Raw genomic sequence first — 133,991 nt, 5'->3', positions numbered from 1 at the left:
TGGAAAATGACTTCAAGATCTTACATTGCTTGACTTCAGTGGGTGCGGGGGAAAAAGCCCTCCCTGACATTCTCTCGCTCAATTGCTGTTCCAGAGACATCCCGAAGGCACTCTGTCAGTCCCCAAGCTGAGCAGTAGAGGAGATACCGGGCATCTGCCTTTGTCTGGGCAGGACATGACTGTGCTAAGAGGGCTTAAGTCTCTTATCTGGGCTCTGCTTTCCCCATTTGGTTACCTTGGCAGGCTTCGTGGACTTAGCCTCTTCAAGCATCAGTTTTCTCAACTGTGTTATGGGGACAATAACACAGCATGTACTTCCTAAGATTGTTGTGAGGATTAAACGAAATTTTGTATTTGAAGTGTTTGGCACTGTGCCTAGCAGGTATGTGGTAGGCAGAACTCATGGTTATCATGAAGTGCATTAGTTAGAGTAGAAGTCTGGGGTGACTGGGGAGTGCATACTGTAGGAGTGGTGATGTTATGTGTGTTAGTCGCTCAGTCGTGTCCAACTCTTTGTGACCCCATGGATTGGGGCCCATCAGGTTCCTCTGTCCATGGAGTTTTCCAGGTAAGAATACTGGAGTGGGTTGCCATTCCCTTCTCCAGGGGATCTTCCCAACCCGGGGATCGAACCCAGGTCTCCCATATTGCAGGCAGACTCTTTGCTTCTAGGGAAGGTCACACTAGGTGGTGTTCTGAGGGGTTTCCTAATGACTGCTGTCCTTACTGGATGATGTTGTTGGGATGTCTTTTAACCCGTATGTTCTCCTTGGATATGGCCTGTGGAAAATCCCATGGCTAAGAGAGTCTGGAAGTCTACTTCTAAGCCAGGCTTGTACAATATCCAGTCTCTACCCAACTTCAAGGTCTCATTCTGCTCTCATATAATTTTTGAGCAAATGAAAACAATTACAGTTCTGACATCCTTTCCCCTTCAACCTGACTCAAGAGTAAAGAATTCATCTAGTTATAGACTCCATGGGTCTCTAAGCTTCTGAAAATAAGGGTCATGTCTTCTGTCTCCTGGAACTTTGAACATAGTAGTCAATAATATATATCGAATTCATTAAAATAACACGTAATGATCCCTCTCTTTTCCAGAATCTTACCATTTGACCAGCTTCTAGAGCAGATGACATGCCTGATTACATTTTCTGCCTGCCATAACTAAACTTTGGTCTGGTTGCCTGGTCATGCTCTAGGGAGAGTCTCTTGATACCCCTATGGAGTAGGTTATGGTTTTCAGTTTACAACAGGGAAAATGGAAATTCAAAAGAAACTGTAGAGGCTCTCTCAGCACAGGATCTGGCATGAAATCATAGCAGTGTGTCATTTCTTTAAAACTGCTCTTTGAATCCTCTATTAGAATTGTTTTAAAAATAAAATTGAGGTTCTGCCATCGATGAATTTAAATTGTAAGCTTATTAACTGCCAAATCATACACTAAATGTATGTAATTTGAATTTAGAAGATAATGCATAATTCAAATTCTATGCTAGACAATGGATGATATAAGTTCAGTTCAGTTCAGTTCAGTTGCTCAGTCGTGTCCAACTCTTTGTGACCCCATGAATCACAGCACGCCAGGCCTCCCTGTCCATCACCAACTCCCGGAGTTTACTCAAACTCATGTCCATAGAGTCGGTGATGCCATCCAGCCATCTCATCCTCTGTCATCCCCTTATCCTCCTGCCCCCAACCCCTCCCAGCATCAGGATCTTTTCCAATGAGTCAACTCTTCCCATGAGGTGAAAAAGTATTGGAGTTTCAGCTTCAACATCAGTCCTTCCAATGAACACCCAGGACTGATCTCCTTTAGGATGGACTGGTTGGATCTCCTTGCAGTCCAAGGGACTCTCAACAGTCTTCTTCAACACCATAGTTCAAAACCATCAACTTTTCAGTGCTCAGCTCTCTTCACAGTCCAACTCTCACATCCATATATGACCACTGGAAAAACCATAGCCTTGACTAGACGGACCTTTGTTGGCAAAGTAATGTCTCTGCTTTTTAATATGCTATCTAGGTTGGTCATAATTTTCCTTCCAAGGAGTAAGCATCTTTCAATTTCATGGCTGCAGTCACCATCTGCACTGATTTTGGAGCCCAAAAAATAAAGTCTGACACTGCTTCCACTGTCTCCCCATCTATTTCCCATGAAGTGATGGGACCAGGTGCCATGATCTTAGTCTTCTGAATGTGAGCTTTAAGCCAACTTTTTCGCTCTCCTCTTCCACTTTCATCAAGAGGCTTTTTAGTTCCTCTTCACTTTCTGCCATAAGGGAGGTGTCATCTGCATATCTGAGGCTATTGATATTTCTCCCAGCAATCTAGATTCCAGCTTGTGCTTCCTCCAGCCCAGCGTTTCTCATGATGTACTCTGCATAGAAGCTAAATAAGCAGGGTGACAATATACAGCCTTGATGTACTCCTTTTCCTATTTAGAACCAGTCTGTTGTTCCATGTCCAGTTCTAACTGTTGCTTCCTGACCTGCATACAGGTTTCTCAAGAGGCAGGTCAGGTGGTCTGGTATGTCCATCTCTTTCAGAATTTTCCACAGTTTATTGTCATCCACACAATCAAAGGCTTTGGCGTAGTCAATAAAGCAGAAATAGATGTTTTTCTGGAACTCTCTGGCTTTTTCGATGATGTTGGCAATTTGATCTCTGGTTCCTCTGCCTTTTCTAAAAGCAGCTTGAACATCTGGTAGTTCACAGTTCACGTATTGCTGAAGCCTGGCTTGGAGAATTTTGAGCATTACCTTACTAGCGTGTGAGATGAGTGCAATTGTGTGGTAGTTTGAGCATTCTTTGGGATTGCCTTTCTTAGGGACTGGAATGAAAACTGACCTTTTCCAGTCCTGTGGCCACTGCTGAGTTTTCCAAATTTGCTGGCATATTGAGTGCAGCACTTTCACAGCATCATCTTTCAGGATATGAAATAGCTCAACTGGAATTCCATCACCTCCACTAGCTTTGTTCCCAGTGATGCTTTCTAAGGCCCACTTGACTTCACATTCCAGGATGTCTGGCTCTAGGTGAGTGATCACACCATCGTGATTATCTGGGTCATGAAGATCTTTTTTGTACAGTTCTTCTGTGTATTGTTGCCACCTCTTCTTAATATCTTCTGCTTCTGTTAGGTCCATACCATTTCTGTCCTTTATTGAGCCCAACTTTGCATGAAATGTTCCCTTGGTATCTCTAATTTTCTTGAAGAGATCTCTAGTCTTTCCCATTCTGTTGTTTTCCTCTATTTCTTTGCATTGATAGCTGAGGAAGGCTTTCTTATCTCTCCTTGCTATTCTTGGGAACTCTCCATTCAAATGGGAATATCTTTCCTTTTCTCCTTTGCTTTTTGCTTCTCTTCTTTTCACAGCTGTTTGCAAGGCCTCCTCAGACAGCCATTTTGCCTTTTTGCATTTCTTTTCCATGGGGATGGTCTTGATCCCTGTCTCCTGTACAATGTCATGAACCTCCATCCATAGCTCATCAGGCACTCTGTCTATCAGATCTAGTCCCTTAAATCTATTTCTCACTTCCACTGTATAGTCATAAGGGATTTGATTTAGGTCACACCTGAATGGTCTAGTGGTTTTCTTCACTTTCTTCAATTTAAGTCTGAATTTGGCAATAAGGAGTTCATGATCTGAGCCACAGTCAGCTCCAGGTCTTGTTTTTGCTGACTGTATAGAGCTTCTCCATCTTTGGCTGCAAGAAATATAATCAGTCTGATTTTGTTGTCAACCATCTGGTGATGTCCATGTGTAGAGTCTTCTCTTGTGTTGTTGGAAGAGGGTGTTTGCTATGAGCAGTGCGTTCTCTTGGCAAAACTCTAGTTCTAAAAGGTCTTGTAGGTCTTCATAGAACCGTTCAACTTCAGCTTCTTCAGCATTACTGGTTGGGGCGTAGGCTTGGATTACCATGATATTGAATGTTTGCCTTGGAAATGAACAGAGATCATTCTGTCATTTTTGAGATTGCATCCAAGTACTGCATTTCAGACTCTCTTGTTGACCATGATGACTACTCCATTTCTTCTAAGGGATTCCTGCCCACAGTAGTAAGTATAATGGTCATCTGAGTTAAATTTACCCATTCCAGTCCATTTTAGTTCACTGATTCCTAGAATGTCGATGTTCACCCTTGTCATCTCCTGTTTGACCACCTCCAATTTGCCTTGATTCATGGACCTAACATTCCAGGCTCCCACGCAATATTGCTCTTGACAGCATTGGACCTTGCTCTTATCACCAGTCACATCCACAATTGGGTATTGTTTTTCTTTGGTGCCATCCCTTCATTCTTTCTGGAGTTATTTCTCCACTGATCTCCTGTAGCATATTGGGCACCTACCAACCTGTGGAGTTCCTCTTTTGGTATCCTATCATTTTTCCTTTTCATACTGTTCATGGGGTTCTCAAGGCAAGAATACTGAAGTGTTTTGCCATTCCCTTCTCCAGTGGACCACAGAATGTGGTCCAATGGGTGATATGGTGGGGCTTATAAAATAAGAAGTTACCTTGGGAAAAATACTAAAGCACAAGTGTGGTATGATTAGTATCAGAAGAATGTAGTTTAAAGAACCCTAAAATCTCCCACCAATCTCTAATTTGAGGATTTTATTTTAAACCATGAAGCTTTCCTTAGCCTGCTTCTGCATGTGTGTGTGTGTGCTCAGTCGTGTCCAACTCTGCGATTCCATGGACTATAGCCTGCCAGTTCCTCTATAACCATGGGATTATCTCAGCAAGAAAACCAGAGTAGGTTGCTGTTTTCTCCTCCAAGGGATCTTCCTGATCCCGGGGTCGAACCCGAATCTCCAGCAATGGCAGGTGGATTCTTTACTACTGAGCCATCTGGGAAACTCAGCCTGCCTTCGAGTCTCTGCCAAAAGTAAGTGATGGGTCTGACCCCCTTTCTATGGCAAACTCTGAATAAATAGCCTTTGCCCGTTTCATTGGGGCAATCTTCATTTGTATCATTTTCCTGGTGGCTCCACCAAGATATGGTCTGCATCATAGTCTGCTTGTTGCCTCAGACTGCAGCCTTCAAGCAGATGTTGTACCTGTGGCTTCCTTGTACCCTGCAGTTCTTCATTTGGGATCTTATCTCTGCTCTCTTATGTTAGATTCCTGGGCTATTTAGTCGCAGTTTGGTACTCAGGTTTTGTTGTTGATTCCCATTTGACTGGTAGCTTTGATAGAATCAGGTCATTCTTTTGCATCCTGTTTGCTGTCTTTTGTGTTTCTATTTTGTGTTGTACTGTCTAAAAGTGTTGTTTGTCAGAAGAAGGAGAGTTATGGTGTAGAACACAGGCAGAGCCTCCTCGACCTGTGAGTCTAGGGTTCATCCACTAGGACAAACTTTATTGCAGTTGCCAGTAAAACTGAATGAGGTTCTTCCATCTCAATTATGTGTCCTGAGAGACATGAGGCGTACAGCATGATATTCCTACCTGATGTTGCCAGTTCTCATAGTGTTCCCTAAGTCTAATTCCTCTCCTCCTCTAGGAAACCTCCTGCTTCTTATATTGTTTCTTTGCAACACCAGTCAACTCTTGGGTCTATCTCTCTAAATGGCATAACTTCACCAAGGATGCTCTGGGCCTTCAGCGACCACTCTGAGGAACACTGAACAAGTTTGTTCATTTGAGAAATGCATTTGAAATTATGCACCAAAAAATAACGGGGAACAGAATCAACCTGCTTATGAGTAGAGGAGTCCTCTGGAATCTCACAAATAGTTCCCAGTACTCTGGTGTATATTTGATATTGCATTATTTTTGGTGCATTCCCCAGATAAATACTGAAACTGAACCTGACACTCTATGGGGTCACAGTTCCACTGTTATGGGAAAATAATCAGTAGAGAACCTATTAAAGTTCATATGCTGCTGCTGCTGCTAAGTTGCTTCAGTCATGTTTGACTCTGTGTGACCCATAGACAGTAGCCCACTAGGCTCCGCCATACCTGGGATTCTCCAGGCAAGAACACTGGAGTGGGTTGCCATTGCCTTCTCTGAAAGTTTATGCAGATCCTGCCAAACCATTGCTTAAACTTCCCCAATAATCCTTGAAACTGTAAGGGATAGTAAGGGATCCAACTGATAGTTGAAAGTCTTAGATCCAAAGGCCTGCTCATACCCTGCCATTGTAATATGCCCACATTAAGAGGACAGGTTTAAGACCGCAGGACCATCAATAAAATTATTACTTCTCACTTCTTAACTCAAATACCATCCTGTTACTCCTCACTTAACTCAAATACCATACTTTCTGTAGTGAATCTTTGCTTAGCTTTTTCAGTGTGCTTCTAGATCAAGACAATCAATTGCTTTCTTTGTGTGTGCATGGTAAAATATACATAACATAAAATTCACAATTTTATCCATTTTAGAGTGCACAGTTCAGTGGCATTAAGTACATTCACATCCTGATGCAACCATCACCACCATCTCTAGAACTTTTTCATCACCCCAAAACTGAAACTCTACCAATTAAACACTAACTTGCCACTTTCCCTCCCCCCGCCACTGGCAACCACCACTTGACTTTCTGTATCTAAGAATTTGACTGCTGTAAGTACTGCATGTAAGTGGAATAATCTAGTGTTTGTCTCTGTGATCTGTTTTATTTCACTTAGCATAACTTTTTCAGGCTTCATCCATGTTGCAGCACATGTCAGAATTTCATGCTCTTTAAGGCTGAATAATAACAGTCAATATCTTTTCTGCCTTCATCTGGGAGGGAATATGTTATAGCAGCGAAACTTTAGGGCATCAATCCTTGGGTTCATGTTTCACAATTAAGAAGTAATCTGGAATTCCACATAATTGGAAGGCTACTCCAATAGAGGACCTCAAACTGAGGATTCAGAGACCTCCAAAAGTGGCTGATCTTCAGAAGCAGGGAGCTGACTCAAGACCTTTAGAACAAGCAGACGACCTAGGATAATGCACAAGATATAGGATAGTTCTCCCCAAGATATTAGATCAAAACCCTGTCTAATTCTTGTGTTTGTTTTATTGGCTTTTAAATTCTTATTCTCATTTTCTGTAGATCGCTGGTTGTCATATACCAGTAATGACCCTTTTCCTCTCCTGTCTTTTCTCTATTATTCAATGGTTATGTCAGAACATACTCATTCTAATGCCATTGATAGATTATCCCAAGAAGTAGCCACTGCCCTAGATCTTAAACTGACTGCTGAATCTACTCTCCATCTTGAGACCCCCGTGATGAAAATCACAAGGAAGCTATCATCTCATCAAAGGAGACAATAAGAATTACAGTTGATGGCAGCTCCATTTGCAGCAACATGGAAAACAACCTTAAACAAGTTCACCTGTGACTTTCCTTGTGTCCTGTTTTATCAGGGGGAAAAAAAAAAAACAACAGTTATTACAATTTAGGTAATTGCCAGACCTTAGGTAATTCTAAATTTGAATTCAATGACTTTCAGAGGGTGATAAGTCAAATATCTGCCACCTGTAAAAGACCAATAGCGATCCAAACATGTAGTGCAACTCATGTAAGCCCTGGTTCCAGCCTTCTGTTGTGACTTCTTTCCTAGATCTCCATTGTCCTTACCAGATGTTACATCTTTTGTAATCAGGATGCCTGGTTCTGTTTGCTTTGGGCTTCCTTGGTGGCTCAGCAGTAAAGAATCCACCTGCAATGCAGGAGACACCAGAGACCCCTGGATCAGGAAGATCCCTTGGAGGAGAGTATGGCAACCCACTCCAGTTTTCTTGCCTGGAGAATCCCACAGACAGGGCAGCCTGGTAGGCTACAGTCCATAGAGTTGCAGAGTCAGACACGACTGAAGTGACATAGCATGCATGCACGCAACATCTCATGCAAGTTAGGAATAATATTCCAAGACTTGTCTGTACAAAGTCTCTAAATGAACAAGGCTGAAAATTCTGAGTTCCAAAACAAAGCCAGCCTTGATTATGCAGCACTCAACCTGGGGGAATTTCTGTCTCATTGTTTATATGATCAATTATAGCAGTGTTCCATCAGTAGAAATCATGAATGTAGGTTTGTAAGAAACTTATCACTAACTCTGGCAAAAGACATTAGCAGTACCGCCTCTTCCCCAGATGGAACACAGATCAGTCCCAAATGACAAAATTACAGTATTAGGAATGGCACAGATCATGACTAACCAACAAGAAATCTAAAGCAATTATTGCCTAATAATTGGCCTATGGCCCCAAGCTCAGGGATAACTGCCCCTCAGAAAGGAACTCCAAGAAGCGCTTTTCCAGAAGGCTGGGACAGGGAGTTCGCAGGATGTGGGGAAAGCAAGCCTCCTTTGGGGAAGAAGAGGCAGCCACCCGGCGTGTGTTTGCAAGCCTCTATTTGGAAGGAACAGGTTTGCTTATGCAACAGGAGACCTCCAGATCTGCTCAGAGGACAAAAGTTCCAGAGGCAGAGCCGTTTATCTCCCCTTCCCTTTGAGATCTTTGCAAAGACATTCCAAGCTGATAGCGGTAACTCTCATGAAGAAGCAAGCAGTGGGAGTTTTGACATGACTGGGTGCCTTCCTGGGCTCAGCTCCTCAAGGGGCCTTTCCTCTCGAAGTAGGCCCCATGTACCCTTGGGAAGGGGGTTGGGTCCTCTTCTCTCCACACTGCCAAAGGGTGGAGCAAACCTAGCTCTGTCAGAGGTAAGAAAAGAGCAATTGGATGGATTTTCAAGCTCTTGCTAGGCTGCACCACTTCAGGGCCCACTCGAGCGAAAGAGGTGCCCTGTGGCCCCTAGGTGGGGAATGCAGGTTCACACACAGGGTGTGTTCCCATCAAAGCCAAGAATTTTCCTGACAGACCTAGGCTCACTAGAGCTCTCCTACAGAGCAAAGGGGACGGAAGAGATGTGTGGAGGTGGCTCTGCCTTACCTTGTGAGTGTGGGGCTACTCCCTATGGCCCTAAGCTCAGGGATAACTGCCCCTCAGAAAGGAACTCCAAGAAGCACTTTTCCAGGAGGCTGGGACAGGGTGTTCGCAGGATGTGGGGAAAGCAAGCCTCCTTCGGGGAAGAAGAGGCAGCCACCCGGCGTGTGTTTGCAAGCCTCTATTTGGAAGGAACAGGTTTGCTTATACAACAGGAGACCTCCAGATCTGCTCAGAGAAGTTTCAGAGGCAGGGCTGTGTACCTCCCCTTCCCTTTGCGATCCTTGCAAAGACATTCCTAGCTGATGGCGGTAACTCCCATGAAGAAGCAAGCAGTGGGAGTGTGTTTGACATGACGGGGTATCTTCCTGGGCTCAGCTCCTCAAGGGGCCTTTCCTCTCGAAGTAGGCCCCGTGTCCCCTTGGGGAGGGGGTTGGGCTTTCTTGCCTCCATACTACCAAAGGGGGGAGCAAAGCTAGCTCTGTAGGAGGTAAGTAAAGTGCAATTTAATGGATTTTCAAGCTGTTGCTAGGCAGCACCGCATCAGGGCCCCCCCAGAGAGAACAGGCGCCCTGTGGCCCCTAGGTCGGGTATGCAGATTCACACACAGGGTGTGTCCCCACAGGAGCCAAGAGTTTTCCTGACAGGCCTAGGCTCACTAGAGCTCTACAACAGAGCAAAGGGGTGGAACAGACGTGTGCATGTGGCTCTGCCTTTCCCCTTGAGTGTGGGGCCCATCCATAAGGCCCCAGGCTCCAGGGGAAATTGACCTCGCCCTCGCCTTAACCCTAGCCCTACACCCTAACCCTAACCTGACACCTTCACCCTTCAGCCCTCACCCTCACCCACACCCCTAACTTCTAACCCCTAAGCCACAATGTAACCCACACCCTAAACCACACCCTTAACCTAACCCACATCCTCCCCCACACCCTGCTCACACCCTCAACCCTAGACTTACCTTTCAAAGTACCACCTGTATCATCTTCAATTTCGGCACTTCTCATGCATCACAAAAGACAAGGGAGTCATATTTCAAATGTGGATCCAAGACCCATTAACCGCATAACAGGAATATAAACACTGAACACATCATTTAAATCACTCCACCATCAAATACCTCTCTACCACATATCCTATCAATAACAGTGGAACACATGTATGTCATACATGTTGTAACATAGAAATCTAATACCCAACAGTAATCTGGGTAATTATATACATAAGATATATTTAAACCATAAATGTCTAAACAAATTCCAGTTTTTATGATGGTTTCAATCCTCACAAAAGTAGGATTAACAGCACTTTTTTCCACTAGGATCCAAAGCACTGTGCAGAATGACAGTACAAATGTCATGCTCATTATTGACAATGAAAATCTTAATTATGACCATCAGAAAAAAGGTCAGCATGGTTGCTCTAACAGATTTTTCAGTGTTCTAATACAAGTTCTACCCAAATCCATAAAGAAAGACATACACATAGGAAACTACAAATTGAAAGCAAGTCTATTCAGATAAATGTTGGACATCATCTGTATTAATGTTTAAGGCATAAACAACTTCAGACATTCTTCAAATTCACAGAACGACAATAAGAAAGTATGGCGACACACAATCCATTCAGTTTTATAAACTATCAATGAATAACCTCACAAGGAATTTAAAAACAGATGACATTTCAAATGTCATTTTCAATATTTAATAGCTTTGATCTATGAACAAGACTGTAAGACAGAAAATTAAACAAGTATGACCGAAATAAATGAAGTAAGTCCTCAATAGATATGAAAACATCCCATAGTAGTGAAATGAATTAACATAGTTATTAGGACTTCAATGCAAAGACACACCTCCAGATTTGATGTGATCAGAATTAATATTTGGCAAAAAATACAAAAGCTGATTTTAACAGTCATATTATTTTTCTTTGTACCCCTAAAAAGAAAAACAAACTTGAAAAACAAAATCGAACTTGGAGACTCCCATTTCCCAATGTCGTATGTCCGTATACAAAGCAACAGCATGTAAAACTTTGTAATACTACCATTAACATATGCATTTAAATGAAATTGGATGAAATACCCTCAAATAAACACATACTTCTAGACTCAATGTTTCACAAGGCAGATAACATTCAACTAATGAAACTGAGATGGTAACAGGCAGGAAGGCCAGGTGTCTCCAAAGGGAGGAAATAGGTTGCAAGTGTCAGACGTCTATTTTTTCTCTCTCTCTTAAGAGGCAGCAGGAAATAAGCTAGTGTTATCTTTTTTCCCCTTCTCTATACAAATTTAAAAAGACGTTTTCTCTTAAAATTCTGTGTTGCCATAATGACACCTGGTTCCACCTGAACTTAACTTTTCCCAAACCTTGAGCTAACCAAGGCATTTTTCTTATGGAAATGTTTGCCTTAAGCTATGTTAATGTACTATGTATTTACCCTAGACTATCTTCAAATCGGTTCTGCCTAAAGCCTCAGAACTGACTTGACAAACCAGTATGTTTTACTCATACTTTGTTCTCCTAATCTATGTTAATGAAGCTATATATTTGCTTGGAAATCTGCCTTTCTCCAAGATTCATGTCAATCGTTTTATGGCCCAGGATGACTCACCTGGTGCCACTGGTATCTCCATGTATCTTGTGGATGAGGGGCCTGCTGCCATTCTCTGAGTTTTGAGACATTTCCTTTCTCTAATTAGTAGACTGCTAGTAGCTATATAACATCTGGTTAAAGACTAGCAGGGGGGCACTCTTTCTGTCCCCTTCTGATGTCTATGTCAGAAGCTCTTTCATACTTTAATAAAACTTTGTGACACAAAAGCTCTGAGTGATCAAGCCTCGTCACTGGCCCTGGATTGAATTCTTCTTTTAAGGAGGTCAAGAATCCCAGCATCTTTCGTGGTTCAGCAACAACCTTTCAAAACAATGGTCTTTTCAAAAAATGATGATAGGTGATGAGTATACACATGCATACGAATGAAATGGGACCCATATCTCAAACCACATAAAAATAAATCTTCCCTCAACATAAATATAACACAATCAGCCCTTCATATGCATAGATTCTCCAATTATGAAGTCATACAAACATGGATGTAAAATATCACAATAAATACCAAAGTTTAAACTTTTAAAAGGGTGAATATTGACTTTCACCTGCTGGCACTTCTTTACATGTCATCTCCATTATATCAGCTGTTACAATGAATCATGTGCTGTGCTAAGTCACTTACATTGTGTCCAGCTTTTTGGGATCGTATGGACTAGGGCCCACCAGGCTCCTCCGTCCATGGGATTCTCCAGGCAAGGATGCTGGAGTGGGTTGCCATGCTCTCCCCTTCAGGAGATCTTTCTGCCCCAGGGATCGAACCCATATCTCTTACGTCTCTTGCATTGGCAGATGGGTTCTTTACCATTAGCACCACCTGGGAAGCCCCAAGACACATGAACATCAGCGGATTTGGGGATCCATGGGGCATATACAGAACCGTTCCTCAAAGAAAACTGAAGAATGACTTTAAAATCTCAAACAAAACATGAGTATACGTGCTCACAACCTTGATGCAGCAAGGGTTTCCTCGATCTGACAAGTGCCATGGACCGATGAAGGACTGTGTGAATAATACTTCAAAGTCGATTTGGCCAACACAGCCTAAGTTGGCTATATTTAGTCCTCAAATGAATAAGAATGTCATTAGTAGTGGTGGTTTCAAATAAGTAGCATGTGAAGCTGTTTACACTTATTGTGATTCATGGTATACCACATCCACAAATTTCAGTAGCATTTGTGCAAAAACCATACATTTCTCTGTGGAAGCTTCCACATGGACTGTTGGGATCAGAGTTCTAACTCATACAGGCATACTTAAGTTTAGGTGGAGCCAGGAGTCGTCATGGCAACATAGAATTTTAAGAGAAACTTCCTTTTAAATTTGTATCCAGAAGGGGAAAAAATGTAACACTAGTTTGTTTCCTCCCGCTGCTTAAGAGAGAGATAAAAAAATGTTTGACACTTGCAGCCTATTCCCTCTGTGGGAGACCCCTGGCCTTCCTGCCTGTTACCCTCTTGGGGCTTTAGGAAGCAATACCCAAGCTGACCCTAACACACACGTGGAATGACAACGGACTCCAAAGAGCCAAAACAGTCAGCTGAGTCTGCAGCTCAAAGGTCCTCTGGTATGCCGTGCTAAGTCGCTTCAGTTACGTCTGACTGTCAGAGCCCGCCAGGCTCCTCTGTCCATGGGAATTTTCCAGGCAAGAATACTGGAGTGGGTTGCCGTGCCCTCTGCCAGGGGATCTTCCCAACCCAGGGATAGGATTCCTGCATTGGCAGGTAGGTTCTTTACCACTAGCATCACCTGGGGGCAAAAGTGCCTAAATGGAGATCAGGGAAACCCAGTAAGGAGAAGGGACTCAGAGGAAAGGAAGTGAGGGAAGGAGACTCTTGGTCACACTCAGAGAAGCCCAGCAGGTCGTTCTGCAGGTTGTAAGAGGAGGAGGAAGCAGGCTGGAGCTGTGTAGAAGATGAAAGAGGGAACTAAAGCAGGGGCCCCCCAGCTCTATGATCTAATGCCTGATGATCTGAGGTGGAGATGGTGAAATAATAGAAATAAGTGTTCTGTCACTCAGCTGTGTCCAACCCTTTGTAGTCCACCAGGCTCCTCAGTCCATTGAATTCTTCAGGCAAGAATACTGGAGTGGGCTGTCATTTCCTTCTCCAGAAGATCTTCCCGACCCAGGGATTGAACCCTGGTCTCCTGCATTGCAGGCAGACTCTTTACCAACTGAGCCACCAGGGAACAGAAAGAGAAATAGAGTGCACAATAAATGGACTGCACTTAAAACATCCCAAAACCTTCCCCCACCCCTGTCTGTCAAAAATTGTCTTCCAAAAAAACTCCCGAGGTCAAGGAAGGAACTTCAAGTGTACTCAGCTGTCCTAGGTTGCTGGCTTAGGGAGATGCTGAAGCAGGGGTGTCCCAAGAGGTAGAACCAGCCTTGCGTGGGGTCCTCAACAGACCTCTGATAGCCTTGGTGATGATAGAGATTTGTTTCATTTTTTAAAAATACCCTTGTGGGATAAACTTAAAACCTAGCAATTCTCTTACAGTCTTCCTAATAACAAGTTTTTCTTCTTTACTGATCTGTGAAGTACCAACTGTTCTAATCACTGTTCTAATACACCTCATAGTGTTGCTGACACTACAGATATAATTATGTGAAATTGACATAAATTCAATAAAAATGATGAATCATCTGCCCTGTGCCCAGCACTTTCCAAGGGTTGGGGAGTACAATGAAAATACTCCGTAAGATGCACAGCTGGTAGGCACATTCTTTCAAAAAGCCTTTTACATTTCCACCAATAGTTTATTATCAATGTCAACACTTGCCACTTAATGACCATGCTGGGTAGGAAGCTCATTAAAAACCCAGGAGCCAGGGTTCCTGGAAGGATATCCCATTCTCCCTTGGACAGTCCTTCACCCTCTCTGGCTCTCAGTTTCCTCATCTGCAAAATCATGGACAACTGACGATAATTCATCCCTGGAACCCAAGCCTACTGAGGGGGAGGGGAAATATTACTCCAAGGCCTGGATGATACACCAGATTGAAAGAAAAATATGTGATTGCTGGTTTTCAGTCAAACAGACAAATACAATGAAGGAAGGAGCCCTTGGCCCTGCGGGATTTTCATAGGGGTCTAGTCTGGGAAATTCTTACACATCAGGAGATGGCTCCGAGCTGGATTTCCACAAAAAGAACATCCATGCAAAGGACAAGTCTGCGGAGCTCTGTGCCCATCAGCCACAGGAAGAGACTGCCTCCCGACAGCCAGCAGCATTTACAAGTGACCTCCTAAGGCCTTCGCCAAACTATAGGGGCACCTCTGGGTTTTCTGTTTCCCTCACTTTTCTGACCCTTTTCTTAAAAAAAATGCACAGTTCTTCATAGACTGCCACAGTGGAAGGAAAATAGGCCTTCAATTTTTAGACCTCAATTTGCAAAAAACTTGGAGCTTTTTTTTTTTTTAATTAAAGCACCACATAATTTAAAATTTTTACACGTTCTAATTATTCAGTTCCAAAACACCAAACTTGCTGCACAGGGTCCCCATGGAAAGGCCCCCTCTCAGCAGGACAGCCACAGATTCCCCCATGAAAGGGCAGCAAGGTGCCCTCCTCCCTTCTCTTCTGCCTGGGTGGCCACCACGTTTTTAAATCCATGCACCCTACTAAGTTTCTAGGGTACAATTCGTGGACCCTTCCCTTTCCCATCCCAGCAGGTGGTCAAGGGCCCGCTGGCCTGCAAAGTGCTGGAAGCAGGGCTGGGCTAGCCGGCCAGAGTAAGGGTTGTGGAGTCCCAGCAGGTGAAATCACCAGGCAGGATAAATCCCTTGGACTTCCAGCAGGCACTAGGCTGCTTGGGAAAACCGTGCAGGTCTGAGTTTTATCCGAAGGGGTAAAGCCGTAAAGGCCTTGACCCCAAAAGCGAGGGTTTTCTGAGACCACCAGGTTAGGGGACTCAGACTGTACCAACAGAAAGGGTGGAATACGTGGTTCCCTGCTCCACCCTCCGCCACCGAGCCCCAGTTCCCTTACATGTGGTCCGCACCCCTCTGCTCCGCTCACTGGATGCTGATTGATGGGGACCCAGGAACCCACGAAATGGGCGTTCCCAGTCGCAATGGCGACCCCTGAGAGCACAACTGCGACCCCCGCCCAGGAGAGCTCACGGTGCGCCCCGCCCCCACACCCAATTCCGGGAGAGGCCCGCTGGCCTCGCTACTGCCACCAGGTGAAACACAATGAGGAGCAAATTAACCCCACAGAGACAATCCAAGCTTTTTATCAGCTGATCTGTCTATAATTTAGGGATAAAACTATGACTACAGAAAGGAAAGATGACCTGACCTCGGACGGCCATGATATTATATACAAACCAGAGAAAACTGGTTACAATGAACCTTTTCTTTTCTTGGAAAAGGTAAAGCTGGTTCTTTTGCATATGCAATTAAAAACAATTACCTTGTTACAAAGGCCTGCCTAGGGCAAAGCTTGAAGTTAAGCCTTTCTATGGGTTTGAAAGACTTCCCTTGTGGCTCAGATGGCAAAGTGTCTACCTACAATGCTGGAGACCTGGGTTCAATCCCTGGTTTGGGAAGATCTCCTGGAGTAAAGGCAACCCACTCCAATAATCTTGCCCTCCCCCAGCAAAAAAAGGGGGTTTTAAAAGAAACATTTTAAATCTCAGGCGGAAAACTAGATCTCTGTCTGTCTGTCTGGATTTATGTATGTCTTAGTGTGAGTCTTCTGTTTTTTTGATAATATTGCTGAAGTTATGAGTTCTTATTTAAATGGTCTAAAGAAAAGGAAGCCCTTACAAATCAAACAGTTGTAAATACAAGAAAAAATTGACCTAAATGAATGCCAGATTCACGTGAACTAGGAAATAGTCAATATTAAATATCTAGTATTTTTTTTTCACTACTCTACTATAGACATGTCTAAGAGTCGTTAACGTTAAGCACAAAATTTTCATAGTGCCTAGGTTTATTATAAGTTAAAAATTGTTATATCTGTCATAAGATAGTCCACAAAGAAAGTACCTCTAAAAACAACAACAAAAAAACTCCTAAAAATGTAAATGTGATATGAGCCTTTAGATAAACTATTAACAATACTTATACTCTAAAATATCTGTCTATAATAGTCTTGATTGAAGGCAGAGGAGAAGGGGATGACAGAGGACAAGATGGTTGGATGTCATCACTGACTCGATGGACATGAGTTTGAGCCAGCTCTAAGAGTTGGTGATGGACAGAGAGGGCTGGTGTGCTGCAGTCCACAAAGAATTGGACATGACTGAGTGACTGAACTGAACTGAACTGATAGATGATATACAATATTATGTAAGTTACAGGTATACAGTATAATGATTCACAATTTTTAAAGGCTATATTCCATTTATAGTTATTATAAAATATTGGCTATATTTCCTGTATTGTACAATACATCCTTGTAATTTATTTTATATATAATAGTTTGTTCCTCTTAATCTTCTACCCCTATATTGCCCCTCCCCCTTTCCTTCACGTTTCTAGTAACCACTAGTTTGTTTTCAGTATCTGAGTCTGTTTCTTTTTTGTTATATTCACAATCCTGTTGTATTGTTTAGATTCTATATAAATGATATCATACAGTATTTGTCTTGCCCTGACTTATTTCACTTGGTATAATACCCTCTTTTTATGGCATAGTAATATTCCATTATGTGTGTGTGTATACACAGACACACACACATCTTCATCCATTCATCTGTTGATAGACACTTAGTCTGTTTCCTTATCTTGGCAATTGTAAATAATGTTGCTATGAACATTGGGGTGCACGTCTCTTTGAATGAGTGTTTTGGCTGGAAGCTTTTAAATATACAGATCTCAAAGGCACAGAGCATGAGGCAGAGATCTGAATTTTAAATTCCCTACATGGTTTATGGATTAGTATGTGTGAACTGCCCATTTAAAGGCTTTTCTTGCCTTCTAAATTAATTACCACAAAACAACACAATATAAAACACTTTACCCACTAACAAAAATTTTATGTAGAGAAGTTAAGGTTAACACAAAGCCATAAAAAAGAATTAAGGTCTTACCCTTGAGGCTCTTGGACAGTCTTGTTCTCTAGTTTTTGTTCACATTCTTTTATCATGGAAGTTAAAATAACCTGACTTAAAAATTGACTTTAGTGAAATATAGGTAGCACAGTAAAATTAAAGCTTTTAATTCAGTATTTAATATTGTCATAAGCTAATGTGTTAATTAAAAGAGGAAACTTTCGGCAGTTACTTTGTTAAAGGCTTGCCTCTTGTTTGTTCTATTCTACAGATAGCTTTCATCTTCAATGCAAAAGTCCTGAACAAAATACTAGCAAGTTGAATCTACCTTCATATATTAATAAAAGGAATTATGCATCATAACTAAGTGGGATTTTTTACAGGAGTTCAAAGGTTGTTTTAGCATATAAAAACCCACTGATATCAAATATTGTGAGAGAATAAAAAACCATAACTATGTAATCATATCAACTGACTCAGAAAAATATATTTAACAATATCCAACCACCCCTCATGATAAAAATACTCAACCAACCAGCAGTAAAAACAAATTCCCTCCGGTTGGTAAAGGGCAACTATAAAATGTATAAAGCACACTATGGAAAAAGCTAAAAAGAGGGAAAAAAAGCAATTCCCAATCATAATTTTAACATGTCTTTCATAGCTGATAGAACAAGTAGATCACAAAAAGTTAATACAAACATAAGAGAAACGTTTCATAGCTGATAGAACAAGTAGATCACAAAAAGTTAATACAAATATGAGAACCGTCTCATAAAATTAACTCTCTTTACCTCATGAAGCAAAAATCCATGGATCAATAAAGAAATAATGGAAATGAGAATCTAATTTGAACTAAATGATAACAAAGCTACAATGGAGCAAAAGGGATGTGGCTAAAGGAACACTGAGAGCCTTAAATTTATGTATCAGAAAAGAAGAAAAGTTAACGAGTGAAAAAATCCAAGCTTCCTCCATAAGGAGTTAGAAAAACAGGAAAAAAAAAAAAAATCAAACCTAAACAAAGCAGAAGGAAAGAAAGATGAAAATGGTAGTCAAACTAAAAAACAGAGAAAAATCAACAGTCAAAAGTTCAATATTTGAAAAGGTTAATAAAATTCATAACCCCTAACAGAACGATTTTAAAAAGAAAGCAAAAAACAAATTAATATCAGAAGTAAAAGATATAGCAATATAGAGCCTACAATAAGGAAAAGGGAAAAAATACAGTAAAAGTATTAGAAAATAATTATTTATTATAATAATGGTGACTTTCTTGCATTTGAAACTTATTTTAAAAAATCCAGAGACATTTTATTAGTAGAATTAATAATAAAGTTTCTCAGGTTAGCCAGACATAAGTTCAACATATAAGTTATATACATTTCTATACACCAATAACAAAGGGTTAAAAAACATATAATCCTAAAAAAAGTTAGCATTATAATATTATAAATATAAGGTGACAGTTTTTTTCAAACGAAATTATAAAACTTTATTGAAAGACATTCAGTTCAGTTCAGTTCAGTCAGTCGCTCAGTTGTGTCCGACTCTTTGCAACCCCATGAATTGCAGCACACCAGGCCTCCCTGTCCATCACCAACTCCCGGAGTTTACTCAAACCCATGTCCATCGAGTCAGTGATGCCATCCAGCCATCTCATCATCACCAACTCCCGGAGTTTACTCAAACCCATGTCCATCGAGTCAGTGATGCCATCCAGCCATCTCATCCTCTGTCGTCCCCTTCTTCTCCCACCCCCAATCCCTCCCAGCATCAGGGTCATTTCCAATGAGTCAACTCTTTGCATCAGGTGGCCAAAGTATTGGAGTTTCAGCTTCAGCATCAGTCCTTCCAATGAACACCCAGGACTGATCTCCTTTAGGATGGACTGGCTGGATCTCCTTGCAGTCCAAGGGACGCTCAAGAGTCTTCTCCAACACCACAGTTCAAAAGCATCAATTCTTCGGCGCTCAGATTTCTTCACAGTCCAACTCTTACATCCATACATGACCACTGGAAAAACCATAGCCTTGACCAGACGGACCTTTGTTGGCAAAGTAATGTCTCTGCTTTTTAATATGCTATCTAGTGGTTATAACTTTCCTTCCAAGGAGTGTCTTTTAATTTCATGGCTGCAATCACCATCTGCAGTGATTTCGGAGCCCCCCAAAAATAAAGTCTGACACTGTTTCCACTGTTTCCCCATCTATGTCCCATGAAGTGATGGGATCAGATGCCATGATCTTAGTTTTCTGAATGTTGAGCTTTAAGCCAACTTTTTCACTCTCCTCTTCCACTTTCATCAAGAGGCTTTTTAGTTCCTCTTCACTTTCTGCCATAAGGGTGGTGTCATCTGCATATCTGAGGTGATTGATATTTCTCGCAGCAATCTTGATTCCAGCTTGTGCTTCTTCCAGCCCAGTGTTTCTCATGATGTGCTCTGCACAGAAGTTAAATAAGCAGGGTGACAATATACAGCCTTGATGTACTCCTTTTCCTATTTGGAACCAGTCTGTTGTTCCATGTCCAGTTCTAACTGTTGCTTCCTGACCTGCATACAGGTTTGACATTAAAGGAGATCTAAATAAATGTAAGATACAGTATGTTCTGGATGCATGTGTGCATGCTCAGTTGCTAAGTTGTGTCTGACTGGTTTTGACCCCATGGACTGTCCATGGGATTTTCTCGATAATACTAGAGCGGGTTTCTATTTCCTTCTCCAGGGTATCTTCCTGACCCAGGGACGGAACCTGTGTCTCTTGCACCTTCTGCATTGGCAGGTGGATTTTTTTTTTTTTTTTACCACTGAGTCTTCTGGGAAGCCCCATGTTCTAGATAGAAGACTCAAAATTATGAAGTTGATGTCTCTTCCAATTAATTTATAGAATCAATTAAACTTCATCAGAATCTGAACAAGATCATTCTTGGAACTTTGTTTAATGCTAAAATTTACATAAAAATGATAAGGGTTATGAAGAGTTCTAAAAAAAGGACAGGATGCTGAACCTGCCCTGTTAGATTTCAGAACTTTTTAACAAGCAACTGGAATAAAGATAGTTCGCTACAATGATACAGTTCATATCAATGTTATAATAAACAAGGAGATCAGCAGAAAAGAATGCTCTCTAGTAGCAGACACAGGCATACAAGGAAACATCAGATATGATCAAAGTGGCACTGCCAATCACTATAGACATAATGAACTGTTCCATAAACAATAATGGGACAGTCGGTCATCTGTATAGAAAAAAACATAATTTACACACTACCTCACATCATACATAAAAACTAATTTTAGATGGATTATGAATTTAATTGTAAAAATACAATTTTAAACATTTTAAGAAGAAAGTATAGGAGATCATGTCTTAGAAAGATTTAATCAATCTATTAAAACTAAAAATCAGTGTTCAAATAGGCCAAAAATATTTTTAAAAAATTGGGAAAAGATATTCATAAAATACAAAATGAACAGAATACTGGTATTCCAATTATATAACAAACATCAAAGAAATAATAGGAAAAAATATAATCCAAAGTGAGAAAAAGGGGCAAAATACCTAAAAAGGCTTTGATGTTAGTAAGCACATAAAGAATTCCAAATTTGAAAACAATCAAGGAAATGCAATGAAAACCATCATGAGATACCACTTTATATCTACCGAGTTTAAAGAAGTCCAAAAACACTGAGCACTGACAAAGATACGGAGGAAAAGGTTACATACTCCGGTGTGTCTGTTCAGTACAGCGCTTTGATCACCAGTGAGCTCAGAGACAGAAGCTTTGCTGGCCGAGTGTGACGGCGGATACGCTGTACACTGTGTGAGAGCTGAGTGAACATGGACTACTGGGAAGAAAAAGAGGTGTGGTGAAGGGATAACGGGAAGACTTTGGTTTTGTTTTGTCTCGTTTAGGATGGGAGAGTCAAACATGGTAATAGGCTAAAGAAAAGCTGATAGACAGACAGACTGATGACACAGAATACGAAATAAATGATAAAACAGGGACGGAACCAGTGTCTTCCATCCTGAGGACACAGGAAGATAAACAGAATGAGAAGCGTTATGAGGAAATGGAGACAGAAAATAGAAATTTTGCTTTTAAGAAAGCTGATGGTCTAAGATAATACTAAGATGTACAGTATTTTACAGATAAAAAGCATTTCACATACATTTCTTGCTAAATTCTAGACAGTATGTTATGCCTACTTTAGAGAACTGAGCAGAGAGATGCAAAAGGAGCTGCTTAAGATCTCATCACTAGTTAATAAATCCATAAAATGACACTGAACTAGATTTGAAAAAATTAAGCACAGCATATCATAATCAGGCCTCACACTAAGAGGAATGAAAGTCTGTATAGGAGATAATGAACTTCCCAGGTGGTGCTAGTGGTAAAGAAACCGCCTGCCAATTCAGGAGACATGGAGACACGGTTGGATCCCGGGGTTGGGAAGATCCCCTGGAGGTGGGCACGGCAACCCCCTCCAGTGTTCTTGCCTGGAGAATCCCATGGACAGGGGAGCCTGGAGGGCTACAGTCCATGGGGTTGCAAAGAGTCGGACACGACTGAAGCAACTTACCACGCAGGCATGCACGCATAGGAGATATTAAAACACGTGAACACGGCACTGATAAACACAATGGCTTAGTCATGACAGTAGCTTACTTCGTGCTCTGGAGAAAGATGTTCCATGTTGATTCGTAAACATCTGAGACCAGGTAAAAAGTGATTCACCATTAAATCCTCTGGAATGACTGGAGAGAAGGTAGTTAAGGACAGTTACAAAAACCAAACTGGTATGTCCAACAGAACAACAGAAGCAGATTTCTTAAATGATGACTATGGTATACTGATCACTTAGAGCCAACAGGCTTCCCTCAAGCACCATCCTTATCTGTTGAGTTAGTTACTTGTCAAGAGTCAGCTGTGTTTATTGTCACAAATTGCTTCATGTCAGAAGCATTCATTATTGTAACAGCACATAGTTTAATAATATGGTATATAGACATATGAAATAACAAGGGTGAAAATGAAATAATGAAATTTAATTGGATGTTTAAATGAGGATAAAAAGAAAATTAATATTTCCATGATAACTAAGTTGAAAGTCCAGTTGCTTAAAACATTGCTGTTTAAAATATTATGCATACTAAAAGAAAAATACAAAAATCTAGAAAAATTCAGTATTCATTATCAGAAATGTTTCTGGATTCTCTTTAAACAAACTTAAGCTGAAATTCATAGACAACTGTATTACAAATGTGATTATTCTAAGAAGGCTGATGTTTAAAACTCTAATCAACAGATTCACAAAAGAAATGCCTTAACTCTGTATCAAAAGATTGGTAAAGTAAGTTACATTTATGTGTTTTAAGTTAAAAGAAGTTACCTTAGGTACATATCATTTTCTTGATTTCTTCTGGTCCTGACTGAATTGTGCGAGAGAGGTTTTGCTGTAATAAGTTTAGTACTACCTATATTTCTTAGTCATATGAGTTTTAGTTGATCATATGACATTGAAAGGAGTCAGGAAAGCAGATGCATTTCTCAAGAAAACAATTCACCCTGTTCATTCACATTACTTAAAGACACTTTCTCACCTATCATAGTTATGAGCCATTTAAAAATAGTTCTTATTTAATATTATACCATATTAATATTAAAGTGAGAAGTGCCAGTAAATGACTTCCCCTATTAAAGATGAGGTGATTTTTCTGAACTAAATTATAATAAACTTTATTAAGTAAAAAAATCCATATAACTACTGCCTTGAAAATACAGTTATTTTCAAGAGAGAGAGGAATAAAGCCTCCTTTCTATCTACTCACTGTTTGGTCCTCTTCCCCATGAAATCCCACAGTCTTTCTTAGGAGTTGGAAACTTATAGATCATTTAGTCCTATCTGATGTTAGAAACCACCTCTACCTCATCCATGAATGATGGTCATAAGGCCTCTGACTGCTAACAGTGACAGGATGTTCAGTTTCATAGAAGAGGTCATTGTACTTTTAGTTAATTCAGAGAGATCTTCTCAGACCACAGGCCTCTCTGCTTGTCAGCGTTTGCTCTGCACCTTAGTTGCACAAATGGGCCTAAGTTTTTTTCTACATAACAACCTTTAAAATAATTTTTGAATTATCTTTTCATCCCTAAACCATTTCTTTTCTAAGTCAAATATTTCTAGACTCCTTCAAACTTTATATTAAACATCATTTCTTGACGTAACACCTTGCCAAACCTATTAAAATATGATGTTGTGTTCTATCAGCTCAGAATGCAATGGAACAGCAGGACATAGACAATGTGATTTTCTTAGTGGCCATAACCACCCTATTGACACAAGTACAAGTTCTGACTCATGTAGAACTACTTGTACAGGATCTGTTGTTAAGATGAGTCTTCCCCTTACTGTGCAGGTATAAAGACTTTTCACTGTATTTTCTCTTAGTAGTATTCTGCACATAACTAAATATACAGTAACACTCCTTCTATACAGACGCATGTGCTTTTCAGAAAGCACTGCTGTGTCCACCTGGAAAACTAGGTTTACAGAGCTAAAATTTTTGATCTTTCTTTTTTTGACTTTCTCATTTTCTCTGAGGCATATTCCTTTTGAAACTATAAGAAAATATAAGATTACACGTAACTTTTCACTGCAGTTCGTAAACATTTACTTTCGCAAAGTTTAGGGAAAAGGTATAAACATGTCCACGTTTTCTTTCTTTGATATGCCACACTCTGACATGCATTATTGCTTTCTCATAAGGGTCCTGTCACTTCTCCATTACTAAACAGTCCTTCCTTGCAAATTCACAATCATCACTTCCTCTTTTTGCTTCCTCTATCTTCTCTAAGTTGAAAATGCCAACAAGATAAAATAGGAATGATAGTAAGTTCTGCTTTTAGTGGAATTAAACTTACAGAAAATATATGGTTAGTTGAGGCAAAATTATCAAAATATGGTAGCTCTGCCTATTTTATAATCTATATTATAAAAAAGTAGCTTATATCAGCCACGTGACTAGGCAATTTGCAGCAGAGTCCCAAAATGAAATGCCCTCAACCATGCATCGAGCTTCAAGTGTTAACATTTTGAAAAGGACAAGCAGTTCCTTAACACATGGTTCTACATTTCTACTTTCCCTACCATCATTTTTTCTGTCCCAGCTATAATTCTCTAATTATGCTGTGTGGCACATACTTTCACAGTTCTATTCAAGTGTTTAGTGTTCACACCTTTTTCAACCTCTTATTTCCCCTTTCCAGGGCTATTCCGCTTTTAATGGGAAAGCCTGAAAGCTGGAGTTTGTTCTGCCCATCATTATCTTTACTTCCTTCTTAGTTTTATTTCATTTTTATTTCTTAGCTTTATTTTACTAGGTCTAGGATAGTAAAGAGAACATTTAACAGGATAGCTAAAGTTCATTGTTGTAGTCACAATTTTGCTTTTAACTATTAAAAAACAGAAGTCACTAATGTCTTCAAGTTTTAGTTTAATCATTTATAGAAAGTAGTGAGTGACATGGGTTAGATGATCTCTGAGCTTTCCTCCAGTTCTGCTATCAATGCAAATGATTAACCTGGGTGGCCCTGTATTTTTTTTCAATGAGTGATATGTCTCCAAGAGATATTCATAGGATCATAAAGGTGGTTAAACATTCATTAAAAGTGAATGCCAGGACATAGACAAGGCTTCCTTTTGATTAACAGAGAAGCCTCAGCTGTAGCTCATTTGTGGCTTAAGTCATACAGCTGATAACACAGATAAAATTTTAGTCAGTGTTTTCAAAATTATAGAACATATAAAAATAGTTATCAAGTTATCTTTTAAAATTAAGGGATGACTAGAATGAAGACTGGGGCAAGTCAAATCAAATTTTTAAACTTCTACTCTACTTCTTAGTTAACTGAAGAAAAAATTATACTTTTCAATCTTTAACAACTGAGGTTCACTGCAAAACTGATCCTTAAATATAGATACACATAATAAAGCAAGGATACAACAACAGGCAGTGCACTGTAGGCTTCATAGAGATGGGTAGCAATATCCAGTCTTTTAGAATCCACAATTTGTAAGTTGTTCACCAAGGCTAACTTATGTAGATGTGGTATAACAACTGAAAAGAGAAAAAGAAATTATTAATTTTAACCTAAAATGTGCTTTATCCATTTAAAAAAATAATATTTTACTTTATAAAATTTTATTTTAATTTTGGATGATTTCAAAAGATCACCCACATCCTATACTTGCTTTTTCTTACTAGGGACGAAAGCATGTTTTTTCAGAATAAAGAATGATCTAGAATTTGGGAGAAATAGATTACAGCATGCTATTATAACCTAATTGTGAGGATGTACACAGGTCCTTTGGCTTCATTGCAATTCAGTTTCCTAATCTGAAAAATGAAAACCAAATAAATAAATGTAAACATCCTACCTCTTGTGTTATTATTATAAAGTTTATATTAATCAGGTATTACTGTTGCTATTAAAAGATAAATACAGAATACTTATTCTCTTTCAATATCAAATTATTTCACTACTTCATGAAAATATTACTGGCTTTAGTTTCTCAAGTTCATAGCAAAGACCAATGTCAAATAGTCCAGATGGCTGAGTTTTCAAGTCACTCAATGGGCTCAGAATCTGATATGTCAGTGAACAGCATAAAATTTCAAAAATACAGACAACACACTATTAAAATAAAAGCGATGGCCCAAGAAACAATAACCACTTAAGTAACGTTGAGCACCCCTACTGCCTAAGATCATATCTCTAAATACCATTTCCCACTAAAACCAGGGTTCCTTGGAGAAATGGCTCCAGGGTAAATGATTATCAAGTTGTTGATCACAGGGTCCCTTTCTCATCCCTGCTTGACTGGGGGACTCAAAACATGGTTCATAAGCACATATTCTGACCAACTGCAGTGACTTCTTTCACATTTACATTGAATTTGCATATGTTAAAGCCACAATCTCCTTATCAAAAAACCTTCTTTCTCAATAGATCAGAACTATAATTATAATCTTTAGGCTTACCTTAGTAAATGTAAAAAAAAAAAAAAAACCCACAAAAACTTCAGACAACAATGGCCATTTTTAGGGGACTTTTTGACTTGTCAAAATTGGTAACAACATACTGAAGAGCTGTTCTAAAAACATAAGTATAAGACAAAAACTTCAAATATTCATTGAATTCCTAATGAATTCACTGAAACTTTGATTCATTAACTGGCATGCTGAGGCCTCAACAAAATGGTGGCTCTGAGACAGTCTCTCAAAGATTCTTTATTTCATTTCTGCCCAAACTTACCTTCCTTGCACTTGTTTATCTGTAAAAGCGTGGCCTCTCTATTCATTCTGCTCATTCTCTGTTATTTCTTATTCAAGCAATCCTTTCCTCAACGTTTTTCTCAGAAACTCAACAACCACACTACACAATATCCCCTTAAAACTGCTCAACTAGAAAACAAACCTAAACAAGTTTCTTTATAGTCTACTGACAGTTAAAGGCAATCATTTAGGATCTTCCTAAATCTCAGAAAATAGACATTTATTACAGAATTCAACATTTCATTATGTAAGTATTGTCCTGGGTTACCACATCTGTACCAATTAATTCACTCGACTGTTAACCCCTCAGATGGAGATAAATGGTTAAAAGATTTAATAACCCAAATGTGAGTATTTCTACAAATGAACTTCAGTGGGCAAGGAAAATAGGAAACACACAACATAAGGCCACTTCTGGAGCCTTTCACTTAAAGATTCAAAACTGCAAACAAAGTAAAGATAAATCAATAGGAAAGTTTTTAAAAACAGATTTTAGTAAAGTTCCAAAATATATTCTGGGGTAGATCCACAGCAAAAATGAAGGCAATCATGTCTTCTCTTTTTATAAAACGGCTGAGATCTAAAATAAGGAACTTAAAAAACAAAAAACAGAACTGATTTGAAATGTAAGACTGCTATGTTAGAAAATCTCTGAAGTATGACTGAACATTTTCAGAGAGCCTTATAAAGTTAAAAAAGTGTAAAACAAACAAAATTGTATCATAGTCTGAAAAATATTCCCTAGTGGCTCAGATAGTAAAGAGTCTGCCCGCAATGTGGGACACCTGAGTTCAATCCCTGGGTCTGGAAGATCCTCTGGAGAAGGAAATGGCAACCCATTCCAGTATTCTTGCCTGGAAAATCCCATGGACTGAGGAGCTGGCAGGCTACAACCCATAGGGTTGCAAAGAGTTGGACACGACTGAGAGACTTCACTCACTCACTGAAAAAACCAAATGGCCCCTGAGATAAAAATCAAAACCTAAAGGTCCTGTGACAACCAAGAGTTGGGAAAGAAAAAGGGCCACTGGATGAACTGATGTCTTCTATTCTCTAAGAAATAGAGGGGGGAAAGTTCAAAAATATCACTCCAAGAAACAGCAGTTACTGTCCTGCAATTCTCTGATCTTTCTCTAATTCCTAACAGTAATTCTCTATAAATACAGATAGCTAACAATATAGCATCCTTGTCAATATGGGTTCTACTTTGTCTACCATTCATCTTATTAATATAGGACATTAAGTTCCTTGGGGTAAAGTTTTAAAGCAAAAGAGAAGCCAACTGACTGAGTAGTAAATACAGAAGAAAAAAAACTTTTTTTGTCTTTAAAAAAAAAAAAGGTCTAGTGCCAGAATGTGAAGGAAGACTGTATAAAACACACTTGTCAATCAATATACAGTTAACCTGTAGAAGGCTTCAGGGATAATGGTTTACTACACCTATTCAAGCATTGGAAACTTCTATTATCAATCCTTTCTCTAGCCAAACCTGTTATTTTGGGATCATTTGTGAAAAGAAAGTTTCTTTTTCTATGTAATGTGTTAGTCTTTCTCTTGAATGTACATAAAAAGGTTCGATTGTGTTCTCAACAATGTGGCACCCACCAAAGGTCCACTGACTATTTAGCCTATTCCTTGATTCAATAGCTAAGACCTGCTTCAGGGCAATTACACCCTCAATAAAGTCAGGCAAAGCTCCTGCAAAGGGTCATCTGTATATCTGATGTTACTACGATGAGGAACTAACCTTCAGTTCAGTTCAGTCCAGTCGCTCAGTTGTGTCCGATGCTTTGCAATCCCATGATTCGCAGCATGCCAGGCCTCCCTGTCCATCACAAACTCCCAGAGTTTACTCAAATTCATGTCCATCGAGTCGGTGATGCCACCCAGCCATCTCATCCTCTTTCGTCCCCTTCTCCTCCCGCCCCCAATCCCTCCCAGCATCAGGGTCTTTTCCAATGAGTCAGCTCTTCGCATAAGGTGGCCAAAGTATTGGAGTTTCAGCCTCAGCATCAGTCCTTCCAATGAACACCCAGGACTCATCTCCTTTAGGATGGACTGGTTGGCTCTCCTCGCAGTCCAAGGGACTCTCAACAGTCTTCTCCAACACCACAGCTCAAAAGCATCAATTCTTCGGCACTCAGCTTTCTTCACAGTCCAACTCTCACATCTATACATGACCACTGGAAAAACCATAGCCTTGACTAGACGGACCTTTGTTGACAAAGTAATGTCTCTGCTTTTTAATATGCTATCTAGGTTGGTCATAACTTTCCTTCCAAGGAGTAAGTGTCTTTTAATGTTATGGCTGCAATCACCATCTGCAGTGATTTTGGAGTCCCCAGAAATAAAGTCTGATGCTCTTTCCAATGTTTCCCCATCTGTTTCTCATGAGGTGATGGGGCCAGATGCCATGATCTTAGTTTTCTGAATGTTGAGCTTTAAGCCAACTTTTTCACTCTCCTCTTCCACTTTCATCAAGAGGCTTTTTAGTTCCTCTTCACTTTCTGCCATAAGGGTGGTGTCATCTCCATATCTGAGGTGATTGATATTTCTCCTGGCAATCTTGATTCCAGCTTGTGCTTCTTCCAGCCCAGCGTTTCTCATGATGTACTCTGCACAGAAGTTAAATAAGCAGGGTGACAATATACAGCCTTGATGTACTCCTTTTCCTATTTGGAACCAGTCTGTTGTTCCATGTCCAGTTCTAACTGTTGCTTCCTGACCTGCATACAGGTTTCTCAAGAGGCAGGTCAGGTGGTCTGGTATGCCCATCTCTTTCAGAATTTTCCACAGTTTATTGTGATCCACGCAGTTGAAGGCTTTGGCATAGTCAATAAAGCAGAAATAGATGTTTTTCTGGAACTCTCTTGCTTTTTCGATGATCCAGCGGATATTGGCAACTTGATCTCTGGTTCCTCTGCCTTTTCTAAAAGCAGCTTGAACATCTGGAAGTTCACAGTTCACGTATTGCTGAAGCCTGGCTTGGAGAATTAACCCTACTGCTAACTAAATTACTAAACTTTTTCTGTTAACTAATTGTGAAATATGCGAAATATTATGATTTCCTCCTCATGTTACCAACACTATTTCCCATTGAGAAACAATCTTGTGATTGTGTTTTTGTAGTTCCATAAGTGTTCATGCCCTTTTGGACACTGCAGTCCAAATCCTGACAATATTTTTGGTGATAATTCTTATAAACTGACTTAGGAAACCAAGCCTGTTATCCTTTCAAGAGCATGTCAAATGGCTAAAAATAAAAGGACTAAGATGTAGCAGTGATAACTGTCATGCTTTTGGTGTAATAATTACTGGATGCTTTGATACCACTCAGAAATTGCTATCATAAAGGTTGAGGCTCACTATAGAAGTGAAACTATAGAAACTGGAGAAAATGCTTTAGCAGATCATTATGCAGATTATTTAGCAGATTGACAAGCTGTGACTTAAAATTGTTGAATGGCATGCTAAGTAGAAGAAATGTACCTCTTTCATAACATGTCTAGAAACACATATAAATTTCCTTAGAAATAAGAATTAAATAATAATCTCTACATATAAGGGGCACAGTTATTTTGAAATTAAGTTATTAAGAACTGTTTTAAAAATAACTTGAAATTATTTATGAGTTTTTTCATATGTCTACAGGATATAGTATAAGAAACCACTGAGTAATAGCAATAGTGATCAATCCTCAATAAGAAACTTGTTTCACTTTTAGCTTTCAAAGTATGAAAGACAAAGTGCAGAAGAGGCTTTAACACATGACATATCTACAGAGAAACTTATGGTTTTGCTTTTACATATCAATTTAGGAAAAAGAGTTAAAAAATGCAACTTACACTCATCTCGGAACCTTGGTTCTGCATTAGGCCCAATTCTACCAAATGTTTTTATGATCTCTTTATTCAGAGAATATTTGTCTTGATATTGAGGGTCTTCCAGGAAAGAAGCCAACTGCATTTTCACTCTTTCCAGCAACTTAAAATTGAATATTAAACAGTCAAATTGAGAGAAAGATACACACTAAACATGGTTTGCATCACTGGATTCAAATGACTTATATCAACATGAGTTGAAGTTTGAAATTAAATAAGTACTTCTTTAATCTTTCAGCTCAGAAAAGATCCTACATTTTTATGTTTACCAACTCTTTTTTTTTTTTAACAGAAATATTCCCTGACAAACTGTAGAAAAGATCCCACAGTATTTAGGGGAAAAGATAAATGTATGATGATTTTGTGTCTAAGTTAGAATTCTTCAAACAGATCACAGTGTAAGTTACCCACTTATTCACCTTCTGAAAGCAATGAGTCATTAGTGACTTATATATTACTCATATTTCCCTAAAAGAAGTTTTTATTTTGGGATTAAGAACATGTTGAAATTCTGCCAAGACTGCAAGCTTTGCAGAATGATGTATTTTTTTATTTTGCTTCACCAGTGAAATATACATATATATGTAAGTGAAAAAACAGAAAACACTTTTTCCCACAGCTAACATAAGTTTAGTTTTTTGTTATAAAAAAATCTCTATGACAAAAATTTTACAAAACAGTCTATATATATATATATTTTTTTTATTAAATGTCTATGAGATGGAAAATCTTGTTTTCCATTTAAGTGGCTAATATGTCCACAAATAATTGATTTTCTAATGTATAGCATTTGTCATTGTGCAAGGACATGTCCAATCTAATAATAGAGAATAACATTCTGATACTAATTTTGATAAGTGTCTAATAGTTAATGGTGCAGACAGAACCGAACAACTTTAGATCACACAAGTTTCTGAATCAAAATATACTTTGAGGGAGGAAGACTTTGGTAATCTCCTGAAGCAGGCATGAGAGAAGGTTGTCCCAGTGAAGTGGACTGCAAAAAGATGACACCAGTCTATGACATGACTTGCAGTTTGATATGAATGATAGTTACAAGAACATAGGTACCTCTAGCCTCCATTCCTGAAACTGAGGAAACCTGTTCCCTTCAAATCTGCACGTACTGACAACTGGGAATTTATGCAGACTATCCAGAAGTCTACTGAATAAGAGAAGTCTGTGAAACTAGATCTGCTGTGAAGGACTATTCAGTACTGCAATATCCAGACCAGCTCAGAATAGAACATCTGAGACCTGGCTTATACTAATTGAGAGATTGCCTTAGCATGTGAAAAGATACTTTTGGTAGGCTATCATATTTTCAAACACTGAGATCCTCTCTGGCCCATAATTAACTAAGAAACAAAATGAATGTATATCCTCCCTGCCCCCAACCACAGGGTACGTGTATGGTCAGGTGCTTTCATCACCTCAGCAGTACATACAGATTAAATAAATTCCACTCATTTCCTACCTCTCTTTGGATAACTGTCTTCATAATCGTGCCAAAGGCTGGAATTGTAGCAATCCTGACAGAGCTGTTAGAATTAAAGAAGAAAAACACTTTACATTTTCTTTGAGACGAAAAACTCGTTATTATTAAAGTATATATCAACGTAAGTACAAGGTAAATATAGTGTATTAGTCACTAGCAATGACAAATTAAATAAAAAAAAAAGCAGAGCAAGAAGAATGCTCAAAAAGACAGACAGGATAACTTAAGGTTGTAGTCTGTGGAACTCACAATTCAGGATCATTGGACAAGGTAACAAGGGCCGGAGCAACCCGCTTATCAACTAATGCTTCACTCATGCCTCGAAGAGTCAGCTGTAAACCAGTCAACATGCAACAAAAAATGGTTTGGTAAACTGGAATGAGAACTGGGTTAGCTGTGACCGAGGATGGGCAGGCAGACTCACTGGCCTTTCTTGGTTTAGTCACCCACACGAGACATTAAAACATTAAGCCTCTGGTTCATGACACTATACTTACTGGTAACAACATGTTAGTGAGATTAGCAGAGCATCCCTTCTTGGCTTGGAAGAAATAGTCCATCAGCATGTTTTAAGTTTTGCAGATGTTTGTTGAGGACCAATACTACTAATAACTCTTTCAATATATGGGCCTTGTCATTAGGTTTACTGTGAAGGTTGACTTAAAAAAAAACAAAAACCCATACACGAATAGTAGTATGATAGTTTAAAATCAAGTAAGCATAATCCCATATTATTATTTTAAAGAGTTAAACCACTCTTCAGTGAATTTAAAAGCTGATGGTTCTTTCTTTATATATATATATATACATATATATATAAATTTTTATTTTTTTTTTCATTTATTTTTATTAGTTGGAGGCTAATTACTTTACAATATTGTAGTGGTTTTTGCCATACATTGACATGAATCAGCTATGGATTTACATGTGTTCCCCATCCTGAGCCCCTCTCCCACCTCCCTCCCCATCCCATCCCTCTGGGTCATCCTAGTGTACCAGCCCTGAGCACTTACCTCATGCATCCAACCTGGATTGGCGATCTATTTCACACTTGATAATATATATGTTTCAATGCTATTCTCTCAGATCATCCCACCCTCGCCTTCTCCCATAGAGTCCAAAAGTCTGTTCTATACATCTGTGTCTCTTTTTCTGTCTTGCATATAGGGTTATTGTTACCATCTTTCTAAATTCCATGATGGTTATTTCGTAACAGGCACGTTTTGAAAGTGATGCCGAAGGTAAAAGGCAAGGACAACACTTACACTTCAGGGTCACTGGAGAGAGTTATGAGAGCAGGAACAACCCTCTGAGCTACCAGAGTTTCATTCACCCCCTTCACCAACAGCTGACTGGTCAGCACAGGGGGTAATCACAGGTGATGCATGGAAAGAACAAACAACAATGCCACGGGAAGAAGAAAGGAACAACCAAGAGAAAGAGAAAATACAAAAGCAAAACCAAAATTAGAAGCTAAGCCAATACTACTACTGCAGTGCTTAAAAAAGACAAAGAATGCTTAGGAGGAACATAAAGCTTCCACAGCCTAGCAGTCCCTGAAAACAGCTTGTCACCAACTCAATGGCAATTTGTACTACCAGTCACATAGTCTACACAATTTCCATATTCAATTAAAAGGCAATTTAAAATAAAGCTTTATTTTTTATTATTATTATATTTTTAAAGAAGCCAAAAAGATGACATACTGGCTTCTACGGTTAAATTTTTTAAATAAATCTGGTATAATTTTGTTTTGACCAACAAGGTACAAACTGGAATGTCTTTAAATCAAACTCAAATGGCTAGCAGCCACCACTAAATTGCTTTTGACTGTTCTAAAGCATGTAAATTTAAAAATCACATACAAAAATTCCCAGTCTTTCACATCACAGAGCTTTCTTTCTTGAGGTACAGAGACCTAAGACAGCCTAGTGCAAAGGAGTTATTTCATGTGGGCATCAGACCTGGGTTCAGACTCTAGCTCTCCACTCGCTAGGCATGTGCCCTCACATATATTACACCATCCCTTGAAACTCAGTTTTCTCATCTGAAAATGGTGACTGTCATCTACCTTCAAGGATCGCTTCGCTACTAACTGCACATAATACACTTAAACACTGTGTCTGACAAAGGCTAGGCATTCTAGAAATGCAAGCAGAATTATTATGATGACTCAAAAAAGAAATTATTAATTAAAAAATGTTTCTGGTTGGTCCAAGGAGTTAATGCTTACAAAGAGATCATTTCTCTAAAAGCTCAAATTAAAAAAAAAATTTATAACCACAATTAGACCTATTTCTATAATCTAATCATAAAACAATTTTTTTAGCAGCCAACCATAAATCGCAGAACAAGAGGACAATATTAAGCTATATGCATTTTGTTTTTATAGAAATGACAGCATTTTATGAGCTTCAACAGAGAAGGGTAACACCCTAATCCTATAATCTCAATTTCAGAATGTAAATACAAATTATTAATCTTCAGTTCAGTTCAGTCACTCAGTCGTGTCTGACTCTTTGCAACCCCACGAATCGCAGCATGCCAGGCCTCCTTGTCCATCACCAACTCCCGGAGTTTACTCAAACCCATGTCCATCAAGTCGGTGATGCCATCCAGCCATCTCATCCTCTGTTGTCCCCTTCTCCTCCTGCCCCCAATCCCTCCCAGCAACACGGTCTTTTCCAATGAGTCAGCTCTTTGCATCAGGTGGCCAAAGTATTGGAGTTTCAGCTTCAGCATCAGTCCTTCCAATGAACACCCAGGACTGATCTCACCCAGGACTGATCTCCTGTAGGATGGACTGGTTGGATCTCCTTGCAGTCCAAGGGACTCTCAACAGTTTTCTCCAACACCACAGATCAAAAGCATCAATTCTTCGGCACTCAGCTTTCTTCACAGTCCAACTCTCACATCCATACATGATCACTGGAAAAACCATAGTCTTGACAAGATGGACCTTTGTTGGCAAAGTCTCTGCTTTTTAATATGCTATCTAGGTTGGTCATAACTTTCTTTCCAAGGAGTGTCTTTTAATTTCATGGCTGCAGTCACCATCTGCAGTGATTTTGGAGCCCCAAAAAATAAAGTCTGACACTGTTTCCACTGTCTCCCCATCTATTTCCCATGAGGTGATGGGACCAGATGCCATGATCTTAGTTTTCTGAATGTTGAGCTTTAAGCCAACTTTTTCACTCTCCTCTTCCACTTTCATCAAGAGGCTTTTTAGTTCCTCTTCACTTTCTGCCATAAGGGTGGTGTCATCTCCATATCCGAGGTTATTGATATTTCTCCCGGCAATCTTGATTCCAGCTTGTGCTTCTTCCAGCCCAGCGTTTCTCATGATGTACTCTGCATGGAAGTTAAATAAGCAGGGTGACAATATACAGCCTTGATGTACTCCTTTTCCTATTTGGAACCAGTCTGTTGTTCCATGTCCAGTTCTAACTGTTGCTTCCTGACCTGCATACAGGTTTCTCAAGAGGCAGGTCAGGTGGTCTGGTATGTCCATGTCTTTCAGAATTTTCCACAGTTTATTGTGATCCACAGAGTTGAAGGCTTTGGCATAGTCAATAAAGCAGAAATAGATGTTTTTCTGGAGCTCTCTTGCTTTTTCGATGATCCAGCGGATATTGGCAATTTGATCTCTGGTTCCTCTGACTTTTCTAAAAGCAGCTTGAACATCTGGTAGTTCACAGTTCACGTATTGCTGAAGCCTGGCTTCAAGAATTTTGAGCAAGTAAAGAATTATTTTACTTGCGTGTGAAATGAGTGCAATTGTGGTTTGAGCATTCTATGGCATTGCCTTTCTTTGGGATTGGAATGAAAACTTTTGCTGCACTCAGTATGCCAGCAAATTTAGAAAACTCAGCAGTGGCCACAGGACTGGAAACATATAAGTGTTAAAATTATAAAAAAATAAAGGAATAAAATTTACTACTTATGAGAAGAAACATTTGTAACCTTAGTGAGTCTTAATTTCTGGCATCTATAAACACTGGGGAAACAATACTGTCCTACATATGCCATACGGTTGGTACAGGATCAGTTAGGATAACCCAAATCAAGGATAACTCAAACCACCATATGGAAGGGTTAAGTTGGGTATGAAGCTTATCCAAATATGGGATAGTGTCATTAATAAATACATAAACCTGTTTTTAGTAAAGAATGAGAAGAAACTACTTAAGTAGCTAGATGACGTGATTATGATTTTGGTCACTCAGTCGTGTCTGATTCTTTGTGACCCCATGGACTGCAGCATGCCAGGCCCCCTGTTCATCACAAACTCCCAGAACTTACTCAAATTCATGTCCATTAAGTCGGTGATGCCATCCAACCATCTTATCCTCTGTCATGCCCTTCTCCTCTTGCCTTAAATCTTTCCCAGCATCAGGGTCTCTTCAAATGAGCCAGTTCTTCACATCAGGTGGGCAAAGTATTAGAGTTTCAGCTTCAGAATCAGTCCTTCTAATGAATATTCAGGACTGATTTTCTTTAGGATGAACTGGTTTGATCTCCTTGCTATCCAAGGGACTCTCAAGAGTCTTCTCCAACACCACAGTTTAAAAGCATCAATTCTTCGGCATTCAGCTTTCTTTATGGTCCAACTCACATCCGTACATGACTACTGGAGAAACCATAGCTTTGACTAGATGGACCTTTGTTGGCAAAGTAATATGGCAACATACTATTGCTTTTTAATATGCTGTCTAGGTTGGTTGAACTTTTCTTCCAAGGTGCAAGTGTCTTTTAATTTCATGGCTGCAGTCACCATCTGCAGTGATTTTGGAGCCCCCCAATATAGTTTGTCACTGTTTCCTCATCTGTTTCCCATGAAGTGATGGGACCAGATGCCATGATCATAGTTTTCTGAACGTTGAGTTTTAAGCCAACTTTTTCACTCTCCTCTTTTACTTTCATCAAGAGGCTCTTTAGTTCTTTGCTTTCTGCCATAAGGGTGGTGTCATCTGCATATCTGAGGTGATTGATATTTCTCCTGGCAATCTTGATTCCAGCTTGTGCTTCATCCAGCCCAGCGTTTCTCATGATGTACTCTGCATGGAAGTTAAATAAGCAGGGTGACAATATACAGCCTTGATGTACTCCTTTCCCGCTTTGGAACCAATCTGTTGTTCCATGTCCAGTTCTAACTGTTGCTTCTTGACCTGCATACAGATATCTCAGGAGGCAGGTCAGGTGGTCTGGTATTCCCATCTCTTGAAGAATTTTCCACAGATTGTTGTGATCCACACAGTCAAAGGCTTTGGCATAGTCAATAAAGCAGAAGTAGATATTTTTCTGGAATTTTCTTGCTTTTTCGATGATCCAGTGGATGCTGGCAATTTGATCTCTGGTTCCTCTGCCTTTTCTAAATCCAGCTTGAACATCTGGAAGTTCATGGTTCACGTACTGTTGACGCCTGGCTTGGAGAATTTTGAGCATTACTTTGCTAGTGAGATGAGTGCTGCTGTGCAGTAAACCAGGCAAATCAACTGGAATAGAAAAGGGAGCCCAGTGATCTGGCTTTCACTGGGACTCCTTTTCCAGTCTGGGGCCACTGAATTTTCTTCGAATTTGTACTTGATTTTATGCCTCCAGCTGTTTCAAAGAAGACATATCTCTATCTTTTACCTCATTCTTTTTTACAATGTATTGATTACAAAATACTAAAATATACAAAAAAAAAACAAAGAACAAAAAAATCTTAAGTAAAACGTCAAGAAGTTTGGTGTGTATACTAATCTTTATTTAGACTAAAAATATGTAGTCTATAAAACCAGTTTTAAAACTTTCAATAGCTTTTAAAAACTATAAGCTATTATTTTTACCCCAGTTGCACAAAAGAAGCTTTCAGGCTATCAAGAGGAGCATTAGATAATGAAAGCAAGGTCATTTCATCTTCTAAGAATCCAATCAACAGCTTTTGGTCTTCTTCCTATGGAGGAAAAAGACTGATGATGAATTTCCAAGCAATCAAGTAGAACTTAAAAACCATCATTTCGTATGTACAATTAGAAAAATTTATCAAATAAGGGGAATATATCCTAATTTGGAAGCATTTTAATTAAAGATATTTATTAGGCATATCTATGATCACAATGGTATGAGGACAAACACTATTCTTTTTTTTTATGTTTTATTTTTTTATTTTTTCCATTTATTTTTACTAGTTGGAGGCTAATTACTTTACAATATTATAGTGGTTTTTGTCATACATTGACATGAATCAGCCATGGATTTACATGTATTCCCCATCCCGATCCCCCCTCCCACCTCCCTCTCCACCCAATCCCTCTGGGTCTTCCCAGTGCACCAGGCCCGAGCACTCGTCTCATGTATCCAGCCTGGGCTGGTGATCTGTTTCACCCTAGGTAATATATATGTTCGAATATATATATATATATATATGCTGTTCTCTCGAAACATCCCACCCTCACCTTCTCCCACAGAGTCCAAAAGTCTGTTCTGTACATCTGTGTCTCTTTTTCTGTTTTGCGTATAGGGTTATTGTTGCCATCCTTCTAAATTCCATATATATGCATTAGTATACTGCATTGGTCTTTATCTTTCTGGCTTACTTCACTCTGTATAATGGGCTCCAGTTTCATCCATCAAATGAACTCTTTTTAATGGCTGAGTAATATTCCATGGTGTATATGTACCACAGCTTCCTTATCTATTCGTCTGCTGATGGCATCTAGGTTGCTTCCATGTCCTGGCTATTATAAACAGTGCTGTGATGAACATTGGGGTGCACGTGTCTCTTTCAGATCTGGTTTCCTCAGTGTGTATGCCCAGAAGTGGGATTGCTGGGTCATATGGCAGTTCTATTTCCAGTTTTTTAAGAAATCTCCACACTGTTCTCCATAGTGGCTGTACTAGTTTGCATTCCCACCAACAGTGTAAGAGGGTTCCCTTTTCTCCACACCCTCTCCAGCATTTATTGCTTGTAGACTTTTGGATAGCAGCCATCCTGACTGGCATGTAATGGTATCTCATTGTGGTTTTGATTTGCATTTCTCTGATAATGAGTGATGTTGAGCATCTTTTCATGTGACAAACACTATTCTTATTCATAGATTTTGACCTGAGCTGTCAAATATGGTAGTCACTCACCACATGTGGTAACTTACACTCAAACTAAAGAGAAGTAAAATCAAAGATTCAGTTCCTAAGCTGCACTAATTACAATTCAAGCTGTTTAACATCCATGTATGGTCACCTCACTGGACAACTCAGATACAGATTACTTGCATCACTGCAGAAAGTTTGATGAGATAGTTCTGGTTTAAAACACAAAACGGTATATATTTTTTTAATTAAAATTCATTTTAGCAGTTTTACTTCTCATTAATTTTGGCTCTAAATACTTAAATATAAGTCACTAAAACAGTTATCCTCCTAAGAGTAGAAATTGATATCTGAGTAATTATCAGTGGTGAGAAGTTGCACAATTGCTGAAATACAGACCATTGTGTCCTAAAAAAAAATAGTCACACCTTTGATTAAAAAATTACCTTTATTTTTAAGCTTTCTTTGACAAACCATTATTTTAATAATCAGAAAATATTTCTTTCTTTTTTTACACAGCACACTATTAAGAAATTTGTTAGAAAAAGCAAGTCTGCTCAATATTAAAGTTTAAAAAGATAACTGTACATTAAATTAGCCAGAATCTGTAAGGGAAAGAATCTGACATTCTATCATGGAATAAATATATAATAAATTAGAGTCAAATATTTTGTCTTTAGGGCTATATTATGTCAACAGTAAATGGCTTCTATATATATCAGTATCAACGCTTCCTGGTGGCTTGGTGGTAAAGAATCCACCTGCCAATCAATGCAGGAGACGCAGGTTTGATCCCTGGGTCAGGAAGACCCCTCGAGAAGGAAACAGCAACCCACTCCAGTATTCTTGCCTGAAATATCTCATGGACAGAGGAGCCTGGCAGGCTATAGTCCATGGGGTCACAAAGAGTTGGACATGACTAAGTGACTAAAAAGGCACATACATCACTAGATCCATGAGGAAGACTGGATTACCATCTAACTTTTCCTACATGGTAGGTTAATTTAGAGTGAGGCAGAAATAAAGGACTGTCAAAAGTAATGTTCAGCATGAATAAAGGATGGACACAGCAGTTTTGTAATATGCTGGTTTGCTTAGTGAAGAACGGAAACACTGACAAGCCACCATCAGAGCTACAGTGGAACAGAAACCTCACTCATTTTTAGTTGCTTACTGTATCAGAGGATCCATAAAATTTGGAAAATAAACTGTAAATCTGAAAAAAACTTAACTGTGAAGCAACAGCTATAAAATATACTGCTAAATGAACATGAACTCTTTGATTTGAAAATTTACTACAACACAATTTCTCAACTTTGAAATTTCAAAACAAGTAATACTGCTTACGTACTTGATTCAAAATAGGCTTTGTTTATCAAAGCAACAAGGACAGTTAATTTACCTTAATGGAAAATTTTGTTTAGTAAGAAAAACACTGGTGTGTGCTTCCTTAGGCACTGGCAATCTATGATAGCCACTCAGTTCTCATTTTGTAAATAGTAGCAAAGCTCTTATCTCTTTAGATATTTGGATTTCACACAGTTACTCAAAAAATACGTCTATATTGATTTATTCAATAAATCTATTCTGAGGGACTGCTATGAGACAAACCTTGTATCTCATACTTTATCAAGCCTTAAAATATGTATTTCATATTTATTATGCCTTAAAATACTGTTTATGGTCAAAATCAACATACTTAGCATACTTACTGCCCAAGCTTAAAAATGAGAGAGGAAAATACTGACATCACCTTTGTTATCCTGCTGGAAGAGCTTCCAAAATTAAAGAGGAAAACGGTATTTGTGCTGTTGTGCCTGGTAATGTGCTAGGACTTAATCTCCACAAATTTAAGGACAACAATGGATGCAATCTGTTAAGGTTACATGACTTAAAATATTCTAAACACAGAGATCCTGTGTGTATCTGTATTATGAGGTAGTCTGAGAAACTAGGGTAGAAAAGTTAAAAGAATACTGTACTACTTTAACTGAGTTGGAGCTTCTACTACAAGATATCTTATGATATTGTAGAACTACAGTTTAATATTATAAGAAGATTCAAATCTGATTTGGAAGAAGAGTGCAATAAATATGAACGGCTATACTTTGAATTCAAAAGGCAAAAAAAAGTTAGGATTAGTATGGAAAATTAGGGGAAAAAAGATCTTCCTCTTTGATTTTCCCATTCTAATCCTTTTTAAAACTTAATTTGGATTTATTTTATTGTTTTCCTATGATTACATTCAGATTAATTGGGGGGAGTGGTCAGAAATACTACATAGGAATTACTGTGTCATAATTTCTAAAATGCGTTATCTTGAGTCCATATTTTCAACTCACAGGTGGGACTGCCTCACACTTAAAAATGACTGATATGCCTTAATACACAACGTGTTAATTTAAAGCAATGCTAAGTAGAGTGAGGTGGTCTGCTATACTGGTGACCACCAATGAACCACCTCCTGGGTCAAGCTCTCAATCAGTTTCCTCTTTTTTCAATCGGGGTTGGACCTGTGACTTGCTTTAACCAACAGAATACAGTAGTAGTGATGTGCTAACTCCAAAGCCCAAGCTGTAGCCTAGCAAATTCTGTTTCTTGCAATTTTGGGAGCCCTAAGCTAGCACAGAATGAGCCTGGCTCTGCCACTCCACAGGACGTGCGGACAGAGAGAGGCCCTAAGACCGTGGGGACTGAAGCCCAGCCACCCTTCCAGGAGCCCCACCAACCAACCAGGTGAACACAGCCACACAGCAAGAACAGTGGAAGAGACACCCAGCTGAGCACAGACCATGAGCAATAAAAGAGTTATAACAATCCTTCATGTTTCGGGATTACAAAATACTTCGCTAAAAATGATGAAACAGTATGTTACAGCATTTTGCAGTTTGCTTTAGCTAACACATGTGCTTTGTTTATTAATGAAAAAATTATCATGAAACACAAAGAAATTGCTACATAAGTACAACCCAACACTTTTAAACAAAATATCAAGAAGCACACAATCTCTAATTTTATTTGTTTAACAGAGACTCAAGAGACTATTATTAAAATATGCTTTCTACTATAAACTATTTATTGAATAAGAAGAATAAATAAATTTGCTTCTCATTTATGGGTATTATTTTCACTTATAAACACATTAAAAGATATAACATTAGCTATCTTTCTAAATAGAAAGTGCTTTTACATTTTCCAACCAAAGAATTTTTCCCTTACCTGAATATAACACGTAAGGACTCCTGTTGCATAAACGGGGACAGTAGCTTTTGTGAGGACCCCATTTCCTGCTGAGGAATCTAAAAATCACAAAAATAATTTAAAATATCTGAGTATGCTTTAAATGTAAAGCAAAAAGTCATAGTACAAATTATATTTTAAATTACAATTGGTTACAAGGCTTACAAATAAATGTTATCATTACTTTAAAAATACTTTGATCAAAACATATATATCCACTGGTGGTTGTGAAAATGCAACTTAATACTTTTCAGAGCCATTAGCATACACAATTTTGATAGATGGGAAAAACTTTAATGACCAAAATGCGATGCTATACTGTTATTTGCATAGTCATAAATCAGAGCTCTCTTTAACACTTTCCCAACTGGCCATATAAGCATGTTGTATGAATTTTCAGGCTTTTAATTTGCAGTATTCAGTAAAACATCAAGGTACTCAGCTGAAAGGAGACACCTAGATATATATTTAACCTGCTTCTAGACATCGAGACACTACCTAGTTTCTACTATTAGCCTAGTTCCAGAGCTCTTCCTGTATCCTGTACGGGGGTTTTTTAGAAGCCAGACAGAAGCCTGACTATTTTCATGGAGTAGGGAGGTTAAATACAGCTTGGGGAAAGGGGAAAGCATCCAACCACAGCTGAGTGTCCTGTGACAACTTTAAGACATCAGATTTTCCTATGCAGCATGTGTAGATGATTTTTTAAAAACAGGTCCAGAGATGATATGGCAGTTGCTATTTATAGCACCAACAGCTCTCACTTACTGATGTTAGGCATTATTTGAAGCACTTTACATTTGCTTTTATGTACTCAAACTTTTAAAAATTACTTTTTTCTATTCTTATATGGTTTTAAATTCTTTTCAGAAAGTAGTACATACAGAATTCAGGTAAAAACATGTATTTAACTATCTTGAAAGTATTTTCACCAAAAAAGAATCTATTTTCATATCAATTAGTATTTGAGGTATTTTTATTCTCTTGGCAAGAGTAATTTTACCTTTTGGGGACTACTGATGTTGGCTGAGTGTGACTATGGTAGCTGAGAGGTAAATCTGAGGCTACGAACATAAGCTTAAGTTGAATTCATACATATAGACTGAATATAATCACCTCATAACTAATAATTCTGAAAGCTATCATCATCAGAATGTATAATTAACTAAACAGATAATACCAATTTTTAATTCCAAGTAATCAAACCATTAGAAAGCTATATAACATAAACTTTAGGAAGCATTTGTAAAAAAAAAACCCAAACAACTCACTGACATTTTCAAACTTAAAAGGAATCATTTATTCACTCTCTAATTACCTCTGAGGATAGACAAAAATGGAGTTTTCCAGATGACTCAAATCAAATCACTAAGGTAAGACTGAGATAAGAATTACCTATATATCCAAAACAGCCAAGTTAAAATACAAATCACGGGGACTATACATTTTTGTCCTTAATATTTTTCACAATTCATTCCTAGAAATTAGAAAAATACACAGGGACCTAAGATCCACACATAAAGGAGTTCTTGGTGCTATAACCAGACTTCTTAAGACAGTAATTGAAAACTATGAACAGAGGGGCTGGAGCTGTCCATTAAAGCCTGTAGTTTCTTAAAAATCACATGTTTCATTAAAAAAATATATGTATATCTTATATTCTATTCAGTTATACTTGTTTTAATTTTTAAAAGTTCTAAGTAACTAATTATGAATTATATGCTCTGTATTTTTTCCTTTTTAGTATTTCAATTGCACCACTTCAAACCTCCAAGGGTACAAGTAAGTACACAGTCTGAGAAGGTCAGGCTTAGGTCAATTTGATTACAGTGAAGGTAGATATTTACAATAAAACTGACGGAGATTAATCTTATTACTACTCCATGGAAAGGATATTAGATGTAGCAGTGCTGTAAACCCAAGAACTCCATAGTATAAATTTTCCTTTTCAACTGTACTTGTTAGTTTATTTATACAATTTGCTTATAATGAATAAAGTATTGTTCTGAAGTAAAGAGACTTAATTGTTTGTAGAAATTATAATGCACAAACTTACCAATATTTTCTTCAGACAGCCTTAAAATCTCCTGGAACGGAGGTTTTACCTAAGCAACCCGAAGAAAAGATCCAGAACGTCTCAGGTTCAACAGACCAATCAATGGTTAAATATAATGTTTCCTACCATTGCTACTACTACTTATTTTTAAAGATTTAAGTAGTCAAAAACACAACAGTTCTTAAAAGCCATAGGAAAAAAAGAAGTGTCAAGTTTCTGAAAACAACGTCTTATTAGAGATAAAATATTTAAAAAATCAATTTAGGTCAGCAAGTTTTCTGAAGGAACTTTAGATTCCTTCACTAAATTAAAATAATTTCCAAGGTGACTTTAAGTGTTTGAAATTACTACCTCCCAAAACCGAACCTGATGACAGAAAGGATACTTAGGCAGATAGTATATGATTAAAACTGTTGAAAGAAAATGTTCTGTATAAAAGGAATGAAAATGAAATTCCATTCATTTAGGATATTCAGTAAGTAAGATACTCATTATGTTATATCCATTGGCTTAGTCTTTAACTTTTTTAAAATTTGATTTTAAACAAGAAAGACAGAATTTAACATTAAAGTTTTAAGTTAGAGGAAATGCTTGTTTCAAGTTTTATTATTTAACATCACAGATTTCAGGCCTCTGAAGTCAGCCACTTAAGTGTTAAAGTGAATTCCTAATTGCTTTTGTAGGAAAAAGTAAAATAAATAACAGTTACTTCTTCCGGAGATGTCAAACAGGTTTTGCCAATAGTGATTCCCAGTAAAATCCAACTATACTTAATAATTAGATGTTAATGAATGATTTGGTTTCTCCTACAGTAACATTAAGCTCTGATTTTTGCCCTCCTATCAATAGGTCTGGCATATTAATCTGCAAATTCCATTTAAACTGAGATGTAGACCACTGTGAAAAGATTAACTTACAGCATTAGATGTACAGGATTAAATTTCATTTCACACATGATAAGATTAAGCACAGCTACATTAAATGATTTACTCAAGGATACACAGAGTCACAACCCATTTTCTGAATTTTGTCAGTCCACTATACCAAACTGTTATGCTCTAAGTGTTTAAAAAACTACAGGCTTAGTAGAGAGGTGCCACAAAATTTTTACCTTTTAAATGTCTTAACATACAGCAACTACATCTTTGTAAGGTTTTGTTAACGCTCTAAAGAACTGGCTCAACAATCTGTTATGAAGACAAATGGATTAACAGGATTAAAGAAGAAATTAGGACCTAAGAACTTTCCAATTTTAATATTTAAACAACAAAATAACCTGGTTAGGCAAATGTAACAGTGATTGAAATATACAGCATTTATCTCAAGTGTCCATTCTATTCCAAGAGCTCCTATCTTGTAGCAAGTATTCTACACAAGCTGCTTTGTTTCTATAATCACCTGAATGAAAGTGAAAGTCGCTCAGTTGTGTCTGACTCTTTGCGACCCCATAGACTATACAGTCCATGGCATTCTCCAGTGGTAGCCTTTCCCTTCTCCAGGGGATCTTCCCAATCCAGGAATCGAACCCAGATCTGCTGCACTGCAGGTGGATTCTCTACCAGCTGAGCCACAAGGGAAGTCCAAGAATACTGGAGCCTATCCCTTCTCCAGCAGAACTTCCCGACCTAGGAATCGAACTGAGGTCTCCTGCATTGCAGGTGGATTCTTTACCAACTGAGCTATCAGGGAAGCCCACAATCACCTGAAGTTCTGACCAAAGCATGTAGAGGAAATGGTGGCTTCCTCAATCTGTGGTAGATTCAGTACAAGAATCACATTCAAAGAATTGGAGTGGAGTCCCCTAGCTGATACTTTCTCTGCTGGAAAGCTCTGAGACATCCACAGTGAGCAGACCTTATATTTAAATGTGGATATAGACTAAATTTTGACTAAATCATTTTCTGAAAATCAATAAAGAATATTACAGACCAGAATTTTCTTTTATTATCATAGTTTTCTAAGATATTAAAAGATAATTAGAATAAAGGAAGGGCTCCTGCTTTTACTTACTCTGCCATAGCATTAATTAACACATTACATTTTTATATGTCTTGCATATAAGAAAATATGAAATACAAGTTTTTACCTTAGTGTTTGTAAAAATTTTGCCAAATGTCCGGCAAAGGTGCCAGAAAAATCTGGAGAATTCATGGACACAGGCAGTTGAAGTAACATTAATTTTTCCAACTATTTCTATAAGCTGTGGTAACCTGAATAAGAAAGAAAGGAAAATCGGCAGGGGATACAAATAAATTACTGTTTCCTTGCCAATTTTGGAAACAATCCAAATCTAACAATCTCTTCTGCTTTTCACAGCCAGTAAAATTAGAATGCAAAGGAGTTGTTTGGGATCCTTTGAAAATTCTTAACTTTATATTCTGTAAACTTCTTAAATTTTAACAGATTGTCATGAAATATATGGAATCTTAATGGCAGAGTTCTAGGTGTGGTGTTAATAAGACTAAGTCAATGGAGGTGATACTTCATACAAAAGCTTGGCTAACATGCCACCATATATTTTAGCCTCAAAAATGAGAAGTCTGGATGTAGTTTACAATCCACCACCACTTTTAGATAATAAGGGAACAGACAGGTCTTTCTGCAGTAATACAGACGTACCGTTTTCACAGATAAGCAACTACATGTCTACAGGTATAAATCTTCTCTCCTGAAGACAGTTACCACAGATGACGCCAAGTTATGTTTTGTTCTTTTTAAAAAAATATTTTGCTATATTTTGTCCCTCAGTTCCTGGGCTTCCCTGGTGGCTCAGAGGATAAAGCGTCTGCTTCCAATGCGGGAGACCCGGGTTTGATCCCTGGGTTGGGAAGATCCCCTGGAGAAGGAAAGGGCAACCCACTCCAGTACTCTTGCCTGGAGAATCCCATGGACAGAGGAGCCTGGCTGGCTACAGTCCACAGGGTGGCAAAGAGTCGGACACGACTGAGCGACTTCACTTTCTTTCTTTCTTTCCCTGGCTAAATATCATGAGCTATCTTCCATTCAAGTAGCTGAGATGTACCAAATGAACATGGAGGTGGTAACTTACAGCTGACTGACAACCCATGGTAACCTCTCCCAGCCGGCTGTACCCTCGTGTTCCAGCTGGTGGTCATAAGGCTGTAGTAGCAGTGCCAGTTGTCACGACTCCAATAATAGTAGACACATCCTGAAGAGGTGACAGGCCGAGGGAACCCAGTCACTATGAAATAAGAGAAGCAAAACAAATCATGTAGAAAATGGCAGTTTGGAAAGTTAACTATCTTATCAAAAGAAAAGCAAGGTTCTGCCTCCTAATATCTACTTAGCATATTATAGACTTCAAATATAAAACTAAAATACATTAAATCACTTTTAGAAAAAAATGAAATGTAGTTGATCCCTGCACAATCAGGGGTTAAACTGTCTAACTTACAGTCAGACCTTTCAACCAACCATGGACCAGGCAGTACTACAACATTAACTACAGAAAACTATCCATATATAAGTGGATGTGTACACCTCAAACTCCTGTAATGTTTAAGGGTTGACTGTAAATTTCTCTTGCATGTGAACAAATTTAACAAATCTCAAAAATTAAGATTTTATGAGACTAAATATCTAGTAAACGAACACTGAAATGAAAGAGTTTGCCAGTAAAAAGCAAAACTTTATTTATTTTAATTTAAAATTTGCTCCAAAATAAGATCTCAGTTAAAATATGGATTTGAATTTGGTTTTAAAAAAAAAGATAGTTTTAAATCCACCAGACTGCTTATGTCAATAAATAATAACTACAATAAGATATTTCCTTCATGGAGTAAGAAACTAATAGGTTGACAGCACGGAAAAATTGTTTAATACCAGAGAATAACCTAAAATACACTAAAGCTTAGCTGAACAGGATTCTTAAGTATTTAATCTCCAATATTAAATGCTTTATTTAGAAATTTTCCCATAATTTGATAAACATTAAGTTAATATAAAGTGTTAAAAGCAGTGACCAGTAAGATAAAACTATATGTAATGATAATTTAAAAATTATTATAAATATTATAACCAGGGTCTCAAATACAAACTTTAAAAATTTTGGGGGAAAACTGAAAAAATGACTTAAAAAATTGTGTAAATAAATAATGAATATACATTAGTATATTTTCAAATTTGAACATATCAATAAAATTTATGATCCTACAGATCACAATTAGATCCCAGGTCTCAGCTGGCTCTTAAGTGAAGAACGCTACCAACAGCTCCTTAACTGTTGAAGAGAAATTCCTAGTGGCCCAACAGCTCCTGCATAGAGATTAACACCCTAAAAAGACACAATGAAGGATGCAGCATTTTCTCAAAGCATATGAATGGCTTAATGATAATTATTAAACTTAAGAAAATATGAAATAACTTTTAAAATGCTGAAAGACAAAATTAAGATAGTATTATCTTCCTATGCTTCCTAAGGTATTTAACAATATCTTAAGTACAGATAAAGGTTGTCCCTTGTTAGTTAAAGTCTCTACTTGCTATCATAATACACAAACAAATAAATGAACTTAGGTAAAATGGTACCCCATACTCTCTGAGATTTCTGCCTGAATCATCATTATCTCAACCTAGGAATCAAACAGATTTGGACACTGAGGGATAGCTGTACCTCATATTTCTATATCATGTTGAAGCACATCTGATCATTTCAAATAGGATTACATCATATTGGTCACAATCTGTGATACTACGATGGAATGCATATTATTCCTTCAGAAATATGACAAATTACTGAAAAGCAGTGGAAGAGTTAAGAGTAAAATAGATAGTGTTAAGATTTATTATAGGAAAAGTGAGGCCCAAAGATTTAAAGCGAGGTCCAACAGAAGCAAAACAAGAAATAAGCAATTACTTGGATAACTGAGGGGTTCCCTGGGGGCTCAGATGGTAAAGAATCCGCCTGCAATGTAGGAGACTGGAGTTTGATTCCTGGGTTGAGAAGATTCCCTGGAGAAGGGAATGGCTACGCACTCCAGTATTCTTGCCTGAAGAATTCCATGGACAGAGGAATCTGGCGGGCTACAGTCCATGGGGTCGGAAAGAATCAGATATGACTGAGCAACTAATACACCATGGATAACTCAGTTGTAAAAGATAGGTAGTCGGAATGATAAGTTTGAGGTTTAGGAACCTCAAAGTATTATTCTATTTAAAAGGATTTTTAAAAATTTAAGCATCTAACTTGTCAACGTACAGAAAAGTCCTCAGAATGCCATTTCAGTAGACTGGCAAAAAGCTAGCATTTCATTGTCTAAAAATTACCAAAATAATCCAAATCCAGCAAAATAACAGCTACTATGATTCTTTAATGTATTTCCTTCCCACCAAAATATCAGCTCTATGATGGCAGAGATTTTTTTCTGTTTTCTTCGTGAGTGCATCTGAAGTGTTCAAAATAGTACCTTGCATAAATATTAGTTAGTGTTGTGGAATTTTCATTATTTAAGAGAAAAACAAATCTTCACTTGTAATAAATTATATCCGAAATTATATAGATGTGCATATAGACAGACATATAGACACAGCTATATAGACAGACCCTAAACACAGATATAATATTTCCTCATTTATAGCAAATGTATTATAACCTACATGTGAGTATAACAACATTAACATTTACAGCTACTATTAATAGTCAGAAGGTCAAATTAAGTCAGTGGGAACTTAAGATTATTTTTGACATGATAAAGACATAATCACAGGAAACGTCACATAAACATCTGTTCAGAATGGTAAAGTAGTTTTGAAAAATTTCTGTCTAATCTCTAGCATGTGCTTGGCCATAAGTGACACTGAAGAATTATTTGCTAAGTGAATGAATGATAGCGAATGCTATTGGGTGAACTATGTCTCCCTTAAAAATTTGTATGTTGAAATCCTAATGCCTAAGACCTCAGAATATGATCTTATTTGGAGATAGTACTGTGGCAGGTATAATTAGATGATATGAAGTCACACTGGAACAGCGTGGACTTTCAATGTAATATAACTGATCTCATAACAAGGGGAAGTTTGGGCACAGAGACACGCACGCGCTCACACACACACACAGAACGGAATGTGAAGATGAAGGCAGAGATTGAGGGGATGCATTTACAAGCCAGAGTACTAGAGATCGCCAGCAAGGCACAGGAAGTTAGGGGACAGGCAGGAAAGAGCCTTCCCCTCACAGTCTTCAGTTCAGTTCAGTTCAGTGGCTCAGTCGTGTCCGACTCTTTGCGACCCCAGGAATCGCAGCACACCAGGCCTCCCTGTCCATCACAAACTCCCGGAGTTTACTCAAACTCATGCCCATCGAGTTGGTGATGCCATCCAGCCATCTCATCCTCTGTCGTCCCCTTCTTCTCCTGCCCCCAATCCCTCCCAGCATCAGGGTCTTTTCCAATGAGTCAACTCTTCACATGAGGTGGCCGAAGTATTGGAGTTTCATCTTTAGCATCAGTCTTTCCAATGAACACCCAGGACTGAGCTCCTTTAGGATGGACTGGGTGGATCTCCTTGCAGTCCAAGGGACTCTCAAGAGTCTTCTCCAACACCACAGTTCAAAAGCATCAATTTTTCAGTGCTCAGCTCTCTTCCCAGTCCAACTCTCACATCCATACATGACCACTGGAAAAACCATAGCCTTGACCAGACGGACCTTTGTTGGCAAAGTAATGCCTCTGCTTTTTAATATACTGTCTAGGTTGGTCATAACTTTCCTTCCAAGGAGTAAGCATCTTTTAATGTTATGGCTGCAGTCACCATCTGCAGTGCTTTTGGAGCCCAAAAAAATAAAGTCTGACACTGTTTCCACTGTTTCCCCGTCTATTTCCCATGAAGTGATGGGACCAGATGCCATGATCTTAGTTTTCTGAATGTTGAGCTTTAAGCCAACTTTTTCACTCTCCTCTTTCACTTTATATTTACATATATAATATATCTGATTACTGATGATGCAAATTTATAAAAACTCATGCAGTACAATCAGTTTTAGTGGTAGAGTTTTTTATGATTAAAAAAGGGAAAATAAAAGTTAAAAAAAAGCTTAAACTGCATCTCATAGCAATTAGGTTTCTATGCTATTTTAAAGATTATCTTAAGGAAACATAGTAAAAGGGATGCAAACATTAATGCATTGCACAGATTATGTTACAAGCTGAAAAAGGAAAAAGAAGCTCAAACACCATTCTGCCAGGCAGAACTGCAAAACAATCTGAAATTGGACACTGATCCTTCAAGACATAGAAAATTTTCATACTTCTTAATATCTCACAACTATTCTTAAATGTTAGGTAAAATAAAACCGTAAGTAAGAAAACAGTCATGTTTACCATTTTTAAATTAAAAATACCTATAGGTATAAAAATTATTAAAGCTCTACATATACGTTTTCTTGAGGATCAGTACAAATTTCTTGTGCTAAACAGATAATTAAGGATAAGCTCTTATATGGGTTTTGCCAATGCATTGTGTACCTATCATACTGTAGGTCCTGTGAATTATGATTTAAACCAGTGGTAAAGATTAAGAGGTTAACAAAAGAAAACTTGTAGGACACGTTTGATAATATTTTTAACCTATTTAAAAAATTTGTGAATTGCAAATTGATTTCATAAATTGAATAATTCAAATAAATAAACTTGTTTGCAAATAAATCACTCACTATTTAAATGAGATAACAGATAATTTTTCCTTAATCTTTTAATGGTGAAATATAACTCTAAAGAATACTTTCTATAGTATTTATGGCTTATAACAGATGCTACTGGGGGCCGCTTTGTGGTGTATACTAAGCAACCTCTGTTATGTAACCTTAGATATTACCCCTTTTCTTCATAGATTAAGCACATAAAGTACAACTCATAGTTACTTCTCTGGGTCTCACCTCTCTCTTGGCCAACAGCACGTTAGGGACGATGTGCGGCAGGCAGCACCCCAGCATTAGCATGATGTTCGTCCCACTGTCTGAAGGCCAAGACACCTGGAAGAACACAGGATTAATCAAAGATGACACTGGAGGACTCCTGTGCATGATGGGACTTCAAGGCTATGATTTGGACCCTGTCACTTCTGTTTCTGATTTTGGAGTTAGCGTGCCAAAGCTGAAGCCTGTTTGCTCATTACGTCCCCCCTCCATTCTTTGAGCGGAGGGAGCTACAACACATCTAACTGCCCAAGCCATAAAGTCTTTATCCTTCTCTTAGTTTTAACTTCCTAATCCAATCAATTTTTACCTTCTAACTATCTTATAAATCTATCTATGTCTTCCAATACAGGAAATTCCCCCATTTCTTTCCTGGACTCTTCCAAAAGATATCCCATGAGTCTCCATTCTTGCTACCTTCTAATTACCACTACTCTAGAGGACTCTTTCTAAAACTTCAGTTCAGTTCAGTTCAGTTCAGTCACTCAGTTGTGTCCAACTCTTTGCGACCCCATGGATTGTGGCACAACATGGCTCCCTGTCCATCACCAACTCCCGGAGTGTACTCAAACTCATGTCCATTGAATCAGTAATGCCATCCAATCATCATGTCTTCCCCTTCTCCTCCCGCCTTCAATCTTTCCCAGCATCAGGGTCTTCTCCAATGAGTCAGTTTTCACATCAGGTGGCCAAAGTATTAGAGTTTCAGCTTCAATATCAGTCCTTCCAATGAACACTCAGGACTGTTCGGATCTCCTTGCAGTCCAAGGGACTCTCAAGAGTCTTCTCCAACACCACAGATCAAAAGCATCAATTCCTCGGCACTCAGCTTTCTTTATAGTCTAACTCTTACATCCATACATGACTACTGGAAAACCATAGCCTTGACTAGATGGACCTTTGTTAGCACAGTAATGTCTCTGCTTTTTAATATGCTGTCTAGGTTGGTCATAACTTTCCTTCCAAGGAGTAAGTGTCTTCTAATTTCATGGCAGCAATCACCATCTACAGTGATTTTGGAGCCCCAAAAATAAAGTTTGCCACTGATACCACTGTTTCCCCATCTATTTGCCATGAAGTGATGGGACCGGATACCATGATCTTAGTTTTCTGAATGTTGAGCTTTAAGCCAAATTTTCCCTCTCCTCTTCCACTTTCATCAAGAGGCCCTTTAGTTCTTCTTCACTTTCTGCCATAAGGGTGGTGTCATCTGCATATCTGAGGTTATCAATATTTCTCCCGGCAATCTCGATTCCAGCTTGTGCTTCATCCAGCCCAGTGTTTCTCATGATGTACTCTGCATAGAAGTTAAATAAGCAGGGTGACAATATACAGCCTTGATGTACTCCTTTTCCTATTTGGAACCAGTCTGTTGTTCCCTGTCCAGTTCTAACTGTTGTTTTCTGACCTGCATACAGGTTTCTCAAGACGCAGGTCAGGTGGTTTGGTATGCCCATGTCTTTCAGAATTTTCCACAGTTTATTGTGATCCACAGAGTCGAAGGCTTCGGCATAGTCAATAAAGCAGAAATAGATGTTTTTCCAGAACTCTCTTGCATTTTCCTTGATCCAACGGATGTTGGCAATTTGATCTCTGGTTCCTCCGCCTTTTCTAAAAGCAGCTTGAACATCTGGAAGTTTACGGTTCATGTATTATTGAAGCCTGACTTGGAGAATTTTGAGCATTACTTTGCTAGCGTGTGAGATGAGTGCAATTGTGCAGTAGTTTGAGCATTCTTTGGCATTGCCTTTCTTTGGGATTGGAATGAAAACTGACCTTTTCCAGTCCTGTGGCCACTGCTGAGTTTTCCAAATTTGCTGGCATATTGAGTGCAGCACTTTCACAGCATCATCTTTCAGGATTTGAAATAGCTCAGCTGGAATTCCATCACCTCCACTAGCTTTGTTCATAGTGATGCTTCCTAAGGCCCACTTGACTTCACATTCCAGGGTGTCTGGCTATAGGTGAGTGATCACACCATCGTGATTATCTGGGTGGGGAAGATGTTTTTTGTACATCTTCTGTGTATATTTGCCACCTCTTCTTAATATCTTCTGCTTCTGTTAGGTCCATACCATTTCTGTCCTTTATTGTGACCATCTTTGCATGGTATCTCTGCTTTTCTTGAAGAGATCTCTAGTCTTTCCCATTCTATTGTTTTCTGCTATTTCTTTGCAGTGATCACTGAGGAAGGCTTTCTTAACTCTCTTTGCTATTCTTTGGAACTCTGCATTCAAATGGGTATATCTTTCCTTTTCTCCTTTGCCTTTCACATCTCTTCTTTCATAGCTGTTTGTAAAGCTTCCTCAGATAACCATTTTGGCTTTTTGCATAATCTTTTCTTGGAGATGATCTTGCTCCCTGTCTCCTGTACAATGTCACGAACCTCCGTCCATAGTTCATCAGGTACTCTGTCTATCAGATCTAGTCCCTTAAATCTATTTGTCACTTCCACAATCCCTTCCACAATTGTAAGGGCTTTGATTTAGGTCATACCCAAATGGTCTAGTGGTTTTCCTTACTTTCTTTTAAAACTTAGATACAAAAAAAAAAAAAAACTTAGATACCAAGTCTCTAAAATGAGTTAACACAGCTTGTATAACTTAGTCTCAGCTCAATTCTCCAACTTCCCCTCCTGTTGTCTTCTCATTTGCATGCTTTGCTTCAATCCTCATAAATCCTTCTTAGCTCCCCAAGTTCAGTGTTCTTCCTGCTCCTGTTAGTCCCTCTTAGGGGGAAAACTTCCTCTTATCTCTTTGCCTGGTTCACTGCTACTTACACATCAGGTACAAAGTTAGAAAATACTTCTTCCCTGAAAGCTTTCCTACTCTGATGACTAGGTTAGGTACACTGATTGTGTGTTCCCCAAGCAAGCTGAACTTCTCTTATATTATTACCTTTTACAATATTATAATTGCCTGACAGTCTCTCTTATACTGTAAAGTTTGTAACCGAAGTGTAACATGTTTGGTTACCGTTACTATACTCTTCATTTGGGCTTCTCTAGTGGCTTCATTTGGGCTTCCCTAGTGGCTCAGATGGTAAAGAATCTGCCTGCAATGCAGGAGACCCGGCTTAGATCCCTGGGTTGGGAAGATCCCCCGAAGAAGGGAATGACTATCCACTTCCGTATTCTTGCCTGGAGAATTCCATGAACCTCGAGAAGATTGGCAGGCTATAGTGCATGGGGTCCCAAAGAGTCAGACATGACTGAGCAACTAACACTTTCACTCTTCTTTTAAACTTTATATTCTTCATTAACATTGCCCAACATACAGTTAAGAGCTAAAAAAGTTAGTTGGATAAATTTAACAATCATCTTTCTCCTGAGAGTGGCTTTGGACTATAAAGGAGATATATGGAACTACTAAACATTAAGAACTACTACAAATGCCACTGCATTATTCTTATGACTATATCTTAACCATATTAGATTAAATGCACTTTGAGGACTGGGCCATGTCTATTTCAATCACACACAACCACACACAAAGTTGTGGCATATGAATAAAAAAATTTTCTTTGGAAAAAAAAAAATCAAATACTTCTCACTAATAATGAGTACCTTTAAGTCTAAAACAAATTAGTCCTGCTTTCCTATTACATCCCAACACTTGCTCTAATACTCCTCCATTTAACAGGAGGAGGAAGTATGACTGGCTCAGAATGCATCACAAGGTATGTGTGAGGATTAACTAAGCTAGCATATGTAAAGCATTTAGAACTGTGCCTGACATATAAAAAGAACTCAATAAATATTCCTCTCTTAGAGAATATTCTTTTTTCACATTATAATGTAAATACTTTTTTGTCTCCTCTACTAGGAAACATAATCATGATGGGCAAGGGACCCTGCTTTAGTCATCTAAATTCAATCATTGCTATTCAATAAAAATTGAATGAATTAAGATAATATTCATGACACAACATTACTAATGGAGGCAGACATAGGAAAAAGGACTAAGATCAAGAACTAATCGCCTTTTTAGTAAAGGTAACTATTTAATATCAAAGCTTTCTACTGAATCTGATAATGACTGTAGAACACAGAAAAGATAAAAAACACTGGGTAAAATACAGCACACAGAGCATACATTTATGGGTTTCAGTACTTAGCTAAAATAGGACCTGGTTCATTTATGGTCTATTCCTCTTTAACACAATTTAAGTTAGTAATTACTTGTGATTTTTTTTGCAATGATGTGGACTCTGCTATGTGTTAAGTTCATGTCAGACACATAAAAATTCATGCATCTGATCTGCAAAATAAGAACTGAAACTCTTCTAGTTTGACAATGTACTAAATAGCTGAAAGATGCATTTCAAAACACAGAACACATACTAACCTATTGGGTTTATCAAAATGGACTCTGTTTTTACTTGATGGAGAAGAAGATGGTATTCCTTCTCTTTCTCTCCTGAGGAAAGAATGTGGAAAATTCTCTTTAGGAACAGTGGAATCAACTTCATCTGATTTTGAAAGATGGACATCCTTGTTTTCTCCCTTGTCGAAACTATTTATAACTGATTTCTTTCCACTGTCTTCAGAGTCTTTGTGGGGAGACTGATCCAAACAAGGCTGAACAGAGTCACAAACTACAGGGCTGGCAAAGTGTTCATTTTTGAGGAAGTCCATTTCACTGTAAAAGAAAGAGAAATTATTAGTGAAGAATTGTATTTTTTAAGACTTTGGCAATAGCATAAACCTCATACTGGGTTTAATGCTTTAAAAGTATAACATGTTAATAGAAAGTGGTTTGGCAACTAATTAATCTTTTCTGTACCATATATATTGATGCTTCATATAGAAATGTAGCCACAAACTCTTACAAAACATAAAAATGGTTTTATAAACTATGCTTTGGATTATCACTGAGCCTTCTTCGTGTGTGAAATGTGGAAAATTCCATCTAACCCACATCACGAGTATAAGAATTAAATGAAATACATGAATGGAAAATATGTATAACACTAGCATGTATTACTACTGATACAACCTGAAGAAAGTAAAAAATATCTTACTCCTTGGTTCTAAGACATATATGATTTTCTGATTATTACAGTGATTAACAACTTTTGGGGGGAAAAGAACACATTAAGTATATAAGCAATTATAAGATTTTTTTCCCCCAGAAGTATTAGGATATGAAAAATTATAGCTTTCCACTGAAATATTATCTTATATGTTTATATAATCTGTCAATTTCTTTAATAATTTTAAGAGGTTTTATAGAAATGATGATTAAGTACTAACCTTTCAAGTCTTCTGATTTGTTCCATCAAAGACCATTTCTCACTATTGAATAAACGAATTTTATCTTCTAATTTCTGCACTAGCAAGGAGTTCTAAAATCAAAATGGGAGAAAAACAGAAACTCAAGATCTCATAGTCTGCTTTGACATGGCTTAAACACTTTTTGTGGACTAGATTATTAATACCTCTCACCTCTACAGTCTGCGGAGTTTCAAGGGTTGAAGGAAGGCTGCCTAAAACTGGTGTCAGAGCCTCTAATTCGTCTTCTTCTATACCGCTGGCCACTTCCACAAGGTCTTTCCAGTTACTTGATGATTTCCAAAATCTCGGTAGGGCTGTAGTAAGTCTGGAGGTCTTGGAATGTTTAATCCTACATCATCCCATAATTCAAAATCTTAAAAGATAAAAAAAATCCATGTGGCAGTTTTATTCTTGCATTTTTGAGATGTATCTTTTCCTTATTGCTAGTATCTTGAAAATTCAACATAATTGTGTGATAATGTCAAAGTGTATGTGCCCGGTGAATAAATATCCTGGGAGTCAGGAAGTGTCTAGGATTAGACTGTGAGATGCACCCCCACCTCATACTTGGAAAATAAGGGAAACAGGGTCCTCAGTGGAGAGACAAGTTTTCTTTACAGCAAAAAGGATATTCTGGACTTCCCTAGTGGCACAGTGGATGAGAGCCTGCCTGCCAATGCAAAGGACCTGGGTTTCGTCCCTGGTCCAGGAAGGTTCCACCTGTCTTGGAACTACTGAGTGCAAGCTCTAGAACTTGGAGGGCTGCAACGACTGAGCCTGCAACCTGCGACTACTGAGACTCATGCACCTAGAGCCTGTGCTCTGCAACAAGAGAAACCAAGGAATGAGAAGCCCATGTACCCCAAAGTGAAGAGTAACCCCAGCTCGTCACAACTAGAGAAAGCCCGCGTGCAGCAACAAAGACCCATCACAACCAAAGAATTAAAAAATAATAAATTTCTAAAATTAGAAAAAGAAAAGGATATTCAGAGAGAAGTTGAAAATGAAGAATGTTTATTTACAATAAGAAAATTTCACATAGCACCACAGAAAGGAAAGACAGGAAGTAAAGGAAAGAATGGGCAATAGGGAACCAAAAAACAATAAGACAAGGATTATATGCAGATAAAAATATAAGAAAACTATCAATAAGTGTGTAATGAGTGTCACTATTCATGCAGATACAGAGATGAACAAGAGATTCGTTTAGCCTCAAGAAGATTATAGGCTAGTCAAGGGAGATAAGAGATAATCTTAGGTAACAATAGAGCCATGAAGATAAAATCAGGCCACTAATTATAAATGATCAAAAAACAAAATCAGGTAAAAAGTCTTACATTTTAGGCAGAGGCTAAACATGAAAGGAGTGAGGGCTCTAGGATAGAACTGCTTTAAGGTCAGTCGAAATTACCATTAAACATCATTTAATGGTTAAAGAATAAGTAATGATGAGCACTTGCACTGCCCTTTATAAAATAATTTTATTGGGGTATATAATTAATAAATAACAAACCACATAATTTAAATCCGACTCTTTGTGACCCCATGGACTGTAGTCTACCAGGCTCCTCTGTCCATGGGATTCTCCAGGCAAGAACACTGGAGTGGGTTGCCATTTCCTTCTCCAGGGGACCTTCCCGACCCAGGGATTGAACCTGTGTCTCCCACCATGTAGGCAGACGCTTTTACCGTCTGAGCCACCAGGGAAGTCTTAAATTCACAAGCTAATTTAAAATGTACAATCTGTGAAGTTTTGACATCTGAGTACACACCCGAAGAGATCAGTGCAATCAAGAAGATGAACTTGGTGGCTTCCCTCGTGGCTCGGTAGTCAAGAATCTGCCTACCAATGCAGGAGACACAGGTTTGATCCCTGATCTGAGAAGATCCCACATGTCCTGGAGCAACTAAGCCTGTGTGCCACAGCTACTGAGCCTGTTTGATCTACGGCCTGGGAGTTGCAACTATTGAGCCCATGTTCTGCAACTACTGAAGCCCACATCCCTAGAGTCCGTGTTTTGCAACTAGAGTGGCCCCTGCTTGCTGCAACTAGCGAAAAGCCAGTACAGCAATGAAGACCCAGCACAGCCAAAAATAAACAAATAAAGCAGAGGGGGAAAAAAAAGATTAAACACTAAAGCTATGAGAAAAAAAAAAGATGAATTGTTCACTCCCCAAAGTTTTACTGGTTGCTTGTAATACTTCCCCTTTTTTCCTCATAGATGCCCTGTATCTAGGCAAATACTGTTCTGTTTTCTGTCACTGTTACAAGTTTACATTTCTTAGAATTTTATATAAGTGAAAGCATACAGCAAGTACTCTATTTGCCTGGTTTCTTTCATCCAGATTATTGATTTTCAGACTAATCTATGTTGTTGTATCTGTCAGAGTTTCATTATTTTTTATTGCTGAGTTAGCATTTCACTGTAACAATACATCAAAATTTTTTATTCAACTGCCTGCTTTTGGATACTTGGGTTGTCTCCCTAATGTCGGCTATTATAAATAAAGTTGGTGTGAACACTGTGTAGAGTCTTGGTATGAACATCTCCCTTCACTTCTCTTGGACTGTAATATCTACGAATGGAATGATCAAGTCATATAGGTGGTGAAGGTTTTACTTTTTTTTAAATTGACTGCCAAAAAATGTTCCAAAGTGACTGCACCATTTTGGACTCCCAAGAGCAATGATGATATTTCTACTTACTCCACATCTTTGCCAAGACTTGGTACAGTCTCGGTTAAACCTTCTAGTAAGTGTGCTATGGTATTTCATTGTGACTTAATTTTTATCTACCTAATGACTAAAGATGTAGAATATCTTTTTTCATGCGCTTATTTGATATCCATATATGTTCTTTGTTGAAACATCTGTATAAATTTTTTGTCCATTTTTTAAAAAATTGGGTCTTTTTAAAAAAATTATTCACTTTAGAGAGTTCTTTAAATATTCTGGATAGAAACTCTTTATCAGATATGTTACTTGAAATATTTTATCTAATCTATGGCTCATCTTTTCATTTGTTTAGAGTTGCTTTCAAAGAGTAGAAGTTATTGACTTTGATGAGAACAAATATTTGATGAAGAATACCATACTTTTGGTGTCATATATGAGAAATCTTGGCCTACCTTCCAGGGTTGCAATGAATTTTTCCATGTTTTCTTCTAGGAGCCTTATGGCTTTAGAATTTACATTTAAATCCATGATCCATTTGAATTACTTTTTGTATATGGTGTGAGGTATGCTTCGAAGTTCATTTTTGGAGGTATACAGATATCAAAATGTTACAGTACCAATTGTAAAAAAGACTATACTTTCTGAATGGAATTTACTTTGTGCTTTGTTAGACATCAAAAGATCATCTATGTGTAAGTTAATCTCTTGACTCTCCACTAAGTTCCAGTGACCTGTCTACGTTTATGTCAATAAGATACTGCCTGAACTATAATATCTTAAAGTCAGCTAGTTGAAGTCCCCTAATTTTGTACTTCTTTATTAAAGTTGTTTTGGCTATACTATGTTATTTCCATTCCCATAGAAATTTTAGAATAAGCCAACCTCTACAAAAAAAGCTAGCGAGATTCTGATTAGGATTGTGTTAAAAGTACAAATCAATTTTACAAAAATTGACACTTTTTGACAACACTGAATCTTATCTATTAGCACAATATATCTCTTCTTTATGTCTTCTTTATTTTCTTTCCGCATGTATAATAGTTTTCAGTGTATAATCCTTCATCATACTTATCCCTAAGTATTTTTTTTGGATACTTTTGTACATGGTATCTTTAAAAGTTGAATGTCTATTTGTTGCTAGCATACATAAATACAATTCATTTGTTTACTGATCTTGTATCCTACAACTTGTCTATCATCACTTATTATAGTGTCTTTTTTAATGCAGTCCATAGGATTTTCTATATATATAATCATGTTACCAATGAAAGTTTTCTTTCTTCTTTTCCAAAATATATGCCTTTTATTTCTTTTTCTTGCCTTGTACTGGCTAGATTTCTCAGTATGATGTTCAACAGAAGTAGTGAGAGCAGATATTTCTGTTTATTCCTTATCTTTCATCATTAAGTATGATGTTAGTGACAGTTTTTCTGTAAATGTCTTTTATGAATTTGAGGAAATTCCTCACAATTCCTAATTTCTTTAAAGCTTTCAGGGGAAAGATACGTTTGATTGTGTCAAATGTTTTCTCTTGAGTTGATCATATGATTTCTTTTTTTCTTAAAATGGTGAATTACAATGATTGATTTTTGGACTAATCAATCTTATGTTCCTCCGATAAACCATTTGGTCATTGTGTATTAGCATTTTTACACATTGTTGGATTTGATATAGTAAAATGTTATACAGATTTTCTACATCCATGCTCATGAGGAAAATGAGTCTGTAAATTTCTTTGTTAGCCAGGTCTGTATCTGGTTTTGACATCAGAATTATGCTGGTCTCATAGAATGAGTTTTGAACAATTCCCTTCTCTGCAATTTCTAGAAGAGTTTGTGGAGAAGTGGTATTACTTCTTCCTTAAATATCTGGTAGGTATCTACAGTGATATAACCTTGTTCATTTACTTTACTTCTTCCTTAAAAGTCTAGTAGATATCTACAGTGATACAACTTTGCTCATTCCAGATTCTGATAATTTGCTTCTTGTCTCTTTTTCTTAATAAGTCAGGCTAGAGGTTTACCAATTTCATTAACCTCAAATACCCAGTGTTTTGTTGTTATTAATTTTTCTCTGTTGCCTGTATCACTGATACATTCTCATTTTTAATATTGCCTTCCTTTCAATTTCTTTGGACTTCGGTTAGTTTTCTTTTTCTAGTTTCTTAAAATAGAAACCAATCTTCATCAATCTGAAATCTTCTCTCTTTTCTATTTCAGTATTTTGGTGTTACGGAATTTTACTATATGTATAACTTTAAAAAAACTAAAGAAGCTAGGTAAAAGAGGAAACAAGTACATTCTAAATTAGAAAGGAAACAAATTATTGTTAAAAAAAAAAAAGGAAACTGTACCTGATCATCATTTTCATCTGAAAAAGTTATTGATGTCAGCTTGTAGTTATTCTTCAACAAAAATTCACTGACTAAGAAGTTTAGAGCTCTCTTTTCGAGTGGTCTGACTGGCTCCTAGAGACGGATAAAAGACGGACACAGCACTGTGAGTCTTCCTCTTTCAATATGTGTGCTACCATTTCACACGGAAGATACTTCTAGATCTGTCAGTAACCCACCTGAATTTCAGGACTTGATTTGTAATTTTTTCATTCCTGTAAAGGAACTCCATGTTCTGGTGGAAGAAATACAAATAATATTTTACTCTTTTACGTTTGAAAATATCTCAGCTACTTCTACATTGTCAAAGTAGAAAAAGTCTCAAAAATGTTGTATGTACACCACCTGCAGCCTTTGTCAGGTTGGCTCGGAGGGCCTGAATGGTCTCCTTGGCTTTCCGTAGTTCAAACTCCAGGACTGGACAGGGATTTGGAATAAACACACACAGGCATCCAACCAAGAAAAGGGAAACAAAAATAAAAAATAAAAAGCAAGGATGGGTATAAAAAAAATTACAATTTGTATTGAAAACAGAAAGCATGCAATCTTTAAGAAAGTTGTGAATGCATGGAGCAGAGTTGATTTGCAAGCAAACTGGTGAATGTTTTCCATAGTTGTAGAATACAGGGGACTACTGATCAAATGTTCTAGCTGTCTGACAAGGAATAGCTCTATTTAAAAATAAAATCTATGGCATATTCTCATTTAGGCAAATAAAAACCTTAGGTGTTGTGCTTCACTCAGTCTAGGTAAGAAATGTAATGGAATGTTTCCAGGTGACATAATTTTAGGGGAAAAGACAAAACTTAGATGCAGTCCTAGCAAATACAGTTAAAGAAAAACTTAGGATTAAAAACAAAGTACTTATCTAGAATAATGTTATAAATCAACATACAGAAACAGTGAATATATTCATTAAGATGTTGAAGAAGTATGTTTTAAGTATCTTACAAATGTGGGATGTCTATCAATTTTTCTACAAACTGTATGTCTTCTATAAACAAGCACAGATATGTTAAACACATATCTAAAAAAAGTTCCAAGGGATTTATTTTAGGTTTCATTTAAAGCCAAAGAATAGACATATGTTTGTTTTTTAAGTTACAATTAAAATCATTCTAAAGCAAATGATTGTGTACAATTCTAAGAGTGTAGTTATCTAAGGATACTGAATAAAATTAGGTAGAATTTCAAAGTTTCTGACAACCCTTCAAATAGATCTCTGTTCACAGTAAGAGGTACTAATGAAACTGAAAGATTTCTCCTTTTACTGAAGAGTCTAATACAATAAACATGAATACTGAGGAAACATTTTAATGAGCTTTTTGAAATGTTTCATCATGAGCAAGATTTAACTATGTCTTTACTGGGAATTTTCTTTAAAATATATAAATACTGCTATGAAGAAAAAAGTATTAGGGGGAAACAGTCATTTCTGTGAAGTAAAAGCTCTGAGAAAATTAAGTGATCTTTGTCACAACTGAATATTAAAAATATTATTATTTAAATAGTTCTGCATAAAGATGAGTACATTTAAAACTTTAGAGATGCAACTTTTTCCTGATTGACTAATAAACAGAAAAAAGAAGATGGCAAATGAAATGCTATCAGAGACAACAAAGCTATAAAAATATATGGAAAAAATAGAATTCACTCAGTTTGCACATTTTCATTAAAAACTGAAGATGTAACTGAATCACATCTAGTACAGAAGGCCAATTATTTTGATGCACAGAATTTCACTGCAGCAACACGGAAGCACAGCTAAAAATCAGATGACGTGTATAAGACTATTTCTTTTTTTGGTCGTCAGCAATGCTGATCTGCAAACATTTCTGTGCAACAAAGTAGAAACATTTTCCCTAAAAATTATACTTCTGGAAACTCTTAAGAGTTTGTATTTAAAGTCAGACTGCACAGATTCGACATGTAAGGTAAGTACAGAATAGATTTATTTTTCTTCTATTTCAAAACTCTAGGTTTTGATTTAAAAGCACTTCACTATACCATAAGCAAAGTAAGTATACATATCACACTTTCAGTATCACTTACAATTTACTAAGACATATTACAGAACAATTGCAGATCAGAAATGCCCTGCACCAAAATGATAGAATATGGAAAAAAAAAAAAAAAGGTTAAAACACAAACTGTGGGGGAAGATTAAAAAAAACCAATTCAATTGGTGAAAGTTTAGGTGACCAAGAGCAAAACAATGAATGATCAAGGCACAGAAAGCCAGAAAAACCCATGTCAGACGGCAAGAATTTATATTTTTATGCACATCTACACATACATTGCCAAATGTCATTAAAAGTTACCACTGCTTTTAAAGCTAGTGCTTATCAAAATGAATTCACTCTGCTGCATGTATCTTAATATATAATACAGACTTTAAAAGACAAAGGCATATCTTTGAAGCTACAGCACATCTCTATAAAGGCACAGTATGATCAAATAATTGCAGTTATGTGAAAAAGTTTTACATGAAAGGTCTGAACAGATATATTTACACACATATGAATTTGTCACTTCTTTATTAAAAGATATTGGATTAAAACTCAAAACTTATTACTTTGTAAAGTGATACATTATACCAAGCAACCTCCAAGTAGTTTTCAAATGTTATAATTCTTCATAAGAATGTTTGAAGTGAATGCTTTTAAAAAACACTGTAGGAACCAGCTACCAGCCTGCTCACTCCACTACCCCAACCCTCTACTAGCCCAACACTGTTGAATGCAATTTTAGTGGAACTAAAGTAATAACTGCAAAGATATAGGTATATTGTAATACTGCATATTATAATCTTACCAAAAAATTAATGACTAAGTCAGTATCAGCCATTATAGATTAGCTGAAACAGTTATTTCTCAATCAAGGTTGGATAATACTGGTATTATATCAGGGGTACTTGAGTGCTTAGTTAAACATCAGGCACTCATGACTTGGGATATATGCAAGTGTGTATCACTACTATCTTAAAATATTTTTTAGTCCTAGTTCTTTTAGCACAAAACTCAAAATAATGGTGCTCTATAAACATATATTCACTTAGAGATCTTTTCCTCATTTAAAGAATATCTGCACAGACTCAAAAAAATAACCAGATTTTTAAATTTAGGAAAATGATGATGAAAATCATCACATACATATATATATATCACACACATATATATAAAAAAATTATATATATATATATATATAAACACACACATACACACACACATATATATATGTCAGATAAACAGTTTACTAATGGTTGGAGCAGAACCTACATTTGCATCATGGGGCAATGGACTCAAAACCTGTGTTATCTATAAACTCCTTCTGCCCAAGACTGGTACAGGAATATCAAACAGAGATTTTTGTTCTTTCTCAGTAAAGTTTACACGTGATCCAATGACAGATGACACGATAATTATCTCTTCTCAATTACTGGTCTTTCAATTAGCTTCTAAGTTACCACCAATGGTTAGTAAAGAGATTTACTTTGGAAAGTAAATCTCTTTGGAAATAAGAATTGTGATTAATTTAAATTTTCAGCCACATATCACACACGTGGTTCAACAACAGGCTATGGTACAAGAGCCCTAAGAGTCTAAAGGCTATTATCTTGTAATAACATGTATTTTCTTCCTTTTCCCAGTGAAGATGAAAGACTGCATCCATTCATTCATTTATACTGAAGTACCACTGACTCATAAAATTGTGTTAGTTTCAGGTGTCATCCCACTCTTTTGTAGCCTATATTTCATTATAGGTTATTACAAGATATTAGATATAAACTTTTGCTATGAAGTAAACCCATGTTTAGTAGTAACCTGTCCCATCCTCCCCTCTCTCTCCGCTTTGGGTAACCACAAGTTTGTTTCCTATGTCTGTAAGTCTATTTCTGTTTTATATATGTTTTCACTGGTATTATTTTTAGATTCCACATATAAGTGATATCACATAGTATTTGTCTTTCTCAAGACCACATGTATTTATATATTAGCATTATATAGTAAGCAAAAATTACTTTATTTCCCCAAACTTAGAGAAAGAGTATAATCTTTAGATTAAAAATATAAGGTCAAAACTAATCACCAGTCCAGGTTCGATGCAGATACAAGGTGCCCGGGGCTGGTATTTACATTACTGTATTTACATCCCACTGGGATGACCCAGAGGGATGGGATGGGGAGGGGAGTGAGAGGGGGGTTCAGGATGGGGAACACATGTACACTCGTGGTGAATTCATGTCAATGTATGGCAAAACCAATACAATATTGTAAAGTAATTAGCCTCCAATTAAAATAAATAAATTTATATTGTTAAAAAAAAGGAAAACCAAAAACCTACCAACTATTTAAAATTTTCACTCTTAGTTATGTTTGGTTATAGCATTTTGCTTAGTTATAACATCTTGCTTTTACATCCATGTTTCCCCTAATTAAAAATACTAACATACCTAATAACAAGAATGATGATGAACCTCTTAAATTTGACTTTAGGTTTTCAAATAAAAATTAGAGGAATGAAAATGATTACGTGGTCTATTTCTGGGTTGAAGTTATTTTCAAATACATAACCACTTGAACAATAATACAATATACAAAACTAAATATATTTGGTTAGTTTCAAATAAACTAAAATACCATGTATTTAACACTTAATAAATAACATAAAATATATAATATCTAACATTTACTATATAATTAAATATAACATAATGCCACTTAACAAATGATATAATTAGGAGGATGAGTCCTAAAATTATTGAAATAATTCCCACTTGATTTGCTAATTTTCAGACATCACTGATGTGATTTGCTCTTTTGACACAGCTGTCAGTTAACAATGTTCACGACTAAACCATGACTATGGAGGAGGCAGCTGCACTGAAGTCTTCCAATGACTTCCCCCTTCAGCTGATTCTGCTGCTGTTCTCACGGCTCACTCCTCTCTGAGCCTCTGCTAAACTAAAAACGATTACATTATTTTTCCCCCTAAATCATGTAATACTGTTTGAGGTTTTTAAACATTCAATAGCTCTTTTCTCAAGCAATAAATGAAAAGCACAAATTGGAATGTCATTTTACTTAGGTCAAACTTAATCCTTCACCCTAAGAGGTGGCATATGGTACGATCAGCCGTGGGCTCTGTTGCTAGGCTATTCTACACTTGAGTCTTAGCCCTGCCACTTAAGTCTTAAGACTCTCTGAGTGCCTCAGTTTCTTGGGGAGTGGAAGATGAGGATAATTCTATAACTTAATGAGTTAACATACAATTACAAAGTGTTCAGGAAGGAGCGAGTGTTATATAAAAATTAGCGCTCAATAGCACTCATCTTTATTAATGATGACTATGACAGGCAAATATATGGTAGGTTTTAACAACCTTGTTCCAGTAAAGGGAAAAAAAAAAATTCAACAGGGTTGATGAAGAGAGGAAGCCACAGTGTGGATGTTCCCTGACCCCACAGGGCCCTCACAGGCTCCACCTGTCCCATATGGCATCTTTCCTACGCCAGGTGTGCCCCCCATTCCAGTGGGTTAAAGTACGTAGCCGAGGGTGGCTTCCCATCTGTCTCAGAGTCAACATCCTGTGAAAACTACAGTTCCTATGAAGACGTTCAGGAACGACTTCAACAACTGACAGCCACAGCCTGAAGCACCAGAAAGGCACCAGTCACTGGACGTCTGAGGAGCCAGGGCTTCCACACTGGTAAGTTCAGGGTCGACCCCCAGAAGAATCAGCTGGCCTCATCTGATGTGGGCAGAATACAGAGGGTACAAATTGGTCTTCTGAAGTCCCTACAGATCCTATGGTGATGCCAAAAAGGCAAAATTGGTGGGAGGGTGGAGAGGGAAGGAGACTGGAATGAGGAACCAAGCAACTAAAAAGGATGCTGGTCTTCTTTTTGGAATGGGCAAAGTCCAGGAAGCCCTGAGTGGACCGAGCATTAACAACCTCTATTTTCAGGATCACAGGAAAGTCAAATGAAGTTTCTAGAGGGATGCAGTGGCGGCCAGGGAGAATCCAAGGAATGAAGACAAAGTTTTGATCACCAATCAGCATGGAAGTATTTAAACCAATTTTTAACCATCAGCAGAGTTGCATAGGTATATACCACATAAATATTACTTAGCCCTGGTCCGGGGGATAAAAGGAATGAGGAAAGCAAGGTCCAGATAACTTTGCACTAAACCATGGCTGACTTACGCCTGCTTTACACCAGTTTTATAATTATATGGCTATAAACTGTTAACTGTAAGCAGAACTCAGTAGTTGTAGGTACACATAATCAAAAACTCAGAGCGTCACCGGGAAGAGCAGCTGGGTGTTGCTGAACATTCAGGAATGCTCCCTGAAGCCAATAAATTAGTAATATAACTTTGTATGATAACTGTCTAATTCTATTCACATACTGAACTGTAGAAGGAAGAGAATTTTTCAAGTCATTTCATTATTTCTGGAATGTCAAAAACATCCAAATCTGTCCTGAGAATCTTACCTGCCACTCTCTCATCTGTTTCCCTGTTACCATCATCTGAATATCTTGCAAAGTCTAAAGAATCAAGGGTACTGATGCTCCTGGCTCAATCTGTAATAAATCAAAAACAGGGGAAAAAAAAAAAAAGATTAAACAGCTTTTTATTTAACTGCCAAAATAAGGGACTGGAAATCAATTACCTATGATTTTTTTTTCCAGTTAATAAACTATGATTCTAAGGTATAGGAATTCTATTAAAACTATAAGGTAAAAATACTCATACTAATTAAACTACTTTGAAGTAACTTGAGTTTCCCTGCTGAGATCTCTAACTCCTGAACAAGACACACACAGAGTATAATGCAACCAGCCTAGCTAAGGACAACAGAACTGCAAACAATTTGGATTTTATTCGAAGTCCATTGGAAAAACAACAGAAACACATGCATTTTTAGAAACTGGCTGCTGTAAGGAAAGTGGTTTGCAGAGAGACCAGCTCAGAAGCTATTATGTAAATCAACTATACTCCATTAAAAAATAAAAATTAAAAAGAGAGGCTATCAGAGTCATGTAAGGGCTTCCCAGGTGGCATTAGTGGTAAAAAAACAAAACCAAAACCAAAAAACAAACCTGACTGCCAATGCAAGAGACATTAAGAGACTTGGGTTTGATCCCTGCGTCAGGAATATCCCCTGAGAAGGGCATGGCAACCCACTCCAGTATTCTTGCCTGGAGAATCCCATGGACAGAGGAACCTGTGGGCTACAGTCCATAGGGTCGCAAAGAGTTGGACACAACTGAACTGACTTAGCACAGCACACAGCACAGAGGCGTGTAGGTGAGAGATGATCAGATCTGGCCTAGAATAGAGGTACTAGAAATGTGAGAATTGCTCTGATTTGGGTTATTTTTTGGTGTAAAACTAACATGTCCTGGTAGTGAAATGAATGTGGGTTTAAGTAAAAGAGAGAAAACAAGGTGATTCCTGAAGACTCCATTTACTGAATTTGTAATATGAGATGCAAAAGATGAAGGCAGGGGCTTTAGGAGGTCTGTGTTTTAAGCGCATGGGGGTGGTATGGAGTGTTCTTAGCTTTAGGCAGATTTTTAAGTGTCTCTAAACAGAAAAACAAACTGTAAAAATTCTCACTTGAAGGAAGAAATCAAAGCTGACACTTATTAAGGGCGATGTATCAGATGCTAATGCAAAGAAGGGACAATAGGTCAACTCTTTATTAAAGCATGCTACTTACAGAGTACTTACTGTTTATATATTGCTCTAAGGAATAGATTATCTGTTTAGAAAGTACTATCTGGGCAAATAAATGCAGATTACAGAAATATAGATTTGAAATCCACATATGGCTCCCCCACCTCCTTTTAAAACAATTAGTATATGCCAATAATTGAAATGGTTGACTTTTCAAATAGAGTTATGCTATTATCAATGTACCTCTTATGTTTAAATTCCTATTAAGGTGAACTAAGTGAAATTCTATACATAGTACTCTTCTGAGAACACAGTGTTTGTATTCAGAGAAGCATTTAATTTCTCTGCACTTCAATTATATCTGATAAATAACAACTTACTATTAACTTATGATGTAAGATAGTATAAACAAATAACAGGAAATCAAGTACACCGTTCATTAGGGCGTAATTGATTTAAGCATAAACCAAGAAATATCAAATAACAATATTTACTATAGAAATCTCAAAAGTTCATATTAAAATGGGTTGAAATTAGGAATATTACTCAGCAATAAAAAAAACTACTGATATACGCCACATGACAGAATTTCAACACTTTATGATGAATGAAAGAATCTTTATACAGAATACACACTGTGTAATTTCATTTACATGAAGTTTTAGAATAGACAGTAGTAATTTATGGTAGAAAAAAATCATAGTGGTTCTTGGAGTCGGGGGTTGAAAGGAGTGGGGGCTGACTGACTGGGGAGAGGTATGAGGGAGCTTTCTGGGGTGACACTGACTGACAGGAGACTGGGTCATCACAAGTGTGTTCATTTGTTAAAATTCATCAAGTAGGACACTTGAGACGTATATTTCACTGTCTTTAAATTTGCCTCAAAAGAAAAAAAGGTGAATTCTAAACATTGAGCCCAAGTCAGTGATATGCATGCTGAAATATTTAGAGGGAAGTATACCGGTATTGAAAAGCTTCTCTGGTAGCTCAGTTGGTAAAGAATCTGCCTGTAGTGCAGGAAACCTGGGTTCGATCCCTAGGTTGGGAAGATCCACTGAAGAAGGAAATGGCAATCCACTCCAGTATTCTTGCCTGGAGAATCCTATGGATAGAGGAGCCTGGCAGGTGACAGCCCATGTGGTTGTGAGAGCTGGATACGACCCAGCAACTAAGGGCTTCCCAGGTGGCGCTAGTGGTAAAAAACCTGCCTACCAATGCAGGAGAGATAAGAGATGCAGGTTCGAATCCTAGGTCAGGAATATCCCCTGGAGGAGGAGATGGCAACCCACTCCAAGTATTCTTGCCTGGAGCATCCCACGGACAGAGGAGCCTGACCCTACTACAGCCCATAGGGTCACACAGAGTCAGACACGACTGAAGTGACTTAGCACAAACAAACAGCAACTAAACCACCACCAACACCCATATCTGCAACTTAATTTGAAATGCACAAAAAAATAAGATGAACTTTCAGATGGGCAGAGGATCAGAGAGTTGGATAAATCGGAGATAAGGCAATCACAGTAAAAATTTAATCACATAATCAAGGTGGTAGATATCAGCTATAAAGATTCTTTCCCACCTTTCTTAAGTTTTGAAATTTTCAAAAAAAATGTTGGAAAACAACCTGGATGTACAAAGAGGAGCAAAGAAAAAAACATATTTAAGTTAAATCCAGGATCCACTGACTCCTAGAATTTAATAACTGAAGTTGTAATACTGGGAAATAGCTATGATTTCTTATTGTCTTACATGACAAAATAAATAATTTTGCTTTACTTCTACTGTTTGAAATGGAACCAAAGTTAGACAACGTGTCACAGAAATAAATTTCAAAATATAACGGATAAACTTCTTAAGGCTTTTTACTTATACATCTTTTAAACAGGTAAAAATACAAAATGCCTGACTGGAATAGACCACTGACCTATGAATACATCTGCCTGGTAAATAACTAATATATATTATAAAATGGTGTTCTCAGATCACTATCTGTATGCCACCTAAAATTTCCTGTTTTTTTTAAAATATGACTTTTCTCCAATGATTTGTACCTTACTGCAAATAAGAGCTCTTTCCTCCAATTATATAAATACACATACTATAAATAATGACAAAAATAGAGGTACATGAAAAAGTAGAAGATCATTCCAATCTTACTAAGATTGGAAACATGATCAGAGATTATTAATCCCCCACCCCCAGAATTTCTAGATATTCTTTTCTGAACTCTTTTCCCCATGTGTAAGTACATATATACATTTCTGCAAAAACAGAATGGATACTTGCATCTTTGTAATGTGCTTTTTAAAAATGAAGATCATGTAGTGAGATTTTGCCATATTGATAGGGCGATGGATACATATTGCTTAGACTGCTTTCTAAATTAAGTAAGCACAGCAATCTGAGTTCCATCCACAGTATACAATAGCGGTTGTCAATGCTTGGTATTATTATTTTTAATCTCACCAATTTAACATATACTATAAAATTGTCTTATTTAATAATGCATCTCTTTGATTCCTGGTGAACTTGAACATTCTTTTAAAGATGTAATGGCCATCTACCTTTTTTGGGTGTATGTGTGCAAATTTTCTATTCATTTTTCTTTGACCACGTAACTAACATCCAGATTTTCCTGGTGAGTTATTTTGCCATTACTGACGTAATCAGAAACTCCTCTTGAGTCCCTCTGCTCACACTCACAAGCATGTTTTAGCTCCTCACTAGCTAGTCTCATGTCTCCAACCTGTGTATTAAAACATGTACACCCAGTAGGATAAATATTTATCAACCAATATTCTGGCGGTGGTGTAGCAGACCTCACTGTTTATTCCTGAGTTTCATGAATAGTGAAGTATGATGCTGGTTGTTGATTTCAGATATATATTTTTTTCTACATGTTAAGTATCTAATGTTAGTTTTCTAAGTATTACTTTCTCTTTCTGGTATTTTCAATCAGACATACAGGCCTACTAAGTAAGAGGCTATGTGATCATCATACATTATTCCTCCATTATACTATTTCTCCAGAAGTTTGTAATAGGAAAGAGTCTTTGGGGAAAGCAAAGGCAGCTTAATTTCTGTCTTGGTATTATCATAACCATTGAAAAATGTATCCTAACTGCCGGGAGCCATTATGGGATGTCCTGCCCGTGACGAGGTCATGAAGAAAATACCGCGCAGGCAAGGCCATCTGGGACCCCATCCATGACGAGGTCACGAGGAAAAAACCTGACAGGCAAGGCCGTCTAGGATAAGGGACCCTCCAGGTTGGCCTCGGCCTCTACCCCACCCTGTATCCTCCCCGCTTTTTCTGCTGTTGTTCTTGTTTGCCCTGCTGCGGATTCTTGTGTTACCTGCCGAGAGCTCTCCTGCTCCTGTTTCACTGAATGAGGACCAACTTAAAACCCTAGTTAATAAATCTCCTGGACGCTGCTACCCTATGAAGGGGCCAGGGATGAAGGAAATGCTTCAATTCAAACCCTTTTGCTGGCATTCTGGCTTGTTTGATAAATGTGTGCTCCCATTGCAAAAAATGCTCATGATTGTTCTAAACATCCTAAGCACAGTATGCTAACAAAAGACACCATTAAGCATAGGTCTCTCCGCAGGGTGAGAAAAGCTCCACAAATAAAATAGCCACAAATGTGCCTAATAAAAAACACTTTAGATAGAGATTAGCTGGTGACTTCTTGCAGGTAATTAACTTTTAGACTAAGAGCCTGTTTTGTGCCATATCTGCTGTTTTTGCAATCCTTTGCATTTCTGTTCTGTAAAAATGTAATCCTATCTAGTTCCCATGGAGATGACACCTAATAGAAAGAAAATAGATTAACCAAAAAAAAAGAGAGGGTCGGCTACTGAAGTTGCTTCAAGTTATACCAGGTGCAAGCCATAAATTGTCAACAGGCCTGAAAGCCAAAAGATATTATACATAGAGATTAACCATAAAAACGGCCCTAATAGGCACAGAGCCCTTTGGGGGGTGAGGAAGCCCTATTAGAGAATACAAAAAATATTGTTTTAAAAGTGGTTATTAGATCAACATTTGATTGATGTTAATGTGCTGAGGTTGTGCAGTGGAAACTATTGTTAATATAGTTGGAGATCTAGAAAAATAAGAGTTTAGCCCTAGTGTAAAAACAATAAGATAATTGTTAATTTTAACCAGGAGTGCTAAACAGGGGCTCCCTCACCAGAGCCGCAGAGTCTTTGTGTGCTAAACTTTTTAGATAAATTTAGCTGAGAACTTCTGCAAAAAGACTGACTTTATGTTAACAGGATTGTATTTCTATTATGTTGCAACCTGCTGTAACATGAGACTTCCACTTTTATGTTTTCTGCTAAGCTCAAGGCCAGAACATAATGTACAAAAAATCTATGGGAAAAGATTCTCATAAACAAAAATATACAGAGAACACCTGGTTTCGTGAAGAACAAGCTGATGTAATGTTAAACTAAGTCTGTATGCTTATCTGCCCCTTAGAAATGTACCAACTTAGGGTATAAAGGCGATGGTGAAAAATAAAGCAACTGCCAGACTCTGCCGCATATCTGGCTCATCCTGGTCTGGTCTCTCTCTCTCTCTCTCTCTCTCTCTCTCTCATTCGCCGACACCGTTCACCCTGAGGGTTCCCCTGGATCCTGCTGGGGCTGGACCCCGCACCTGACTTTTTTTTTTTTTTAGTTCTGAGTCAACAATTTTATATTCTCCAAGGAAAAAAAGCTTTAGTATCTTTTAAACTATAATAACAATAATGTCATAAAAGTAAAACCAATTTCCCGAGGTATTAAAATATATGCCATGTCAGAAAATAATTATTTATGGAAGAAAGTAATTTCAGCTTTGATGGAGCTAACCTATAACAGTCTGTATATAAAATATACTTTGAAATTTAAATCTAATAGGTAAGATTTTTCAGTGTTTCCAGTAGTCATGTATGGATGTGAGAGTAGGACTATAAGAAAGCTGACCACTGAAGAATTGATGCTTTTGAACTGTGGTGTTGGAGAAGACCCCTGAGAGTCCCTTGGACTGCAAGGAGATCCAACCAGTCCATCCTAAAGGAGATCAGTCCTGACTATTCATTGGAAGGACTGATGCTAAAGCTGAAGCTCCTATACTTTGGCCACCTGATGCGAAGAACTGACTCACTGGAAAAGCCCCTGATGCTGGGAAAGATTGAAGGCGGGAGGAGAAGCGGACAACGGGGCATGAGATGGTTGGATGGCATCAGCGACTTGATGGACATGAGTTTGAGCAAGCTCCAGGAGTTGGTGATGGACAGGGAAGCCTGGCGTGCTGCAATCCATGGGGTTGCAAAGAGTTGGACATGACTGAGTGACTGAACTGAACTGAGGTAAGATTATAGCTTCTAGATAAATAAGCTTCTTTGGATTCAGCCAGAATTCTTTTCCAGGGCAAGCACATACCTTTCCAAATACTCTGATATAATAGAGCAAGAGTTTGGAAAAACTAGCCTCTTTTCTTAAAAAAGAAGCTATTACCACTTTCTAATATAAAGTATACCACAAAGCATTTCTTCAAATTCCAAGATGGTGTAACTTTTCAGTAATTCACTTTGTAACTCAGAAACTGAATGATCAGGGACTTTTGTCATAGCTGGCAAACCAGTAAAACCTGTATGTAAGTTTTAGTAGGCCTGAAAACTAAAATCATTAGACACAGTGTAACTTTAAGGCATGCAGACTGATTTCATAAATTACTGTAGAGAGTATTCTTATTTATATACATTAAATCTTTTAGTACGGATGACAGAATGTGCTTTTACAATAGCTAAAAAAATTAGTTTCAGACTCTTGAAAAGCTATCTTTTATAGAAATTACATATCAATAGCATTGTAAAAGAAAAATGTATCAGAAAAATTGATCAGCTCCCGACTGGTAAACAGCATTGGTTAATTCAGTGAACATTCAATGAACAACTACTGTGTACCAGGTTAATAACAGGAAAATACAATAAAGAATTAAAGAATAATTTTTAAAGGCTATAGGTATAACTGATTCTGAAGAATAGACTTAAAATTTCTGAATACTTCTCTCTATACTGTTTAAATTTTTTTACAATTAATGCTTTTTGTAATATGGGCATTTTATAATTAAAAAGTCATTAAAGTACCCAATTACAATTAATGGATTTGAAGAAAAATAATGTCAAGCAGTTATCTTTAAATTTCAATTTGCTTAGTAAAGATAATTTACTCAACTGCACCTGTGTCATGGGTTAGGGTTAAAGCAAAGAAAGAAGTATATAGTTTATAAATTCAGTAAATAGATAACAAATTTACCTTAAAAATAATTATATCTAAATTTGAGGTCATGCATAAACATTTTAGTATATTATCCACTTAAATTAAAAAATGGATCTTAGAAACTTGTCAATGGCAAAATTCACATTTAGATTTCCTGATCTTCAGTTCTTCTCTAACATGGGGACTCATTTCACTGACCCCTATATTCAAAATATTTGAAGTTAGAGGGAATCTTAGAGACAGCTCAACACCTCATCTTGACTAATAAGAAAACAGAGCTGTGTATTCATTCAGTGCATATTTACTAATCCATGGTGTGGAGGAAAAAGGTAAAAATTCAGTAAGACTTGGCTCTAGCCTTAAGTAAGCTTACAAACCACTGGAATTTAGTCATGTACACAGATAATGATACAATTAGACTATGTTAAAGGTTAAGCAAATTAACCTTTGTGAGAAGCTCGCGGTATAATTGAAGTCTCCCAGTTTCTAGTTCACTGTCTTTTCTGTCACAAGATTCCACTGAATTAAACATCAAATTAAAAGACTTACACTTTGGAACAGGCGAACACTGAAACTTTACTGACAAATTATTCACTAAAGTTAAAATTTCTATAAAGCTGGATGACTTGACCATATAAACAGTTTGTCAGGTAAAGAGGGGGGTTATTATTAACAGCATTACCTATTATTATATTTAACACTTTCTGACCACTTATTCTGTGCCAGATATTTTTCACAGATAAATAGAAGCTGTTACCTCATGTATTTTACAGTAAAGGATAAAGAGACTATCCCAGACTCTCGCAACTGGGAAGGAGCAGAGTAGAAATATGAACTCAAGCCCTCGGATGCCAAAGCCTGAGCTCTAAACCATTAGTTTCCTTGAGCAACGTGTAAAAGCATGCAGGTTCAGATCTCCTAGATCTGAACTAAGCTAAGTTGGGCTTGATACCGTGAATGACCTCAGGAAGGTCAACCTGGACTCAACTTTCCTCAGGCTACAGAGGGAAAAGCTAATTTCACAAGGAATATTCCAAACTTACATATTTAAAGGATCCCAATACCTAAAGATCATCTCTTTAACATACCATCAACATTTATTCAAAGGCTTTTTTGTCAGGCACAATATTAGGCACTGGTGACAAAAAGATAAATAAAATATGGTCTCTTTTTCTATATCCATGCTAAATACATATTTATGAACTGCCTACTTTAGGCACTTGTGCCAGGTGTGAAAGAAGACAAAGATATATGAGACAGGAACCCTAACAAACACCTTTAAAAAAGTCTAGTCAGCAAAAAAAAAAAAAAAAAAGTCTAGTCAGCTAAAACATCAACATACAAAAATAAAAGCAACACTATCACAGTCACAAGTTTCATATAATTAATTTCCATAAGAGAGAGACAAAAAAACAACAACAAAAAACCACAAGTTCAGAGGATTTAGAGACTACTTTGAGGAAGGAACATAAACTGGACCTTCCCTTAAAGATAAACAGATTCTGGAAAGAAGAAAAGAATGATGGAGGAAAAGAATATGAAGAGAAGGAAAAATAATATGGACAAGAGCACTGAGACAAGAATATATAAAACAAGTTCAAGAAACACTAAGGAAACAATGTGAGTACAAGAAAGGTCTGTATATGACAATGTGGATGGAAAACACAGGAAGAAACAAAATTATAGGGAAAACTTTATGACGCATATTTATAATAAAATATTTCAGTCATTTTTATCATCTACTGTGCAAACATGGGAAAAATTAAATTCCTAAACAGATTTGTAAATTTTTTCTGCAATATATAATTCTGCTAATAAAAAAAAATAAAAAAAAGAGTTCAAAAAAATTGTCTTGGATGAGAGTGATTTTAAACGGTGTTAGCTAGAGTGACATGACCAAACTGCTTTTAAAATCAATTAAGGAGGGAGGAACCGATTAAAGGCACAGGAACCAGTGATAAGGCTAAAACTGAGGGTCCAGATGTGAGCTGAAGGCCTGAACTAAGGCGGCACACAAGCACAGAGCGGATGGACGGTCAGAAAGAACACAGAAAATAGGATGAGCAATATTAGCCACCTAGTCAGGATCGGCTGGTTTCAAAAACAAATGAACATAATTTCTGACTGCTGAGGAAATCTGGAAGGTTACACTCATGATGGCAACCACGGTCCCCTCCTAGAGGCTTAGTCATCTTCCATGACTAGACCAGAAACTGAGATGTAACCATGCAGCAAAGCTTCGGGATTGAAAAAAAGGAGGACATGCTAATCCAACCTTAGTGGATTTCTGTAGCTGAATTTCATTCAGCAGATTATTCTCCTTTGTCTTGGTGTGGTGCTACAGTTTATCATTTTATTTGTTAAATGATCAATATTATTCTACCCGACCTGCCCTCTGCATTAAAATGACTGGCTACTCTGAGTCAATAAGATATACTCTGAATGGGTCACTAAGATACTTTGCCTGATCACATACTAAAATGATTCGAGAACATTTGCTTAACTGTGCTTTAAAATTGACAAAACAGTAGTTGTGGTGCAATGGAAAGAATGAAAACTTGGAAGCTGATGATCTGGTTTGGAATCCCAGTCTTGTCACTTAAGAACTTAAGACATGATACGTAGTAATATACAAAAGGGCATACAAATAAAAGGTAAGCCCATCTTCAACCAGCCATCACCCTATGGGTCACCAATCATTGCTTAGACTCTTCTGTACGTATCCCTTTAGAAATACGCAAGGCATAAACGAGTTTCTCCCTTTTTGTATGTCAGTGGAAACAATTCACAAATATTGCCTGCATCCTAACTTGTTCAATTTATATCTTATATCATTCCACTTCAGCACATGTAGATCATTCTGTTTTAATTAACCAATCCCCCACTGTTGGACATTCAGGTTGTTTACAATCTTTGATACCTTTACTTGAATGTAGAAGATACGAAAAAAGTCTAGGTTCAATAATTTGGATGCAAACGAGCTGGTCTATAATAAAATATGGAATGGAACTGGATACTAAGGAATATGCATTTTTAAAATGTGCTTGATACCACCAAATTGCTCTCAAAAGAGTGTCCTACCAAGAGTACATAAGTATACATTTTACTTTCCAATCTTGGTATCATATATATTTTGATCAAAACTACACTCAGGAGACAACATTGTTTACAGAAAAAAAAAAAAACAACCAACCTGTTAGGAAGAGTTCAGCGAGACTGTAGACTCAAAACCCACCTATCAATACAAGCTATCTATTTGTTACAGACATCTTATTAGAAGGTTTAGGAGGCAAAAATCAGTATTCTTACTACTGTAACTTACCACAATGCAAATAAGAAACATTAAGAACATAATAAAATATGATTAAGAGATTTTGGTGATACATTCGTTACTCTCATCATCTCATCTTATACTCTTTGGACATTTCTCCTTACTCATACATCCATTCTCCATGCCCCCTCCCCATCAACACACACACACACACACACACACACACACACACACACGCTTTATTCCTTACAAAGATTGTAAAGAATGCCTATAATCAGTAACTACTCTTGAATAAAAAAATTAGAAGCTTTTAAGGCTGCTGCTACATACTTCTCCAATGGTGATTCTACTTCTGCACATATATACAGAATATTTACAAGACTCCCCATACAGTGCAACGTGCAGTGCAATACACTGTAATACTCCTTATTACAGTGCAATAAGAAGCTATTGGTATAGTTCTGTCTGCTTGAAACATGTCAAATGTATCCTAAAAGAGATCCTTGTCAAAATTATAGTAAGAATTATCAACTGAGTCTCAAAATTTCCCTTCCAAATAAAACTACCTTCAAGGTAAAATAGCAATAGGAGACTGAGAACAGAGAAACTGGTACATAGGCACCAATAATTTGTGAGCAAAGAATGACATTTTTTGCTGCTGTCTTGTGCAAATTTAATTAATAGACGATACAAGACAGATATTCAATATAAGGCAACAAAAAAGGCAAAAACATGTACCAAACACACATGCAGAAATAACTTAACGATGCAGAATATATTCTTTGCGTTCATATACCAGAGGGAAGATGGTATTGGTATTTCACGTCACCAGAAACACCAAACTCGGTTTACACGGCACAGTTACAGGATTTGGTGTCAGTTAACGGTAGAACACTGGAGCTCTAATTCCCATTACAAATGTTTCCTGTTTTGCTAGAATTTATTACATGCAAAATTTGACAAAAATACCTTAAATTGACTCAAAAAAGAAAAGTGCAAAGTACACCACCACATAGCCACCATCTTATATGAACAACTGCTAACATTTTGCAAAATTTAAAAAGAAATACCTTAAAGTTCATGTCCCCAGTATTTCCTTCCTCAAGGGCAATCACAATAATGGATTCAGTGTGACTCTAGTTGATGTTTTTTAAACCTATAGCACATATGAAAGTGAAAGTGAAGTCGCTCAGTTGTGTCCGACTCTTTGCAACCCATGGACTGCAGCCTACCAGGCTCCTCCGTCCATGGGATTTCCCAGGTAAGAGTACTGGAGTGGGCTGCCACTGCCTTCTCCAGATCAATCCTGAACTAATACAAATCCCCCAAAAGTCAACAAAAGAGGCATCGTGTTCAAAATATGGCTAAACAGCAGAACACAATTTATTTAAGTATCAACAAGTATGTTTTTAGTATAAATAAGTTAGAAACCACATTTTATCATCAACTCTTACAGTACAGATGTGTATGTTGTGTGTGTTTAGATAGTTACAGTATATATACATAGAAGCCAATAAAAACAACTACCCGAAGGAAAAAAAATAGGCTATTAATATTTAAGGCCCTTCTTAATTGATATTTACACTTTAGGTATAAGCAGACTGTACTTTTAGACCAAGGTAAGTGCTCTTTTTCAGTTAATCATCCTAAAACCAATGGGAGTTAAGGTAGTAGGCACAGTTAAAAGCCACCATACAAAAAGAAGTAACAAAACTTAGTTTTTGACCTAAATAGACTAAACAAAATGAAAACTGTGCCAATCCTGAATGTTTTTTTTTTCCAACAAAGGTGCTTAAAAAACAAGCAAAGAAACAAAAAAGCATACAGTCTGGAGATCATCTCTAAAGTAGCAAGTGTAAATTTAGTTTTTAACACAAAAAGGCCTGTTCGCTGATTAAATACCCCTATCTTATTTCCTTTTAAACTACGTACCCACAATGGCTTGAAGTGTCATATTGCGTTTTTATAACTACCCAAATGGAATCACTTTATTAATTGTGAGCCAGATAATGGCAAGCATGTTCCCAGATGATGTTTTAAACAAGGCAAAATATAAAATAAATATTATCTTCTCTTTACCCTCACTTTCTTTTCCTCTTCCTCACTCAGGATGAAGAGTCTAAATATGGCCAAATAAGAAAGCTACTGTTTATATTAAAATTTCACTCATACTCGAGCATCACATTAAAATTTTACTTTCTCCACAATCATCACAATCAACAATGATTTTTCTATATCCGAATGCTTACACTATTACCTGTACCACAGAAAACTATTCTATAGATTTTCACGTGTAAGTCTTGCCTCTCCATTAAGAACATAATATGCTCAAGGATATGCACTAAACTTCCTTTGGATTCCTATAATACTTAGCTGATCACATAATTTAATAAATTTACTGATCAATGTAAAATATTGAATACCAACTATATGCAAGTCACTGTCCTAGGCAATGAAAATATCTGACAAAATTTCCACAAGAATTAAAAAGTTTGAAGCTGCTGAAAGGCATGGGTACAAAATGACAGTCATATAAGAGAGAAGTTTAAGAATCTATACCAATAACCTCAGATATGCAGATGATACCACCCTTATGGCAGAAAGTAAAGAAGAACTAAAGAACCTCTTGATGAAAGTGAAAGAGGAGAGTGAAAAAGTTGGCTTAAAGCTCAACATTCAGAAAACTAAGATCATGGCATCTGGCCCCATCACTTCATGGGAAATAGATGGGGAAACAGTGGAAACAGTGTCAGACTGTATTTTTTGGGCTGCAAAATCACTGCAGATGGTGATTGCAGTCATGAAATTAAAAGACACTTACTCCTTGGAAGGAAAGTTATGACCAACCTAGACAGCACATTAAAAAGCAGGGACATTACTTTGCCAACAAAGGTCCATCTAGTCATGGCTATGGTTTTTCCAGTTGTCATGTATGAATGTGAGAGTTGGACTGTGAAGAAAGCTGAGTGCAGAAGAATTGATGCTTTTGACTGTGGTGTTGGAGAAGACTCTTGAGAGTCCCTTGGACTGCAAGGAGATCCAACCAGTCCATCCTAAAGGAGATCAGTCCTGGGTGTTCATTGGAAGGACTGATGTTGAAGCTGAAACTCCAATACTTTGGCCACCTCTTGCGAAGAGCTGACTCACTTGAAAAGACCCTGATGTTGGGAAAGATTGAAGGCGGGAGGAGAAGGGGACGACAGAGGATGAGATGGTTGGATGGCATCACCGACTCAATGGACATGAGTTTGAGCAAGCTCCGGGAGTTGGTGATGGACAGGGAGGTCTGGCATGCTGCGGTTCATGGGGTCGCAAAGAGTCAGACACGACTGAGCGACTGAACTGAACTGAATGTGGTCCAGACAACAGTAGCAAGTCTCACTCAGCTAAAAGCAGTGAACTTAATACATTTTAGAAATATTCTCTTGATATTTTGTTAGAAGCCAGAGGAAGCACTAAACCCAATCCCAACCTAACAGGGAGGAACTACTTTTTTAAGTGGAAGAGATGGGAACTTTTGGAAGATGGGAATCACAGCACAGCTGACACTAAGAGGGAACAGAGCATAGTGAGGTAAGTACTCTTTCAGAGTTCTGAGAAAAGACAGGTAGGACAATGAAAGAGTATTTTAAAAAGGAGAAGGATGACTCAAGAAGTCTGTAGGCTCATAAGTTAAATTATTAAAGTCAATCATAAATGCCTCCTGATAAGCTGCCGTATGAACATCTAGAAGCATGATAAATACAGAATAAAAGAAATTCATCACTGAAAGGCATAAGTTATTTGACCACTTACTGTCTCTACAGAGCTGACTCATTCTAAGCAATTTTAGTCTGATTTTGATTAGACCTTGAAGGCTCAGAGTAGAACAGCATTCCTCTAGATAAAATACTGTAATTTGCAATCTAACTGGAAACCAAACTGACTCAACTGGCAAAAATACGGGGGAAAATATATAATTAATGTGTGTGTATATTCAAGCAAGTAATGTTACATGCAAAAGATCAGATTAGTTCATCAAGTGGACCTAGTAGAACATCACAAGGATGCTACAATTTATCAAACACTGAGACTTCATGAGCGCTCATTTTAAATTCTTCCACTGAAAACATCAAACTTAAAAAGCTATAGTTCTTTGATATGTTTTATAAATTTGACTTACTCTTTTAGTCAAGAAAAAGAAGATAGTATGAAGACTTCTTTAAGTATTTTATAATTACCACTGTACTATTACCTACGTCAACAGACTTTGGGGCAAACAATTTAGTAAATCTTACAAAGTTAAACTGCTTTTGTGTGTGCTAAGTTGCTCAGTCCTGTCTCTCTGTGATCCCATGAACTGTAGCCCGCCAGGCTCCTCTGTCCATGGGGGTTCTCCAGGCAAAAATACTGGAGTGGGCTGCCATGTCCTCCTCCAGGGGATCTTCCCAACCCAGGATCGAACCCAGGTCTCTGCATTGCAGGTGGATTCTTTACATCTGAGCCACCAGGGAAGCCTTTTAGACATCTTTAAACAAAGAAAACTACTGTTGACTATATATTTATTACTCTGAAGTTTTATGAATTTTCAGATCAGACACACATTAATCAAAAATACATAAAAACAAATAAAAATAATTTAATGTTTCAGATAATCTACACTATCAATCTTTATGCTGTTTATAATAAACCAAAAACTACTCATTGAGTATTATAAAGTCATAACCCAACTAGCACCAATTAACATGGTAGAACTGAATACAGAGGACCTTTATAACTGGCAGTAGTCTGGTCCCAAAGAAAGATTCATCCTCAGAGTTTCTAAGATATAATTTGTATGATCTGAGTATTAGTAAAATCTTCAAAACATGGTACTAACCACAGATTTACAGACTTATTTTGGCATTTATCTATTTTCTGACTGTAATAAGACATTTAAATATATTGATATTTTGACATACAATGCATTTGGATTTAAATTATACTAAAGCTTGTGCTATAAGTGTCTGCATAATTATAGGAGGAACATTTCAGAAATATTTCTTTTTATGATGCCATCATAGGCCTAAATTTAGAAACAGAAACTATAAAACTTCCAGAAGAAAATACACAAGAAAAATTTTGCAACTTTAGGATACACAACTATTTATTTAGGAAACAAAGACCATGAATCATTAAGGAAAAAACACAATTAACAGGACTTGATGAAACGAAAATCTTTTGCTCATAAGACACATTGTTAAAAAATGAAAAGGCAAATCATGCTGGGAGAAAAAACTTGGAAAACACATATTTGATGGAGGACTTGGGTTCAGAATATATAAAAGAACCACAACTCAATAAAAAGCTATTAACAGACTTTGCACAAAAGATATGTAACGGCAGTAGACACCGCCCCCCCCCCCCCCCCCGCAATGCCCAAAAGCTCAAAGAAGGAGCTCAGCATTACTAGTCCTCAAGAAATAAAAATGAAAACCACAATGAAATACCACTGTACTCTCACTAGAATGAGTTAAATAAAAAGCCTGAAAATACCAAGGGTTTGGGGGATGTATAGAAATTGAAACTCTCATACACTGGTGATGGAAATTTTAAATGATACAACCACTTTGGAAAGCCTGTTTGACAGCTTCTTACAAATTTAAATGTATACTAACTATATGAACCAGCAATTCTATTCCTAGGTATTATCCAAAAGACATGAAAACATGTCTCTGCAAAACTTATACAAGCATGTTCATGGCAGCTTTATTCATATGGGCCAAAAATGGGGAAAAAAATAAATGCCTAATAACTGATGAATGGAAAAACCAAAAAAGGAATGAACTACTCTTACACATAAAAACATTATTTGGATGAATTTCAAAAACATTCTACTGAGGAAATGAAGCCATACAGAAAAGACTAAATGCTCCAAACTGCATTTATATGACTTTTTATTTTTTTTTAATTTTTATTAGTTGGAGGATTACTTCACAACATTTCAGTGGGTTTTGTCATACATTGACATGAATCAGCCATGGAGTTACATGTATTCCCCATCCCGATCCCCCCGCCCACCTCCCTCTCCACCCGATTCCTCTGGGCCTTCCCAGTGCACCAGGCCCGAGCACTTGTCTCATGCATCCAGCCTGGGCTGGGGATCTGTTTCACCATAGATAATATACATGCTGTTCTTTCGAAACATCCCACCCTCACCTTCTCCCACAGAGTTCAAAAGTCTGTTCTGTACTTCTGTGTCTCTTTTTCTGTTTTGCATATAGGGTTATCATTACCATCTTTCTAAATTCCATATATATGTGTTAGTATGCTATAATGTTCTTTATCTTTCTGGCTTACTTCACTCTGTATAATGGGCTCCAGTTTCATCCATCTCATTAGAACTGATTCAAATGAATTCTTTTTAACGGTTGAGTAATATTCCATGGTGTATATGTACCACAGCTTCCTTATCCATTCGTCTGCTGATGGGCATCTAGGTTGCTTCCATGTCCTGGCTATTATAAACAGTGCTGCGATGAACATTGGGGTGCACGTGTCTCTTTCAGTTCTGGTTTCCTCAGTGTGTATGCCCAGAAGTGGGATTGCTGGGTCATATGGCAGTTCTATTTATATGACATTTTTAAACAGGCAAAACTTATCTAAGGAAGTGGTTTTCACTTGGGGAATTTTGCCCTCCCCTTCCTCAGACGGTGCTGGTGACATTTCTTGATTATCACAACTTGGGGAACGGGGGCTGGGTGGTTGCTTCTGTTATGTAGTGGACACAGAGGTCAGCAACACTGTTAAACATTCTAGAATATACAGGACACTAACACAACAAAGGATTATCAGCCCCAAAATTCCAATAGTGCCTAGGCCCAGGTTGGAAAATTGTTGTCTACTGTGGTCAGTGATGGTCTTGGGATACTGAATGCAAATGAAAATGAAAGCGTTCTGGGGACAATAAAAATGTTCTATATTTTATTTGTAGTATTAATTTGTTCTCCAAAATTCACCACACTGTACACTTCAAATGGGCACATTTTATTGTATGCAATTTTACCTCAAAGTTGATGGTAAAATTTATAGCCTATCAAATAATATAAAGCTACAAAAACAGTTTAATCCAATTTTTGCTTTTAAACATATATGCATAGAAAAAACGGAAAAGGCAAGTACTATTGGTTGGATTATGGATAAGTGTGATTTTTTTCCCCCTACTGCTCATCTGTTTTGTATTCACTTGAAAATACATTATATTTTGTAATAATGTACTTTTGAGTTATACCCAAAACAGGTCCAAACAAACTATGGAAGAGCACAACTGCACATGAATATTTGATTATAGCTAAATTCTGATTTATGATCACAGGACTGAAGTTATTTCAAGAAACTATAAAAATGTATAATGCAAAGGCATTTAGAAGTCAACTTTTACTTTAAAACACAGCTATATTTAGAGCCTAAATTATAAATATAAGTATTTCTGTACAAAAAAGTTTTTAAGAGAAATTTTCACTATAAACAGTGATACCACACCATAATAAGGTAGGCTGAAAAGATTAATAAATTCTTTTAAATTAAATAAAATAATGTTATAAAGGAATAACTTATTTCATTATATCTATACAGTAGAAAAACATAGCAGATACAGTTCAGTTATGTTCAACAACAGGCCAGGGACTATACAAACTGTGAGTAATAAAAAGATGTCCCTCAAGAAGCTGACTATCTAATGGAGAGAAATGATACTGCTAATAAATCAAATAAAAAGAGTTAAAGGCTACGGTTGAGGTTTGAAAGTAGAACAATGAAAGAATCAAACAACTAAGCCTTGGTAGTGTGGGAAATATTTACAAAGATGACAGTTGAGCTGGGTCTTGAGGAAGTAGTAAGAGCTTATCAGGTGAAAATCATTATTAGACACTTCAAAAATCTTAAACAAACAAAAGCCAACTGCCTAACAATTTTGTTACACTGCTCTTTTGTTACATTTTATAGTCTTAAAGGTCAGCAACAGAAAAACCAGTTTTGGGAAAAGGAAGATAATCCTACAATACTGAGCAAGGAAGTTAAACCTTATGAGAAAATTCCACATTCAAGAGAGAAGGCTGCTATGGATTTATCTTGATGGAAAAAGGCACTCTTTGCAGTTTAACTACATCTAACTAAGTTACATCTAAGTTAAGCAACTGTGGTGTTGGAAAAGATTCTTGAGAGTCCCTTAGATCTAGCAAGGAGAGCCAACCAGTCCATCCTAAAGGAGATCAGTCCTGAATATTCATTGGAAGGACTGATGTTGAAGCTGAAACTCCGATACTTTGGCCACCTGATGCGAAGAACTGACTCATTGGAAAAGCCACCGATGCTAGGAAAGATTGAAGGCGGGAGGAGAAGGGGACGACAGAGGATGAGATGGCATCACCGACTCAATGGACATGAGTTTGAGCAAGTTCCCGGAGTTGGTGATGGACAGGGAGGCGTGGCGGGCTGCGGTTCACGGGGGTCACAAAGAATCAGACAAGTGACTGAGGGACTGAACTGAACTGAAGTTAAGTGATCTCAGTCTCTGGCACCACTTAAAAGTACTGACAAAAAACCATCAGTTCGGCTACAATTTCAAGTCATGTATTTTAACATGTGTGAGCAAATTTCAGTTGGCCTCACATAACACATTGAAAACCTCATACCATTAGTAAGGGAAAATCTAAGATGCCTCTTAAGAAGGGTAGGTACTGAGACTCCAATATGCATCCTTGGCAGTACGTTTTAAAGACATAAGAAATGCTAGTAAATATATGATGAATGAGGTAAACGACCAGTCTATACAGTTAACAATGATTACAATGAGGCAGAAAAGTTAATTCCTAAACTTACGAAGAGAAAAAAGCCTACAAGGTTTTGAGACCAGGAGGTAACACTGCAGGGAGAACCTGCCTACTCTGCTTAGACTTCCTATAATTCTGGAAACCCACTGAAATTAAGGAACCGAAAGCGAATGAAACTGAGTTTATTTAAACTGAACAAATTTTATGCAGCAGAAGATGCAACTTTTGAGTAATCAACTCAACCCCAAGACAACGGGTCTTCAAGTGGATCTGGCTTCGGGCAGAGAGCACCATTTCCTATTCTTTTCTCTCTTGACTTGGAGTCAAATAATTACTGCGAACAACATAAGGAACACTGTTTCCAGGTAGTGGCGATTCAGGAGATGGGAGAGAATGGAAAAACGATTAAAGCGATAAACCAAGGTCGCAACGGAGTCTTCTGGAGTCATGTAGTAGCCAGTGAACTAGAAACTCTGGATATTTAATAGATATCGACACCAATAGTGGAACCAGGAGCTGGTGCAAGTCCCTCCAAGGGCTGGAGGCAGGCAGGGAGAGAACAGTCGCTGCCAGATCCTCTGACCTCCACCGCAAAAGATCACCGCCCGACCCCGCCCCAACCCTCTAGCTGAAATGCTCCCAGTACTCAGCACCGGCCCACAAGCACCCCCTCCCCACAATAACCCCCACAACCCCAACAGCCCAGCCGGAGGGACAGCACCGTCGTTCACTTACTGAGCTGTCCCCCACCCGACGTCGTACTCGGCTCCCGACCTCCTGCGCCTCCAAGGCCGGCCGCCCCGGGGACCCCCGGCGCCCCCGTCCCCGGCGGGGTCCCGCTCTGCCCCTCGAAGTTGCCAGGGTTGGATAAGTAGTCGCGCAGTCGAGGGAGCTCGCGGCCGCTCTCTAACAGCTCGGTGTGCAGCTCCAAGGCGGTCAGTAGGTACTGATCGCGCAGCAGCTAGGCCGCGATCACATCAATTGACAGGAGGGCCGGGGTCTCCCCGGGGCCCCCAGGGCCGCCGCCGCCGCCTCCCCAGGGAGCCCCGCTTGGGCACTGCTCCCCAAGGACACGGGGTCCTGGGGCAACAGCGAGTCCGCAGAGCCCGGATCTAGGCCGCCCCCGGCACCCAGCCGAAGTCCTGCCGGCCGCTCGTCGGTCGCCGAGACCTCGTCCTCGTCCTCGTCCTAGTCCGAATCGCTGAGGAAAGGGTTCACGCCGCCCCCGCCACCTCCAGGAGCCATCGCCGCCACCTTACACTGTCAGGAGTGTGGGCGCCTCCTTGCCTGGCTCTGACAGGCCGCGGCCTGAGTCCCTGCTCGGCCTCGGCAGGCACCGCTCGCTTCCGCAGCCCCGGCCTTGCCACGTTCCGCCTCCTCACCTGGAGACCAGGCGCAGGCTCGTAGACGAACCGTCCGGAGGCTGCAGCGGCAGCAGCAGCCACTGCCTCAGCCACGGCTGCACCAGCAGCACGGCCCTGCGGGCGTCTTCCTGGTCCCCGCTCTCGCGAGAAATGGCGCGTGCCCCGCCCCTCCCCCCGCCCGGCCTGCTCCCCACGCTTGCGAGCAGAGACTAAGGGGCCCCGCGCCCTGCTCAAAGGGAAAGCCCCACCCCACTCCTTTTTGACTGGTCGCAGGAGGCAGGGGCGGGGATTGGAGTCACGGAGGACTGACCAGTGAATTATCGCGAGAGTAGCTTCTGGCCCGGTAAGTGTCAGCGGCGTTTCGTAGTTGGGGGGAGGGTGGGGTGGTTGTGACGGTAGCTTAGGAGCTTTCTCTTCTGCGCGGGAGGGGAGCTCTGACTCGCAGCCGGACCCCGCCTTCTCGCTGACAAGGCCTCGTTCCCGAGATCAGGCCTGACCTGCTCAAGCCCAGATAGAGTCCGGGAGAAGTGGGGCAGGGGCCAGGCCCGACACTGGCGCTCGCTGGGGTGCGCTGCCCCCTCTTACTTCGCTCCTGCGGTGTGCGCTGCCCGCTGCTGACGTTTTCCCCGCCGGGGTGGCGGGTGCCTGGCAGGGCCGGTGGTCAGAAGGGGGCTTGCTTCCTCTTCCTCGCCCTCCCAGTCTCGTGCCTGCGGGCCCCGGGGGCCTGGGTGCGGCACAGGGACAGAGCCAATGGAAAATGCAGCGGGGACGTTGGGATCTGCTTGGATCTGCGAATATCCCGATAGTCTCGACTTCGGTAACAAACAATTAGGAACGCAGTAAGCACTTGTGGTTTAATACACAGCTTGCACTATAGGGACGCTTCAAAACGTCAAATGCTGTCCCTCAGAGGGTCCCTTGCAGAGCAAGGAGATCCAACCAGTCCATCCTAAAGGAAATCAGTCCTGAGTATTCACTGGAAGGACTGATGCTGAAGCTGAAGCTCCAATACTTTGGCCACCTGATGCGAAGAACTGACTCACTGGAAAAGCCCCCGATGCTGGGAAAGATTGAGGGCAGGAGGAGAAGGGGACGACAGAGAATGAGATGGTTGGGTGGCATCACCGATTCAATGGACATGAGTTTGAGCAAGCTCCAGGAGTTGGTGATGGACAGGGAATCCTGGCATGCAGTCCATGGGGTCCCAAAGAGTCAGACACGACTGAGCGACTGAACTGAACTTGGGGTTTTTGTTTTGTTTTCGGTAGAAGTTTTTTTTGTCGTTGTTGATATTTTTAATACTAAGAATTGGAAGCATTTTTTTTTTAACAGAACATTAGCTCCTAGTGTTTAATTCTAAATTTATGTGTGTGTGCGCACACACGCCATGTATTGAAGAAAAGCGTGGAAAAAAACCCCAGATCTTAGGAAAATAGTATCAAAAGAGCCACCAGTGTTGTTTCATAGTCCTTAGCTAAAAGGATTGCTGATCTTTATTGTAACTGAGTTGCCAGAGAGATTGAAAATGGAACCAATTTCTGGAATGGAAAGATGGGAAGGACTAGGGAATGGCATGGAAAGGGCATGTTTAGAAATGGATTATTTATATGCAATATTTCCGCCTGTGTAATGGGAATTTTACACATCTGTTGTACCTAAGGTCCCCACACTTAGGGTCTTCCTCTCAAGGATTGTGCTTATTAGGTTGAAGAGCCTACACTGCATATCCCCGTCCTGCCAATGATTTGCCTTGAGGCTTTTAAAAAGTTACTGGACTTCTCTCAGCCTCCTCTGTCAAGGAGATACTTAAAGTACAGAGACTTAGGAATGTGCTTGTCACAGTACCTGGTACCTAGTACACAACAAATGTTGTAATCATTTATCAATTAATGTACTACTCGTATATATTGAGAATATTTGACAGATTTTTAAAAGTAAAGCAAAACAAACCTGATGTCAGTCATTTAGTAGTGTTAGCCAGAAAAAGCAATTAAGGTAGTAGGCCCCAAAGGGAATATCTTTAGGGTCTGATTTCTAAAATGAAAATTGAAAATAGATTTAAAATATGTTTCCTCAGAGAGTTGTAAGAAGTTGGATGTAGAAGTTCTTCCTTGATCAGCAGCTTCCTATGACACTTCTGTGATTTCCTGGTTCTAGCTCATATCCTGTAATCATGGACTTGTTAATGTGACCTTCCAAGCCCCTAACAAATCAACTGGCCAGTCGTCTCAGTAAGTACCTTTCTCTTCCACAGTGCATAGAGATTTGCTTATCATAAAAATGTTGAAGAAATATTAATAGTGCATACTGCTGCTGCGTCGCTTCAGTCTGTCCGACTCTGTGTGACCCTATAGATGGCAGCCCACCAGGCTCTGCTGTCCCTGGGATTTTCCAGGCAAGAACACTAGGATATTATTAACAATTGATGATTTCTATTTAATAATAATTTGCCATTAATATTGTTGAGGAATTTTCCTTCTACTTACCAAGATTTGCATTAATCTAGGTCTTTACAGCCAATGTTTCACTGAATAATCTAGATAGTCATTGATGCTTGTATGTTAGTGCTAAAAATATAAAAGATCACTTTTTCCCAAGCACTTTAATTGTTTTCTTGATTAAAGAATTATTTTTTTGTTTTAGTACTCTTAAAATAACCACAATATTTTCAGTGCAAGATTTTCATTGACTTTGTAAAGTTTTATAAATATCTAATTTTTTATACATTTTTACATATTCTAATTTTTGACATTGTTTTTCAGTGTGGTAAACATCCCAGAGGTATAAGTTAAATGACTTTTATTGATACATGGTTATCTGTATTTTAAAAATTTTATTTGTTATTCATTTTTTTAGGTGATTTCCAAATGATTCACCCGTGAAAAAGTTTTCTTTTTCACTAAATCTGAATAAAAAGTGATTTAAAAAACGAGAAATATTAAATGATCTGTATACTGTCACCCTGCTTATTTAACTTACATGCAGAGTGAAAGTGAAGTGAAGTCGCTCAGTCGTGTCCGACTCTTTGTGACCCCACGGACTGTAGCCTACCAGGCTCTTCCCTCCATGGGATTCTCCAGGCAAGAGCTGGTTTGGGTTGCCATTTCCTTCTCCAGGGGATCTTCCAAACTCAGGGATCGAACCCGGGTCTCCTGCATTCCAGGCAGACGCTTTAACCTCCGAGCCACCAGGGAAGCCAATTAAATGATAATAGTGCTTAATTATATGTGCGTAGCTATAATAAAGTAAGTAGTATGTGAAGGATGATATTTTGGAATCACTGAAGTTTTATGTATAGTAAATGACAAATATGAAAGTTACTGTGGTTGTATTTATCCTGAACCTTTACTGCTCCTGTCTCTGTTCTGGGGGAAGAGAGAAGCAAGGCAGCCTCTAGTGGCTATAGTGCGTATTACACATACCATTGAAAGGATAATCCTAGGTTATTTAATAGCCCTGACTAAGTGCCCAGGACTGGGCCGAGTACTGGAGAAAGCCTGTCTTGCTGTCCTGGAATCAGCATGAAGTTATAGAGGCAGACATTACTACAAATAGTCAGAGTCATAGCTGTGTAGTTATAAACTAAAGTAAAGGGTTGAGCTTCTGATTTGGACTGAGTAGTCCCTGAGGAAGTGATGCTCGAAAGTGCCGGGGCGGGACTGACTAAGATCCCACTGTTACTATATGAGAGAACTAGATTTTTGTGTTAGCTATTACAGCTTCAGGGTCAAGGTTCTCAAATAAAATGTTTGATTTACTACTTCAGTAAGCTTTAGGATAGTGGAAAATTTGTATTATCCTTTAACACAGACACTTTGATACTTTTTACAGAAAAGTTGTGTGACAACAGTGGTGAAAAGGAAGAACATAAGTGCAGAGAGTTATTTGTAAATGCAAAAGAAAGTGAGAAATGATAGAGATATTTCCTTACTAGTGAACATGATAAGGAGAGTACTCAGGTTACCATGGTAGAGAGGAGTATTTAAGTCAATGGGAGCTTCTCTACATCTAGGTAGATACCATATGTACTTTAGTTGTAAACAGAGCTTAAGATCTTACTGAAATGAATTAAAATGAGTTGAAAAACGAGTTACTTTGCATAACTAAATATGATACCTGATAGAAGAGTTCTGAGCTAGAGAATAGAAGAAAGAATAAGTGAACAGAATATTATGGACAGTTTTGTAATAATTTGACAATTTGGATGAAATGGAAAAATGGACAAAAGGTACAACTACCAAAACTTACTCAGCAAGTAGTAAATAATCTTAGTATCTCTCTGCATATGAAGAAATTGAATTTATAGTTAAAAACCTTCCAACAAAGGAAACTCTGAGCCATTGATATCCTGTTACACAATAAAGGAAGAAATAGTACTAATTCTACACAAACTCTTCCAAAACATGAAAGGTAGTAACACTTCCCAATGCATTGTCTGACACCAAAACCAGAGAAAGACATTACAAAAAAAAATTATAGTCTAAAATCACTAATAAATATTAATTTAAAATGCTAAATATTTTAGCAAATAAAATCCAAGAATATATAGGAAGTATAATACTTAATGATTAAGTTCAGTTTATTGTGGGAACCCTAGCTTGGTTTAACATTTGAAACTCCATCATTGTAGTTTACCACATTAGGAGACACCACATTAGGAGACCCCACACCAGGAGACCCCACGCCAGGAGAGACCTCACACCAGGAGAGACCCCACATCGGGAGAGACCCAGCAGCAGGAGAGACCCCACACCAGGAGGCCCCACACCAGGAAAGACCAAAAGAGAAAAACCAGATGGTCTTGGTCCTCTCACGGGAGAGGATCTCACGTGATCCTCTGACTTTTGCTTTTGTCAAAAGCACTTGACAAAATCTGGCATTTTTCATTCACAACTTTAGAACTGCATATTGAGAGTAAAAAAGAACTTCTTTAATGCTACAAAAGAAATCTATGAAAAAAAAACCCTGAAAAACTGACAACTTTCACCCTAAGACTGGAAACACGGCAGGGATTTCTATTGTTTCCACACCTATTCAACATTACACTAGAAGTCCTGGACAGTACAAGCATGAGACATAAATAAAAAGTATATAGATTGATAAGGATGAAGTCCTTTATTCACAGGTGACATAATTTTTCTCCTTGGAAAATCAAAAGGCATCTACGTAAAAACTACTATAACAAACAGTTTTTCAGTGTTGTGGAATACAAGGTGAATATATAAAAATCAGCGGTAATTTAAAAACTAAGGAGGGGAAACTGAAATAAATACCATTTACAATAACGTCAAAAAGTGAAATATATAGGAATGAACCACAGGGGCATGAGGAAACATTTGAGGGTTATGCGTATGTTCACTCTCCTGTGATTATTATACACTTTAAATATGTACACAGCTTATGACAGGCCAATTATGCCTCAATAAAGCAATAAAAATGCTGTGAAGAACATTACTGGGACACTTCAAAAAGTTGGAGTATAAATGGTAGATTAGGTAAAATACTGACGTTGAGTTTACTGAAGTTGGTAACCACTGTAGGTAATAGGGGAGTATCATTATTGTCAGAAAATAAACACTGAAGTATACACCTGCCTCCCCCCACCCCCGACCCCCCCCCCCCCACACACACACTCACACACGAGAGGGGTAAGTTAAAGAGATGAGGCAAGGACCAGAGAAAAATGGTAATGTTAGAGATATATGGCTAAGGGGTGTATGAATGTTTGTACCATTATTGCAACTTTTCTCTGAACTTGAAATTGTTTTAAAATAAAAATATTAAAAGTCTGTACTAAAGAAAGTGTTGTCATCTACAAAAATTCCCTGGGTAGAACACAAAATACAATCGCCAACAGAAAAGTTAATTCACTGAACTTTAAGAATTTATAAGCACTGCTTTTTGAAAAACACAGTTAAAAAAATGAAAAGGGAATAAAAGAGGATTAAAAAATGTCCATTACATGCATGTAAAGTAGCTCAACATTATTGATCACCAGGGAAATGTAAATTAAAACCACAATAAGTTAACAGACTGGACAAAATCAAACAGATTACAATACCAAGTTTTGGCCAATGTAATGGTTATGTTGTTGAGGATATACTACTCGGTGAAACAAGTCAGTCACAGGAGGACAAATGTGCACATTTCTCCTTGTCTGAGATAATCCAGAAGATAATCCACCCAATGATGGGTTTGGGGTGTGTTGGGGGAAGAAAGTGGTTGTTCAATGGCTGTAAAATCTCGCTTATGCAAAGTGAATAAGTTGTTGAGATCTGATGTATAACAGTGCCTGTAGTTTGAAATACTGTATTTTACACGTAAAAATTTAAGAGGGTAGATCTTATGTTAAGAACTCTCTCTCTCTCTTTTTTTTTTTAAGTCGCTCAGTCATGTCCGACTCTTCGTGACCCCGTGGACTAGAGCCTGCCAGGCTCCTCTGTCCATAGAGTTCTCCAGGCCAGAATACTAGAGTATGTTGCAGTTCCACATCTCCAGGGGATCTTCCCAACCCAGGGACCGAACCCAGGTCTCCCGCATTACCAGCGAATTCTTTACCGTTTGGGCCTCTAGGGAAGCCCTCTTAGCACAACTTGAAAACTTGAAAGCCATGTAGATAAGGCAAGTAGCCGCAAAACAAAGAAGCTTATTGAAAGATGGAGGAAATAAAAAGTGTCCACCAAACGAAGTTTTTCGAGACTGAAAAATGAGGCAGGCAGCTCTAGTCATCAAATAAGTTGAAAACATATTTGTTTGCACTAAGGCTTACCCAGATTTAGTTTTGCTCCCTCTTTCCAGTTTCTCTTGGAGATAGATTAGTTCCTCTGGATATGCTGCTGTACGTTACTTTGGGATTGCTAGTGCACTTCGTGTTCTTCGCCTCCATCTTCGACATTTATTTTACCTCTCCTTTGGTTCATGGAATGATTCCTCAGTTTACGCCCCTGCCTCCCCCAGCAAAACAATTAGTGCTGTTTGTTGCTGATGGCCTGCGAGCACATAAACTCTATTAATTAGATGAAGATGGAAATTCTAGGGCACCATTTGTTAGGTAAGCATGTCAACTGGTACAAAGACATCTCTGGAAATTGTTAGGCTGATACTGTTTATCTCACATTGGGTAGAGGGGTGATGATGAAAAAGAGAGTAGGACACATATGCCTCTGTCTTTGTCATAGAAATTAGCAAATGTGTTTCCTTCTACAGTTACTTCTGTTACTGTGGAAGTTGATACCAGGTAGTCAAAATGCATGACCTTAGCTCCTTGGCCTCACTTGTCCTGATTTCTGAATCCTGGCTTACAACTCAGTATATTATCTTTTTTTCTTTTTTGTAAACTAAGACTGTTCAATTTTTAAGTAATGACAAGCATAAATTTCAGTGAATTGCCAATGACAAATGTATTTAGCTAAAAAATATAAATTTCAATTCAAACTACGTTTTCTGTAAAATAAAGCCTTCCAAATTTACATCACTATGTAATATGATAATTTTGGATTCTGTTAAGTGGCTTTGAAAAGAAATATTTAATTTTTTGGACCTGTGGGGTTCTTGCAATCAATTATTCTTTTTTTTTCATTCATAGCAAGCCCCTCAAAAGCCCTTCCTAATGCTACTGTGGAGAGATTAAAACTCAAATTCAAGGGAAGTTTATCTAAAATTGTCTATCTTTCCCCTGTCCCTACCTGTCATCATTGCTTCCTATCCCTCTACCCTATTTTAATTTTCTTTATAGTACTACTTAGCATGTACAACTTCCACTAAGGCAGGGACTTTGTTTTATACACTACATTATCTCTGGTTCCTAAAACGTAGTAGGCAGTTAATAAATATTTGTTGACTGCTAGAAGAATGAATGAACCTGAAGTCTATGTCAGATTTCCAGGAATAAATTTATGGTGCATCAAAGAAATGCATAATATATTAAAGGATACAAAGAAACAAGCAACTCAGGGCAATAGGAAAATACGAGTAGGAAAATAAGGTTGTCAGGGTTAGGTTCAGTACACAAAAATATGTAACATAAATTTCTATGACTAGTTTAAAAATTGGGGTGATATATTTGGTTGAATTTATTAGTTGTCATAGAGAGGAGAGAAATGTAATTCATTGCAAAGTTAATGACATTAAAATATTCTGGTTGTTAAGGCAAAGATGAGCTTCTCTGACCGCGCCTGTCTCTCCCTGCGGTGTTGTGTGGAGGGCCAAGGGCTCCCCGGTGATGCGCCATGTGTTGTCTGCCATTCTAGCTGCTTCTGAAGCCTTTTTTGGTAGGTTTTCTTTGTTTCTCACTTCATTTTTTAAAAAATACGATCTGATCAAAATGTTTCTCAAGAGAGGTATCCACATTGCTTTATACCTCCCTGTTTTGGCTTGAGTTCAGTTTCCATTATAGAACTGAAGAAGTTAAAAAATATTTCTCTCTTAACATGTGGTGTAATGGTTTTTCAAGCCTTTTACTTTTTATGTATGTATTTTACCAAAGTCTGTTTGGTTATAAGTCGATTAAAAGTATCTAAATCAGCACTTTTAGGTACTTCTCTCCAGAACATTTTGAGAGTTGAGAGTTCAGCTTGAAAACTGTTACAAATGAATCCTGTTTCATAACTTGTTGCTCTGCTGGCCTTTCAACTGCCATGGCATTACTGTTACTTTTGCATTTTTCTCCAGATTTTGCAAATCACCCTTAGACAGCTTAAAGAATGGTGATACATTTTATCAAAAGAAACTTTTGACTTGTTTTAATCTCAAATTTAGAAAGATAATTTAACCCCTATTTGAGAGTATAGCTGGTTCCTCTCAATTTTTTTATTTTGAAAAACTTTTAACTAGAAAATGTTAAAAGGATTATATTATGAATATTCATCTGTATATCCTTAATCTAGATATGACCATTTTTCATATTTGCATTCTCTGTCCCAACACACACATACACACATATACACACTTAAACTTTAATTATTTTTTCCTGAATAATTTGAAAGCAAAATATTTTAACATTTTACCCCTAAACACTTTAGTGTGTATCTCCTAAGAACAAGGACTTAAACATGATCACAACACCGTCATCACACCTAATAAAATTTAACATTGACAAAGTAATACTTTGTGTATCAGTGATTTCTCATATAACACAACGTTTCAATACTTTGTGACTTAGAGCTGTAGCGTGTATTTTGTTTTGTGATTCTGTGCAGTGGTTGGGTGGTTCCTTGTCTAAGAAAGTTCCTTGGGCTTTCTTATGCCACGGAATCAGTCTGGTGGGAGGAACTAGACTGAGCCCAGCTGGGATCAGAAAGATTCCTTCTTAAATTTTGACTCCTTCTTTTGATTGGATTTCTTCTGTGGTGATCTTGTTTTTCTAAAGCCTTAACAGAGCATGTGGTCATAGTGTGTGCTGACTCCTTGTCTGTGATACCTTTCAGGAATGTCATAATGGACGAAGGCAGCTGGGGCATCTCTCACACGCGTGTGCCGACCGAGTCTTGGCCTGGGTACGTGGCCATGATTGCAGGGTTTTATGACGATGTCAGCGCAGTTGCCAAAGGTACTGTCTCTTTAGATAGTTTTATCACATGAAGAGATTGATTGCATAAATATTGCTTCTTTAATACTGAATCATGACACAAAGCAAAGTATGTTTTGAGATCCTTTTGACAAGTCATTTAGCTTGCCTAACTCAAACACGCACTGGGACTGACTCAAGAATAAAACTTCAATCTTGTATCATCGTGTCCTGTTGATAGAATATGATTGGGTGGATCTCTGGTTTTCCTAGATGTTAACTCTCAAAAGTTCAAAAGTGATTCTGTATTTTAGTAAGAAGTCAATTAACTGCTATAAGCTTTTTTTTAAAAAAAAATGTAATATAATACAGATAACAAAATCTGTTGTAAGTTTTGCATTTGTTCTGCAGTTAATCCTCTTTGTTATCATTTGAAAAATACTTCTTCAGGAGCCATACCAATACTTCACCATTTAAATATTACTATTGTCATTGTTTGGTTTTTTTTTCTCAATTACCTGAAGGCTGGAAGGAAAATCCTGCAGAATTTTATTCTCTTCTTAATGAAACCAGGTACACACAGTCCTGGGGAAGCCCAGACATCCTGACTATGTTTGCCAAAGGTAGGAGTCGCTGATTCTATTTCCCCAGATACTAAGTAGGCAATAAATCAATATGGTAATTTAAAATATATACTACATTTTACTGATTATGAGATACATGTTTTGACACATTTAACATCTTTGAAATGAGTGTATATTATAATAGATGTGTGAGTTTGATTTTTTTTTTCATCTTAGTTGTACTTAAAATGTTGGATTATACAGTTTAAATACCTTGGATTCAGTGAAATGGTATATGATTCTAACATCTGACAGCTTTTTAATCTTGGGTAAGTTAGATAACTTCTCTAAATTTCAGTTTTCTTTTTTGTAAAATGTGATAATAATTTCTATCTTATGGGTTTGTTTTGGGCATTAAATCAGTTAATTCATGTGAAATATTGACCAAAATGCTTATTACAATGATTTCATTATGGTGATGATGTTCACTTACTTTGATTATTAAGAAGTTAGTAGATAATCACATAAAGATTTAAATGTTAAAATTTATATTTATAACTTCTATTTTCATGTATTCAAGATCATGCCATTGAGATTTGTTGTATTTGTTATGTTTCTGTGCATGAATCTGCAAGTATGAGAACATCTCTTGATGAGAAAATTCATTTGCATCATTTTCTAGAATCAGCTGGATTCCACTTGAATTTTATGTTATTAAGTGCTTTTTAGTGAGAGCATTGTAGCATTTCACCTAATGAAAAGCTTTGGACCTTTAGCCATGGGTATAATTATACTATAAATGATAACAATCGGAATTATTAAAGATTATTCTATATCTCAAAAGCAAAAGAGATATTCAGAATTTTCTGTATGACAGTCACAGAACATTAGTACGTAGAGCAGGTCCAAAAGCTCACACTGCCTGCCGTCTATATACTCCCTTAGTTCAGTGCAGTCGCTCGGTTGTGTCCGACTCTCTGCGACCCCGTGGACTGCAGCACGCCAGGCCTCCCTGTCCATCACCACCTCCCGGAGTTTACTCAAACTCATGTCCATTGAGTCGGTGATGCCATCCAACCACCTCATCCTCTGTCATCCCCTTCTCCTCCCATCTTCAATCTTTCCCAGCATCAGGGTCTTTTCCAATGAGTCAGTTCTTTGCATCAGGTGGCCAAAGTATTGATGCTTCAGCTTCAGCATCAGTCCTTCCAATGAATATTCAGGACTGATTTCCTTTAGGATGGACTGGTTGGATCTCCTTGCTGTCCAAGGGACTCTCAAGAATCTTCTCCAACGCCACAGTTCAAAAGCATCAATTCTTCAGTGCTCAGCTTTCTTTATAGTCCAGCTCTGACATCCACACATGACTCCTGGAAAAAACATAGCTTTGACTAAATTGACCTTAGCTGGCAAAGTAATGTCTCTGCTTTTTAATATGCTGTCTAGGTTGGTTATAGCTTTTCTTCCAAGGAGCAAAGAGTTAAGCTTTTTTTGGTAGTGGTGAAGATGAAGTTGCTATGGTTTACCAAATTCACCTCCCTACTTCTGACTACAGTTCATAGGACAGGATCAATGCCTTAACTGGAGACAATCCAGTAGAAGTGTTCCATTTCTTACAGTAACTTGCAGTCTCAGATCTTTACTTGGGATTTGAAGAGTAGAATGGTTGAGGAGTGGAACCAGTATCATTAGAGCTTAGCTTGTCATTATTATAAGAGATTGTCATTATTTTATCTCTTCCTTATGACCTTTAAGAGGCTATCTAACTCAGAAATTCACTAAGTTGATTAGATCCTTAATAAAATCTTACAAGTGTATAAGATTAATATATTTGTTGACCCTTTCAAAGTATTTGGCAATTATCAGTATTTTTTCTCATATATTGAGAAAAATGCATGTATTTTATGAACAAAAGAATTGAAACATTTGAATTTTCTTTTTGGTTGGGGAATTTTGTAAAACAGGTGACTTAATCTGTTTTAGATTGTACCATCCCTAGATGCCCAAATTCTTTGATTAGTTTCATCCTTACTTGAAGACAAACTCTGTTTACTTTTACACTATTGTATACTAACTAGCATTGTGATTTTTTTTCTTAGCATTTTAAATTACAACTCACTTTATCTGTAAAATTGGAAAATGTTACTGTGAGAACAAAAGCAACAGCATATGTTCAAGCATACACCATGGTCCGTGGCATGTCATTAAAAATTTTTCCCCCAAATTTCCTCTTCAGGTGACCTTGGAAACCATATTTTTGTGCACACTTAATGATGCATCCAGTGAGGATTTTGGTGCCCACGATGTAACAAAACTGGACACGTGGGTTTTTGATCATGTGAAGGTATGTGCTGTTGAGTAGCTAACCTGCAGCACACTAGATGTAGGTATTTGTCTAATGTGCACTAGTTGTCTAGTACCTGTACCTAATGTGCTAGAAACTGATTTGTTAATACATGCATCTTAGTTTTTTCTGCTTGGATGAATTTGAAAGTTCCTTACTGTAGCATACTATTTTGAAAAGACTGGATTCTAAGAAATTGCACATTCTACAATAACATACAGGTTTTTAAAAAATAATTTGAAAAAGTAAATCCTTTTCCGTTCCACGCTTCTGACAGTGAAGTGAGCCCTGGATGGGATTCAGGAGCCCCACATTTCATTCCTCGTTTGCTGAATCACCCCAGAATAACCTTCCTGGTCTTTTGTTGACCACAGAACCAGTCTCTTACAAGCAGTGAGGTATGTGAAAGTCTTTTGAATGTTCAAATCTAAGGCATTTATTATAAAATAAGGTAGATATTTTCAATATTTGTAAAGAAAAATTAGATAAGCAAAGAACAAGTTCATAAGTTAATCATAATAAAACATTTGGGTCTCTTTAAGAAATAGAGGGGGGGTTTTTGGACTATTTGTTAGTGACAATCCTCACAGTTTCACCAGGAATCCAATAGAATTTATGTTTTCAAAAATTGTGACAGAATCTCAACTCTTGATATTGGCTGACTCCTATCTATCATTCTCTTCTTTCTCATCTCCAAATTAGACTCATAATTCATCTATTATAAGAGGCATTCATTGACTGACCTTTAGTGATTCTTCTTTTTACCAGTAGTGTCTCTGGACTGACACTGTGGGCTTCTCCATAACAGAGTCATTTTTTATTGTTTGTTTGTAAACAGTTGGTAGGTGCCTGCATATTTATCAGAAATTAAGTGCTCAATATGTTCTTTGATAAACCCTATTTCTTTTCTTAGAATTTTTTTCCTTAAGATTTTCTTTTCTTACTCAAAATGAAAGTGAAAATCTTCAAGTTAGATAAAATCTCTTTACAAAAGTAGCAAATGATTTTGCTAAGTATCACTTCTTAATATAATCAACTTACTTTAGTATTTGTTTCAAGGCCCTTGGCTTCGAACTTCATAAACATAGCTAAAAATGTTCAACATCGTGGATTTGATTCATTGTGGATAAGCAGATATAGTTAGTGGCTGGCTTGATTCTATGCCTTTTTTACCTTATTTCAACACTGCTATTGACCAGAAAAAAAAAATTTCCCTATAATTTCGTAAGATATGATAGAGCATGTACATTAATCAAGTAACAACAAAAATATGAAATCATCCAGAATAAAGAGTGGTGGGAAGGAAAAATATAGGGACTAAGAATATATCTTTAGAAAAGTTCAATCTAAGCTGAACAGTTAGAGGAAGACTTTCCTGTGAGTTTTGAGATAATCTCTGGAGAAGCCTAGGAAACAAAGAAATGGTTGGACCTGGATTGCATATAGAGAAGAGTATCTCAGGCCAACAGCATAATGATAACTTGGGCTCCAAAGGAACTCTGTAATAGAGTAAAAATATTGCTTTAAAGTTTGTTTGTCTCTCAATGAACGATAATGCCAGAAGTAGGCAGCCCAGGATTGATGTAGTCCAAGATTGCCATGGTGGTTCCCCAGTGTCATTAAGATCCGGTCTCTTAAGTGTCTCTTCTGTCCTCAGAGCCTGGACTTAGCTTCTGAGTTGTCTTACGACGGGAGATGCTGGCGTTCCAGCCATTATTTCAGTGTTTTAGGTCAACAATACAAGGAATTGAAAGGGATCTTCTCTTCTACTAAATTAAATTTATTTCAAAAAGATTTTAATAAATAGTTAAATTTATTTCAAAAGGCACATCGTCTTTTGACTGAAGTGTTTGATTTCTGTCTCATTGGCCATAACCAAAAAGGCATAGACAGGTAGCTGTGTGAGAGAGTAAGAAATATGTAGGTTTTAAGTTTGAAGCACTGACATGTTCCCATAAAATCAGAAGTTTTACTTAGAGAAAAAGGGAGAATGCATGCACTCTTCCACAGTGCATAGTAAATATTTAAGTACAAGAAGGAACGAGTGCCTTTGAGCTAAGAAAAAAAATGGGAGTTGGTGGGCATAATTATACTAAATATTGGGAGTGGAGAGGAAGCTAGGAGTGTATTTCACCTCTTGTGTGCAAAAGACCAACTTTTTAAAAGGCAGTGGAAATCTATCAGGTTGAGCTCTGCAAGATTAGTGTTTCATGGTTTCCCAGATCTTGTGTCCACGTCTGAATGACCAGCAGTTTTTACAAAGCTGAGTAATATCAGTCATGAAACAGATTGTAAATTCGACTCCACTCAGTTGCTAAGTTTTTTTGTTTCTTGTCAGCTTCTCAGTTACATCTTTAGAATATAAGTCCTTTCTCTTGAAAAACTTCCCATTTCTATCTAGATTTAAAGTTTCTTAGGGGCTAATTAGAATGTATGTGAAAGCTAGGGCGTCATTTTATGCTTTTAAGGATGATTATGTATATTTATATTTAATTTATATTTATTTATATTTAATTTCATTTGTATTCCTTTTTTTTCCTTCTATTCAGAAATAGGTAGTTTCTCTAATGGCACCATGTATATGTTTTTAATGTTTGTAATAATGAAGAGTTAGTTGAAGGAATACTTCAGACTTTTATTGGAAAGTTAAATACCTTGTTAAAATTAACATCTTATATAGTTAAAGACATTTATGTGAATAATAATTATATATCTTGGTAATCAGGTGACTTAAAAGTACTTTCCATAGGTACTTGCTTATATGTTCATGTGTATGTAAGTACAGGATGAATCCTTTTCTTAGAGGGCTATATGAATCCAGCTTATCATTGTGAAATTAATCATTTTTCATCTGTATTTCCATTTGTTATGTGGACATTTTTCTATCATACCTTGTGAAGCATAGATTTGAGTCTTGGGACGGTAGAAATAGGCTATTTGCAATGTTCCGAGTGAGAGATTATGGTTGAACTTGGGTGCTAACACAGGACAAGAAGCAGGAAAACATTTTAAACTCATAAAGCATTCCTAAATTGTTGCCATTAGTGCTATTTGATTGTTGGCTCATGTCAAAATAGTTCTCCAGTATTATTAGAACTTCATGAAATTGAGATCCCCTTTCTATCAGCTTTTTTCAGCCTAATTATAACACGGAAGATATCTCACTTGTTTTTTGAATATAGATGCCTGAACTGACAAGTACTTTGTGTTGGTAGGTCCTGAGGACAAATTTAAACAAAATAGGACAATTTAATTTGTTAGTTCTGTAGAAGTTTAATTAAATGTTTTCATTGGAAGTACTTTTTAAATAAAATTAATGAACTAGAAAATTTTAACTGATTTGTTACATATAGGAATTCTTTCATGCTGCCAGAAACAACCAATCTTTGTTTTCTAAAGTAAATGAAGACAAAATAGTTTTCTTCTTACATTTATTAGGAATAGACAGATCGACCATCATCAAGGTAATTTTAACACTGTGTTTAATTTCATGGTTTTGAGGGAAATACCTGTTCTGTTTGAACTTTTAAAGTACTGTAATGTTTTCTTTGTGATGATCACAACAGAACTTATCTTTTGAATAACTCTGAAGTAGAATACATTCTAATTTACATGATATGTAGTATGATATTGTGGCTAAAATCGCATGTGCTGTGACCACACTACACACTAATATAAGTAAAATATGTTCTGTACGTGTATTCCATATTACTCATTTATCAAAGCAGAGAGAAAAAGATTATGTTTTAGAAGGATTTTAATAAATTTTGAAACAAAAAGCATTTTTATGGTGCTAGTATTTAATATCACAAAAAGATGTAACTAACTGTTCCTTAGGTTCCATTTAATCAGTGCTATATCTAGCAGATAATATATAAAGTTTTGTATTCTATATTTCAGTAGCACTCCTTATATAAAGCAGCAACTGTTTCTCTCACTTTTGCAAAGCATAAGATAGGAAGAATTCATATTATACTTTTATTTTTCATTTTGGATTAGATTTAGATTAGTCTAACTAACAGTAAAGTCTATTAACGTCCAGTAATGAATACCTCATGCTTCTCTTCTTTAACACAATGCATTGTCTTAAGTAATAAAACTTATACAAAATCACTCCTTGTTCACTTGTATGGAAAGCTTAAAGATAGTTTGTTCAAAATGTATTATATCATATCACAAACACACTAAAGAATGAAAATATTCTATGGTTGAAACAGTGATACTTGTTTGATAAATGTGGCAAGAGCAACATAGTTTACATTATTAGAGACATGAATTTAAAAGTCATCATTGTTGCATTTGAGACTTAAAAAAGCATTCATGAAAATCTATTTGCTAATCAATACTTTTTTAAAAAAATATTTTTGAAAATGATTTCAGATTGTTTTACTTCTTTAAGAGAGGAAAAAAATTTTTTTAACGATCTACAGAGCTCTGATTGAAAAACATTAAGGTTGAAATCTAAAAGTATTTTAGGAGTTACTGACTTTATCATAAATTTGTGTCAAATAAATTGGATTTTGTCAAATTAATGTAATTAATATAATTTAATTTGCTCTCTTAAACAGGGACTATTCAGACAATATTAAATTAGTTGATAAGGAATTCAAAGAAATTGAGTCTACTGTTAAAGATTTTTATGGAAATGATGGGAAAACAGCATTTATCTTTACCGCTGACCATGGAATGACAGACTGGGGTTAGTCTGTCTCTAAGTGATACATACTTTATGATTGAAGTAGTGGTAAATGTAACTTGCAAATATTTTAGGGTATTGAAGAGGATTAGGTGTCTTAGTATATGCAAAGTGTCTAGCACATAATAGTATGCATAAAATGTTAGCGTAAAAAAGACTGATCTTATATAATCTTTCTTCTAACTATGAAAGGAATATATTCTCATCTGACTTCCCAGGTGGCACAGTTGATAAAGAACCCGCCTGCCAGTGCAGGAGACAGGAGACACGGGTTCGGTCCCTGGGTTGGGAAGATCCCCTGGAGTAGGAAATGGCAACCCACTCCAGTGTACTTGCCGGAAAAGTTCCGTGGACAGAGCCTGGAGGGCTACAGTCCACAGGGTTGCAGAGTCGAACACAGCTGAGTGTGTGCATGTGTGCACACCCACCCACACACACACACAGAGACAGAGAAGAACTCCCCAAACCCACATTTATCTACCTAGAAGTAACTGTATGTGATGGCATAGTGCGTGAGTTTAAGGTGGTGTTGCTGCGGGAGCTAGGGCTACTGACTTTGTCCACTAGAGGAGACTGTCCACTCTACCAGACTCCCAAGGCAGACACAGTGTGTGCCCAGAGAGCAAATCAAGGCAAAGCTGAGACTTGGGTCCCCGAATCACAGTGTAGAATTCTGATGAGTGGGTCCCACTTTATAATGGGGTTTTGGCTACACCAGCCAGAGTGGCCGGGAAGAAAAGCAGACCGAGACCCTGCTATCCTCTTCAGAGCAGAGCTGGCCTTGACTGCCCACCCCAAACCTGGCGGCTGTTCCCCAGAGGAGCCTTCCCTGTGGTTTCTGCCTTCAGTCCCACTCTGGTGGCATCTCCTCCAAGCCTTAGTCGTTATGATTCTTAATCTTCTTTCAACCAGAGTCACTCCACGGGTGTTCTGGTTTTTCTTTTTGCCTGTTTGTTGTTGATGCTCTGACTTGCCTTGAGAATATTTTAAAACTAATTGTTAAATAGAGATGCAATCTTTTGGGAGTGTGGTGGCAGAAATTAGCTCTTTATGGGTCAACTCTTTAGAACCAAGTATTAAAAAATATTTAGGTATAGGTTAATCAGGTATAGGTTCATCTTTTTATACTCAACGTTGCTCTTTGTGCCTTATTTGTAGGCTCCCATGGAGCTGGTCATCCTTTAGAGACTTGTACTCCTTTTATCACTTGGGGAGCTGGAATCAAGTTTCCCCAAAAAGTGTCAGCTCAGAAATTTGATGACTCATATTTGCAAGGTAGGAATGCTTACCTTTATTGTTTTTATGAATGTGACATTTTAAAATCAAAAGTTTAATTTTTAAAAATGACTTTTCAAATTATAGCTTTCATTTTTTTATTTCTGACATTACTATTTCTGTGTATTACTTTTGTATAGTTTATATTATTTCATTTATGATATTCAACTTAAAATACACATTATTCTTTGCCTTATGAAAGTTCAAGTGTACTATTCTTTTTTCACAAACTTTATTACTCTAGGACTCAGGTTAAACCTTTGGCTTAAATCTTACCTGCAAAGACTATCAATCAGATAAGCCACATTTATGTCACAATTTACATTTCAAAACTGAACAGATTTTGCCTTGTCTCTAGTACTTTTGAAGGCCTTCTCTGTTGCGCAAGCCTCTTTGTTTCTCAATCCATGATAAAAAGGAATTTCTTTCTTTTTCCTTGGAGCTCTGGTTCTCTTGTAAGGTAAGGGTCTTTTTAGAATTTCAGAGCTTTTACTAATTGGACAAAATAAATTCCTCCCAAATGTCCTTCTCTAGATTAGTTGTGTCGACTCATTCAAAGTACTTGTTAAGAATACAGATTTTTTTAAAATTACAGATTTCTAGACCTTATCACTAGATATTTTGATTCCATGAGTCTGGGTAAGGCCTGGAAATTTTCTTTTTAAAACCTTCTCCAGGGATGTGAACTCATAGCTATATTAGTTGTTTCTGCTAGAAGACTTTTGGGTTTGTATAATAAAGTTTTCTTACGTATTCTTTTTTTAATTTTTTGGACATGTAATTCTCATACTATAAAATTCATGTTTTAAAAGTGTGTAATTGAATTTTTTTTTAGCATATTCACATGATTTTGCCTCTACTGTGCAATTTCATTGCTCTCCCCCACCCCACAAGAAACCCTTATCCATTAGCAGTCACTCCTTACTCCTCTCGCCATTGTATGTATATATCATATTTTGTTCAATCATCTTATGGACATTTGGGTTGTTTCCCACATTTGGGCTATTATTACAATGATGCAGTGAACCTTTGTATAAAATTTTTTGTGTGGATATGTGTTTTTATTTCTCTTGGGTAGATTCCTAGGTGAGTAATAACAGGTCATATATTCCTTACGTTTTATTTTTTGCAAACTGCCAAACTGTTTTCCTGAGCAGCTGCATCATTTTGTATTCCTATACTCTGTTAAATAGATTACTTTTGTTGTTTAGTCACTCAGTCATGCCTGACTCTTTGTGACCCTATGGGCTGTAGCCCGCCAGGCTCCTCTGTCCATGGGGTTTCCCAGACACGAATACTGGGGTGGGTTGCCATTTCCTTCTCCAGGGAATCTTCCTGACCCAGGAATCAAACCCATATTTCCTGCTTGGCAGGCGGGTTCTTTGCCACTGAGCCACCTGGGAAGCCCATTAAATGGATTAGATTGGGTCTAAGTAGAAGCTAGGTTAAATGGGATGTTTGTACTTAGGAAACAGAACTTTATTTTGGCAGTTGATTTCAACCCACTTCAGTATTCTTGCCTGGAGAATCCCCATGGACAGAGAATCCTGGCAGACTGCAGTCCATGGGGTTACAAAGAGTCGGACATGACTGAGCTGCTAAGCACATACTACTTTCACATTTGGGATTAGTGGTGGTAGGAGCATCAGAGCTAAAAAATTTCATGTATTTTGCAAGCAGCTGCCATTACAAAAAAAAGAACAGCTTGGATTGACTAACGGACGGACGGTCGGCCGCCGTAGTGACTCCCTGGAGCGGGACTGTCACTGCAGTCATGTGGCACTTGTTATCGTTGTGCCTTTTGCTTCCATCTTTCCTTCCTTAGCCTTTTGATGTTTTGAATCAATTATCCCCTAATGAGCATTTTGGAAGTTTAATAAACTATTACAGAAAATATCAAATATATATTATTGAGTTACTCTTTTAAAACTCTAGTTTAAAAAAGTTTGCCACTCTGCCTTTTTAGCACCCTCATGGTTCATACTTGGCTTAAAATTGACTGTCCCAATACTTTCTTTTTCCATTGACCACCTGTAATAATAAAATAGCTTCTTTTGTTTTTAATTCTTAACATCAGCACTTATGTTTATTTGTATCTTTCAGAATGGAAGTTGGAGAACTGGAAGAGACAAGATATTAATCAGGTGTTCATTATATTTAATCATGTTCAAATTTAATTTTCTCTCCTATAAGAAGTTTAGAATAAAAAAATCTGGGAAAGAAAATTGTATTAAAGATGATAAAAGATTTTTCTAAAACATTTCAGTTACTAAGAGAAATCCTGCTAGTGTGAATATTTTCACCCCGAGTAATCTTTCTTTGGGCAAAATAAAGCAGCCTCAGATAAAACTGAAAGAAGAAGACTTCCTCCAAATAACACTGGCTAATTACAGAATTATTATGCAAATTGAAATGTGCATGCCTGTTACTTTTGTGTGACTTTTTTGTCATGGTTGCTTTTGTCATGGTTTGCTCAGTTGCTTTCAGCACAGATCTAATAAAACCCCACTATGGGTTTCCTTTCTGTTAGTGTGTCAGTTACTGTTTCTTCTTTATTAAAGCAAGTTTTATCTTTAATTCTACCCCAAAATTTTTACAAACGCAGTGGGGAAAAAGTGACAAGAGTATATAGATTAGAAACCTTACATTATAGGCATCCTTACATTGTAGGAAACCTTACCTTACAGGAAAATGCCTGGCCAGTCTAGTAGAGTTAGACCAGTAGCATCACCTGTAAATAGGAAGCACAGAATTTTCTTGTTGAGGATATGCTATGTAGACAGCTGTCTTCCAAGTGAAAGGCATGGTGTCATTGGTGTGTGTCCTCCAGAATGGCAGGAATATCTTACACCTCCTCCAGGTCACCTCACATGTTCACCTCAGAAGCTGGCTTTCCTTACTGTGGAGGATAAACCAAGCTCTGGGGTCTCATTTTCAGCTGTGTGCTCACAGAAGCCTTTTCTTTCTCAGCATATTAAGAATGGTCTCATCTCTCCAGATGAATGCTTATTACCCAAGCAAATGAAAATGTATAGAATCAGATAGCAGTCTATTAATTTGCAATAAAAATCACTGTCAGGGGGATGGGACTATCTTGAAGTTCATAAAATAAGAGCATATATTATTTATAGCCAGACTGGATCATAATCAAAAACTGAATGCTATTACTCTCTGAATACTGCTTCAGATCTACATTAGATGAGAATTCTGTATTCATTCCTTCTGCCAGCGTTGTTATGTGTTTGCAGTATATTTAAGCACTGTGCAGACATTAACACTAACATTCCACATTGATATATTAACATTAAACTTCATGAGACAGCTGTAATGGTGAATAAAAAGGAGACACAGTCCCTCCCCTAGGAAGCTTATAGTTTAGGAATAAGATAAATTTTACATTTATCTTTACTTATCATACAAATAAATGTAAAATTATAGCAGTGATAAGTACATCAGAAGAGACCTGGGAAGCCATGAGGGTATAGAGCAGATCTATCTGGTGGGCTGTGTGGTCAGCAAAGGTTTCCTGAGAAACTGAGGCTTGAGCCGAGACTGAAGCCTGAGTAGAAGTTGCCAGGCCAGGGCAGGAGGCGGGGAGCTTCTCAGTTCGAGGAGCAGCTTGTGCCCAGAGGTCTGGGAGCGGGTACATGGCATTTCAAAGGATCCTGAAGAAGGCGGCTGAACAGAGCACAGACACCGTGGTTTAATGGGAGGCAGACACTGGACGCGCAGGGCCTTGTGGGCCTGTGGAGTTTATCCTTAAGTTTGGGGAAGCCCTCCTAGTGTTTGAAGCCTGGGGAGTGATGTGATCTGAGGTTTTACTGCAGGATCTTCTCTATGTTGGAGAATAGTTTAGAGGCCAGCATTGGAGGCTGGGGAAGGAGAGGATGCAATCAGGCAGCCAGGGGTGTTGTCAGTTTTCTGTGAGATGGGGCTTGGTAAAGAGGGTGTAGATGGTGAAAGTGAGACAGACTGAGAGCCTGGGACAAAACTCCAACTTTAAATGAGGGCTTGAGAAATCAGCTCTGAATGTTCACTGGAAGGACTGATGCTGAAGCTGAAGCTTCAGTACTTTGGCCACCTGATGAGAAGAGCTGACTCATTGGAAAAGACCCTGATACTGGGAAAGATTAAGGGCAGGGGAAGGGGACAACAGAGGATGAGGTGGTTGGTTGGCATCACTGGCTTGATAGACATGAGTTTGAGTAAACCCCGGAAGTTGGTGATGGACAGGGAGGCCTGGCATGCTGCAGTCCATGGGGTTGCAAAGTGTCAGACACGACTGAGTGACTGAATGAGCTGAACTGAGAAAGTAGAGATTGGAGACACTCTAATGGTGGAGTTACAGATACCCAGAGGGAGTGGTCTGCACAGTGCCGAGTGGTCACATCATTATAATCACAGCAGCGTCTGCAGCAGCTGGTTAGTGCAGGATTATTACACACCAGTACATTATAAATTGTCTCATTCGATCGTGGCGTAATTCTGTAAGGGAGAAACTTTTATTTATTTTTTAACTGACAAGGAAAACTGAAGCATTGGGGAGTTGAAATAACCTGCTCAAGGTCTCAAAGATCACAAGCGAAGTGTTTGTAATTGGGCATTCTGACAGCCAAGCACTTGACTGCCTGAAACATTATCAAGACTAATACAAAAGCAATCAATTAGATGTAGAAAATGGAGGTTTTTAGTTCTGCAGTGAGCACAGCCTAGAGGATGATAAAGAGTCAGAACAAGTTAGAGCTGCCTGAGGACGGATGGGGAGGTGAGGCCATGGAGACCGGAAGCGTGGATGGCTCTTCTGAACACTTGGACCTGGAGGGGGCTCTCCAAAGCCGTGCTTGCGGACTTGTGTCTAAAGAGACTCTTATCCTGCTTGATGTGTTTTTCTAGATTTCACTGTCTGGCCAACCAACCTCCTTCTGCTGTATTCTTTCTTTAATATATATGTGTGTATATATATAAATCTCGTTGAAGTCTACTTTTGCTGTTTATTTTCTGTCTAGTAAGCATCCTTGTCATAATACCCAAAAACTGTTACATTAGGTGGTCAAGCTCTTAGCTTGTAGAATAAGTAACTTTTTTGTTTTATATATTTTACGTTGGGGGCTCCTAGTGGTTTCAAATTGAGGTTTTCTTGAGTTCATGTACCTCTAGCAAATGACATTTTTTTAGAGATAGAGATCAGTATCTGCTGTGTATGGAATAAGTATTTGATGATAATGGATTAAAATGGATATCATGGTTATCTTTCAAAATCCAGTTATACAAATTAAATTACTTGATGTCCTTGTTGATCTGTTGCCATCTTAGATTTAACTTCTTCTGTTTGCAGGCTGAATTTGCATCATTGATGGCAGCTCTTATTGGAGTTCCCTTCCCTCTTAATTCAGTGGTAAAGAGTACAATTTTCTTATCAACTCTCAGAATAAAAGAAAAATTATCATACAGTAAAATTTACTTTTTATGTGTTTCTGAATCCATTTAAAGAAAATTTATTACAAAGATATTGCTGGTTTGCTAAATCAGTGCTCCAGAGACCCAGAACAAAGAAACTCACTGCGGTTCTGTGGCAGAGCCAGTCTGCAGGGTTACCGACTCACACTGTGCCTCTTGTACTGTCTGTTCCTTGACCCTGAAGCTTCAAATTCCAGTGTTTATTAGCATTTGAGTGGTCCAGCCTGGATTACTTGTCTACCCTTCGGTATGGGAAGTCAGGGGACCTCATTAGACTCACTATGCTCCATCTAATATCTCAGCTTCCAGTGGAAATGTTTTTAAGATAGGAACTGGATGCTGAAAAACTACAAGACAAACAGAATCCATTCCCATCAGCCATTCTTTCTAGCCCTTCAAGTCAAAGTTTAAAAAAATAATATCATCTGCCTCGGAACCCTGAGTCATCTGACCCCTGTAGTCATAAATGTGTGTGTATGTCTATAGCTGAAACGAAAGTTTCACAAAACATCCTCACTTTTAAGTATAGTATAATAGTGTGGAGCTTCCCTGGTAGCTCAGTTGGTAAAGAACGTGCCTTCAGTGCAGGAGAACCCAGGTTCGATCCCTGGGTCGAGAAGATCCCCTGGAGAAGGAAATGGCAAACCACTCCAGTATTGCCTGGAAAATCCCATAGACAGAGGAGCCTGGTGGGCTACAGTCCATGGAGTCGCAAGAGCTGGGCACGATTTAGCAACTAAACCCTAATAGCATACTCCTATTTTTCTTATGTCTTTCTTTCTTTTTTTTTTAGTGTGCTGGCTGTGGCCCACCATAGTAGCTTTGTGTGTGTGCAGAGCATTTAGTTCACTGCCTGCCGTATAGTAATCTTTTTATAAATGTTAGGTTTTATTGGACTTAATTCATCTCTTTTGCTTTATTTTATTATATCTATTTTGTGAGAAAAGTAGTAGAACATTTTTCAGTTACGATTTAAAAAAAGATTTTTTAATTATTCCAAGAATTTATTTGTCCATGTCTTATCTCTATTGCTTCCCTTGTAAGTTTGTGTTGTTTTATAAGAATAACCTGAGCTTTGTTAGTACTAATATTAAACCAGTGTTTGTTATTTACAGGGAATCATTCCTGTGGACATGCTTAATACCTCTGATCTCTTCAAAGCAGGGAGCATGTTTACAAATGCAGTTCAGATTCTTGAACAGTTCAAGGTAAAACAAGACCACACACAAATATGGACATGATTCCAATTTTAAAACTGAATATATTTTGTGAAAATACTTGATTTTGTATTTGAAGAAATTATTTTCGTAATGTATTATCTTTAAATTATCTGTACCTGACTAGCGTCCTGCAGTTCCACATTTCTGAGGTACAGTTTTCATGAATCAGTTTGAGGGTGTAAAATTAGCGCTGAGGAGTGTCCCTAACTGTTAGAGTACCACATGTGCTTATAAAGACTGCAAACCAAGTCTCTGTTGATGGAATTTGCCTTGTAGAAGTAGTTATAGAGATTACAACATTTCATGTCGTTCTGTGTATGTTATTATTTGCATTAACAACGTAAAGAAATGACCGTTTGACTGAAACTTTGTTATTCATAATAGTGTTAATGCAGCATAGCTTATTTTGTTTCCTAAGAGTTAAAAAGTATAGCTTAATTCTATGACAGTTTTTTTTTTTGCAGGTTTGATATGCTTCATTCTCAGCTTATTGTAATGGTACTATATAGCATTAACATTTTCTTTAAATATTTATGAAGTAGGATAGTAACCCAAAATTCCATTTATTTCTATCACGGAAGAACCATTTTAATGGATATTTGTATTTCAAAATGAAATTAGTTCATTTTTTTCTCTTTTCTAATATAAAATATTTTCACACTTGGTTCCCAGGTAAAAATGACTCAGAAAAAAGAAGCTACTTTATCATTTTTGTTTACGCCATTTAAGTAAGTCTCTTATGTTTTTTATTAACTTGTAGGAAAGAATTTTTCACTGAGTTTGAAGCTTGACACAATAGATTAGGTACTTAGAAAATTTGTCTTTTTTGTGTACATTAGTGTCATTTTCCAAATGAAAGCCTCTTCTATTGTCTTACAAATAATGAACCAGATGCTATATACCTTTGAGTGGCTCATAGAGGAGATACAGGGGTGCAGAAAGACAGGAAGCATGAAGGAGATAAACTCAGCAGGGCTTGACTGGGAAGGGGCGCAGGCTCTTAGCCTGGCTGACTGGGGAGATGTTCATGCCATTCTGGCTTATAGAAAGAGAGGAGAGCTGGCGTGAGAGGTGAGGCTGAAGGCTACTGAGCTCAACTTGCATTTGAAGATACAGGAATTAGTTAGAAATAGGGATTTGGATCTCAAGATAGAGATCAGTCATGTCTGACTCTGGGACCCCATGGACTGTAACCCTCCAGGGCTCTTCTGTCCATGGGATTCTCCAGGCAAGAATGCTGGAGTACTTTGCCATTTCCTTCTCCATATAGCACTGGAGGTCAATCCTAAAGGAAATCAACCCTGAATATTCACTGGAAGGACTGATGTTGAAGCTGAAGCCCCAATACTTTGGCTACCTGATGCAAAGACCTGACTCATTGGAAAAGACCCTGATGCTGGGAAAGATCAGGGCAGGAGGGGAAGGGGACGATTAAGAATGAGGTGGTTGGAAAAAAAAAAAAAAAGAATGAGGTGGTTGGATGGTATCACTGACTCAATGAACATGAATTTGAGCAAACTCAGGGAGATAGTGAAGGACAGAGAAGCCTGGCATGCTATAGTTCATGGGGTTAAAGAGTCAGACAGACTTAGCAACTGAACAACGACAATAACATAGCACTAGTGTAATAGTCATGAACTAGAAGCTTTTACCCTCAGAATCATGTAATTATGATTCACTATGGCAGCCTGCTTCTGTGTGTGTGTGTAGGAGAGCAAAAGCAAAGCAAAATTAGGATTTTGCAAGTCAAAATTAATTATATAATATGATAATATATATAATAATGTTAATGAAATATTATATTAATTATATATGTCAAAGGTAGAATTATCATTTGAATAATGTCCCTAGTTGTAAGGTTATCACATATGCTTATAAAGAGTATAAGCTAAGTCTTTATCAATTAGAATTAGAGTTAGAATTCTAATCCTCCAGTTAGAATGTGTCCTATATCATTTAGATATCATATGCATCTGTTTATTAATAACATAGTAGTATAGTCAGACCATAACAAAATAAAGAAATAAATGAATAAGAAATATTTTACCAATTCTTGGTATGAAGAAGATACACAGGACGTTGAAAATAACAGTCACCTTAGATCAGCAGCTTTATCAGGGAGATGCTCTTCTGCAGGAGGTTCAAGCGCGTGTTGCCTGTCTTCTTCCCCTCGGCCGGGAGCTGACCGTGACCTTGCCCTTCCCTGAAGCTTAGCACCTGCCCGGGAGCCGCTGGTAGCTTTGTGTCAGCTGGGGGCCTGACAGAAGGGCTGATTCTCATCCATTGGCTCACCCATCCTGCCTGCAAACTTGTCTCACTGAAAAGCACCATTTATCGAAAGCCTGCAGCATGACCAAAAAAGCCCCAAGATAAAATAAAAAATTAACTTATGAGGAAATAGATAGTTGAAGGAATAGCAAAGGACTAAAAATATTAAAATCTTGAAATCCTCAGAAGTATCTGAGAAGCTGTTTTATCTATAAAACAAAAAGTGGCGCAAACTTTACAAAAGGAGGAGTACAGGGTGCATTGTTTAAAAATGGGAAATGTGTCTAAAACCTCATGGAATGATAAATTGTACAGGGATGAGCCGAAGGGGAGGCCAGTCCTCCAAATTAGAAGAGCAAGTAGACCTCAAATGAAGTGAAATGAGTTTTCAGTAATATATGGATTGATGAGGAGCTAAGGAAACCCTGGAAGGCCTCATTTCTTCACCCCTCTTGCGGTGGAAACTTTAGGAAAAGGAAATGTTTCAAACTGTACAAGAAAGCACGCTTGCAATGTGCAGCAACGAAAGACATGACGCGATATGGAACAATTGACAGAGACGGCTTGATCAGAGCAGACACAGGGAGGGGTTCATTTCTGTACTGGCAAGCTGAGAGTTGAGAACGGTGGGGCAGGAACTTACTGGTTGTCATTATGCCCCTCTGTACTGTTTATTATTATTAAAAATTATATCTGTCTGTGTGTGTGTGTGTGTAAGGCACTTTCAGTTCAGTTCAGTCTCTCAGTCATGTCCGACTCTTTGCGACCCCATGGACTGCAGCACGCCAGGCCTCCCTGTCCACCTCCAACTCCCGGAGCTTACTCAAACTCATGTCCATTGAGTCGGTGATGCCATCCAGCCATCTCATCCTCTGTCGTCCCCTTCTCCTTCTGTCTTCAATCTTTCCCAGCATCAGGGGCTTTTCCAGTGACTCAGTTCTTTGCATCAGGTAGCCAAAGTATTGGAGTTTCAGCTTCAGCATCAGTCCTTCCAATGAATATTCAGGACTGATCTCCTTTAGAATGGACTGGTTGGATCTCCTTGCAGTCCAAGGGACTCTCACGACTCTTCTCCAACATCACAGTTCAAAAGCATCAATTCTTCGGTGCTCAGTTTTCTTTATAGTCCAACTCACATCCGTATATGACCACTGGAAAAACCATAGCTTTGATTAGATAGACCTTTGTTGGCAAAGTAATGTCTCTGCTTTTTAATATGCTGTCTAGGTTGGTCATAACTTTCCTTCCAAAGAGCAAGCATCTTTTAATTTCATGGCTGCAGTCACCATCTGCAGTGATTTTGGAGCCTCCCAAAATAAAATCTCTCATTGTTTCCATTGTTTCCCCATCTATTTGCCATGAAGTGATGGGACCAGATGCCATGATGTTAGTTTTCTGTATGTTGAGTTTTAAGCCAAATCTTTAAGTCTCCTCTTTCACTTTTGTCAAGAGGCTCTTTAGTTCTCCCTTTCTGCCATAAGGGTGGCAGAGAAAGCAATGGCAACCCACTCCAGTACTCTTGCCTGGAAAATCCCATGGACGGAGGAGCCTGGTAGCCTGCAGTCCATGGGGTCGCGAAGAGTTGGACATGACTGAGCGGCTTCACTTTCACTTTTCACTTTCATGCATTGGAGAAGGAAATGGCAGCCCACCCCAGTGTTCTTGCCTGGAGAATCCCAGGGATGGGGGAGCCTGGTGGGCTGCCATATATGGGGTCTCACAGAGTCGGACACGACTGAAGCGACCTAGCAGCAGCAGCAGCCATGAGGGTGGTGATATCTGCATATCTGAGGTTATTGATATTTCTCCTGGCAATCTTTATTCCAGCTGTGCTTCATCCAGCCCAGCGTTTCTCACAATGTACTCTGCATATAAGTTAAATAAGCAGCATGACCCATATACAGCCTTGAAGTACTCCTTTCCAGATTTGGAACCAGTCTGTTGTTCCATGTCTAGTTCTAACTGTTGCTTCTTGACCTGCATCCAGATTTCTCAGGAAGCAGGTCAGGTGGTCTGGTGTTTCCATCTCTTTCAGAATTTTCTTTAGTCCTGTTCAACTCTTTGTGACCCCATGGACTGTAGCCCACCAGGCTCCTCTGTCCATAGGATTCTCCAGGCAAGAATACTGGAGTAGGTGGCCATTTCCTTCTCCAGAGGATGTTCCCAACCCAGGGATTGAACCAGTGTCTCTTACGTCTTCTTCATTGGCTGTTGGCTTCTTTACCACTAGTGCCACCTGGGAAGCCCAAATATATCTTAATATATATAACTTTTATAAAATATAATTTAAAAAGAAATAAAAAATAGAAAGTTTCCTGGTGGTACAGTGGTTGGGACCTGGTGTTTTCACTGATGTGGGCCCAGGGTCCAGCCCTGGTTGGGGAACTAAAAGTGTACAAGCTGTGCAATGCAGCAAAAAATAAATAAATAAAATTTTTAAATATTAAAATAATTTAAAAGATATATATTCTGATCATTGGCATGAATCATAAAATCATACAAGCTATGGGCACAGATAAAGAAATTTATTCTTTCATATAAATTTTAGAATCATCATGTTGAGTTATATATAAAATTCTTAGTTATTTTAATATACTTAGGAAGCAATTGGAGAGAGTTGACATTTTTTACAGTATTGAACATTATTTATTTATATCTTCTGTTATATCCCTAAGTAAAATTTTATCATTCTTCACCCAATATACATTTCTCATTATTTTATTCCTAGATATTTTATTTCTAAATATTATGAGTAGTGTCCTGTTATTCCTATCACATATGCTAAGTATACCAGGAAAAACAGTTATCATCATTTATCATTTGAGTACAATGGGTTCTTTAATTTTCTCTATTCCAATAAGTTGTTGTCATTTCTACACATCTCTTTTCTTTCAATCACCTTTATATATTCACCTAATGTCAGCATTGTCCACTTTGAAGCTACAATATAAAGTAATTATTGGCACATAAACATTATAAAAGATGAAAGTATACTGTGGTTACACATTCTTCTTGTACAACAGAGCTTCCCTGGTAACTCAGATGGTAAAGAAACTGCCTGCAATGTGGGAGACCCGGGTTCAATCCCTGGGTTGGGAAGATACCATGGAGAAGGAAATGGCAATGCACTCCAGTATTCTTGCCTGGAGAATTCCATGGATGGAGGAGCCTGACAGGCTACAGTCCATGGGGTTGCAAAGAGTCCAACACAACTGAGCGACTATCACTCAGGTTCTTATTGCAAGTAATTGTTCAATGAAGTCCTTCCTTCTTGAATAAGTACTGTATTTCTTTTTTCTTCTTATAAATATATTGTTCACTCATTGGTGCACAAGTGTGAGAAAATTTATCTCTGAGGTATCGAGAACTGAAAATTCAGTCTTGAGATTTTGCTCATGTGATCAATTTCACCAGCATCACTAGATTTTGGTTTATTAATGTCTCTTTACCATTCATCCGTTGTCTTATTTAGTCTTTTTTAGCATGAGTAATTGGTCTTCCCAGCACCCTTTCCCCAACCCCACACCATGGTGCCTTGGTTAAAGGTGTAGATGTGCAACCTGTGCTGTGGGATTTGCAGTTATCACTCAGTAACACTGTAGCATTGAGCTAAAAGCCACACCTCTCAGAGCCAAGATGGATTGGTTATTAAAACTGCTAATTTTATTAGGTGGGACATTGGCAATTTGTAAGAAAATGTGTTTTGTTTTTTTTTGCTTTGACTGGTAAATGGAGGTATTTGGGGAGCAGGAAATGATGTGGTGCTTGGAATTTGTCTTTAAATACACTCCAGACCAAAAAAGGGAGTGTTAGTGCAGTGGTAGGAGAGGACAGATGATTGCTGAAGCAAGGTGATGGCTACATAGAGTGGGGTGGGGTTCTCTGTGCCCTCCAGAGTTGTGTGTATGTTTGAAAATTTTCACTAAGAGTAAATGAACCAAAGACAAACAATAAGGATTTCCAAAGAGCATGTACATTTCATAATTGCAATTTATTTGATTTTCCAGATAGATTCCAGCTCTCATCCTATCCGTTAGCTTTCCTAGACATTAGCAGGGACATTCCCTTTGACAAGACCTGCCAGGTCCAATGCTAGTGAGCACACTGGTTTGGATTCTATCAATTCATTTCAGTCACTCAGTTGTGTCTGACTCTCTGTGATCCCACGGATTGCAGCAAGCCAGGCTTCCCTGTCAATCACCCACTACCAGAGCTTGCTCAAATTCAAGTCCATCGAGTCAGTGATGCCATCCAACCATCTTATCTTCTGAGGTCCTGCCTTCTCCACCTCCCTTCAATCTTTCCCAACATCAGGGTCTTTTCAGTTGAGTCAGTTCTTAGCATCAGGTGGCCAAAGGATTGGAGTTTCAGCTTCAGCATCAGTCCTTCCAGTGAATATTCAGGATGCTTTCCTTTAGGATTAACTGGTTTGATCTCCTTGCAGTCTAAGGGGCTCTCAAGAGTCTTCCTCAACACCACAGTTCAAAAGTATCAATTCTTCAGTGCTCAACCTTCTTTACAGGCCAACTCTCACATCCATACATGACTACTGGAAAAATCACAGCTTTAACTATATCAATCTTTGTTGGTAAAGTAATGTCTCTATTTTTTAATATGCTGTCTATGTTGGTAAAGCTTTTCTTCCAAGGAGCAAGCATCTTTACATTTCATGACTGCAGTCATCATTTGCAGTGATTTTGGAGCCAAAAAAAAAAATAAAGCCTATCACTGTTTCCATTGTTTCCCCATCTATTTGCTATGAAGTGATGGGACCAGATTCCATGATCTTAGTTTTTTGAATGTTGAGTTTTAAGCCAGCTTTTTCCACTCTCCCCCCTTCACTTTCATCAAGAGGCTCTTTAGTTCTTCACTTTCTGCCATAAGGGTGGTGTCATCTGCATATCTGAGGTTATTGATATTTCTCCTGGCGATCTTGATTCTAGCTTGTGCTTCATCCAGCCCAGCATTTCACATGATGTTTTCTGCATATAAGTTAAATAAGCAAGGTGACAATATACAGCCTTGACATACTCCTTTCCCAATTTGGAACCAGTCCCATTGTTCCATGTCTGGTTCTAACTGTTGATTCTTGAGCTGCATACGGATTTCTCAGGAGGCAGATCAAGTGGTCTGGTGTTCCCATTTCGTGAAGAATTTTCCAGTTTGTTGTGATCCACACAAAGGCTTTAGTGTAGTCAATGAAGCAGATGTAGATGTTGTTCTGGAATCCTCTTGCTTTTCCTATGGTCCAGCAGATGTTGGCAATTTGATCTCTGGTTCCTCTGCCTTTTATAAATCCAGCTTGAACATCTGGAAGTTCTCGATGCATGTTTTGTTGAAGTCTGGCTTGGAGAATTTTGAGCATTACTTTGTTAGTGTGAGCTGAGGGCAATTGTGTGGTAGCGTGAACATTCTTTGGAATTGCCTTTCTTTGGGATTGGAATGAAAACTGACCTTTACCAGTCCTTTGTGGCCACTGCTGAGTTTTCCAAATATTCTGGCATATTGAGTGCAGCACTTTCACAGCATCATCTTTGAGGATTTGAAATAGCTCAGTTGAAATTCCATCACCTCCACTAGCTTTGTTTGCAGTGATGCTTCATAAAGCTAGTTGATTCACACTCCAGGATGTCTGGCTCTAGGCAAGTGATCACACCATTATGTTTATCTGGGTCATTAAGATCATTTTTGTATAGTTCTTCTGTGTATTCTTGCCACCTCTTCTTAATATCTTCTGCTTCTATTAGGTCTATACTGTTTCTGTTCTTTATTGTGCCCATCTTTGCATGAAATATTCCCTTGGTATCTCTAATTTTCTTGAAGGGTTCTCTAGTCTTCCCCATTGTATTGTTTTCCTCTGTTTCTTTTCATTGATCACTGAGGAAGGCTTTCTTCTCTCTCCTTGCTATTCTTTGGAACTCTGCATTCAGATGGGTATATCTTTCCTTTTTTCCTTTGCCTTTCACCTCTCTTCTTTTCTCAGCTATTTGTAAGGCCTCCTCAGACAACCATTTTGCCTTTTTGCATTTCTTCTTCTTGGGGGTGGTCTTGATCCCTGTCTCCTGTACCATGTTTCAGGCACTCTGTCTATCAGGTCTAATTCCTTGAATCTATTTGTTACTTACACTGCATAATTCTCCCTGGAGAGGGGAAAGGTTACCCACTCCAATATTCTGGCCTGGAGAATTCCATGGACTGTATAGTCCAGAGGGTTGCAAAGAGTTGGACACGACAGAGAAGCATTCACTTTCACTTTTAATTATATAATCATAAGGGATTTGATTTAGGTCATACTTGAATGGTCTAGTGGTTTTCTCTACTTTCTTCAATTTAAGTCTGAATTTTGCAATAAGGAGTTCATGATCTGAGCCATAGTCAGCTCCAGGTCTTGTTTTTGCTGACTGTATAGAGCTTCTTCATCTTTGGCTGCAAAAAAATATAATCAATCTGATTTCAGTAGTGACCATCTCGTGATGTTCATGTGTAGAGTCATCTCTTGTGTTGTGGGAAGAGGATGTTTACCATGACCAGTGCATTCTCATGGAAAAACTGTTAGCTTTTGCCCTGCTTCATTTTATACTCCAAGGCCTAAACTTGCCTGTTACTCTAGATATCTCTTATTTCTTACTTTTGCATTCCAGTCCCCTATGATGAAAAGGACGCCTTTTTTGTTGTTGTTAATTCTGAAGGTCTTGTAGGTCTTCATAGAACCATTCAGCTTCAGCTTATTCAGCATTAGTGGTTGGACATAGACTTGGATTACTGTGATATTGAGTGGTTTGCCTTGGAAATGAACAGAAATCACTTTGTCGCTTTGGAGATTGCACCCAAGTACTGTACTTTGCACTCTTTTTGACTATGAGGGCCACTCCATTTCTTCTAAGGGATTCTTGCCCATAGTAGTAGATATAATGGTCCTCTGAATTAAATTTGCCCATTCTATTCCATTTTAGTTCACTGATTCCTAAAATGTTGATGTTTGCTCTTGCCATCTCCTGTTTGACCACTTCCAATTTACCTTGATTCATGGACCTAACATTCCACTTTTCTATGCAATATTATTCTTTTCAGTATTAGAATTTACTTCCGTCACCAGTCACATCCATGATTGGGCGTTGTTTTCGCTTTGGCTCAGCCTCTTCATTCTTTCTGGAGCTATTTCTCCACCCTTCTCCAGTAGCATATTGGGCACTTACCGACCTGGGGAGTTCATCTTTCAGTGTCATATCTTTTTGCCTTTTTTTTTTTTAATTGTTCATGGGATTCTTAAGGCAAGAATACTGAAGTGGTTTGCCATTCCCTTCTCCAGTGAACCACGTTTTGTCAGAACTCTCCCCCATGACCCATCCATCATGCGTGGCACTACATGGCATGCTCATAGTCTAACTGAGTTAGACAAGGTTGTGATCCAAGTGATCAGTTTGGTTAATTTTCTGTAATTTTGGTTTTCATTCTGTCTGCCCTCTGATGGATGAGGATAAGAGACTTGTGGAAGCTTCCTGATTGGAGGGATTGGCTGTCAGGGAATCTGGGTCTTGCTCTGACATGCTTAGTATATCTTTAATCTGATTTTCTATTGATGGGTGGGGCTGTGTTCCCAGCTATGGTAGGGGTAATGGTGACCTCCTTCCAAGTGGTTTATGCCAGGGCTGTTGTATTCGGTGTCCCTGACCCCACGATAGCCATGTTGACCCATGTCTCCCCTGGGGACTCTTGGACACTCACAGGCAAGTCTGCCTCAGTCTCCTGTGAGGGTCACTGCTCCTTCCTCCTGGCTCCTAGTGTGCACAAGGTTTTGTTTGTGCCCTCTAAGAGTCTCTTTCACCAGTCCCATGGACGTTCTGTAATCAAGTCCCACTGGCCTTCAAGGTAAAATTCCCTGAGGGTTCTCAGTCCCTTTGCTGGATCCGCATGTTGGGAAATCTGTTGTGGGCCTTAGAACTTTGTGAGGACTTCTCTGGTATAATTGATCTCCAGTTTGTGGGTTGTCTACTCAGTGGCTGTATGGTGGGGCTCACACATTGTGCTTCCCCAGTCTGCTGAAGCGGCAGCCCCTGTCCCCACAGCAGGCCACTGCTGACCCATGCATCTGCAGGAGACACTCAGACACTCAAAGGCAGCTCTGGCCCAGACCTATATCCATGTTTTTAAAATGTGACCAGTGTGCTGTTTGCACTAACTTGAATGTAAGAATCTATTTTGAGGTGTTGTCTTCCTCTGTCCTACTCTTTCTTAAGGACTGTTGAGGGTTAATGTTATCTCCAAGGTGACAACAGCCTTGGGAGGAGCAACCTACACCTGATGTATAAAGTCAAAGTCTGTAGGAAGAAGAGTTTCAGGGTGAAGAGTGTCAAGTGAGGTTTGTAGTTTGAGTTATCAGTATCAAGGAGAAAAAAAGAAAAGTGAATCCTCATCATTTGCTCATGGTATTCAGAGCCAGAGGCAGGGACCTTGGGAAAGTGAAGAAGAGAAAAAGAAAGAAAAATGTCCAAATACAATTGGGATGTATGGGGGCAAGAGGAGGGAGAAAGTCTGAGAAAATGGGGTTGGGTGTATGATCACATTGATTTGCTGCTGTTGTTTAGTCTCTAAGTCGTGCCCAACTCTTTTGCAACCCCATGGACTGTAGCCCACCAGGCTTCTCTGTTCATGTGATTTCCCAGGCGAGAACACTGGAGTGGGTTGCCATTTCCTTCTTCAGGGGAATCTTTCCAACCCAAGGATCAAGCCTACCTCTCCTTCATTAGCAGGTGGATTCTTTAATGCTGAGCCACCAAGGAAGCCCAATCACATGGATACTGGCCTCAAACTCAAAAATTTGCTATTCCTACTGAAAAATGGAATCAGCCCAGTTCAGTCACTCAGTCGTGCCTGACTCTTTGCGACCCCACAGACTGCAGCATGCCAGGCCTTCCTGTCCACCACCGACTCCTGGAGTTTATTCAAACTCATGTCCATTGAGTGGGTGATGCCATCCAACCATCTCATCCTCTGTCGTCCCCGTTTCCTCCCGTCTTCAATGTTTCCCAGCATCAGGGTCTTTTCCAGTGAGTCAGTTCTTTGCATCAGGTGGCCAAGGTATTGGAGTTTCAGTTTCAGCATCAGTTCTTCCAATGAATATTCAGGGTTGATTTCCTTTAGGATGGATTGGTTTGATCATGCTGTCCAAGGAACTCTCAAGAGTCTTCTCCAACACCACAGTTCAAAAGCATCAATTCTTTGGCGCTTGACTTTCTTCATAGTCTCATTCTCACATCCATACCTGACTACTGGAAAAACCATAGCTTTGACTAGATGGACCTTTGTTGGCAAAGCAATGTCTCTTCTTTTTAATATGCTGTCTTGATTGGTCATAACTTTTCTTCCAAGGAGCAAGTGTCTTTTAATTTTGTGGCTGCAGTCACCATATGTAGTGATTTTGGAGCCCCCCAAAATAAAGTCTGTCACTGTTTCCATTGCTTCCCCATCTATTTGCCATGAAGTCATGGGATGATATGTCATGATGTTAGTTTTCTGAATGTTGAGTTTTAAGCCAACTTTTTCACTCTCCTATTTCACTTTCACCAAGAGGCTCTTTAGTTCTTCACTTTCTGCCATAAAGGTGGTGTCATCTGCATATCTGAGGTTATTGATATTTCTCCCAGCAATCTTGATTCCAGCTTGTGTTTCATCCAGCCCAGCATTTCTCATGATGTACTCTGCATATTAGTTAAATATACGGGTGACAATATACAGCCTTGACGTACTCCTTTCCCGATTTGGAGCCAGTCTGTTGTTCCATGTCCAGTTCTAACTGTTGCTTCCTGACCTGCATACAGATTTCTCAAGAGGCAGGTCAGGTGGTCTGGTATTCCCATCTCTTTCAAAATTTTCCACAGTTTATTGTGATCCACACAGTCAAAGGCTTTGGCATAGCCAATATGCAGAAATAGATGTTTTTTTGGAACTCTGTCACTTTTTTGACGATCCAGCGGATGATGGCAGTTTGATCTGTGGTTCCTCTGCCTTTTCTAAAACCAGCTTGAACATCTGGAAGTTTCGGTTCACACATTGCTGAAGCCTGGCTTGGAGAATTTTGAGCATTACTTTACTAGCATGTTAGATGAGTGCAATTGTGTGGTAGTTTGAGCATTCTTTGGGATTCCCTTTCTTAGGGATTGGAATGAAAACTGACCTTTTCCAGTCCTGTGGCCACTGCTGAGTTTTCCAAATTTGCTGGCATATTGAGTGCAGCACTTTCACAGCATCATCTTTCAGGATTTGAAATAACTCAACTGGAATTCCATCACCTCCACTAGCTTTGTTTGTAGTGATGCTTCCTAAGGCCCACTTGACTTCACATTCCAGGATGTCTGGCTCTAGGTGAGTGATCACACCTTCGTGATTTTCTGGGTCATGAGGGTCATTTTTTGTGCAGTTCTTCTGTGTATTCTTGCCACCTCTTCTTAATATCTTCTGCTTCTGTTAAGTCCATGCCATTTCTTTCCTTTATCGAGCCCATCTTTTCATGAAATGTTCCCTTGGTATCTCTAATTTTTTTGAAGAGATCTCTAGTCTTTCCCATTCTGTTGTTTTCCTCTATTTCTTTGCATTGATCACTGAGGAAGGCTTTCTTATCTCTCCTTGCTATTCTTTGGAACTCTGCATTCAAATGGGAATATCTTTCCTTTTCTCCTTTGCTTTTTGCTTCTTTTTTCACAGCTACTTGTAAAGCCTCCTCAGACAGCCATTTTACCTTTTTTCATTTCTTTTTTAGGGGGGCATGGTCTTGATCCCTGTCTCCTGTACAGTGTCACGAACCTTCGTCCATAGTTCATCAGGCACTCTGTCTATCAGATCTAGTCCCTTAAATTTATTTCTTGCTTCCACTGTATAATCATAAGGGATTTGATTTAGGTCATACCTGAATGGTCTAGTGTTTTTCCCTACTTTCTTCCATTTCAGTCTGAATTTTGCAATAAGGAGTTCATGATCTGAGCCACAGTCAGTTCCTGGTCTTGTTTTTGCTGATTGTATAGAGCTTCTACATCTTTGGCTGCAAAGAATATAATCAATCTGATTTTGGTATTGACCATCTGGTGATGTCCATGTATAGAGTCTTCTCTTGTGTTGTTGGAAGAGGGTGTTGTTTATGACCAGTGTGTTCTCTTGGCAAAACTCTATTAGCCTTTGTCCTGCTTCATTCCGTACTCCAAGGCCAAATTTGCCTCTTACTCCAGGTGTTTCTTGACTTCCTACTTTGGCATTCCAGTCCCCTATAATGAAAAGGACATCTTTTTTGGGTGTTAGTTCTAAAACATCTTGTAGGTCTTCATAGAACCATTCAACTTCAGCCTCTTCAGCATTACTGGTTGGGGCATAGGCTTGGATTACCATGACATTCAGTGGTTTGCCTTGGATACTAACAGAGATCATTCTGTTGTTTTTGAGATTGCATCCAAGCACTGCATTTCGGACTCTTTTGTTGACCATGATGGCTACTCCATTTCTTCTAAGGGATTCCTGCCCACAGTAGTAGATATAATGGTCATGTGAGTTAAATTCACCCATTCCAGTCCATTTTAGTTCGCTAATTCCTAGAATGTCGACGTTCACTCTTGCCATCTCGTTTGACCACTTCCAATTTGCCTTGATTCATGGACCTAACATTCCAGGTTTCTATGCAATATTGCTCTTTACAGCATCGGACCTTGCTTCTATCACCAGTCACATCCACAACTGGGTATTGTTTTTGCTTTGGCTCCATCCCTTCATTCTTTCTGGAGTTATTTCTCCACTGATCTCCAGTAGCATATTAGGCACCTACTGACCTGGGGAGTTCCTCTTTCAGTATGCTATCATTTTGCCTTTTCATACTGTTCATGGAGTTCTCAAGGCAAGAATACTGAAGTGGTTTTCCATTCCCTTCTCCAGTGGACCACATTCTGTCAGACCTCTCCACCATGACCCGACCATCTTGGGTGGCCCCACACAACATGGCTTAGTTTCATTGAGTTAGATGAGGCTGTGGTCCATGTGATCAGATTGGCTAGTACTTGCCACACTGATGATCAATTCTGAAGATGGTCAGGGGTGGGGACTCACATGCAGCCAGCAGCCCTTCACTGTCTCCACCCCCTTACCCCACCCTCAAGGAGCATCCTCAGTGGGAAGGTAGGGGACCCAACGGAGGCCTCTCTAAGTAAACCTTGGCTGGGCCCCAGGCGAGCTGCTCCTGAACCTCATCCATCGTTCCCAGGTAAAACACCAGAATATGAGCAAATACCTCACAGGCTGGAGAAAAGGGCTTGAGGCCACCTCAGCGACACCACGCTTGCCGAGTTGGTCCTGACCCAGGGGCTCTTCTGGAAGCTTTCTGTTCCCTCCCTGAGTTACCTCTCCAGTCCTGCTCCCACTGCCTTTTCTCTTGCTTCCTCACCATCACCACCGCCCCCCCCCCCCCGACCCCGGGGAGACATCCAACAGCAGGAATGGGTGACACACCGCTTCCTTACCTGGTCTACAAAAGACCTGATCACAAACAGTGACTGCAAGCCCAGCCCGCACACCGCCACAGAGTATGGCGTCGAGTCCAGCTGCCAGCGCTCTGACACCCGCTCACGGAGACCTCAGCCTGGCACACCTGGAAGGGCTGGCCAGCGGCTCAGGTCAGCCAACCCTCCTCCACCAGGGGCTCTCAGCTGCAGAAATGGGCCTTGCTGTGCCCGCCAGGTGCAAGGAACAGGGGTGGGTCCTGAAGGTCAGGATGGACTTGGGGCTGGCGCTCTGGCCTGTTTTCTAATCATTTTATCTGGCCCACGAGTGGGAGGTAATTTCAACAGGACCCTCTCCTAATGAGGGGACTCCACAAGTCAGGGAGAGGAGGGGTGGGGTGTGGAGACAACTGTGCCTGGGTGCAGTGGAAGTCTCTGGAAGACTCGGTGGAGGGAGGCTGTGTAGTGAAGCCCAGGGTCACTGCCCTGTTCAGGAGCAGCTGTTTGTTAGTTCAGGTCCTGCTCTGAGGGGCTCAGGGTCAGACCTGACCAACACGTGGACTGGGGGTGCTCTGCAATGAGGGCCCTGTACTGGGTTCCTGGGTACTGAGTCCTGTGGGTACCTGCCCAGGTGAGCCCCATGCCCTTGGAGGAGGCTGCCCACCAGAACCCTGTGCTCCTGGGAGGGGCGTGTGAACGAGCGCCCCCTGTGCAGCAGGCGCAGGGTAGCTCCCCCGCGGGCAGCGCCGGGATGAGATGAGAACCAGCACGCAGTGGGGCCCTGAGCTCACCCTGGGCCCATCCAGAGGGAAGAGGGCGGGAGGCGGGTGCGGCTACTGTGCTGAGTGTGGGAGGCCCCACCTGACACCACGGGGGCTCCCCAGGACAGCAGACCGCCTGCCCTGGGCGGTGGGAGCTCCTGGAGGCCCTGCAGGAGGGGCCGGGAGAGGGAAGGGCCAGGCCGGAGGGGAGTGAGCACCCAGGCAAAGCCAGGGGGCGTGGGGCCCGAGGGGGCCTTTGTGGTCTGAGGGGGAGTGGGCAAGCAGGCAGTTAGTGTGACCAGGAAAGCAGCCCTGCTGATGGGAGACTGAATCTGCCTCAGAGGGACAAACCGTCCAGATGATCGGATGATCGCAGATAGGATGTGAGACAGGAGTCCTAGTAAAAGAAGGTGAGTGAGTTCCCCTAAGAGGAGGCTCTGTGAGATGCTCCGGGAGGGGGTGAAGGGGCAGACGTGAACTTGCTGTGAGTGGGCACTCACCCTGGGAGGGGGTGAAGGGGCAGATGAGAACCTGCTGTGGGTGGGCACTCACCCTGAGCAGGGGGCAAACACCCCGCTCCATGGCTGTGCGTCTGTCCTTCTGGGTTGGTTACTTGGCTTCTCAGAGCCTCAGTCTCTCAGCTTGCTTTTGGGCTGATGGTAGCAGGGACTGACCAGTCATTTGCTCAGAACAGCACAGAAAGGGGTGTCGTGGAAATTCCACAGAACATCAGGACGGGACTCACGGCCGCTGTTTCAAGCAGGTCTGTCTGCAGGACCCAGAGAGCAGACTCGCAGCAGAGCCTGGGATGGGCTCGGTCTGGTGGTTGGTGGAGTGACCGTTCCCATCCCCAGGCCCTGCCAGCATTGGCCCTTCAGGCTCCGGGTCGGGGAGCCCGTGGGGTGTGGGTCCCGCTGTGCCCACCAGGGAGGCCTGGAGGACTTGGTGAGGAAGCACTGGTGTGGCTGTCACCTGTGCAGACGCTTCAGAGCAGGGTCCAGTGGGAGCTCTTGCCCTGCACGTGGGTTTCAAGCCCACAGCAGACATGAGCGTCTACGGCTCTGCTTGTTTCCTGCACGCCAAGTCCTGACACCCGGTACACCCACCGCCCGTGAGGAGGCTCGGCCGACCTGCTCCAGCTGCTGCTTCTGGGTCCGTTGTGACCGCGCGCCCGGCAGCCCGCGTCACCGAGTCAGACCGTCGGGTGCCGTCGGGGTGTGGGGACGAGGGCACAGGCCAGGCCCGGGGGGCCGCGCCGACCACTGGCCGGTGCTGCAGCTGTAGGTGCGCCCTCCCCGCCCCCCAGGCGGAGACCACCGCCCCCTACACACTGTCACCAAGTCAGCCCATGGACCCTGATCTTGCCCTAGCCTGGCCGGGGCTCTCTGCCTCAAGAGGAAAGGTTTACTTCTTCCATTTGGGTTCAAGTAGGAGATTATGAAACCAAAGCTGAGGCCAACATAGCACAGGCTTTGTTCAGAGGCCAAAGAATGGAGAAGTGGGAACAGAGCTCACAGCTCAACTTCTCGCCCACCTGGAGAGAGTGGTTTGATTTTAAAAGTAAAGACAAAGGGGGAAGGAGTGAGGCTAACGCTGGGGGGACAGGTGCTTTAGGGGAAGGGCAGGGCTTTCCGAGTTAGTGGGGTACCACCTCCTTTTTACCATTTTTGGTTCTTCATGTTCGGTCACGGCCAACGGTTGGTGTATCACTTACTATAACGATCAAGTTAGCAGTGAGCAGTGACCTGAAGTGAGATCTTAATTCCCTGCCCAGGAATTGAGCCTGGGAAAGCTGGATGCGAACCAGGAATCCTAGCCACCAGACCAGCAAGGGCTAGAGGCTAGAAGCTATTTTTCCCCAGATCTTTGCCCCCAGTGAAAAATGATTTTACCATGGAGGCAGAAACTGTAAATGCAGATACAAAGTTTATTATTAGAGGCATCATATAACAAGTGGAGAGCACACATAGAAGTGGTTTGTTAAGGTAGAAGCACGGCAGGGAACGGGTGTTGTGTCCCCCCCAGTGAAGGGGAGCGCAGCGAAGAGGCGGTTAAGTCATTTATAGCAGTCATTTAGGGCAGTTCTTCGAGGTCTTTGTCTTCCTTCAGGCCGATTACCTGGTTTCTCTTCCCACACCTGACCTACCCTGGGACCCTCTGCTGGGTGCACACTCACCCCTCAGGCAGGATGGATCTCGAAGCGAAGGCTTCTGGGAGGAGCAAGACTCGTTATGGCCTGGCATCACCTCTTGAGTTCTGACCCGAGAAGCCTTTCTGTGCAAGTGCAGTGCCTCCCTTGTCCCCACAGTCTGGGGGCAACACCTCTGAATCCTTTACATATACAGGCTTTCGCCCCCTCTTTGTCTTTGCCACTACTATTACCACAGGGTGTTTACAGGAGAGGAACACTGGCTATTTACTCTCTGTTGTTACTTCCACTTCAGAGGGCAAGCAGGAGGCTGACTGTGAATACCTGGACTGAAGCCCACCTCACTCTTCTCTCAGAAATGCTAACAGTTGTAAGTATCCAGCCTGAGGCCCACTTCTTCATGTCCCATGAAATGCAAACAGGAGGCCAGTTATAAATGTCTAACCTGGACCCCATCTATCCCCTACATCAATAATACACTAAAATCAACACGCAATGAGACTCTCGGTCTGCTGGAAGTCAGATTCACCACCATTGTGGGCCCAGCTGGTTCCATCTGGTTTTGTTTGTAGCTTCCTCTCTTCCTCTCTTCTCAAATATAGACTTTTGTTACATCCTGCTAAAGGTGTGAACAAGGTTAAAGGGTTGAGAACAAGGACACCCCTATTAAAGGAGGTTTCAGATGCTGCTACAGTACCCCCGATCCTTTCCTGAGCATACTGCGGAGGTTGGAGGGTGGGGCATTCAAGCCGCAGGGCAGACAGCTTGCTCTGGAAGCTCGTGTGGGGAAGGGGTGCACAGCAATGGGCTCCACCTGCAAACCCCAGAACCACTCACAGATTGGCTCCAGAACCGCTCCTGGAGTGGTAAGAAGGGGTGTCCCCCTACTAGACGTGGAGGGAGGGGCGGGTCTCAGGGCTCCTGGAGTGACAGGGAGAAGGGGTGTTCCCCTGCTAGACCTGGAGGAAGGGGCGGGGTCTGCGGGGCCACCTCACCTTGGGACCT

At 38.8% G+C, this 133,991-nt stretch overlaps 2 pseudogenes; one reads left to right on the top strand and one right to left on the bottom strand.

The window, feature by feature from the left end:
* Nucleotides 1–20,016: 20,016 nt before the first annotated feature.
* On the bottom strand, nucleotides 20,017–92,773 carry LOC122709205 (annotated as a pseudogene).
* On the top strand, nucleotides 91,546–116,067 carry LOC122708890 (annotated as a pseudogene).
* Nucleotides 116,068–133,991: the final 17,924 nt, after the last annotated feature.

Source organism: Cervus elaphus, chromosome 15 (genome assembly GCF_910594005.1).
Source record: "Cervus elaphus chromosome 15, mCerEla1.1, whole genome shotgun sequence".
NCBI classification, from domain to species: domain Eukaryota; kingdom Metazoa; phylum Chordata; class Mammalia; order Artiodactyla; family Cervidae; genus Cervus; species Cervus elaphus.
Note: the sequence above shows the minus strand (reverse complement) of the source record. Positions and strands in the feature narration are given on the sequence as shown.